The 121,896-nt window shown below is 41.1% G+C and overlaps 3 protein-coding genes and 1 non-coding gene across 9 annotated transcripts in view; 2 read left to right on the top strand and 2 right to left on the bottom strand.

Moving 5' to 3' along the window:
* Window positions 1-5,724, top strand: part of SGO1 (shugoshin 1) — a 14,175-nt gene extending 8,451 nt beyond the window's left edge. For both annotated transcript variants that reach the window (XM_058729767.1, XM_058729766.1), the window contains exons 5-8: window positions 584-642; window positions 1,607-2,419; window positions 4,444-4,633; window positions 4,857-5,724. In XM_058729767.1, the coding sequence (XP_058585750.1) occupies window positions 584-642; window positions 1,607-2,419; window positions 4,444-4,633; window positions 4,857-4,974 (1,180 nt within the window). In that variant the 3' untranslated portion in view covers window positions 4,975-5,724. The remainder of the gene's footprint in view (window positions 1-583; window positions 643-1,606; window positions 2,420-4,443; window positions 4,634-4,856) is intronic.
* An 11,149-nt stretch (window positions 5,725-16,873) lies between these two features.
* KAT2B (lysine acetyltransferase 2B) lies at window positions 16,874-121,381 on the bottom strand. 5 transcript variants are annotated; one of them, XM_058729768.1, is made up of 18 exons: window positions 120,985-121,379; window positions 88,236-88,362; window positions 73,287-73,432; window positions 68,236-68,328; window positions 66,717-66,898; window positions 59,308-59,499; window positions 53,426-53,532; window positions 49,129-49,254; window positions 46,467-46,603; window positions 43,747-43,955; window positions 42,455-42,581; window positions 34,338-34,448; window positions 30,715-30,858; window positions 25,382-25,496; window positions 23,812-23,848; window positions 23,520-23,583; window positions 23,337-23,421; window positions 16,874-18,946 (listed from the first exon to the last, which is right to left on the bottom strand). In XM_058729768.1, the coding sequence occupies exons 1-18, from the start codon at window positions 121,288-121,290 to the stop codon at window positions 18,753-18,755; spliced, it is 2,502 nt and encodes an 833-aa protein (XP_058585751.1). In that variant the 5' UTR covers window positions 121,291-121,379; the 3' UTR covers window positions 16,874-18,752. The 5 variants fall into 5 exon arrangements, with proteins under 5 accessions (XP_058585751.1, XP_058585754.1, XP_058585753.1 ...); XM_058729771.1 differs by lacking the exon at window positions 120,985-121,379 and adding an exon at window positions 119,836-119,895; XM_058729770.1 differs by lacking the exon at window positions 59,308-59,499 and having other exon boundaries at window positions 120,985-121,381.
* Window positions 42,763-42,869, bottom strand: LOC131513244 (U6 spliceosomal RNA). The gene has a single exon (XR_009262476.1). It is a non-coding gene; the product is annotated as a U6 spliceosomal RNA (small nuclear RNA).
* Window positions 90,302-92,950, top strand: LOC131511764 (small ribosomal subunit protein eS27-like). The gene has a single exon (XM_058729773.1). The coding sequence runs from the start codon at window positions 91,450-91,452 to the stop codon at window positions 91,702-91,704; it is 255 nt and encodes an 84-aa protein (XP_058585756.1). The 5' UTR covers window positions 90,302-91,449; the 3' UTR covers window positions 91,705-92,950.
* Window positions 121,382-121,896: the final 515 nt, after the last annotated feature.

A 121,896-nucleotide genomic window follows, 5' to 3' on the forward strand; every position in this document is an offset into this window, starting at 1 on the left:
TGTATTTAAAATTTGATGTCTAGAGGGAAAATTCTCTATAGGAAATAAAGAATAAAATTATAATTAGAATGAAACAGCCAGTAATAGTATTAAAGCATAAAGAAAATTGTTTCATGAGCTACAAGGGGGACAAGATTTTTAAAGAAAATAAATAGTATTAACTTCAGAGGGGTCAGTAGTTAGGCACCATAAAAACCTATGCTACAAAAAAAAAAAAAAAAAAAAAAATCACAGGTCAGCTAATGATGAAATAGGCTGCTAAAGAGTTGAGTAATCAAATTGCATTTCTGTAATATATAAGTCAGTTTTGATTGGCTGTTTCTCCAGGTAAATGGAATTACGAGTTATGGCATGTCATCAGGAGTAAGTGTCCAAATAGATAAGGTAGTTCCTCCAGTGGAGTTGAATGTCACTTATAACAAACGAGGCTCCATATAATCAGCAGAAAGGTTTTTTGTTTTCTTTGATACTTAGCAGATTTAGAATAGGATTATGAAATGATACTAAGAGAAAAACTTAAGAAAATCTTAAATTTCTTTTTGTTACATAATTCTTAAATAAATTTCTGTTTTTCTTTGGCTAGACAAGTTCCTCTTCAGGAAGCTCACCTTCCAGGACAAGGAGAATCATTCCAAATAGAAGGTAATTCAAGTGAAAATGTAAAAATATTAAGGGCAAGATGAGATCTTTGAGAACAAGTAACATAATTAAATTTCTCTAATTTTTTTTTTTTAACTTTTTAAGTATGCTCATCTGGCATTCTTCTGCTCAAAGCAAATCTGTTTATTTTACACAGAATATAACAGTTTAAAAATATATCTATTTATTTTGTTATCAGCTATCAGCTATAACTGGCTGCAGTTTACTGAGCCCTACTATTTGCCAAGCTGTGTTAGCCATTTTACATTATCTCACTTAACCCTCACAACAACCTTCGAATATAGGTACAGTTGGTCCCATTTTATATATACTCAAAGAAGTAAAGTATCACACAAAAAGTAGCCCAAAAGGTAAGAGCTAGCATTTAACTGAAAGCCGACCTCCAAAGCTATGCCATTCTTTCCATTTCTAAATTGGCGTGTCCCTGTTCTCAATGCTTTGAAGAAGGGATGGCATTTGAATAAGCAGAACCTTTCCCTAAAAATGCTTACTATATTTCTTACCTGAAAGGCTTTGTAATTATCGCAGTTTTACTGGGATTTCAAAGAACATCTTAGCTCCCACTTTCTCAGTGTACTGGTCTTACTTTACTTTACTTTAGAATATGAGGTTCTCTCCCACTGAATCCTATACACATAGATACATATAGCCAACTACTTTTTCTTTAAACCTTTAAACTAGGGACACAGAAAACCCCCAGTTAGAACATGTTTGGACGTTATGTAAGATTCTTTCACAAGTCAGATAGAACCCATCGATTGATCATTGCCAAATAAATTAGATGGTAGTACTAAGTTCCCCAGATTTTTATTTGCTTATAGCAAATGCGCAACTACAAACTGACCTTTCATTTATTTCATTTTTAATTTTGAGTTCTAAGATTACTGAATTTAAAATTTCCATAAAGTTAAACTATTTTTTTCTCATTTATCTTTTAAATTCTCAGAGCAAATACCTATTTCTCAAGACAGACTGGGATTTGATTTGAATTCAGATGACGATAAATCTACTGATAATGTCTTACCTAGAACTGTATCTGTCCGTCGCAGTTTAAAGAAACATTTTAATAATCTATGTCAGTTCAATACCTTGGATGATTTTGAAATCAGTCATTTCTCAGAGCAGTCCTTTGAATTGGAAAGAATTAGATGTGTAGACCCAGTAGTAAATATGCACTTACCTGAAAACGTGGAACAAAATGTTTGTCAATGGAATAATGATCAAATTAACTTATCACCAAAGCTGATTGACCCAGAAAGATCCACTAAAACAAAAGAAGACATCTTAGAGTATAAACCTGAACATACTAAAAATAAGTGCAGAGGTGCACAAGGAAGAAAAGGAGAAGAGAAAAGAAAAGGTAACAGAAGGAAAAAATCAAAATTTGTATCAAAGTATAAAGCGAGCAAAAGTGAAAATAAAAAAACTGTCTCCAAAGAAAAGTTGGATGAATCTGTCACTTCCAGTGATGCCTACAATTTTAATTTGGAAGAGGGAATTCATCTCACTCCTTTCCGACAAAAAATTAACAATGATTCTAACAGAGGAGAAAACACCAGTGAACCTGAATTGAGCGTCTGTGAATCAAGTGGTTCAGGAGATGACTCTGATGACCTCTATTTGCCCACTTGCAAGTACAGTCAAGGTCTCTCCAGTGAACCAGCTGGGAGCCCAGTCAGCAGGCCGAGACCTAAAAGAGCGCTAAAACACAGGGCTGAAAAAGAGATAGAGGGCACTAAGCTTATAAAAACTCCTATCAGTAAGTGATCTACTTGTTCGCCTGCATTTTTAATGTTTATAATAAATGATCACTCCTGATGCTTATAGGCTATACTTACCATCTGTTTCTCTGGGGGAGGTTAGAGACTTGCCATCTGTCTCTTTGGGGGTAGTTACAGTCTGATTAAACAATGGCGGGTTGGGGGTGGAAATCACAATTGTATGGCTATGACCTACTTTAAGCTAATTTACATCTTCTTTAAGAACAATACTACTTGTTATGGAGAAAGTATTTTTAACTTCAGTAAATGAAGACTTCCAAAGTAAGAAAAACTTTTTGGTGGAGTTAGGTTGAATTAAAATATCTTTTATACACTCACCTGACACAGGTCTTTGAAAATGAAATCAAATTTGAATCCGGTGACCTATCATTTTAATGGCTTTGCTTCATATTCAGTTTGGCAGGAACCGCGATTTTAAATTGATTCGTTCTAGTTAGTGAAAGGTGGCCAAACACTAAGCCAAACTTTTCCCTCAGTTATTGGGCTTAGTATTTTTTTGTAAGACATTTGTAAGACATCTAAAAACTGTGGCTTAGAAAATCTTGCTTTTATAGATCAAAAGTAGCATGGTTCAAAAGTTGATGGTAACAGCCTGCATCTGCCCACAAAGATTCTCATCTGGGAAATTGTTATTGTGGTAAAACTAATATATGTGGTCAGGTTGTAGCATTCCCAAAACATCTGATCCTCAGGATAACTTTATAAGTGCAGGTGTAAAACAAAATAATAAATAAAGTGTAGGTATCAACATCCTTATATTGTTTATAAGAAAACTGAAAGCCTAAAAAATTTAAATGACTTCCCAAAGTTAGGCAGTGGTAGTATGCAACCATGTTTTGTTTTTTTTTAATATGCTATAATAATGTTAATGTAAATCAAGATTGGCAAAATGTTGATAATTACTGAAGCTGGGTAACTGGGGGTTCATTATATTGTTGTCTCCATATTTGTGTATACTTGAAATTTTACATAGTAAGTTATTAAAAGAAAAAAATTACACTCTAAGATAGTATTACTCAGAATTTTATCCCCAGATCATCAGCATCACCATTACCTTGAAACTTCTTAAAAATTCAGAATCTCAGGCCATACCCTTGAATCAGAATCTGCATCTTTTTCACAAGTTCCCTGGGGGATTTGTAGATACATTAATTTTGAGAAGCAATATTCCAGAATATAGCAAGTGAGTAGATGTTGCTTAACCATATTTTCCAAACTAAAAGTTGGAATAATTAGTATAGTGCAATATGTGTAAGTGGAGACAAAAAAGACAGTATTTGAAACCTAGACAACTCTGGAGAGCATGGTTGCTAAAAATAGTCATTTTACAGTTATAATTTCGTTTGTATTGGAAAAACAACTTGCTTTTTAGAGCCGTTTGAAGAATTGTCTTGCAGTGTTGTGTGCTGGGTACCTGACACCCAATATAGATCTAGCTCCAAAGTAGAATAACTTGAATGTTTATGATAGGAAAAACATTGGTAACTTTTTAACATACTAGCTTTACCAGAGGAAATCCCCTTCCTGCTGGTTTACACAGAGACTATGATGTAGAATTCTCATTTATTTAATAAAGTGAGTTTATGTAGCTTTTTTAAGACTATAGGAAGCCACTTGATAAATTATGGTTATGAAAAAGATGGAGGCCTTGATGATTCTACAAAGCAAGATGGAACTAAAATGAAATTCTGTGATTTAAGGTAATTCATTATGCCCAAGCTATCCTAGAAGAATTTTAATTTTTTTAAGGAATTTAAGTCTTAGGAAAAAAAAAAAGAATTTTAAGTCTTAGTAACCTGTTGTATTAGCTCTTCACATCTATAGTAATTGATATTTCAGTGTTATCTGGGATGGAAAAATGATGAATGGGTTAAAAAAATCTATATAATACAATGCTGGATTTGTATATGTTTAGGATCTGTAATTGCATATGATTTTAGTTCCTGCTTTGTTTTTTTTTTTTTTAATTTGGAACCATATTCAGTAAAAGTTGTCTTCGTAGGTGCACTACCTAAAACTCACCGCTCACCTCATTTTAGCCTGAAGGATATCACCAATGCTCCCTTGTATCCTGTATTGAAAGTCAGAAAACTTTCTCTTTCTCCAAAAAAGAATAAAGAAAGCCCAGCAGTGTCTCTGCCAAAGCGTAGGTGCACAGTCAGTATGAACTATAAGGAACCCACACTCATTTCGTAAGTATTTGTGGGAAACCACTTTTAATGACAAATGTCGGGGGTGAGGGGAGTAAGGTTTGGAGCTTTGTTCAAGAGTGAGTCTTATTTGAAATATCAAATTTTGATTAAAAACTGAAGTGGGAATATTAACACTGGCAAATGCACAATAACTTTATATTGAAGGGTAAGATGGTGCTGGGATGCTTATAATTATTCCTAAGAGTTCTTTTTATCCTTCTAGGAAACTGAGAAGAGGAGACCCTTTTACAGATTTGTGTTTCTTGAATTCTCCTATTTTCAAACAGAAAAAGGATCCCAGACGCAGTTCTAAAAAAAAAAGTATGAAGCAAATACAGTGAAGTGTTTTTTGGATGCTGTTTAAATTCATCCTACTACACCTCCTATCTCTCCAAGAGAGAATCCGTAAGATAGTCCACAAAAGGGTTGAACTATTGCCATGGAATATTCTTTGAACCCTAGATCATGAAAATGTCTTCAAAACTATACTTCAAATGTGATGCTTTTTTCTCATACCACTAATAAATTTGGTTTATTTTTTCTTTTAAATAAAAATAACCGGACATAAGCCCAATTTCTTAAACTGCCTAAAACTTTTAATTTTACTCAAAATGTATCTTCTGCGAAAGTAAAATGTGAGATAATGAACTGATGGTTGCTTAGGTTCTGGGACTAGGCAAGTGACTAGCTCTAAATACCAAGCTGCCTAGGTGTATACTGTTCAGTGACACCTCAGCAAATTATTATGTTTGGACTTTCAGGATAGTTCCTTAGTTAGTCGTTACCATAGTAGGGTCAGTGCAGATATAGAACATTTCCATCGCTATAGAAAGTGATTGCATTATTGGGCAATTTGCAATTTGGTGTTTTTATACTTTTAATATTTCTGTATTCTTACTGTTTATCCCTAGACTGTTAAGAATCGTTTTGTATGTTAACATTTTACGTGAATGTTATATTGTACGTACCTTTTTGCAACTGACTTTTACTTAACTCACCAATGTTTTTGAGATTTATCCATGTTGGCAGATGTAGATTATTTTCATCGTACAGTTATATAAATAAACTAGACTTACTATTTTGAGAGATAATTTGCTTCCACTATTTCCATTATTACGAATTAGTGCTGCGGTGAATATTCTGCATTCTTGCACACATGTGAATAAGTTTCCATGGAGTGGATACCTAGAAGGGGAGCTGCTCTCTAAAGTGGTTGTACCAATTCTCCTGACACAAGGAGTGTTATCATTCTCCTAAGAGCAATTTGTAAGTTCTAGTTTCCCCACACAGTATCACTTGGCATTATTGGACATAAAATTACCTAAGCCAATGAATGTCAAATGGCTTTTCTTTGTTTTAATTACTTATGAGATATTATCTCATTGAGTTAATTACTTGTGAGAATTCAAATATTGGTCACTCATTCCTTCTATGAATTATTGTATATTTTGCCCACTTTTCAACTAGAGTGTCTTTTTCTTAATAGAATAGGGCTCTTTATATATTCTAGATAGTATTCCTTGTCTTTATTTACATGGGCTATAGCTTTCTTTTTCTACTTTATTTTTACCTTATGTTTTTTGATGTTGAAGAATTTTAAATATTAATATCCTCTGTCACCTTTTTGCTTAAAATTTTTCTCTAAAATTTGTTTTGCTTTTTCACTTAGGTCTTTAACTGTGTAGCATTTTGTGGAATGGGGATCTGATTTTATTTTCCATGAGAATAGCCCATTGCCTTAGCACTATTCATTGACTAATCTATCTTTTCCCCACTGATGAATACCACTCTCTTTGTCACACACCGAAATTTCTTTCTATTGGTTTATTTGTCTAGCTATGGGCTGGGTACTGTATAATCACTTTTTTTTTTTTTTTTTTTGGTTTGGCGGTAAAATATAGTAAGTATCATTTTGATCATTTTTAAGTGTATAGTTCAGTAGCATTATGTACATTCACATTGCTGTGCAATCATCACTGTTACCCGTCTCCAGAACTTTTTCATCATCCCAAACTGAAACTCTGTACTCATTAAATAACTACCCATTTACTCCACCTCACCCCATCTCTTAGTAACCACTATTCTACTTTATGGCTCTATGAAATTGACTGTTCCAGGTACCTCATATAAATGAGTATATACAGTATTTCCCCTTTTGTATCTGGCTTATTTAACATAATGTTTTATCCATGCCATAGCATGTTTCATACATGTCCACACATACCAGAATTTCATTCCTTTTTAAGCCTCAATAGTATTCCATTGGATATATGTACCACATTTTGTTTATCAATGGGCATTAGGGTTGTTTCCACTTTTTGTCTATTATTTTTTTTTTTTTTTTTTTTTTTTTTTTTTTTATTTTTTATTTTTTTATTTTTTAATATATGAAATTTACTGTCAAATTGGTTTCCATACAACACCCAGTGCTCATCCCAAAAGGTGCCCTCCTCAATACCCATCACCCACCCTGCCCTCCCTCCCACCCCCCATCAACCCTCAGTTTGTTCTCAGTTTTTAACAGTCTCTTATGCTTTGGCTCTCTCCCACTCTAACCTCTTTTTTTTTTTTTTTTCCCTTCCCCTCCCCCATGGGTTTCTGTTACGTTTCTCAGGATCCACATAAGAGTGAAACCATATGGTATCTGTCTTTCTCTGTATGGCTTATTTCACTTAGCATCACACTCTCCAGTTCCATCCACGTTGCTACAAAAGGCCATATTTCATTCTTTCTCATTGCCACGTAGTATTCCATTGTGTATATAAACCACAATTTCTTTATCCATTCATCAGTTGATGGACATTTAGGCTCTTTCCATAATTTGGCGATTGTTGAGAGTGCTGCTATAAACATTGGGGTACAAGTGCCCCTATGCATCAGTACTCCTGTATCCCTTGGATAAATTCCTAGCAGTGCTATTGCTGGGTCATAGGGTAGGTCTATTTTTAATTTTTTGAGGAACCTCCACACTGCTTTCCAGAGCGGCTGCACCAATTTGCATTCCCACCAACAGTGCAAGAGGGTTCCCGTCTCTCCACATCCTCTCCAGCATCTATAGTCTCCTGATTTCTTCATTTTGGCCACTCTGACTGGCGTGAGGTGGTACCTGAGTGTGGTTTTGATTTGTATTTCCCTGATGAGGAGCGACGTTGAACATCTTTTCATGTGCCTGTTGGCCATCCGGATGTCTTCTTTAGAGAAGTGTCTATTCATGTTTTCTGCCCATTTCTTCACTGGGTTATTTGTTTTTCGGGTGTGGAGTTTGATGAGCTCTTTATAGATTTTGGATACTAGCCCTTTGTCCGATGTGTCATTTGCAAATATCTTTTCCCATTCCGTTGGTTGCCTTTTAGTTTTGTTGGTTGTTTCCTTTGCTGTGCAGAAGCTTTTTATCTTCATAAGGTCCCAGTAATTCACTTTTGCTTCTAATTCCCTTGCCTTTGGGGATGTGCCGAGTAAGAGATTGCTACGGCTGAGGTCAGAGAGGTCTTTTCCTGCTTTCTCCTCTAAGGTTTTGATGGTTTCCTGTCTCACATTCAGGTCCTTTATCCATTTTGAGTTTATTTTTGTGAATGGTGTGAGAAAGTGGTCTAGTTTCAACCTTCTGCATGTTGCTGTCCAGTTCTCCCAGCACCATTTGTTAAAGAGACTGTCTTTTTTCCATTGGATGTTCTTTCCTGCTTTGTCAAAAATGAGTTGGCCATACGTTTGTGGGTCTAGTTCTGGGGTTTCTATTCGATTCCATTGGTCTATGTGTCTGTTTTTATGCCAATACCATGCTGTCTTGATGATGACAGCTTTGTAGTAGAGGCTAAAGTCTGGGATTGTGATGCCTCCTGCTTTGGTCTTCTTCTTCAAAATTACTTTGGCTATTCGGGGCCTTTTGTGGTTCCATATGAATTTTAGGATTGCTTGTTCTAGTTTCGAGAAGAATGCTGGTGCAATTTTGATTGGGATTGCATTGAATGTGTAGATAGCTTTGGGTAGTATTGACATTTTGACAATATTTATTCTTCCAATCCATGAGCAGGGAATGTCTTTCCATTTCTTTATATCTTCTTCAATTACCTGCATAAGCTTTCTATAGTTTTCAGCATACAGATCTTTTACATCTTTGGTTAGATTTATTCCTAGGTATTTTATGCTTCTTGGTGCAATTGTGAATGGGATCAGTTTCTTTATTTGTCTTTCTGTTGCTTCATTGTTAGTGTATAAGAATGCAACTGATTTCTGTACATTGATTTTGTATCCGGCAACTTTGCTGAATTCATGTATCAGTTCTAGCAGACTTTTGGTGGAGTCTATCGGATTTTCCATGTATAATATCATGTCATCTGCAAAAAGCGAAAGCTTGACTTCATCTTTGCCAATTTGGATGCCTTTGATTTCCTTTTGTTGTCTGATTGCTGATGCTAGAACTTCCAGCACTATATTAAACAGCAGCGGTGAGAGTGGGCATCCCTGTCGTGTTCCTGATCTCAGGGAAAAAGCTCTCAGTTTTTCCCCATTGAGGATGATGTTAGCTGTGGGCTTTTCATAAATGGCTTTTATGATCTTTAAGTATGTTCCTTCTATCCCGACTTTCTCAAGGGTTTTTATTAAGAAAGGGTGCTGGATTTTGTCAAAGGCCTTTTCTGCATCGATTGACAGGATCATATGGTTCTTTTCTTTTTTTTTGTTAATGTGATGTATCACGTTGATCGATTTGCGAATGTTGAACCAGCCCTGCATCCCAGGAATGAATCCCACTTGATCATGGTGAATAATTCTTTTTATATGCTGTTGAATTCGATTTGCTAGTATCTTATTGAGAATTTTTGCATCCATATTCATCAGGGATATTGGCCTGTAGTTCTCTTTTTTTACTGGGTCTCTGTCTGGTTTAGGAATCAAAGTAATACTGGCTTCATAGAATGAGTCTGGAAGTTTTCCTTCCCTCTCTATTTCTTGGAATAGCTTGAGAAGGATAGGTATTATCTCTGCTTTAAACGTCTGGTAGAACTCCCCTGGGAAGCCATCTGGTCCTGGACTCTTATTTGTTGGGAGATTTTTGATAACTGATTCAATTTCTTCGCTGGTTATGGGTCTGTTCAAGCTTTCTATTTCCTCCTGATTGAGTTTTGGAAGAGTGTGGGTGTTTAGGAATTTGTCCATTTCTTCCAGGTTGTCCAATTTGTTGGCATATAATTTTTCATAGTATTCCCTGATAATTGTTTGTATCTCTGAGGGATTGGTTGTAATCATTCCATTTTCATTCATGATTTTATCTATTTGGGTCATCTCCCTTTTCTTTTTGAGAAGCCTGGCTAGAGGTTTGTCAATTTTGTTTATTTTTTCAAAAAACCAACTCTTGGTTTCGTTGATCTGCTCTACAGTTTTTTTAGATTCTATATTGTTTATTTCTGCTCTGATCTTTATGATTTCTCTTCTTCTGCTGGGTTTAGGCTGCCTTTGCTGTTCTGCCTCTATTTCCTTTAGGTGTGCTGTTAGATTTTGTATTTGGGATTTTTCTTGTTTCTTGAGATAGGCCTGGATTGCAATGTATTTTCCTCTCAGGACTGCCTTCGCTGCGTCCCAAAGCGTTTGGATTGTTGTATTTTCATTTTCGTTTGTTTCCATATATTTTTTAATTTCTTCTCTAATTGCCTGGTTACTTTTTGTCTATTAGAAATAATGTTGAGGGGCGCCTGGGTGGCTCAGTCAGCTGAGCGTCCGACTTCAGCTCAGGTCATGATCTCACAGCTCATGAGTTTGAGCCCCACGTTGGGCTCTGTGCTGACAGCTCAGAGCCTGGAGCCTGCTTCTGATTCTGTGTCTCCCTCTCTCTCTCTGCCCCTCCCCCACTCATGCCACATCTCTGTCTCTCAAAAATAAATAGACATTAAAAAAAAGAAAGAATGTTGCAGTGAACATGGATGTACAAAGATCTGCTTGAGATCCTGCTTTTAATTCTTTTGGATATGTATCCAGAAGCAGAACTGTTGATAATATGGTAATTCTATGTTTTGATGAACCAACATGCTGTATTCCAGAGTGGTTGAACCATTTTTCATTCCCACCAGCAATGCACAAGGATCCCAATTTTTCCATATCCTTGCTAATATTTGTGGGTTTTTTTCATAATTCCTATCCTAATGGGTGTGAAGTGACATCTCATTGTGGTATTGACTTGCATTACCCCAGTGATTAATGATGTTAAACATCTTTTCATGTGCTTATTGTCCATTTATATACCTTCTTCAGAAAAATGTCTCTTCCAGTCCTATTCCCATTTTTGAATTGGGATGTTTTTGTTGTTGAATCTTAGAGGAGTTCCTAAAACATTCTAGATATTAATCCCTTATCCAATCTGTGATTTGCAAATGTTTTCCCCCATTATGTGGGTTGCCCTTTTACTGTTGGGAGTGTCCTCTGATGCACAAGTTTTTAATTTTGATTAAGTTCAATTTATCAATTTTTCCTTTTGTTTTCTTTGCTTTTGATTGTTATACTTAAGAAATCATTGCCTAATCCAATGTCATGAAGTTTTTCCCGTATCTTTTCTTGTAAGTCACAAGTTTTTTTAAAAGACATGGATGGAATTGATTTCTTAATATTTTAGGCATTTTTTTATACCTATGATCATAAATTTGCCTATATCCTTTCCCATATACATTTTTGGTAGCATGGCCACTCTTAAAATTAGTTGAACCTTCCTTTTTTGCTCTCTGGAACAAATGGTATCTATTCACATTTGGTAAAACTTTGCAATTGAAACTATTTTATCCTGTGCTTTTGTAGGCAAATTTTTGTCTTGATTTTTTTAATGATTATAAGAGTTCTCTAATTCTTGATTCTATTCAGTTAAATTACATTTTTCTTACAAATTGCAAATTTCTATGTTTTATTTAATGGTATATTATTTAAAAAATTTTTTTCAGGGGCGCCTGGGTGGCTCGTTTGGATAAGCGTCTGACTTCGGCTCAGATCATGATCTCACAGTTTGTGGGTTCAAGCCCCGCGTCAGGCTCTGTGCTGACAGCTCAGGGCCTGGAGCCTGCTTTGGATTCTGTGTCTCCCTCTCTCTGCCCCTCCCCTGCTCATGCTCTGTCTCTGTCTCTCTCTCTCTCTCAAAAATAAATAAAGGATTTGAAAAAAAAATTTTTTTTTCAAATCTCTATACTATGCAGTTACATCACTTTTTTGTTACCTATTTGTATCTACTTTCTTTTGTACTTAATCCTTTTTGCTAGTTGTTAATCTTTTCTTATTTTGTTAATCTTTTCAAAGGACCAGCTTCTGTTGATCCTCAGTTTTTTCATTTTCTGCTTTATTAATTTCTGCTTTTGTTATTTTCTTTGTTCATATTCTTTGGGTTTATGCTGTAATTTTTCTAACTTCTATTTAGCTCCTTGATGTCTAGTTTTCCTCATATATATTTTTTAAGATTTTATTTTTAAGTAATCTCTGCTAACATGGAACTCGAACTCACAACCCTGAGATCAAGAGCCACATACTCCACCAACTGAGCCGGCCAAGCACTCCTACTCTTAAGTTTTTAAAAGCATTAATTTTTGCCTCTTAGTTTTACTGCATGACCTCTTTAGTGTTATTTGTATATATCTCAAGTTTGATTTCAAGTATTTTCTAACTTTGTGATTTCTTTTTTGACCTATTATGTAAAACAAATTTTTTTTCATACCAAATTGGAGATTTCTATTGTTATTGTTCTTTGAGTTCTACTTCTTTTTGTAATACATCAAAAAATTTATTTGCATGGTGTTGATTCTTTGGTATTTAAATCTTTTGTGACTAGTAAAAGTTGTTGAATTTTGCAAATGTTTAACTGTATATCCTTGAACATAAATTCTCTAATTGTTGAGTGCAATGTTGCATAATGTTTTCAATTTTTTTTTGTATCTTTACCAATTTTGCCTGATTCATCATTTGCTACACACACACACACACACACATACCACCTTCCACAGAATTTCTGGATTTATTGATTTTCCTAGTGAATTATTCCTTTTATCACTGTTGTAGTCACTCTTTTTCCTTCGTAATGCTGTCTTAATGTCTGATATAGGTAAGGCAACTTATATATGGTTAATATTTACCTGTGTATGGTTAGTATTAGCATTTTTACTATATCATTTTTCCATTTTTTTAAGCCTTCCTATGTTACTGTTTTAGATATATCTCATTAAAGAGTATATTACTAGATTTTGGTTTTGGTCCAAATTGAATTGTCATCTTTTACCTAACAAATGCTGTCCATTTACATGTATTGTGATAACTGCTATAATGTGATTTATTTCCAGCAAATATTTTTATGTTGTCTACTCTGCCTTATTTTCTTTTTTCTCTTAACTGTTTACCATTGGATTAGTGGAGTTGTCTTTATTTCTACTTTTATTAAGTGGTTATCCTGAACTGGCTTAATTTGTATACATGACTTCCCAAAGCCAAGTTTCTGAAGAATATCTTTTGGAAGTCATTTTGATGAGGGTCAAATTCTGTCTTTTTTCTAAAAATGTATTTAATTTTGCCCTCACTCTTGTTGAGTGTAGGTTGACAATTCCCCCAACATTTCATTTTCTTATGGACTTAATTTTGCTGTTGAGAAGTCTTGACAAATTTTTTGCTCATATTTTGGTAATTTACCTCAAGCATTTCATATTCTTGACTTACTGTAAATGTATTTTTAAAATTCATTTTCACCTGTTTGCTGCTAGTTTGTAGAAATGTAGTTGCTACTAGTTTATGGAAATGCAACTGATTTTCATATATAGACCTTGCTAAATTCACTCACCAGTTCTAGTGTTTTTTTTCATAGATTCCTTAGAATTGTTTTTATTTTCATGACCTTATAGTCTACAAATAAAGACAGTTCACTTGTATCTTGTGTGCCTTTTCTCCTTACTGCACTGACTAGAACCTCTGCTATAATGTTGAACAGACGTGATGAGGGCAGACATCTTTGCCTTTATCTCAACCTTGGAAACATTTGGTCTTTCAGCATTACTGTGATGTTGGCTATAAGTTTTTATTGATTACTTTTACCCTATTGAGGAAGTTTCCTTTCATTCTTTGCTAGTTTTTTTTTTTTTTAAAGGAATGGGTGTTGAACTTTGTCAAATGCTTTATCTGCATCTATTGAGATGAACATTTTTTTTTATGCTATTCATATAGTTAATTACATTAGTGGATTTTCAGTGTTAAATGAACCTTGACTTAATCAGATATGCCCCACTTGGTCATGATCTCTGATATTTTTTATATATTGAATTCCATTTGCTAATATTTTGTTAAAGATCTTTGAATTTGTATTTATGAGGGTTGTTGATCTATAGTTTTCTTGTAAATTTTATCCTGACTTTGGTGTCAAGGGTAACAATACTGGCCTCATAAAATGATTTCAGAAGTCTTCCCACGTTTTCTGTTACTTTTTTGCTTACGCTGAAGATCTGTGTATTTTATTGTATTATGCGCATTTTGTATGGTATTGTGTTGTACTGCATGTATATTGCTAATTATACTTTATTTTTTAAAGTTTATTTGCGAGGGAGAGCATGAGAGAGAGAGGGACAGAGATAGGGGGAGAGAATCCCAAGCAGGCTCTGTGCTGACAGGGCAGAGCCGGACGCAGGGTTCAATGTCACTATCTCACAGTTCATGAGTTCTAGCCCCATATCAGGCTCTATGATGACGGCTCAGGGCCTGGAGCCTGCTTCAGATTCTGTGTGTCCCTCTTTCTCTGCCCCTCCCTGACTTGCCCTCTGTCTTTCAAAAATAAATTTAAAATAAATAAATTTAAAACAAGTAAAAGAAAAGAAAAAGAGTTGGACGCTTAACTGACTGAGCCACCCAGATGCCCCACTTTAATTTTTTTTTTAATGTTAAAGATAGAAGGGAATGTTGAGTTTTCCACAAAACAACATACAACTATATAGGTGTGAATGTGTTGAGTAGAAGCAGTGCTGGCACACTGAATCAATAGCACTGTATGGGGAGAAAAGATTTTAATAAGAGCTTGATCATAAAATTTGTATGAAATGTGTATTCTATTCAATTTTTAAAACAACCAACATTAAGCAAACTTAAGCACTCTCTTATAACCCTTTTCCTATTCTCTTGTTGGACTGCCCTATTGGACAAAAAGGCAGATTTTTGTTCTTAGATATTATTAAGCATAAATAGCATACCCATCTCTCTTAACTGCAGAAAATGGGTGGTTAACAGAGAGCAAAAAGAACAGAGACCACTGAATTTTAGAAAGGGCCCAATAACCAAATGAAGTGGTACTGCAGAAAGCGCATATGCATGAACATGTGCAAGGAGGTCCTTACCTTCTAGCAAATTCTCCAAGGGATTGCTTTTTTTTTTTTTCCTTCAAAGTTTATTTCTTTTGAGAGAGAGAGAGAGAGAGCCTAACTGGGAAAGGGGCAAAGAGAATTCCAAGCAGCCTTCGCAGGACCAGTGCAAAGTCCGATGCAGGGCTTGAACTCAGGAACCACGAGATCATGACAGGAGCCCAAGTCAGACGCTTAACTGACTGAGTGACCCAGGTGCCCCCGCGAGGGATTGCTCTTGAAGAACTTCAAACCTAGATAAATTAAAACTGACAACCTTCGGTTCAGCTCAGAAAATTACACACATACACAAATTAGATGTGTTGTTTCTCATCTTTTTAAACTAATTCTGCCAAGGTTGTGTTGGACTTCCCAATAACAAGAGGGAGCAGGAAGACTGACTTTTGTTTTCCTTGCTTTTCTCTGCGTCGCTTTTTAATAAACCCAGAGAAAATCTACGGCTTTGTCTCTGTTAGTTTTTTTCCACAAAAAAGTAAAGACACTACCATAAAAAAGCCAAGGCATAAGTATACATAAATTACAGTAGAGAACTTTTCATGGCACTTAAGGGTGTTCTCTCACCCCCTCTTTCAGCATCTTCTGTGTACTTTGTTGACGCTCTCCCTCCAAACTATCGGTTCTACTGTGCAAAGGGGAGAATGCTAGTTCCGGAGGGCCCGAGCAGACCAGCTCAGAACAATATGGAAAAGGCCATAGGCTGCCACCAATAACCCTCCCTTGTACAGCTCTTAGAATCTTCAACATTGGTCTAAAGGACGTCAGCTAAAAGGCATGACACATTATTAACCTGCCCATAGTACCTCAGTCTAATCTTGTTTCTACTTCTTAGGTTTCACAATTTTAAATTTTACTTCTAAGTAATATGAAAACCTTGGTCTTCTTTTCACTATTCTAATGAATACAACCAGTTATTAAATGTGTTGAATACAACTTCAGAGCAATTTTTGATACGGAGACATGGGGTGGAGTGGGAAGGAGACTTATCATCCAATCCCGATGTTTGCATCCCTGTGGAAGGACAGACATCACCCCCTGGCCTCCCTGTGCCCCTCATTCATTCCTCCCCTGGGAGGGACTTACCTAATCGATGAGTTACAGCAAGGCCCTGGACTGCACAGTTTGGCTGTTCCGTCCCCTGTGCCTCTTCGGAGTTGGCCTGCCTTCAGAGAGCACCACTGCTCTTGGCCATGCACTAAACTCGACGGTACAGGCTCTGCCCTTGGAGGGGAAGCTGGCAGTGTCTGCAGAGCCGCTGGCGAGTCAGTCACATTCTGGGGTTCAGTATTAGCCCATTTTCCATAGATATATAAGCCACATTCTTCAATATCCATTTTATTATTAATGAAGGTATTTTGGCCATCATGTGCCTTATTCCTTTGACTTCTCAGTTGGTTCAGGATTCAGTAAGAAAAGGTACAGTACTTCTCATACCCCAACAGGATATAGGATTCTTTCCTGCAGTCAGCATTTTGAGTGAAATTAGAAGCTCATTAGGAGATGTCTAAGAACCAGCTATATTTTTACCCGCATCTTCATTCATCTTTTTGCAGATGGAAAGCAGAAAAACTGGGGGCGGGGGGGGGGAGGGACTTAACTTCTAAACCAATAACACTCCTCTCTCACTGTTTTTTTTTTCCCCTTTGTTTAATGAGTGACAGCGGGCAAAATGCAGTGGACCACTCAAAAGACACAGACCCAGACAAGTGTCTCTCCTCATGGAATTATCTCAATGGTGGTTTGTGAATTTTTATGAAACTTACAACGAATGCAGCAATTCTAAACATCTTCAACGGAATGCCTACAAGGCAGAATTACGGATCTAGTTGATGGTCATCAACCATCGCCCTATTGAATTTAATGGGCTAGAAGAAGAAAACGCAACACCACATTGAGAGCTTTTTAAAATATAATTTAAAACTATGTTGTACCAGTACAATATATTAATTTTACAAATGTAAAATTTTATCCGCTGTTAAAGCATTTGCAAAAACCACACATCCTACTTCAGCTTTATTGCACAATATCTATAAGAAAATATTAATTTTTAAATTAGAAAACATAAAAATGCTTTCAATATAGAAGAGACAATCTGATTTTAAAGACAATACTCTATAAGAATGTCTACCCAGAAAATAACAAACTTTCACAGGATACCAAGCTGGACAGATGCTTCGGCAGATTCAGTACAAAGCACTGTTTAAAACCAGTCCAAGATACTTAATCCAAAGTGTATCATCATTCTTCATTAGAAATCTAGATGCCACTCAAGGCAGTTTCTTAGACTTAAAAAAGTTGAGGCATTTTTCAGTGTGAGCATTCTGAATATCCCTTACCTATTAAAAACAATACTTCCCGCTTAACAGCCATTTGCAGGGTTTTTTCCGTCATGCAGATTATCTCTGGCAACTGTTTTTAACAATGATTAAATGATCACTTTAATTCACTTATGCTGATAAAAAACCCCATCAAGTTAAATACACTTTTAAAACTTAGTCCTTTACAAAAATCAGTTTATAAATTTGTATCATAAAAATTAGTGTCAAAGACCATCAAAATGGCCTTCATTTGTTTTGATATTAGTTGGTTCTCCCAGAGTTGGGATGGCAGACGTCCCACTTCTCTATGTAGTGTTAATCAGAAAATAAACCCAAGCGCTAAGCTGGAGTCCCGAGACAGGTTAATCCGTCTGTACGATGGATTTTAGTGGGATATCACCCTGGGTCTGTATTCCAATGTAGGTGATAAAATACTGACAGCAAATCTTGGTAATTGATTTCACCTCAGACAATGAACAGAATGTAGAGATGCAACAGGAAAAATGTTCATATTGTACATTATCAGTGGGGTTGTGTGTCTCATGGAAAACGAAAACAATCCTTATTAGTTAGAACAAGGATCACCAAATTTGATACATACGTAGATTATGCATCTTTTCTTATTAAAGCACATTGATTCGATCTCAAGTGTTCTCAAATGTATGCCTTTGTGCAACAGGAGATTGCCTTTTGGAACTTATGGCCTGCATAAGCAAAGTCAAATATAATAGTACACATTTGTGTAGAGAAAATAATTATTAAAATAGTGGTTATGCGCTCACAAGTTTATTGTAGGTAGACAGAATTATCAAAAACCCAGATGCTTATAAAAAACTTTGCAGTATTTAGAATTTCTTCCTTAGGAATCAAAGCAGTTGCTTTTCTGGAACTGCATTTTTTCAGAACTGCTCAAAGCACCTCATCTAGATGAGTGTTTTTAAAAAATATATATAAAAAGTCTACAATGAGACTTCAAACATCACATATTTCACCTTTTACGGGCTTTTTATCATGTATCCCTTCCTTAAAGTCCTTCAGGATAAAATAAAAATAAACTCTCACATTCCATTAGAAAAAATGGAAACATTCATGGTCTGAAAAGTTTCTGCATTCCCCCAAATCTTGGTACTATGTGCAATTTCCTCATACACAGGTTTTGAGGAAACCCCTGATCATCTATTACTGAATATTCAGCTAATGGACATGCCATAGAAAATTTACATTTAATAGTAGTAAATAGATTAAAATCTATTCCATAAAATAAAAATGTTCTATGACTTCAATTTAAATACGTATCTGAAAAGCTAAGAGGAGGTTTTTTTGTTTTTCAAAAGTGCTAATTAATACAGTTACAAGTATCTTCAATACATTATGTCCAATTCTTTATAAAACTAAACCACCTTGCTTTAGGCACACTGTTTGATGAGTTTCTAAGAAGCAGAGGGGGGAAAATCACTTGTCAATTAATCCAGCTTCCTTAATTTTACTGAAGAAGAATTTCTCCAGGATATTGGCACATTTGTAGTATTCGCTTTCAGGGGGGTTGTATTCTTTGCAATTGGTAAAGACTCGCTGTAAATCTGCCATGAATAATTTCTTAGACACGTAGTACCTATTCTTGAGGCGTTCGCTCATGGTTTTCAGATCTGCACAGGAAAAAAAAATATTAGCAATCTTTGACTCCTATTTTAAACACTCGCTGACAAAAGGGAGACAGGGAGAGAAATTTATGTCATTGGTTTGGCTACATTTTTACCACCCCAATGCCCCTGCTTACAAGAAATTCATATGATCAAGGAAAACAGTTCCTAAATCTTAGGTTGTTTCTGTTGTGAGGGTTCCTTGTGTAAAATCACAGCATTTTAACATTGAAGGGACCATTATTAGTCATCTGGCCCAATCCCCTATTCAGCACAAGGAAGCTAAGTAGATTAGCAGTGATAAGTATGATAAACTAAGTACTGTTAGCTATTCATTCAGAATTACACAGAAGAGGCTCTATCTACACAGAGTAGAGCAGGTGGGACATTTGTACTGAATCACTGCATTACTTAAGTCGAACAATCAGACTGAGTTTGTTTCAATAAATTCACAGTTGTTTTGGTGCTGTAGAGACAGAACTAAAGTACAGAAACTGATCATAAATAAATCTGCAGATACACCAGTGTCCTTGCATATAAAGATTCAAATTAATTTAGTTTCATGCTCCATCCACGAAATAAGAATCACAAGCAATAAAAAAAAATCACACAAAAAATTTTTTCTAAAGCCAGTAAGCCTTGAGAGACTACTGTAAAATAGTATTTTCCCAATATATCTACTTCCTTTAAATTATATTATTTTACAAATGAAAACAGTACTTTATCTAAACTTATAAGAATGCCATGGGGCTTGTTTAGTCCCCACTCTTAGGACTGATTTAAAGAATTCCATGCAGGGGCGCCTTGGTGGCTTAGTCGGTAAAGCATCCGGCCTCAGCTCAGGTAATGAACTCACGGTTCGTGAGTTCAAGCCCCACGTCAGGTTGTCTGCTGACAGCTCAGAGCCTGGAGCCCGCTTCAAATTCTGTGTCTCCCTCTTTCTCTGCCCCTTCCCCACTCGCTCGCTCTCTCTCTCTCTCAAAAATAAATAAATATTAAAAAAAAAAATTCCATGCAGATTAGAAGATGTTAACATTTGTCTACTGATAGGTTCCTAGTTGACTCTAAGTCTGGTTCTATCATTAAAACTTATATTAACTGTGGGGCACCTGGGTGGCTCAGTTGGTTAAACCTCTGACTTTGGCTCAGGTCATGATCTCATGGTTTGTGAGTTCGAGCCCCATGTAGGGCTCCCTGCTGTGAGTGCAGAGCCCACTTCAGATCCTCTGTTCCCCCCCCCCCGCCCCTTCCCTGCTTCTTTCTCAAAAATAAACATTAAAAAAATTATATTAACTGTGCATGGAAAAATAAGTCAAAATTGTTAAAGAAATACCTCTGACTACCCATAACCCAAATTCCCACTATATGATCAAATTTTCCAGAGGCAAGGAAACTTACAACCAACTACAGTGGGATTATCAGTTAATCAGATATGTAAAATTATGTACAACAACCAAAAATGGAAATTCATTTAGATCAAAATCTTAAATCTACCAAAACACCGAAGAAAAAAATGGGAAATATGTACTCTCGCCTATTTCCTCTGAACAAAGCTTATCTTTGGTAGTGCTATGTCATCAATCTGTGAGTTCAACGTTCAATTTTCTTCTCTCACTAAAACAGTTTGGGAGAAGAGAAAAACTGGCAAGTGTTAAGATACCTAAAGGTTCAGCAAATACCCCACTAGCTGTCTCACCCGAGTGTGACTGAACAGATGAGGATGTCCTGTCAGTAAATGAAGAAAGACTAATGAAATTGTGTCTCTCCAAGTAAGTTAGATGTTTACCTTCCTTCCACCACATGCCTACCACTTAAGATATGCTACCTGATATAATTTTATGTTTTAGAAGGAAAAGACATGTAACCAAAAAGGGAAAAAAAGAATGAAACATGGCACAAAGAAGTTTATCCAAAAGCTTTCAAACTATTATTTGGAAGAGGGTGGATAAGAAGAGATGGGGAGAGCCTAAAATACAGTAGGAACAAAACAAGAGTCATAGAAGTATTTGAACCTTTCAGAATAATTACAGCCAATTCCGTACATTTCCTTTCCATCTTTCTATTCTATTCAGTTATAAATAACATCTTTCTTCCTCCAGCCTTCTAAGAGGCTTAGTTGGCCAAACGGCATGTGTTAAAAAAGAAGGTGATTATACATCAGTGATACCACATAGGAAGAAATCATAAAATTATTCTGTTTTCATCCCCCACCCCCACCAACTTGGGAGTTCTGGGTAAATAGGAAAACTCTAACTAGTAATCCACACGTGGTAAGAAGACATGCTTGAACCAGACTACTCAGACAATGTTCTGAATGAGATGCCCCAAATGACACAGGTTAGGTCTCATTCATATGGGAGAAAAGAGTTTTTGAAGGCAAAGGGGAAAGAGAAGAAATGCTTTGAGAAAAAGCCAAGAAGGCAATAATGGGAGAAAGTAAAATTATTGATCTGTCAGTCTTGTCCTCAGAAAAAAGACCATCTTTTCGGGCATGACCATCTTAGGGGCAAGACTACACATTTTACTCAGCACCTAAAGACACCTCAAGAAAAATATCATTACTCCCCCTAAAGAGCACCATTTAATGTTTTAATTCTCTTTGTCTAGAACACACCTCAGTTCACCACTGGTCTTGCTCAATGGGGCCAATATTGCCCTCGGAAGCATTCGGCTATGCACACAGGTGGTATCCAACTGGAAAGGCTCATCCCTTTGCTTGGCTGGACCAGGAAAAACACTTCCAGAAAGCAGGCTGAGAGTAGGCTATGACAGACAGGACCTTCTAGAACTACTATTGCAGGTCTTCAGAGCATACATGAGCAGGGCTAAAAGATAATTATTCTCCCCAAACTCACACAACCTCTCACGAGGGTTTCATAAAAGGAGTGGAGATGGTCCAGGGTCAGTTGGAGTTCACTCCAGGGGTCAGTTAACTTAAGTTTGGAAATGGGCACAAATGGTCTTTACATATACTTTTTAAATGTTTATTTATTTTTGAGAGAGAGAGCACAAGTAGGGGAAGGGCAGAGAGAGGTGGGGGACAGAGAATCCAAAGCGGGCCCCGTGCTGACAGCAGTGAGCATCTGATGCAGGGCTTGACCTCCCGAACCAGATCACGATCTGAGCTGAAGTCAGATGTTCAACCAACTGAGCCACCCAGGTACCCTGGTCTTAACATATTTTTTACATGATGGAAAATACCGAGAGACACATCACTGGCTCAGTCAGTAGAGCATGCAATTCTTGATCTCAGGGTTGTGTGTTTGAGCCACATGTTGGGTGTAGACATTACTTAAAAATAAAACCTCTTAAATTTTTTTTTAAAAAAGAAAAGAATATACAGACTCCCCAAACACCGTTCCATACAGAATTCTAGACTCAGTCAATCCTCACACTTTGGTTTTCATAACTGAAATACACAGAAGCAAGGCAGAAAGCAAAGGGAAAGAAAAGCATATAGATGTATGTCCACTTTAAGGAGTACAGACTACCCAAATCATTACTATGACTATATAAAACACATTCATGTGAAAATTAAGGCTATAGAAAACACCCACAAATAATTCTGTTGCCAGGGAGCTAATGGGTCCCTTTCATTCTTCCTTTCATATTTTAATACTTGCTTGGTACCAGGAATAGATTACAGGTGGAAAAGGAACAGAAGACACAGGCTGTCTTCCAAACAATGGCCGCACAAGTGACTGAAAAGAAAACATTTCAGCTAGTTTTCTGTCATCTACACAATGCCAAATTAGTTTAATTGGATTCTCAATTGGTTCAACTAATCATTTACATGGTGCAGGTACAGCAGCAAATCCCACACTTCTACATTTCTAAAGGCATTTCTTGTTTGTTTGGTATTGGATGTGGAATAAAGCTTTAAAAAGGAGTGTAAATAGGGACACTAATAGTATCCATCAAGAACATGGAAAATCAAGAATCTCTCCCTCTGTTAGGATAGCAGGCAAGCAGCTTAATCCAACTTCATTTTATTGCTTTCAAAAATTCTCAAAAGGCTCACAATATATCAAGAGGACAACCTGAAGTTTCTCCATTTGCAACCAAATGGGGGAGTATAAACAAGGCTGTGTCCACACAGCCAGCTTTCACATCTAGTGCTGAGTGCAGTTCCCCGCGTGGGCTTTCTGCATCGAGTGCTGTCGGGTGCAGCTCTGAAAGGTGCAAGCATGTCTTCTGAACACAGCCACCCACGTCTCCTTTATCACGCTGCTCTACGTCACTGGCCCTCCGCGGGGATGGGGAATCCCACCGCCCGTCATCACACAAACCCTACCCTACCACAGAAGATTACAAATCAACCTCAGCAACCGTTTGTCCCCCACACCGCCATCCAGAGAGTGTTACATCTATACTTAGAAAATGTTAATGGCATTACCCATGGGGAACCTTATAACTTCATAATATCCCGGAGCTTCTGTTCTCTTCACAGGTTCCATGAAGGGCCAAGCGCTTTGATGGCTCTTGAGTAAAGAAAAAAGTAAGGTATCTAATATGGAAATTCCAGGTGGGAAATCATTTCAAAATATCTGCATGAGGTGAATGAAAAGAAAACACCCACCTTCACCTGCTGGAGGATGCTCTTGAGCGTGCTGTAAAGCTGGTCAGGGTCTTTGGGCTCTTTACTTGAAAGGAAAAGAGCAAACAACAAGGTACAATGATTAGTTTTTTGCCCTCCTGCCAGGGGATTCCTATTCAGCACATTTTCACAAAACCCTAAGATTGGAACCATCCCAGCATTTTTTATGAAAACTGAAACGCAGCAAGTGCCGCCTGAGTTGCCCGTTTCCTCTAAGTTGCGGGGAGGAAAGAAAAATCACTTCCATTAACATCCTCTCGCCCATCTGACTTACCTTTTCTCTCTTCCACTCGGCTTCCAGCCTGTCTCTCCTACATGTCAACGAAATTAAACACTGAATGAGAACTGCTTTCGGTCAAGAGAATAACAACATTAATACTTATCAAAATGCAATAAATTATACGCATGCCTAAATAAGTCTATTTCTGGGAAGAGACAGAAATCAACTGCAATTAGTTTTCTTCCGTATATGGCTACAAACCTGAAACATTTCCAACATTCCCAAGATAACCAACACTACTTTAGGTTAGTGTTTTTTAAAGGAGGAACTCCAACTTTTTAAAGGAGAGTATAAAAAATAAATATGTCAGTACCGGGGATATGTGTATATTTTAAACTCTAAGTCACGTTTTTGTTTTTGTTTTTTTTTTGCTAATCACATGTGAAAGAGTTAAGCTGTTATTTTAGGTTAGAACGAACCTTATCCCTCCCGGTCTCTATTTTATTTGGCAAAGAACCTGCTTGCAATGCAAGATGGTTTAGCGCAGCAGAAAGAAAACACAGCCTCAAATCCAATAGACCTGGATTTGATTTCTTGCTCACTCCTTAAAAGCTAACTTATCCTAGATAGATTACTTAACTTTTTGCCTCTACAGTTTATCAATCTATAAAACAGAACTCTAAAAATTAGGTGACGTTATCGCTTTTGAGATTAGTTGATGCATGTAAAAAAAAAAAACAAAAAACCAGAAAAATGCCTGGCAATATGGTAGCTATTGTGCCATTAACAGGGATGATATAGGGAAGTGAAATCTCTAGGGCTAGAAGTAAAAGTAAGATATGCCATAGGGTAGCCATTGTAATGAAGGAATATATCTTGCCCAAATAATGTCTTATTTTTTTTCTGGAGAACTGTAGTTTGTTGCATTTTGTTTTCTGTATTAAATCTTCAATATACTAGAAGATGCTGGATTTGAACTGAATCAAAGCACAGCTATTCAATACTTTCAATCTACAAAAACAAGCTATTTTGTGTGTTTTATCCCAGGATGATTCACCTCTCACATACTCACAGATAAGAACCCTTGGGAAAACTACTCTAAAATAGGGAACTTGAAACAAATTATATGTTTCCAATCATCTTTTTTAGAAATGCTGAGAGACTGATTTGGCCGAGCACACATGTGGGCAGGTTGCAATCGTGACGGCAACGAGCAACGGGTACGAACAGCAAAATGTCTGGAGATCCGAATCAGGCGGCTTCTAATTCTGACAGTTACTAGCCATGTACTATGTAAGCTCAAAGGACTTAATCATTCTGAGACTCAAATTCCCCATTTGTAGAAGTTGAATTCCCCTGTGCTCTAACAGCAACCTCTCAATAAATGGCAGATATTATCAGCTACAAGAAGGGGTCATCTGAATTCTCCTTGATTTGTCCACACTGAGAAGTAGAGAAAAGACATAAAGGGAAAGCATGCACTCCCTTCCCAAGACTACAAACACCATGAATGGAGACAGGCAGAGCAAAAAGCTTTCCAAATCACGGCACTCTGGCAATTGTTTCAAACCTATCTCATGGCATGACCAAAAGGTTTTGCTTTTAAAAGAAGATCTGTACATACTAATTCCAGGAATGCTTTCTATTGGAATCTGTCGAACTCCATCTTTAAAACACGAAAGTCCAGGGTATACTTTTCGAATCTGGGCTTGTTTTCTTTCTATCAGCTTTTTAATGATCTGTAAAGCACAGGAAGAAAATGTGTTTAGTGACAGAAGTTTGTGGCTACAGATTAAGCTCTTCAACTTAGGAAGTTGGGCCCCTAAATATAGCCTTCAGGACACAAAAAAGGAGAAAGGGTGAATGCCATTTTACGGGTAAGACATGAAAACATTCTATTACACAACCATGCCCCTTCGGTGGCATTCACACAACTGTCTTTGAAACCTTGTCCCCTGCCATTCAAAACAGCCAAGACTGAGAGAACACACTGCCCTCAGGGGCGGCGGTCCTCTCTAGCACAGGAGCCAGTGATTTTGTCTTGCTTCTCTGAGGGGCCTCTGCCCAAGCTGCAGCCAAGCAGCCCTGTGCATCAGCTAACCCAGCTGAGCCCCGTGCCAGGACCCCTTCAGGTCCCCAGAGCAGGAACTATTCCCTTCGGACTGGAGGGCACATGAACAGGCCTCAGAAAGTTGCCAATGACAGGATGACCTTACTAGCACTCAAAATTGTCAAGGCTTGGGGTGCCTGGGTGGCTCAGTTGGTTAGGCGTCCGACTCTTCATTTTGGCTCAGGTCGTGATCTCACGGTTCATGAGTTCAAGCCTCACGTCAGGCTCATACTGACAGTGCGGAGCCTGCTTGGGATTCTCTTTCTCCCTCTCTCTGCCCTTCCCCGGCTCATGCTCACTCTCTCTCAAAACAAATAGCCCTAACCCATGCTGTTTGCATCAAAAAAGCAATTCCAAATTGTTGAGGCAACACAACTCCTGTTGTGAGCATTCAGGACCTATAAGGGAATTTTGTAAAATAATTCCTAATGTACTTAGGTTAACTATTTCCAAAACAGTACAGTTTTCCATAAAAAAAAATAAAAATAAAAAAATAAACAGAAAAAGATAAATTAAAAATAGCCATCCAGAAATTAACTGTCATAACTGAATTTTGGAAAAGAAAAAACAAAACAGTAGCAGTCATTAATTGAATTTACAAAGGAAAACAAAAAATTCCAGTTCCTAACAGCTTGATCTCAAACACATCGTTGGTAAATGTTCTAGCATGAATACATTTTAATCCTAACAAGTAAACAAAGAACTCCATAACGTGAATAGGACTAGTCAAAGTATATTCCTAGTAAATCTAGTTCAATGCTGTCCAATAGAAATACAATGTGGGGCACCTGGGAGGCTCAGTCAGTTAAGCATCTGACTCTTGATTTAGGCTCGGGTCATGATCTCACCATCATGGGATCAAGCCCCACGTTGGGGCTGGAACCTGCTGGAACGTGACCATGGAACCTGCTTGGGATTTTCTCTCCCTCTCACTCTGCCCCTCCCCGACTTGTGCTCTCTCTCTAAATAAATATTTAAAATAAAATAAAGAAATATAATGCAAACCACTAATGTAATTTTTTTTAATGTTTATTTATTTTTGAGAGAGACAGAGCATGGATGGGAGAGGAGCAGACAGAGAGGGAGACACAGAATCCAAAACAGGCTCCAGGCTCTGAGCTGTCGGCACAGAGCCTGATGCGGGGCTCAAACTTCACGAGCCATGAGATCATGACCTGAGCCGAAGTTGGATGCCCAACCGACTGAGCCACCCAGGCACCCCATCACTCATGTAATTTTAAATGTTCCAGTAGCCACACTCTTTAAAGTAAAAAGTAACAAGTAAAATTGGATTTTAACAGTATGTTTTTATTTACCCCAATATATCCAAAATATTATCACGGCTGTATATAATCATTAAAAAAAAATAAAGATACGTATGAGATACTTTACATTCTTTTATTCATAACAAGTCCTCAAAATTGTAGTGCATCTCAATTTCAGCAGTCTATATATCAAGTGCTCAATAGCCAATATGTAGCTAGTGGCTCCCATTCTGGACAGACAGATCTAGATGGATGCTCCCCCTTGTTTATTTATGAATCTAAGTCTTTTTTTTTTTTTTTTAATTTTATTTTTAAGTAATCTCTACACCCAGCATGGGGCTCAAATTTACAACTCCAAGATCAAGAGTCATATGGCCTACCAACTGAGCCAGCCAGGCACCCCAAGTCTAAGTTTTTGGGTTTTATTTTAAGTTTTTGTATTTATTTAGGTAATCTTCTACACCCAATGTGGGGCTTGAACTCACAACCCCGAGACCAAGAGTCATATACTCTTCCAACTGAGCCAGCCAACAAGCACCCCTCCCCCAGTCTAAGCCTTTTTTTAGAATTTCTTTTTAATGTTTATTTTTGTGAGAGAGAGAGAGAGAGAGAGAGCGAGAGAGAGAGAGCGGGAATGAGCAGGGGAGAGGCAGACAGGGAGGGAGACAGAGGATCTGAAGCAGGTTCTGCACTGACAGCAGCAAGACCAACGTGGGGCTCCAACTCATGAACCGTGAGATCATGACCTGAGCTGAAGTTGGACACTCAACCAACCTGGGCACCCAGGTGCCTCCCTCCTCCAGTTTAAGTCTTTTTAAAAGAGAATCCTAATGGCAATCTCTTAAATAAACACCTTCAAAAAATGTAACTTCAAAGTTCAATTTTAAAAGCTTTTCTCTTTATCAGGAGTGCTCTCAGATGTGATATCCCACCCCAGTGGGTTCCACACCCCTTGTGTAGCACCTTGAAGGTTTGGGGTCCTAGTGAGTGACTGGTAATGGCAGTAGAGGGTTTCTTAACCCCTCGGAGCCTCCAAGGATCGCTTTGGAAAAAGGAGACATTTCACTTCTGTTCCAGTCTTTTATCTTCACTTCCCTCGAAAATGTCTCCACTACTCCACCTGTCATCATCCTTCTCTCCTCAAATCCTTCTCCCGGTCCACCACTGTCCATTTTAGTCTCCCCAAACCGAAGATTTAGGGGGACTCCCCCATCTGTGATATGCCAATAAGTCTTAGCACATCTTCTTACAAAGAAATCACGCTAGTTGGCCTCACCCTTACTTTGGATCCTCCAAACCCAGCCCCCCTCATTGTTTCACACTTGGATGAAGATTTGAGAAGTATCCCCACCTCTGCCCTTTGCCCCAACACCACATGCACTCATACACTCACCTCTGTCTGCTCAGGGTCTAGTCACACTTTCTCAAATAGTGCCTTTTATGACTGGCACAGCTATGGTCCTGGCTGAATCTATTTATGCTGGACTCTGAATCTTTGCCCATGCTGATGGGATTCAGCAGGCTCAAAACAGCTCAAAATACATCTCACATGAAGACACCTCCAATGATGCTAGACCCTTACAGATCGCACTTTCCTCCTGGAGCCAATGCTCACAAAGTAGTCCTCCACTCCCACTCTGCTCCCCTGTCCAGCTGCAAACTTCTCTATCTCCACCAGCCACAACCACAGTATATTCTGCTCTTGCATGCTTCTAGGGGCCAGGAAAACCCTCTACACACTTATAACTTTGTTTGCTACCACCACTAGTCCCTGCCTTCCACAAGGAGGTCTTCAAAAGTCAGAATAAAGAGACTTGTGACACTCACTTGAATTCTGTGGAAGAAGATACTACATGAATCCAAGTATTTTATTATGGTGAGTTCACATCTCTTTGAAAGGAACTAGGTTAACAGCTCCAAGCCAGCATGAGCCACTCTGAGGCCCATGTTAGAGAAGGCTGGAGGGAAACAGGGAAGGTGAGGAGAGAGGGAGATGAGATCCAAGAGGAGGGGAGAAAGAGGAAGGGGGAGGGAGCACTGTCGTCTAAATAAGTGCCTGCTTTTGCTAGCTCCTTATGTGTGCCTTTCCCCTCTACGTAGTAAGAGCCAAAAGATCCAGACTAGGTGAATCTGCAGGGGAATCCTGCTCTCAGCTTCCACCCAGAGACGCAGCAGTGCTGCTCAGAGGAGGAATGAGGGAAGGGCAGCTGACTGCCCGGTGATGGCTCTAGTTGGCCGGCAGGCCCCCCATGCTGAACACTGAGCCGCTGAATACAGACCTGCTCATTAAACTCCAAAGAGAACAATGAAGAAAGCTAGCTCTTCAGAGAGAGATGGAGGGGGGAGGTGGGGGGGCTGCTGTGCTTTTATTAACTCTCCAAGTGCCCTATTTGTAATTCTAAGGCTGACATCTCTTAGCAAGAAACAACAAAGGTTGTTATTTTCTAACTTAAAACAAAGGGGGGGGGGAGCTTTTACTCACAGTCATGCTCACATTCATAAGAACAAGTCTGACCCACTTCAAGTAAAAGGAAAATATTTATTGAGCTCCTACTATGCACCAAACTCTATGTAAGGAGTTTTACGTCTGTCATGTTGGTCATGTCTGACAAACAACTAAGAACTAGGGCTAAGGAACATGAGTAGAAACCAGAAAACAAAGATGGGTTGAAGACAGACGTCTTTTTTTGGTTACTTGCTAGGAGAAAAGTGCACTAGAATGAAGAACAGAGGTATGAAGTGGAATTGATGTGCAAAGACACAGCCGCAAAGCCCATTCTTGAATGCCAACGAACTACGGGAGCAAGGAGGTGGCTTCACACAAAATGCATTCATTTCATAAACGGCCTCTGCACACTCCCCAATTCTGCTCTTTTTATGGTATTTTCTTTTCTGTCTTGGATAAATGTAAAATTACTATGCAGTCAAATCTATCAACCTTTCCCCTTACCGTTTCTCTTTTAGTTCCTGTGCATAAAAGACTTCGCCCCATAATCAGGTAACAAATCACTGAATTCCTACAAGTATAAGCCTTCAGAAGTTGCAACGTTAAAAGAAGAGATGGATACATACGAAGATAAACCCTAAGTAAGATCATGAATAACAAAAATTCAAATGACCGGATCAAACATATGCTAGAGAAGTTCAAAGGAGAAACTGAACAGGCCCAAGTAGTCCGATTTGTATGTGCGTTGGGAGAGTGAGGTGGGTAATGGAGAAAGACACCAAGATAGAGGCTGAAAGCATCAGTAATGACTTTTAGAGAAGAGTTTAGGAAACCAAAGAGGTAAGTATGGGAAGGATGCAAGAGGCCGGAAGGTAAAGGCTTTGAAGGTGAAAGTAAGATACGTCATCATATTTTATAAGTTTTGTATTTTACACCAATTTAACAAGTGTTGACTCTTTTAGGAATGGTGCTTAGAGAGGAGACAGATCAAGGATACGATCAAAGAAGAAATCTATACAAACCATTGTAAACTAAGGCTACGATACGTGGGAGAGCCATGCACCTGGCACCCACTGGTAGGCAACTCACCCAACGAAGACCAACCTGTATGGAAGGAATATGAGTCACATGCTTACCTCCTTCTGCTTCTTAATGATGACAGAAAATTCTGTGTATGGGATCCGTGGATTTAGCTCACATCCCATTAAAGTGGCCCCTTCATAATCCTTGATGTAGCCAACATATTTGGTTTTAGGTATTTTAATTTCTTTGGAGAAACCCTGCAATGAGATTAAATTCATTCATACGGGTGTACTCAGGTACTTACTGAGGGCAAACCACGTGGTAGGCCTCAAGATACGCTTCTTTCAAGTTCTCATCACATTATTCGGGGAAGGATTAGCGAGAAACCCCTCCACGAAGTTCAAAAACATCACAAATCAAACTGTGCAAGCAGGAAGCAAGATGACATAAACCCATAATCCTAGTAAAACACGAATTATACAAAACAGTTTTCACAGAAATTAAAATAAGCTTTAAATGCATAATTTCTCCCAACATGGGGAGGGGACCGCAGGATTCTCAACAAATCAAACACCGATCTAAATTCTGAAAGAAAATCTTATCCAAAAGTATATTAATTAGGGGTACCTGGCTGGCTCAGTCAGTACAGCATGTGACTCTACATCTTGGGGTAATGAGTTCAAACTGCACGTTGGGTATAGAGATTACTTAAAAATAAAATCTTTAAATATATATACAAATTCGTTTAAGTTTACTTAGAGAGAGAGAGCATGCTCAAGTATGCATGAGTGGAGGAGGGGCAAAGGGAGAGGGGGAGGTGGAGGGAGGGAGGGAGGGAGGGAGGGAGAGAGCGAGAGAGCGAGAGAGCGAGAGAGCGAGAGAGAGAGAGAGAGAGAGAGAGAAAGAGAATCCCAAGCAGGCTCCTTGTTGTCGGTGCGGAGCCCAATGCAGGGCTCAAACTCACAAACCATGAGATCATGACCTGAGCCGGACACTTAACTGACTGAGCCACCCAGGCGCCCCTATATATATAAGAATTAGAACTTTGATGTTGAGGAAATGAAACCCCTACTGTATAGGCAAAAACTTCTAGACCATCATAATGTGTAGCTGTTTCAGTGACATTTATTTAAAATTTATTCTTTTACATACTTTAACCTGCAGTAACCTAGTATTTCAGGATATATATTCGTAAATATATATTATAAACATAACTCTCCTTACAGTGCCTATTTCACTTCTTTGCAGTAAATTACTTGAAATTTACTTGAAATTACTTGAAATTCAGGACTATCACCAGCAGTTTCCTGCTTCCCTTTCAGCAAAAACTTATTTTCCAAGCAATCATTGCCATAATCCTCAAAGAGGACTACAGACAAGTCATTTAAAAAACATGACTGAGGGGCGCCTGGGTGGCTCAGTCGGTTGGGCATCCGACTTCGGCTCAGGTCATGATCTCGCGGTCTGTGAGTTCGAGCCCCGCGTTGGGCCCTGTGCTGACAGCTCAGAGCCTGGAGCCTGTTTCAGATTCTGTGTCTCCCTCTCTCTCTCTGCCCCTCCCCCATTCATGCTCTGTCTCTGTCTCAAAAATGAATAAACGTTAAAAAAAATTAAAAAACAAAAACAAAAACGACTGATATTTCAAGCTTTGCAATGTATTTACAGCCTAAGGATGATGTTTAAGCCCTCAGTAAAACAATCCCACCAAGTTCTCCCAAGTGAGTTGTATTTAAAAAGTCACAAACAGATCCTAAAGAATGAGAAGAAAATAAATAGGAGATGAACTATCTGACATCAGAGGAAAATAAGCTCTCTAGTCACATAAGACTTACGTGAAAAAAGAAGTTAATAGATTTTATGTATTCATGAAATACAGTTCTGTACATGAAAAAGCCATAAACAATGTTGAGACAGCTGATGAAAGGTAGAAAAATCACAAAATAAAAGGTTAATATCCTTAGATACAAGACTTTTCATAAGTCACTGTGAAAATAAAGATTTTAGTAGAAGAAGAGGCAAAAAGACAATGAATTGGCAATTCAAAAACAGAAGAAGAAATACAAAGGATCAACGAACAAGATAAAAACATGTCAAACTTCACAAAGATCAAATAAATGCAAACACACACAATTTATCTAGGAAAGGAGTAAAAATATATTCCTGAACCCCTTACATACTGCTGACAAGAATAGTTGTTACAGTCCCTGTCAATGCATAACAAAAACCTTGAAGATGTCTGGAAACAACTCTACTTCTAGACCCTTATTCTAAGCAAACTTAACATAGATGAGGGCAACACACATACACACACACACACACACACACACACACTTATAAATGTACACTTGTGTGCAAGAAATACTTAAATGTCCTAAAAATGTGGTAATGGTTTAATGATTTTCTACTTATACCATAAAATTTCAGAGAACCATCAAAAATTACATAACAGGGAAGCCTGGGTGGCTCAGTCGGTTAAGCGTCCGACTTCAGCTCAGGTCACGATCTCACGGTCCGTGAGTTCGAGCCCCGCATCGGGCTCTGGGCTGATGGCTCAGAGCCTGGAGCCTGCTTCCGATTCTGTGTCTCCCTCTCTCTCTGCCCCTCCCCTGTTCATGCTCTATCTCTCTCTGTCTCAAAAATAAATAAATGTTAAAAAAAAAAATTTTTTTTTAAAAAATTACATAACAAATGATCAGAATATAGTAAGTGAAAAAGGCAAGTAATTAAATCACATATACTACGAGCCAAGTTTTTATTTATATATATACACACACATGAACACACACACACAGAGAACAATTACTAGAAAGGTATATATCAAAACATTAACAGTCAATCTCTTTGGGACAGTAAAATTACAAGTGGGTTTTCTTCATTCTGCTTTACTAGGTCTTTCAAGATTTCTACAATAACTGTGTTATCACTTTTGTAGTTAGGAAAGTGTTTAGGGATTATAAAGCACTATTAAAAAAAAAAAATATGCAGCCAAAGAATAATCCTTAAAAAGCTGAGCTGACAGGGTTGAACACCACTATTCTTATTTGTTTGCAGTCATGACTACACAGGTATATACAACTGTCAAAGCTTATCAAAATGTTGGTTTAAGATCTGAGCATCTTATAAGTCAATTATACATCATTTTTCTAAATTTAGATATAATTCTTTAAATACTACCTTTAACCCCCCCCCAAAATAAATAAAATAATAAACAAACAAATATTATCTTTAACCCGAAAAAAAAAAAAGTTGAGGTGAAAACTTCTGGTAAGAAAGGACCAAGGTGGCAGTCACATTCCTAGCCTTATGTGCGCTGCTGAAGAAGGATTGTCTGAAGCCCTTCATAAACTTCAGAATTTTCTTTCTGCTGTCATAAATGGCAGCTTCCCAGAGGCTGAAACTATTTGTTTGATAGATGGAGAACTCTATTTACCCAGTCCTTAGGCTGGAAATTTCTCCTTAGCCCGGGGATACCATATATTAGAATTCCAGGATGCAATAGAATACTTCATTTATAGACGACATTCATTCATTCACCCAACAAATATTTATTTAGTACTTACTATGGGCTGGTTATACCCTCTACCACAGTCTGAAGCTTACTACTGACTTAAGGATTAAAAAATGCATGTCCTTCTTGTAAGTAGAAAATGATAGAGGAAAAACTTATTTGGATGAAGCCTACCTGAGAATATTAAGAAAAGAAATGACAGAACAGAGTTACACGTGAACAACCTACCTGTTTCTTGAAATAACCAATTGCATATTCATCTGCATATGTGAGAAAGTTCAGGATGTCATGCTTTATATGATATTCTTTCAAGTGATTCATCAGGTGTGTTCCGTAGCCCTATGTGAAAGTTAGTACACAAACATATTAGGTTCTGGAGAAAGGACATTCCTACAAATTCACTGGGAAATGTTGGCAAATTTAGGAGTTGGTACTTTGATACATGTTACCAACATAGACTAACATCCATTCTCGCATTTCTCAACTTTGAAGACGACCTACAAAACCAAAAAATTCAAAATCCTTGAACTGAGATATAATCAACATTTAAAAATACAAGCTTCTGGTTCTTTGAAAAAAACACACCAAAGCTACAAGCAGCTAGTTCAAACCTAAAGAGTGATGGCTGAATATTAATAAAGCAGTTTGGCGACTAAATATTCTGATTTCTGCTTATCTTTAAAGTATTTGAGAACCTGAGATGCAAACAGCAATGTAAATGAAAACTGCTAGGGGCGCCTGGGTGGTTCAGTTGGTTAAGCATCCAACTTCAGCTCAGGTCACGAGCTCATGGTTTGTGAGTTCGAGCCCTGTATCGGGCTCTCTGCTGTCAGCTCGGAAGTCCCCTTCAGATTCCGTCTCCTTCTCTCTGCTCCTCTCCTACTCATGCTCTCTCTCTCTTTCTCAAAAATAAACATTAAAAAAAAAAAAAGTGCTAATCTTTACTAGAATACTAACCCAAGTGTTTCCTGTATGTATACAAATCAGCAACCCTTCCAAAGAAATATAATCATATCACATAGACAGGGTTTTCATCTTTGTCTTATCAGGCCTTTCCAAGCGAGGTCTAAGAAACCCAGGATCTCTGAGAGAGTCAGAAGACATAAGAAGTAAACTAAAGACAGTGAACAATGCTGAATAAATTAATGATTGAAATACGAAAAAAAATTGCAAGTATCAGGTTTTTCAGTCATATACAAAGCTTAGACAAAATCTATACATTTAAAGTGACTGTTTTAGAACTTCATTAAAAGAGGGAAAAGTAAATCCAAGCATCCAGACACAAATACCCTCACATAAATATTTTAGAATTTGGTGACACACTTTTCTAAAGAACTCAAATGTGCTTACTCATGGAAATTTAGTTGCACAGGGGGAGAAGGATCTTTGAAGTCATTTGATCTAATTCTCTATCCCATGTGACGCTAGAAGGCTTCTGCCATCTATCCTGAAAAGGCGAGCTGTTAGAACCCCGCCAGGATAGGGGGATCACTTGGCCCTTACATAGGTCAGTTCATTTTCAGATATTGTTGTGGTTGGGAAGTTCTTCCTAAAGTTTACCCGAGATCTGACCCTTTCTTATTTCTACTTATTGACCTTAGTTCTACTCTTAGAGTAACAAAGGATCATTCTTGCTCGTAATAACTCTTCAAGCCCTTCAAGACTATACTCTCTCATGCCCATCCCTACCTCCCAAACCCCATGTGAAATACCATTGAGGTTTTAGTCCTTCCTTAAAAGGCATGACTGGAAGACCCCTTATTAATCTAATCATTGTCTTTAGGGCTTTCTCCTGTATATCCATGCTCTTCTAAAGCAGAAATCCCGGACCAAGCATAATAATTAGGGGATGGTCTGCCCAGTGAATAGGATAATAGTATTACCACCTGATTTTTCCAGAAATTATTCTTCCGTTGATGTTACCCAAAGGACATCTTAGCTTTCCACAAACATATCCCAATACTGAAATATTGTGACTTTCAATAAAACTTCGATAAAAAGAGGAATGAAATGTCTCTTCCCTTGAGGAGAAGATGGTAAAATGGGGAAGATAAACCCATAAATATAAAATAACACTATAGAGCTGTGCTGTTCAATATGGTAGCTCATAGCCACATGTGGCTTTTGAGCAACTGAAATGTGACTAGCTGAAACTGAGATGTACTAGAGTGGGTAAAATACACATCAGGGAAAAAAAGCTCAGTAACAGCTTACCCTTATTACATGTTGAAATGACAATATTTTGGACATGTTAGGTTAAATAAAAAATACAAAATTAATTGCACCTGTTTCTTTTTACTCTTTTAAATATGGCTACTCAAAAATTTAAAATTATGTATGTGGTGGGGCGCCTGGGTGGCTCAGTCAATTGAGCGTCTGACTTCAGCTCAGGTTGTAATCTCACGGTTCATGGGTTCGAGCCCCACATCGGGCTCTGTGCTGACAGCTCGGAGCCTGGAGCTTGCTTCTGATTCTGTGTCTCTCTCTCTCTCTGCCCCTCCACTGCTCACGCTGTCTCTGTCTCTCAAAAATAAATAAATGTGAAAAAAAATTTTTTTAATTATGTATGTGGCTTGCATTTGAGGCTCAAAGTATATTTCTATTGTGTAGCATCAGTATAGAATCATGTATTTGTACCTATAATAAAGAAAAAGGCTGTATGGTATTTAAGAGGGGGAAGGAGGAAGGTACATAAGGAAAAGAACCTGTTTAAGCTAGGCCTTAAAAGAGTTTGTCAAATGGAAAGCAAGGTAAGAGGATGGATTGGAAATGTAAATGTAAAGAAAAACAAACTTATATAAAAGTATTATAAAGAAATATTGGAAAGTGGGTTTATAACATAGGGATACAAAAAGGCTTCCTAAAAAAAAATGTAAAATGCAAAAGTATAAAGGAAAGAACAGATTAAGTAGATTACTTCAAATTTCAAAACTCCTTAAAGATATTATGAGCAATTGAAGATACCATAAACAAAACACAAATGACAACTGACAGCACAGTTGTAAGACATATTACAAAGATTTAACATCTTCTATGGGATCAGTACAAAAAAAAAGAAAGACAGGGGTGGCCTGGGTGGCTCAGTCGGTTAAGCGTCCAACTCTTGGTTTTGGCTCAGGTCATGATCTGGTGGTTTGTGAGCTCGACACCCACATCAGGCTCTGCACTGACAATGTGGAGCCTGCTTGGGATCCTCTCTACCTCCCTCTCTCTCTGACCTTCCCCTGCTCTCATTCTGTCTCAAAATAAATAAACTTTAAAAGAAAAAGAAAAAGAAAAATGGTCAAAGCACAGGAACAAGTCATAGGTATCACCAAAAAAAATAAATCCCGACGTTCAACTTCAGTAGTAATTAGAGCACTCCATCGGGAAATGCAACATACTGTCGCTCAAGAGTATGTCACCATCTCTAAGGTTGATGGTATCCAGTGTCAGTAAAGACAGGGGAAATGGTACTCTGCAAAACCATTTACACTGGTAAATATGTAAATTGGTAAGCCCATTGAGAAGGGCAATCTAGAAATTTTTTTTTTTTTTTTACTTCAGACAGGCCATATTCAATTCTGTGTAATTCCACTTCTCAGCGTCCAGAAAAACATTTCCAAAAAGAGCACTGTTTGTGAAAGAAAACATCTGTAAATAAACATAAATGTCTTCTTTTTTAAAAATTTTTAATGTTTATTTATTTTGAGAGAGTGGGGGAGGGACAGAGAGAGCAAAACAGAGCACAGAGCCCGACGTGGGGCTCAAACTCACAAACTGTAAGATCATGACCTGAGCCGAAGTCGGATGCTTAACTGACTGAGCCACTCAGGTGCCCCAAACATAAATGTCTTCAATAGAGAATATTATATAAATTATGTTGCTTCCACATTATTAAATACTATAGAAAGAAAATAGCTTTATATCAGCACTAATAGAAATTTCTGCAATGATGGAAATGTTCTTTATCTATGCTATCCAATATGGTAGCCGTCAGTCACATGTGGCTATTGAGTACTTGTGTGACTGAGGAACTGAATTTTAAATTTTATTTAATTTTAATTGATCTAACTATAGGTTTAAATAAGCACATATATGCACTAAAGTTGAAAGAGCTCTAAGACATTATGAAAAGTGTTTATGTCAACAGCAACAAAACACATAGCCGCTCTTATAAACAGGTACATTTCCCTGCACGTAAATCAGTAAAGAAGCATCTGGAAGGTTGCACATGAAGTTGAGAATAGCGGGATGGCAGGGGGAAGGGGGAGTGGGATTTTTGCTTTACCTAAAAGTGTATTTATGTATGATCTATGTAATTAAAAATTATGTTTAAAGAAAAATTAAAAGAAAACTAGAAAAAAGAAAAGGTTGGCTAGTTGGAGGGAACTGCATGGGCATAGAAATAGCAATATTTAGGAATTCCTAAGAAATGCATCTTCTGACAAAACTCACTTTAACATAGATAAAGTTGATGGAAGAAAGCGAGGCTTTTGTTACAAGGGGTTAATAGGCCATAAACTTTTTAAGCTTTGCCCACAATCCAATAATTTTCCTCAAGAAGAACAGTAATGGTTCTTTTGTAAATAGCTTCTCAAAACCCACATAAGATATTGTTCATCACTGGCCACTTATTTGTCACCTTGCCAAATAAATTTTCCAGATTCCAATCGCTTAAGAGTAAGGGTTGTATCTTTTAACTTGAATCCTGTCTAGTACTGTGACTGGCAGTAGAGGTAAAACATTTCCTTGATTAGCTTAAATGTTTCCTTGGCAGGCAATTAGCAATATTAAACCACTATATACAAATGTTTACATTTTCACCTAGAACTTTCTCCCTTTATTGGTCCACCTTTATTGTTAACTATCACCAAAGGTTTTATTTACTTATTTTTTTAAATTTGAGTTTCTGATACTTTATTTTTTCTTTCTTTTTTTTTTTTTTATTTTTTAATGTTTATTATTGAGAGACAAGAAGACACAGAGCTCATGAGCAGGGGAGGGGCAGAGAGAGAGAGAGGGAGAGACAGAATCCGAAGCAGGCTCCAGGCTCTGAGCTGTCAGCACAAGCCTGACGTAGGGCTCGAACTCACAAACGTGAGATCATGACCTGAGCCAAAGTCGGACGCCCAGCCAACTGAGCCACCCAGGTACACCAAAGGTTTTCTTTTCTAAATCCATCTAGCAACCTCAGTGTTTATTTAAATATTAAGATATATAAATATTAGCTCCATAACTTTAAGCATGCATGATAACAAATCCAAATAGTTCTGAGATGACAAGATAATTCTAAAACCAGGTGACGAGCTTCAAGTAAAATCTCAAATGTTATCTTGCGTGTGCTCTGAGTGAGATAAAGTCACATACAAATCTTATTTCCTCATTCTCAGGAATTTATATGCAAGCTGGATTCTCTAAAACGAGAGGAGGCAAATTTGACGGTATCATTTAGCCAAGATTTTTAACATATTAAATAGAAATCTAAAACCTCCACTTATGAACTTGAGGTTTTTTCCACATAGGTGCCACCAACACTTGCTTTTATCAAACTTCTCCATTTATCAAGACTAATCTTCATTTTCTAGAACTACAGTTTCAAGTCATTTACAAAAAGTGGCTTTTTCTAGTTCCTCCTACTGGGTTTGTAATATTTGGCCACCTGCCTGCAAGTCTTTAGAAAATTACATGGTTTGGGAAAAAAATAAACTGCCCTTCTGGGAAGCAATAACACAGAGTATCCAATTCATATTAAATACCTTTAGTTTTCCTCTGGTGGCCCTAAAAGCGTCCACGTCACCCTCAATCAACCTCTCCAGACAAGGTGCTTGGTGTAAGTTTTCTCTGCAAACAAAAACTTTGCAATCTTTTTCTGAAATCATAAACTAAGGACATGTTTGCCAGTTCCCTCTCCCTATGAAAAGCCAAACAAATTTTGCTTTTAAGTACGTCTCTAAACTCTGCATACTTGAAATTGTTTCCCACTTTGGCGAGCAGAAACTAAAAAATGATACGCACAGCAACAGCACCATCTAAAGACACGCTGTCAGAATTCCTTGGAAAAAGTGCGAGACGTCAGTTTTGAGCCAATTTGGGCTCTCACCTTCCCCAGTCAGAATGACAGATGTATGACTGATGAATTTTGTTTATCCTTTGCTGCTCAGTACTATGAGTCAAAGACAAAAAGCCCCACTTGTGCTTCGTGAGAAGAAATCAGCAGCTATCATGGGCTCTGTGACCAGAGTAAAGCCATTGATGAAAACCAAAGTACCCACAGCACTGGCTGTAGCCCTCAATCAGAGAATGATTCCTACCAGTGCTTACTGCTGGTAGGCATTGCTTCTTTGCAGCTAGAGCAAGCAACAGTGTCCCTAGACCTGCACTGCCCGATATGGGAGCACTGGCCACATGTGCCCAGGGAGCACCTGAAATGTAGCTAGTCCAAATGGGGACGTGTTCTAAGTGTAAAACACATCCTAGGTTCCAGAGAGTTAGTACAAAACAAAGAATATAAAATGTCTCATTAGTGATTCTCTGTGACATGGAGTACAGTGACACCTCTTTGGGTAGTGGGTAAAATAAAATACGTTGTTAAAATTAAATTTGCCGTTCAGGCTCTGCTCTGTGAGCTTGGAATTCTCTCTCTCCTCTCTCTCTCTGCTCCTCCCATGCTTGTGTGATCTCTATCTCTATCTCTCTCAGAATAAATAAACATTTAAAAATAATGAAATAGAAAAGAAAAGAAAAGAAAAGAGAAAAGAGAAAAGGAAGGAGAAAAGAAAAGAAAAGAAAAGAAAAGAAAAGAAAAGAAAAGAAAAGAAAAGAAAAGAAAAGAAAAGAAAAGAAAAGAAATTTTGCCAGGGTGCCTGGATGACTCTGTCCGTTGAACATCCACCTCTTTTTTTTTTTAATTTTTTTTTTAACGTTTATTTATTTTTGAGACAGAGAGAGACAGAGCATGAACAGGGGAGGGTCAGAGAGAGAGGGAGACACAGAATCTGAAACAGGCTCCAGGTTCTGAGCTGGCAGCACAGAGCCCAACGCGGGGCTCGAACCCCAGACTGTGAGATCATGGCCTGAGCCGAAGTCAGATGCTTAACCAACTGAGCCACCCAGGCGCCCGAACATCCATGTCTTGATTTCGGCTCAGGTCATGATCTCACGGTTTGTGAGAGGGAGTCCTGTGTTGGGCTCTCTGCTGACAGCGGGGAGCTTGCTTGGGATTCTCTCTCCCTCTCTCTCTGTTCCTCTCCCACGGGCACTCGCGCTCTCTCTCTCTAAATAAAAACTTAAAAAAACGAAAATTTAATTAAGAAAAGAAAATTAATTTTACCCGTTTCCTTTTCTTTCAATGTAGCTACTCGAAAACTTAAAATTACATGCATGGCTCACATTTGCACACTGCATCATATTTCACTGGACAACGTTGCCTCAGACATTCCAGTCATTTTTTTTAGCAGCTATCTAATCCTGAGTTAATTGTCTTCCCACTATTTGCCCTAGTTTTGCATGATAGTTTTTAGGGTTCCCAAAATACCAAATGAATAATAAAAACACATTTCCTGGTTCCATATTCCTAAAAGCAGCAGCAGAATAGAACAAGACATACACTAGATCTGAGGTCTTTCTGACAACAGAGAGTCTACAGTTTATTCCAGTCAGACTGCAACACCAAATGCAGTTTCAAGGTAACAGCCTCACTCCTGGGGAGGAAAGAACCAATGCCAAGGCCAAGTGGGAAGATAAATGAGCCACACACACAGACAGACACACACAGGTAGGCATGCACACGCACATGCGTGCACACACCCCACATTCCAAACCCAGCATGAATACTTCTAAAACACAGACCTAAATTTCTTCAAATTTTTCATGACTTCCCTTCTAGAATTTCTTTAGCCCTTGACTGGTTTTAGAGACAAAGCCATAAGACATCTTCCTTAAGTGTAAGCCACCTAAATCATGTAGCCCATGCCACATCCTTTCTGGTGGTTCAGCATTACCAACTGTGTGTGTGTGTGTGCCTGTGCGTGTGGAAATTAACAATGAACAGTGAGATTTCTTTTCAAACCTCCCTTCAGTTGCCATAGACTGTACTTCAGTTGCATTTGGGGCCGTGTGGGGTCCTTGTTCCTTGCCCCAGGTCCAAACCATTGGGAGAAGCTGACCTATTGGGATATGGAACCATCTACTCTTGTCACACACATACACAGACACCTGCAGCCAGAAAACTCTTCTCGGAAAGTCCTGAACTCCACTTTAGACATTCTGCAGACATGATACAGAGACAGACCTTGCCAAGCTCCACAACTTTAGGGAGAAGCACTGCATTCGGTTTTTCTTCTAACACCTTGGGTTACCCTTACCTTGACTTGCTCATTTGAGGTTACAGCACAGAAAACAATCTCTGTGAATCCTTGGGATGGGAACATACGGAAACAGATACCACCAATGACACGGCCATCTTTAATTAGGGCAAGGGTTTTGTGTTTCCTGAAAGAATAAGATCATGGCAAAGTTTTACCTATTTTGGTTATATAAAAATACTTTTTGGGGTGTGCCTTATGAACCAACCAGGATAGGAGGGGAGTGGTTTTCTGGAGTTTCTATGGCTGCTTCCTTTATCTAACCACTATCTTGGCAGAACATTCTTTTATTTTTATTTTCATTTTTATTTAATACAGAATGTTTCAAGAATCTGCATGTCATCCTAGCTCAGGGGCCATGCTAATCTTCTCTGTATCGTTCCAATTTTAGTGTATGAGCTGCTGAAGCCAGCACAGAACATTCTCAATGTGGACTCTAGAGTAAGCTTGCCTGCACAAGACTTCATTCATCCAAAAAAAAATGTCAGCCACCTACGAAGGGCCTGAGGTTTACAAATAAAGGACAAAGTATGTGTGGAGGTGCTCACCGGGACTGGAATGGTGCTACACTCAATGCCAAGGGTCCCAAATTGAGGGTTCAGAGGGAAGGCACAGTTGTGGACAAATGTGGCACATGTTTCTGAAGAGTTTACTCTTACTCAAAAATATTACAGAAACATGATGGTAGAGAATACAAATCCACATGTACAGTTCGTCAAAACCTGCACTGTAGCATCTCTTCAGAACTTCCAAAATGTCACACTGAATGGTCACATGCAGGGATCACAGTCCACATAGGCTGTGGGGCTATATGCGTTAAAATACATTCAATTAGAGACCTTTAGGTTTTCTGTTGTTGGGGTTTTACTTAAAGCAACAGATTTTCAAATGTACCTGTCTGATACCTCAGGAATCTTCCCACAGTTAAGACCCAGCAACAGTGGTACCTGTTAAGATACCAAAATCAAGCATGTTTTTGGCTATGAAAAAAGTGGGACCCTTCTTGGTGTTAATACTTCACTACTGTAATGAATGAAGCACAGGATAGTCACCAGCCACTCAAAGTAGAAACCTTCGTTATTATTAACAAAAAAAATGTATGAATTGTTGAACAATTAATCTTACTGCTTTTAAGCATGGCACTTAGCCTGATGGAGCTCTGTATTCCCTGGCACGACAAGAGGCAGCTGGATTCAGTGACCCTGGCTGACTTCTAGTATCTGAGTGGTTCCTCCTTCATTTAAAAAGGAAATAAGAAAGAAAGAAGAGCCAGGCAGTCGAGCACCACTTACGGGTCAAAGACAAGCCGTGTGATATACTCTTTGGGCATCCGGGGCAGCTGGTGGGAGAACACATTCTGGAGACCGACTAGCCACATCAGAATCTTCTTGTTGGGTTTCTGGTTCAGGGAATTGCCGACCACGTGAAATTCAATCACACCCCTGCGCTCCTCCAGCCTCGCTGCCTCATCCCTGGCTGAATGTGCTGACAGTAAATTGGTCTGCAATGTGGGAGACAAGAGAAATCAGGCAGAGCTCTTCTCTTAAGACAATGGAGATGGGATCTCTCAATGTTTCTCTTACTTGTTCTAATAAGATGCTCATTTGTGGATTTTCAGGGACCCAAACAACATATACAAGTTACGAAAACAAAACAGAAAAGGGAGACAAAACATTTTGAGAGATTACAGTATTATATGTGTACATGCATATTTATTGTAAATTAGGAGTCATCAAACCTTCCTGCAAAGGGCCAGATCGAAAAATAGAAGGTCTCAGTGGCAACTAGTCAACACTGTTGCCACACAGACATACACACACATGAATGGGCGTAGTAGTGTTCCAATAAAACAGTATTTAAAAGCAGAGGGAGAGCAGACCAGATTTGGCCTGTGTGCTACTCTTTGGTCTAGAGGAATCCCATCTGGCTGAACTTTGTAGAACCCTCAGGATGACAGACCCCCCCCAAATTCTCACTGCAGTCCCGACAGTGGCAGTCACGTTTACAGTGTCAGCACCTCTTTTTGAAAGATAGTTTTCTTTCCAGAGGGTCATCTGTTGACCCACTCTACCACAGCTGGTGGCACAATCCTGTGCTGGCACTTCATGCTCCCCATTCTATTTAATTCACCCAGGATGTGCAGGTAAATGTTCAACAAATAGCTCCCAGGGAAGAACAGCCCCAAATGGTAGCACTTGCTCATCCCGTTGGTCTACAGCTGGCTGCCCAGGTGACCAGGTTCCACTGTGGTCAACTTCAAGCTAACATTGCGTTTAACAACCAGCTCACAAAATTCCTGAAAATTTAACAACTGCCTTGTGCACGCCTATACCAGCCAACTCCAGTTCACTATCAAATCCACCCAACAAATCTGGAAATGTGTGACCACATCCACACGTCACAGCTGAAAAACCGAGCTGAACTAAACTGCGAAGGTACTAACTCCTTGAAAGACAAGTACAGAAAAGGTACTACAGTCTTAGATTCCCAGGACTGGATATATCTAACAAGAAATGAAAAGAATAATCTTACAATGAGATCTTTCTCTTAAAACATTCCTGTTCTCTGAATTATCTTCAATACTATCAAACAAATATCTAAGGACACATGACAAATTAAAAATGGATGGAGCAGAGCCACGTTAAAAAAATTTTACAAGATATTGTATAAGATAATCTCCAAGACATCTCTTCATTTCCTGGAAGCTGTCACAAATGTCTTAAACTGCCCTGCCCGTGGATGCAATGTAATGGGATAACAGCAAAATTTTTACCAAAAATGCTTTACTTGAATCGAATCATGAATAAATAGACAAATCCAAAAGGGGTCATTATGGAAAACTAGGGAGCAGGATTCTTCAAAATGGAACTGCCATTAAAAAAAAAACAAAAAACGGACTGGGGAACTGTTCTAGATTAAAAGAGACTAAAGAGATGAAGAGAAAGAACTAAATGCCATTCATGATCCCTGGCTGATCCTTGAACAACAGCAACAAATGTTATAAAGGACATAATATGGTTATATGGGGAATTCAGATATGGGCTCTCTATACATTAGGCCAAGGGTCAGACTGTCTTATAAAGGGGCCAGGTAACAAGTAGCTTAGGCTTTGTAGGTCCTACACCAGCTGTCTTAATTATTCAAATCTGCTCTTGTAGTGCAAGGCAGACATAGACAACATGTTTAAATTATACTTTATTTACAAAAACAGCCAGTGGGCTAGATTTGGCCTGTAGGCTGTAGTTTGCCAATCCATATATTAAAAAATGTTTTGACCTGGCTAAATTTTCTGAGTGGTAGCTACACTGTGGTAATGTAAAGGAATAGTCTTTATCTTGAGAAATACAGGTAAAAATAGGGGTGAAATGTTGTGACTATATTTAATTCTGAAATGGTTCCAAATGGTTCACAGGAGAGAGAGACAGAGGAAATGCAAATGTGGCATGTCAACAATTGGCGAATCTAAATAAAGAAACTAGGGGGGGCGGGGGGGGGGGGGTGCACCTGAGTGGCTCACTTGGTTAACTCTTGATTTTGGCTCAAGTCATGGTCTCACAGTTCGTGAGTTTGAGCCCTGCATTGGACTCTGCTCTGACAGCACGGAGCCTGCTTGGGATTCTCGCTCTGCCTCTCCCCTCTCGTGTTCTCTTTCTCTGTCTCTCAAATAAATAAATAAACTTAATTAAAAAAAATTAAATTGGAAAAAACTATGAATCTCCATCACGAAATTTTTATAACATTTGTCAGGATTTAAATTTTTCAAGTTAAAGAGCTGAGGGAGGTGGGAACACCTTCAGCTGTGTGAGATTATTAGCATATTTCTCTGTGGTGTGATATCCACCCAGGGGCACCACCTCTCCACCAGCTTTTCTTGCCCTCCACACCTTGACCACCTGGTTGAATGTAAACCAGGGTAGCATAACATGCTATCTCTCAGTGATACCACCCCCACCTGCAACAGTTGGAGACAGAAAAGGGCTACCAGCTGGCTGCTCTGGTTTACCCTGCTGACCTCTGGTCCAAGCATTGCTGCAGGGTCCGTGATGGTAGACATAACCTCGTCAATTAATTCCATTGGAATATCCCCCATAACCCGGGGTTTCTTGGCCTCCTCCAAGGCATGAGAGTCATTCATTTTCCTCTTTTCTCCTGTGATGATCAAAACAAAGGGGCAAACAATGGGTGATCGTAAATACAAAGCAGATAATACGTGACAACTAATCCAACTAATTTTCTATTAACATTGATGGGCATGGAAGTCAACTCTCCATTTACCCAGGAAGGGGTGGCTGTGGAAGATGGGAAAGAGAAGGGAGGAGGTCCCAATAATCACCAACCACAGATACATTCAGAATATTTTCTATTTTCTATGATAATTTTTTAACTTGCTATATGAGTTATGTGTTCATTTGCAAATGCAAGGGGTGATTTCAGTTATCACTGGTTATTAATCTCTAAATTTAGTCCCTTTGTGGCCAAAGAACATGGTTCATATGATAACAAAACATCAAAAATTTCTGAAACTTACTTTAGAACCTAAAATATGACCAATTAATTGTAAATGTGTATTGTCTTCTTGAAAGTAATGTGTATTGTATGATTTTTAGGAGTAATGATCTCTGTATATCCATTAGAGTAAGCTTACTGATTATGTTTTCAGAGTTTCTGTATCTTTTTTGATAGCTTTGTCCATTTGAACTATGAATTACTCAGAGATGTTGCTTCAAGCCTTCAACTATTGGTTGATTGGGTTGTTTCTCTTTCCAGTTCTGGAAATTTCTTTTATGATGTATGCATGCGTGTATATGTATAGGTACGTGTATATTAAATATGACTATATATATTTGACCTATACTAATGAAATGTTTATTTTGCTAGTGAATTTAATTTTTTCATTATAAAATAACCCTCTTGGGGCACCCAGGTGGCTCAATCAGTTAAGGTTCCGACTCTTGGTTTGGGCTGAGGTCATGATCTCATGGTTTCATGAGTTCAATCCCCACATCAGGCTCCGTGCTGACAGTGTGGAGCCTGCTGGGGATTCTCTCTCTCCCTCCCTCTCTTTCTGCCCCTCCCCCACTTGTGCTGTCTCTGTCTCTCTCAAAATAAATAAACTTTAAATAAATAAATGAATCCCTCTTTATCTCTCACAATACTTTTTTGCCATAAAATGATACCCCACAAAGTGAGTAGGGCCATTCTCGACATGTCACATGCTGGGAAAAGCCAGGCAAAGGCAAAGAGAACTTTTTCCCACTTTCTTCCTTAGATTACATGGTGGCTTGTTTGTCCTTTCTACTATCATGGTTGGTTTTTCCTCTTTTTTTCCCCCTGTCATAAAATGTCATAAAATTATTTTTACAATAAGTTTAAAATTTGTTTAGATGTTCAAATCTAATTATTCCTCGCTTGTGAATCCCACTAGGCACATTTCCACACATCTTTAGTTAAAGGAGCAGAACAATGTAACGTATCTTGTCTATATGAGATGCTTCCATAAACATTATACCACTTATTAAATGGCTTTTGTTGAGTTCTTGTTATTATAACTCTTTTTTAGTTGTAAATGAGAATATTTTCAGTCATTTGACCAACATGCCTCCAAATTCTATGATTCCCCAAAAAGTAATGCTTTGAACTATTTATTTTGTAGCCAAGGTTTATAATAACATGCCCCAAACTTGATAAATTGCTGTTAGTGTCATTGTAAGAAAGTATCTGAGGCTACATCCAAGCTCACTGGCAAAGAGTTTCTGCATTGATGAGTGGCATCTCCCTTGGAAGTGAGAAAGTAAATGGTGGCACACATGTTAAATATGTGGTACTGCATTTAAAATTCTCTTCTTTCCTCTGGTCTGACACTTCTTTAATGTCAAGATTTGGTCATATCCAAAATGTGTGTGATGTTAAGCCCATGGACAGAAGGACAACCTTCAAAACATTCTGTAACTAGGAAATGCCTTTAGGGTCAAGAGATGGTTTTGCCCACATGGCAGATTACATTAGCAGCCAAATTCTTTACCCTCCTGGTATCCACACTCTTGCCATGTGACTTTGCGGTTCTTCCTACAAAAGAAGTAAGAGTACATTTCTCCACCCCTTGAATCTGAGTTCGACCATGTAATTGGCTTTAGTTGACAAAATAAGGCAGGGGTGATGGTATACCAGTTCTGAGTCCAGGCTTCTAGAAACTGTATTTCTACTTGTTCTCTGGTACTTCTGCCATTGTCAGAAGGACATATTCTGCTCCAAGAAAAGCAGCCCAGTGATCCCAGGAGGAAGATGAGAAATATTTGGAACAGAGATGCTCCAGTTTAAGTGCTGTAGCCCAGAACAGAGCCCCCAGTCAATAGGTAGGCTCATGAGCAAGCCTAGCAAAGACTGACTGAATGAGGTTGGCTGAGATCAACAACCTACCAGGAAACAGAATGAGTGAGCTACGATAATAAATGATTATGGCTTTAAGACTCTGCATTTTGGGTTGCTTTGTTGTTTAAGACTCTGCATTTGGGTTGCATTTTGTAACTAACCACTTCAGCTCACAGTGATTTCCAGCCATAAAAATCCTGGACATACACAATCTGTAGCTGGTCTAAATCTACCTTTTGCACTCCTGAGATAACAGGACTTCTATGGCAATCATTGCCCTCTCTTATGCCCCCTTACAAGCTTACCTGGGTTTGCCTCAAGCCCAGAAGAGCCTTTGCAGGAAGGACTGGTGCTCCCTCCATTAGGTTGCTCAAGGGAAGATGAGTTTGAATTATATGAAATGGTCCCAGCTACAGGAGGTGGACTGATAACTAGCCCCAAAAAGAAAAACAGGAATTAGGTGACTCCTTTCTTAAGCAATAAGGAACCACGTGCACATGCAACCATCCCATTCCTGCCCAACACCACAACAAAATCATCTTTAAAATAAAAGCCATGGAGGGACACCTGGCTGGCTTGGTCAATGGAGCATGTGACTCTTGATCTTGGGGTCATAAGTTCGAGCCCCACGTTGGGTGTAGAGATTACTTCAAAATAAAATCTTTTAAAAATGAATGAATGAGGGGCGCCTGGGTGGCGCAGTCGGTTAGGCGTCCGACTTCAGCCAGGTCACGATCTCGTGGTCCGTGAGTTCGAGCCCCGCGTCAGGCTCTGGGCTGATGGCTCGGAGCCTGGAGCCTGTTTCTGATTCTGTGTCTCCCTCTCTCTCTGCCCCTCCCCCGTTCATGCTCTGTCTCTCTCTGTCCCAAAAATAAATAAAAAATGTTGAAAAAAAATTAAAAAATAAAATAAAATAAAATAAAAATGAATGAATGAATTAATTAAAATAAAATAACAGCCATGGGGCCAAAATGAACATGATAATAATAAATGGATCATTAAATAAATAAATAAGTGGGGAGAAGGTAAAGGCCTTCCTTATAGGAGAATACCAATAAATAAAAAGGAAGGAATCATGGACGTTAGGGGGTAAAAAAAACACTTGACAGCCAGTATGTAATAATTGATTCAAGGAAGAATCATCTGTGCAGGCTAAACCTTGGGAGTATAATTTCGATGAAGACAGGCTAGTTTCAAAGTATCTCTCTACAAAAATACTTCTTTATTGCAAAAGGAAAGATGGTTAACACTGCAGTGGAGAAACCATGTAAACACTATCATAACCAAGTGATCAAGCTTATACCAACAACGAGGGAGGCCAACATCATGTGCCTCCTGAGGTCAGACAAAAATTGCTATAAACCACAGGATTGTGATTAGAGGCAAAAATAGAAAATAGCCTATAGGTTAGGTAATAATATTGCATCAAGCTTAAATTCCTTACTTTGATAACTGTACTGCTGTTAAGTAAGAGAATGTCCTTGTTCTTGGGAGATATTCACTGCGCTCTGTAAAGGGGTATGAGGTTTGCAACTTTCAAATAGTTTAGAAAAAAAAAAAAGAAGGGAGGATGATAAACCAAGTATGGCAAAATGTTAACAAGTGGTGAATCTGGGCGAAGGATATAGAATATACCAGATTTCTTTGTCCTATTGTTATAACTTTTCTGTAAGTTTGAGAATATTTACAAATTAAAAAAAACATCTTTTCTTTTCTTTTCTTTTCTTTTCTTTTCTTTTCTTTTCTTTTCTTTTCTTTTATAAAAGCCATTGTCAGAAATAGGATATTGCTTTGCCAGTGTGCTGCTGATTGGTAGCTAGTGTGGTGAGAGCAGATGAAGAATACAGACATTTTCAGTGGCACTGGTCACGTACAGGACAGAGTATAGCAGTAAAGCCAGATGCCCAGAGAGAACGTTCAACTAAGTTTCAATGCAGCCACAGTTCGGTCCCCAGAGGACGTTCTGAACAGCCAGGAAAGTGATGGAGTAAGTTTACAGAGAGACACCATTCCACAGCACGGAGAATATACCAGAGTGCCAGGCCATATATATATGTGTGTGTGTATATACACACATATACATATGGCTTTCCTTCCAGGAAACAGGCCTTCTGAATCTCAAAGTGCACTGGAGTGATTGCACACAAAGGGGAAGCTCTGGTTATTCTGAAGACATTTGAGTATCTTGCAAAACTTCAGAGCCATCATTACGAATGTCATTTATCACAGCTGCATAGATGTGCAGACATGCCAATTAAGTAGATGATTACACTCTTCTTTCCCCCCAGAGAACACACTGCAATTACAGTAAAAAAAAAAAAAAAAAAAAAAAAAAAAAAAAGGAGAAGGCAGCCTGCTTCTGACAGCTTTGGGTAACACTAAAGAGGACAATGCAGTTCAACCGGGTTACAACCTCAGCCACACAAATAAATGTGGAACTCCCCGAGAGTCAGACACAACCTCTGCCTTCTCCATCCTATGCTAAGACATAAAATGCGCTAGAAGCTGAACACACCAGGGAGGCATTCCGGGAGGGCAAGGATTAAGGGGAGTTTTCACAAAGAGGAATCCTCTCTGGAAGACCCTCCAGCAAAGAACTCAGCTGATCCTGCTGAATTGCTTTGGTGTCCTCCTGCCTGAAGGAGGAAACTGCTCTTCACTCACTCCTCCCACAAGCGTCTATCTGCCGGCACATTCACGGAACATGCTAGAAAGCCTGGCTGGAGGTCTGGCTGGCTCCTCATGGGGTGTAGTAGTTGAGGAATTTCACAGACTGGGCATGAAACCCAATTCCATCACTTAGGAGCTCTGGTTGTGGGCAACTTGGTGCTCCTCTCTGAGCTTCTATTTCTCATCTATATAAAGGGGATAATAATACCAACTTCTCTGGGCTTGAGCTAATTCACTATGAAGCAGACTTCACAGGCAAGGACTTAATGGAAGTCTGTTATTATTATTGTGGCAAACAGCCTCTGACCACCACACTCACTGGAGACAGAAGACTTACAGAAAAAAAGTGGGCTTAGGACAGCACGAGGTTAAGTGCTGCGTGACACAGCGGTTCTCAAATACGGCTGCACATCAGAATCACCTGGGGAGCTTTTAAAATTCTCAATGTCTAGGCTAGACCAATTACATCACTCTCTCGGGAGAAGCCTCAGAAATCAATATTATTTTCAATCACAAGTGAGGCCACCACACAGCCAAGCTAGAGAACCAAAGATAAGATATATTCAAGGTTCTGTGAAAGTTTGGAAGAAAAGAGATGCAGTCCTTGCTGGAAGGCATGGGAGGAGCAAGGAGAGGGTTTGTGGGAGAGATGTTATTTGAAAACCAGATGAGATAAAGACAAAGTGAACAGCACAGGGACAGAGAGAGCAATACAGAGGACATGCCCAATCACTACAGAGGATATGTCCGTAAATGCTAGAAACTGGGGTCTCTAAAAACAAGAATTCAAACAAAAAGGATTTGATCCAAACCAAAATACCTCATTCCCTAAGTACTCTGCTTTGTAGGGATTTAATTATATTTACATCCAAACTTGGGCGCTAGATAAGAAAAACATTATTAATCACCTTCTCAAATGTATTATGCTGAATGAAAGAAGTCAGACTCAAAAAATGGTGTACCATATGATTCCATTCATATGACATTCTAGAAAAAGCAAACTCCAGGAACAAAAAACAAATCAGTGGTTGCCAAGACTGGTGGTGGGGCAATGAACGAACTACAGAGGGTTGCAAGGGAATTTTCCGGGGTGAAGCAACTATTCTGTATTTTAATGGTACTGGTGGTTATTTAACTGCATGTGTTTATCAAAATTCACAGAACCATACACTAAAGAAGGTGACTTTTACCGTTTGCAAAAAAGATTTTTTTTTGCTAGAGGCAAAAATACTATACACTGAGCTAGATGTACTAAAAACTCTAATATGGAAATTCTGCATTCTGCTTTCTCCACGGCCACATAGGAATGACTGCTTTGGCATCTCTTGCCAAACTTCTCCGAGTCTTCCTAGCGTCAAAGGCAGCAGTTCAGAGCCTCTCTCTGGGATCAGTGGGACTCTAGAAGTCACATGCCTTCTTCCGTCACAAAATACTAGCTGCTGCCACCCAAAGCAACGGCAAAGATGCTCTGGCCCCACTAGGAAGTACTTCACGACCTGAGACTCAAGATGGCTCTCCTCCACTCACCACCCTACCTTTATCCATGACAGTAACTTGATGCACAAAACTGACATCATAGATTCAGAAACCAGACCAAGGCTTGATTCCTGGGCATATCTGGCCACTATTGACCAAGACTTTAAGTGTCTTTTTAAAAAGCCAGCATTTGACTACAGAGCTGAGCTGTACGGCATTTTACACCTCCTAATATGCAAGCTAAGCAAACTCAATAGCACAAGGAGGGGTTGTTTTAACTGATTTGCACCTGCTCTCTTCATTAACCGAGATGCACATGTAAGATTTGCCAAGGTGTTACTTTTTGGCCGGCTCTGTTCTTTGATTTTTTGACCAAAAAAACCCACAAATAAATGCAGAGTGAGCTGTGACTAACACATTCTGGTTGTTCTCTGATTTATGCAAAAAGAAATTTACCTGTTTGGATTCCTAGCTGGCTGGTTCTAGAAGAGGCTGAGAGAAAATCCTGATCCCAGATAGGAGAGTTTTGACTATAAACTTCTTCTTCTAACATGGATAGAAACCTAGACACAAGAGTGAAAGCAATAATAAGATCAAAATATATTACTAATATATTACTAGAAGGATGAAAACCCTAACCATTTATGGCAAGCACCCCAACATCAGCCTCTCACCTTCAACTCAGAAATACGATCGCGAATTATGACTCAAATGATGATCTGTGGGTGGGCCTGGTATATTCAAATAAAGAAATGCATTTCCACAAATTTATTCTCTTTTGATTCTGCACAGATTGACATAACATAGAATGCACAGAGCATACATCAGTAGGAATGCATTCCACTGAGCATTCCTCAGTGAGTCCCAGAGCAAGATTTCCACCATCTATGTAGCTGTCATTGTTCAACGCAAAACTAATATTTATCGAACGCTTGCCATGTGCCTGCACTGTTCTATGACCTTCTTATTGAATCCTCATACCAACCCAGTGAGTTACATATTTTATTTTTATTATCACACACATACGCTTACTACATGACAGACATTGTTCTACGTGGTTGATGTATTATTAACTCAGGTGCTCTCCTAACAAACCTATGCAATGGAACCCATTATTATGCTCGTTTTGCAGAAGAAAAAACTTCAAGCAAAGAGATTAAATAACTGGTACAAAGTTCCACAACTAATAAACTGCAGGGCTAGGATTAGAATAAATGATTGAGGGACACCTTGCTGGCTCAGTCAGAAGAGCATATGACTCTTGATCCAGGGGTTTGGAGGTCAAGCCCCACGTTAGGCACAGAGATTACTTAACAAAAATAAATAGCTAATTAAAAAAAAAATTTTTTTTTAAAAAGAACCAGGGTGCCTAGGTGGTTCAGTCAGTTAAGTATCTGACTTCAGCTCAGGTCATGCTCTTGTGGTTCATGAGTTCAAGCCCCACGTTGGGCTCTGACAATGTGCTGACAGCTTGGAGCCTGAAGCCCCCTTCGGATTCTGTGTCTCCCTCTCTCTCTGCCCCTCCCCTGCTCGCACTCTGTCTCTCTCTTTCTCAAAAATAAACAAACATTTTTTAAAAAGAACCAGTGACTACTATGTTATACTTCCGGTCATATTATAAACCAAATGGATGAGACCTTGTTAGAAATACGGATAACCAAGCCCTACCTGGGCTTACTGAATTGAAGTCCATGAGAACAGGCCTGGGTAACCAAATTTTGATAAGTACCTTAGACTTCTGTACACCAAAGTTGAAGAACTATGATTTAACTACACACACAGATCTATACATCTGGTACTGAAGTACCTTCCTACAAGCCTCTTCTTGAGGCACATTAATTCTAGCGGAAGGATACAGAAAAGAGACTAAGAGCCTGGGCTCTAGAATCCATTTGCCAAGTTCAACACTTAATTTCTGTGACCCCTGGGACACATTCTTAATTTCCTCTTCCTCAGCTTCCTCTTCCATAAAACAGAAATATCAACAGTAATTCCTGTGCAGGGTAGTCGTGAGGAATACGCTGAGGTGCAGGCACGAAATGGTGCCTGACCCCTAGTAAATGCTCCACTCATTCGTTCAACAAACACTGACCGAGTGTCTACCCAGCACCAGATACTGTGTCAGATGCTGTTAGGACAGAGTGAACAGAACCACCACCTTGCCCTCCCGAAGTTCACACGGCAATCATGTAACAAAGGTTGAATATGAAGAGTCCGCTCTCCTGTCTCTGAAATTCTGAAATCCACAAGCTCTTTAAAAAAAGATCTTCCAGGGGTGCCAGGGTGGCCCAGTCGGCTAAGCCTCTGACTTCAGCTCAGGTCATGATTTCACAGGTCGTGAGTTGTCGCCCCCCCATCTGTCTCTGTACTGAGCTTCAGATCCTCTCTCTCCCTCTCTCTCTGCCCCTCCCCTGCTCACTCTCACTCTCAAAAATAAATAAGTAAACATTAAAAAAAAAAAAAAAGATCTTCCATAACCCATCTGGCAACAATCTGACCCGAAGAAACATAAAACTATTTATAATTTTTATAATTATAAATGGATTTGATTTAGGGGGATTGCCTGCATCCCTAGAACCATGATATATTGTATGCATTATTTTTAATTTTTTTTTTAATTTATTTTTGAGAGGGAGAGGGGCGGGGAAGGGTTAGAGGGGATTGGGGACACAGAATCCGAAGCAGGCTCCAGGCTCTGAGCCGTCAGCACAGAGCCTGAAGGGGGGGCTCAAACTCACGAACGATGAGATCATGACCTGAGCCGAAGTTGGACACTTAACTGAATGAGTCACCCAGGTGCCCTAATAATATATGTGTTATATATTACCTTTACAAAATATTGTAAATTTGAACTGTGAAACATTAGTATCAAGGTTTTGGATAACTGATCAAGGATCTATATCATCCTCCTCATCACCATCACTAAAAGTACCACTATTCTCATTTATCAATGACTGCAAAATTCTAAATGGTTTCAGGGATGGGAGAAGCTTGTTTTGCATAAGTTAAAACAGATGGGGAAAGGTCCTAAGGGGTCTTTTTACTTGCTGCTCGGGTTAAATCTCAGATTTAAAAACAAACCACTTGAATGAACACCTACCTGCACTCGATAGTTTAATTCATGGTTTCTAGAAACTGCATGAGTCACTTCTACTTCCTAAGCAAGCCACCATTATCTTACGTTTTAAAACATTTTAGTGTGTTTCTTACCAATTATGGAAAGGCTGACAGCAACACATTCTGAGATCATTTTGATCTTGCTGATGAGAAAGAAGGTGCTTGAGGTCTTTTCCTCTTTTCCTACCTTACACAGCCCTCAAGATTTTCCCAACTGCCCTTCATCACAGAAGTAAATTTCCTTTCCTTTTCTAGGCTCTTTCTCTATCAGTAATTACATGGTCAGAACACTCTTCACAAAGCCCTCCAAAGACTCATCAAGGAATAATGCCATTAATAATTTAGGAAAAATAATTTTATATGCACATGTATGTGTGTTTTATGTATATACGTAAATACATTTATTTCATTGTAATAAAGAACAGCCTCATGAAATGTCATAAGAAAGTGCTTGCTTTATGTATATATATAAACACACACACACACACACACACAATATAAAATTGTATATAGAATAAAAGAACACACTTCATGGAGAAATAGAGAAATACCTAAAAACACTAAAAGTAGTTCAGAATGGTAGGGCTATGGGGGAGCCATTTGCTTCTTTGTTCCCTCTTAATCAAATTTTCGTATTTTCATCAGCAGGTGCATTTATCACTTGTAGAATGAAATACAGACACTAAACATTTTTTAAACAACCCTGTAAGTAGGTGGATGGGAGAAGAGGCACGAGTTAAAGCCAAGTGGAAGAAAGGGCACATAGGAGGAGGACAACAACAAGGACGTAAGCCCCGCAAGTACATGTGAGAGCCACAGCCACCCCGCACAATGGCATGAAGCCAGTCACAGCTCTCAGTCTGAGACAGTGCCCAGGACCCACACAGCACCTCAAGCTTCAATATATATGATTCAGCTGCCAAGGCTGTGGGGATAAATCCCTATTGGGCCCAATGTTGTTATATTCAATGACAAGGGATTTCAAAGGAGAAGTGGGTGGTAGTTTTACCCTACCATTAGTAATAGAGAAGGAAAAAAAAAAAAGAAAAAAAAGCAGCACTGATTTTTTAACTCAGTAGCAGAAGCACGCCAGAACTATGGGATGAAGGAACATAACACGTTATAATTAGCAAATATCTCCCAAGAAGCAAGATGACTTTGCTATGGGGGAAAAATTGTTACTATGTTAGGTAATTAAAATTTCTCTTTAAGTATCACAAAAGGTGGGGTAGGGGGAGGGTCCTCTTTGTTCCTTGGCTTGGAGACAGAGAATGACAACTGTAATATGAAAGTGTAAAATGCTGCTTATGTGGCAAATGTAATAGAGAAATAAGAAAATCGCTTTAAATCCCTAAGGAAAGCTAAAAGGCAGCCACCGAATACACGAGTGTGCCCAGAGATCATAAGCCATTTAGGGGTAAACACCCAAACTCCAATTTCAGTGGTGCTGAACCTTCTTTCCCGGAGAACGCCAAAGTGTTCATGTCATGCCTGTCTTAGGTACCAGCTGCTTAATAATACATTGAAAATCAGGAAGCTAGGATTTATGTACAAACATTGGGCATTCAGCTAAAGCTCATCAGAATTACCCATGATGCCCTCTACCCACGGCTCAAGATTTGTGTTACACTGCCAAGGAATTTTCAGTCAATTTCTATCAAAAAACTATTTTTGTGGTTGTTTTAGACCTAACTTATTCTTTAAAATTAAAGCTATGTTGGGGCACCTGGGTGGCTCAGTCAGTTGAGCATCTGACTTCAGCTCAGGTCATGATCTCATGGTTTGTGGGTTGGAGCCCTGTGTAGGGCTCTGTGCTGACAGCTCGGAGCCTGGAGCCTGCTTCGGATTCTGTGTCTCCCTCTCTCTCCGCCCCTCCCCCACTCGTGCTCTGTCTCTCACACTCTCTTTCAAAAATAAACATTAAAAAAAATTTTTTTTAATTAAAGCTATCTTTCCTGAGAAACAAACTGGGTAATACAATAATTGTAACTTAATAAAAAATCTAGTTTCCCTGCTAAAACAGGGTATTATCAGTCTTTGGTTAAAGAATATCTCCTTTCTCCATCTCTTCTCTACATGAGCAGTTCTTAATGGGCGGGGGAAGACAGACTCTATCATACCTAGACAGTCCTTTCAAATTATACCTTCGACTTCCCCCACACCAAAGCGCTGCTCTGGGCAGAATGATGCCCCAGGATGAACCATCTCCCTCATGTCTTGCTGTCACTGCTCCATGACAAGTTGGCCACTGCATCCTCAGCCCCTCTCCTGAGCAGTCAGCCTTTTAGCTTCAACTTTTGGTTCTTAGCACTGAAAATGCACTCCCAATGTCAATGTTACAGCACTGCAACTCCCTATTCCTTTGACACACTTCTTTCATTTGAAAAATACGTAAGTGATTATTTATATGTTGGAAGCTCTGGCAGGTACAGAAAGCATGGTGCATAGGAGTCAGGCATATTCTCTAAAAAACTGAGTAGAGGGGCACCCGGGTGGCTCAGTTGGTTAAGCGTCTGACTTCGGCTGAGGTCATGATCTTGCGGTTCGTGGCTTCGAGCCCCACGTCAGGCTCTGTGCTGACAGCTTGCAACCTGCTTCAGATTCTGTGTCTCCCTCCCTCTCTCTCTGCCCTTCCCCTGCTCTCTCTCTCTCTCTCTCAAAAATAAACATTAACGATTTTTTTTAATAAAGAAAAAGAAACCGAGTAGAGAGGTACAAAGATCATTTTAAAGGAAGCCTCTCTACTCCTTTCCAGCCCGCTGTTGGGGTCTAGTATAGAGTGAGGGGGCAGGCCGACTGTGGCTGAGGCAGGAGTGATTCACCAGGTCTTAGAAAGGGTTAGAGATCTGGGATGGAAAAAAACCCAGCGAACTCAACTTGTCCTGCACCACTTCTGAGTAGATGGAAACTGCTTCTACCACTCTCCCCCATGGTCCCCTAGCTTCCTGGCAGCTTCCCCATCCCGAGACCCAGACACAATGACTCGGGTGGGATGAGCTGGCGAGCTACGACTGCCAGCAACACAGATTGCAGCTAATAACAGATGCGTTGTGCAATTCCCAAGACGACTCACAAAGGGAGGTGAGAAGGAGAGGGTCCCTTCCGCCTCCTCCCTGGGACGCTTTTGCTATCATTCCTGACCTCGTGGCTGATACAGGCTTTGGAACGTGTGCATCGATCTCAAGCTCCAGGATCAAAGACCTGCAGGAGTGCTCTCTTACTTTGGGAAGTGGGTGAGGATTAGAGTCCGTTTCTCAAGTGGCAGTTTGTCTTTTTCCTGCCTCGCCTGCTCCAGGAGTTGTCGTCTCATAACTGTGAAGACTGAGCGCAGCAGTGTTCTCCCAAACACCTGGGTGGTTTCATACCGAGGTAGACTGTCACAGAACTGGGGCACGTTGCAGTAACACAGCCACCTGTGGTCAGAGGAGACAAGCACCATCAATATCCCTTCAACATCCCAGATGATCTGAAATATCCAAGCATGGTGACTGACTCTCATACCACTAACCACAGGGGAAGAAACTAGGTCAGTATCACTGCCAGCTAATGGAACTTGAAGTCAGATTCGCTCGCCCCGATATAAGCAGTTGGGTCCAGTTTGAGGACAACCATTCTATTCTGCAACATCGCGTGGTGAGTCCTGTAGTCAGACACACCTGGGGTCAAATCCTTGCTTTGCCACTTAACGGGCTGCTTGACTTGGAGAATTTAATTATGTTTTTAAGTCTCCATTTCCTCATCTGTAGAATGGGGACAGCAATAATACCTACTTTGTTGGGTGATCACGAGCATTATATGAGACACCATATGGAAAGTGCACAGTGCAACTTGAGTTTCTGGTACGTAAATGGTAATTTAAATAAAAAGAAGAAATTAAGAAGAGGAAGCTGAAGAAGTCCCATTTGTGAAAGATGAGAATTCCACCATCTAGTTCTCTGAGTAAAATTTAAAATGCCTACACAGCACTCACATACCCCCAAAGCCTTGGTGGGAAGATAAAGATCTTCAAGACTATTCAAAACTCAGTCAAAACACAGGAAGTAATGAGCTCCCACCATCTGTCGCTAAGGTGCATTTTCAATGACTCAGTCTCAAACTTAAAAATGCACTTTGGCATTGCAAAAGCTGGATGTGTGCCCAGGCCCAGAGGGAAACCAGGGGCTTTCTTGAGATCAGACCACAGTTCTGGGGTACACTGGCTGTGTAGGGCATACAATGTGGAAAGCTCACTCACCCAAGAGAAGCTAGAGAATGCAAGTTTATTCAACACCAGCCCTCTTTCTTTACGGTCTCCCAGGATGCAAGGTCTCAAATTCCCAGGACCCAGCAACACAAATGTACAGTGGGGGTCAGGGGGTGGCACCAGACCAGGGGTCAGAAGCTTCGTTGCACAGATCTTCATTCCTTGGTAGCAGATCCAAATATCTCTTTCCAGGGCAGGACCTGCTTTCCAAAAATTAACACCCCTCCTCTCTGTGTGCCTTCCTGATCTCCTTTAAAGTGGGAGGGAAGGCTGGCTCTAATGAGCCCAAACTGGTACTGGGAAGCTCCCAATGAACTTTCAAACCCTTAATAAAGAGTGGAATAATAGTGGTTACCTAACTTTTGTTGGTTTTTTTTTATCTCACTCTGTATGACTTCATACTTCCCCTGTGCGTGGTGGTGATGGCAGTGGTTCATCTTTGGGAAAGAAAACTTTCGTTACTGTTAGTTCATCTGCCTAAATTTAAACCTGACCTTAAAATCCTGCTACCATGTCTTCTCTTCTCTCGGCTTTTCTGTCTTAATTAACACCCAAATGTCACTTTGTTGGTTACAATTCCAAAATGGGCCTCTTACGTGTTGATCTTGTCAAATCACAAACAGTGACCTCGGTAGCAGAAAGGCCAGGAAGCGCATTTATGTTGTGCTTCCTAAGGCACTTCACACAGAACTGTATCACCTTCAAGGCTAGTCTTTGCTGGGTATTAGTCCATGGCCACTTAACGACGTTCTAAGATATTCAGGGCTGAAGGGAGGCCAGCCGCCAAGTGGCTAATCACGAAACGACAAATGTTAAGAGTTAAACAGTTTACAGACCTTAATAATCAGAAATTCGGTTTCATGAGACTTAGGCCATCACAAGACTATCAGTAAGACTTAATATTAAAAATATGTCCAATTTGCTGCAATGGAAGACAGAAGACTCTCAGAATTTAGACCAGTACTGTCCAAAACAGCGGTTTATACTGATACTGTGCAGATACAGTAGCCGTTGGCCACACGCAAGTACTGAACACCTGAAATGTGGCTAGGACAACTGAGAAGCTTAATTTGTAATGTCATTTAATCAATTTAAAATTTACTTTTAGTGTGAAATATTTTTCCATGAAATATAACTTTATTGCTTTGGTAGGACTCCACTGAGCTTTAACCATTTTAAATTGAGTGAATGAATTGAGATGTGCCGTAGGTATAGAATACACGTTGGATTTCAAAGACAGCACAAGAGAAGGTAAAAATATATCATTAATAATTCTTCACGTCGATTACACAGTGCAGTAATATTTATACATTAGGTAAAATAAAGCATTACTGAAATTAATGTCCTGTGCCTATTTACTCTTTAAAATGTTAACTACTGGAACATTTTAAATTACATTTGCAGCTCACATTATGTATCTATGGGAGGTGCTGATTTTGAGTCCACAGAGCATTTCCATCTGTGAAGGGGTCACAGATGTCTGAGACTCTACTTAAAAATGATGTTATTTCTGCTACAGCAATGGTAGGTTTTAAATATCACCATAAAATCATGAAGTGTTATAAAGAAGGGCATAACAGGCCATGCAATCTTCCCAGGGTAGGGGAAGGCAGCACAGACCATTATCGTCTAGTAAAATGTTTCAAGTAATGGACTTCCATCCATTTCTTCTAAGAAGCATTTTGTAGACCATAGTTTATGCTTTTTAGCTTTGTTTTGTTTTTGCTTCCAAGATTAATATTATTTTATAAATCTGTCAAGTGCACAGCATGATAAGACAGAGTCTGAGTCAACGTGTGGTGTTTTAGTGCTGTTTTAACAAATGACATCGTCATCACGCATAGTGGGATGAAAAGAAGAAATGGGAATTTGTGTGCATCTCTGCACACACACTCCTCCAAACACTTAACTGTAAGAAAAGATTTTACCTAAATGACTGGTGTCAGGTCCTCTAAGAAGTAATGACAGGGATATGGTCCATTCATGTTTGCATGCCTAATAAGAATGGCATGTGTGTGCAATTTACTGGTAGTTCAAATAACTCTCTCAGATTTTTGACACCATTATGATGCTTTGCAACCACCTTGCTTTCTTCAAAATGTGAACAGAACTATGGAACTTGAACACAGAAGACCACGCCGCCCTACTTACTGGCGTGAAAATCCTAAGGTTTGTAGGAATCCTGTGATCTCTCCTAGTGCACCTGAACTAAAGGCTAGGGTCTCCTCTCACCTCATCCACTTTCTCTCCATGCCTCCTGATACTGTCCTAGATGTACATGCCTGATGATGAACGCTCAGTAACACACAACAATGGTTACATAAAAAAATCAACTTAGTTATATCAAACTTGCTCTGTATTCCTACAAAACATCTCCCCATATGTGAAATTTGAGAAACACAACAAATGAACATAAGGGAAGGGAAGGAAAAATAAGATAAAAACTGAGAGGGAGGCAAACCATAAGAGACTCTAAATGATAGAGAACAAACTGGAGGGAGGTGGGTGGGAAGGATGGGCTAAATGAGTGATGGGCATTAAGGACAGCACTTGTTGGGGTGAGCACTGGGTGTTATATGTAAGTGTTGAACCACTGGGGTCTATTCCTGAAGCCAAGACTACACTATATGTTAACTAACTTAAATTTAAATTAAAAAAAAAAAAAATCTCCCCAATATGGGATGACCGTTATCAACTTTCAGACAGTCTGCACAACTTAGCATCTAAGACTAAATATCTGCCACTTCCAACAGCAGATTCTATTTGTCAGATGTATTTTAAGAAGTCACATTTCTCTGACACTTTATTTTCAGGTTATTTCTTCATGAAACCATATTAGTGCACCATCATGAAATTCAGGGGACTTCAAAATACTTGTTCAGAGTTTTGTTTTGTTTTTTTTTTTCCCTAAAACCACAGTGATTTCTGGGGGATATATATTGCTATTATTAAGTATATGTTAACATTACTGTGTCATATTTTCAATATATAAAAGTTTTCTTTCAGGAAGTTTCCTTTCATTTTCTTTCATTTTCAGGATCCAGTCTCTTCCACAGAGAATCCTGTATCACCCCACCTCCGTGCTGACGTACAAGCTCCAAGAAGTGTTCAACCGCTTTGCTCTGATAGCTACAAATGCTGTAAATTATATGTGGAACCAGCATGACAGGTCCTGAGGCTCACTTACACATCAAGATAAAGCCTGGTGGTACCTGCAGCCTGTAATATTACCCATTTTCAAGAAGATTATATATCAAGGAGACACCATGCTGTAGTGGCGTGTGGTTTATTAAAATCCTAAGTGGTCATGACAGTGAGGTTTTACTCTGAAACAATTACTGATTCTCATAATTTTCACAGGTTGTTTCTCTCTACTTCCCTTTCTTCGTCAACATGGCGTGACAGTGGGCAAGCGGGGGAGGTGAGTGTTGTCTACCTTCATTTCCTTATTTATTATTAACAGAGGCTCTTGGTCTACATTCCACCTAGAAATCAGCAGGTTTCAGAACTCATCAGGGTGTATTCATTCCAGACTCTCAGCAGGTTTCTTTTCACCATTGTCAGACTCCACTCTTCTGCCTTCAGCCCTTGGCTCAGGATACTGGGCTGGAAAGGAATCTGCGGCTATCCTTCTATTCCCTATGATGCTGGCTTCTTAAGTCATTCAAATAACTATCCTTCTATTCCCTATGATGTTGGCTTCTTAAGTCGTATTCAAATAACGACACTCTCATTAAGTTGTACGTGCTCTAGCTTGAGTCCCACGCTGGCAGTGGCTGAGTTTTAGAGAATAACGTGTGTGGGAGGAAAATGATGACTAGGCATCTCCCCAGTGCCTGTTCTGTGTGCCAGACGCTACACACAACACTCAGTACTCATGAGGCTCGGACAGAGGAAGAAACTGAAGGTCAAGGAGGTGAAGTGACTGGTTTAAAGCACACAGAATTAGCGAGAAATGGAGCTAGGATTCATACCCACTGTTCATTTCAAAGCTCCATCTCTAACTTTACTACTCCTTAAGTATTTGTAAGTGCCACCCATTTCCGGGTAATTTCCAAGTGCTATATAGTATCTTTACAGTTTTCTAAAATACACTAATATCTCCATGCTGCTTCACATTTAATTCTTCTTGATGAAACATTTTTTCCTCTGTTAGTAGTGGTAAATACTTTCAGGGGTCTGCCTTTGGCAAATATTCAGCTTTCCAATCGTTGACAGGCAGATTTAAGACAAAGATAGATAAGATAGGTGATAGACAGACAGACAGATAGATTTTTAAAGTAATCTTTATACCCAACATGGGACTCAAACTCATAAACCCAAGATCAACAGTCACATGCTCTACTGACTGAGCCAGTCAGGTGTCCCTATATTTTTGATAGATGTGTTTTCTCAACTCTTATTATAAATGACAGTTAAGACACTATAGGACCTATTGTTCATGCAAAATTCTGAAATGAAGGTATAGAAATAAAGACATAATTTTAAAAAAAATTGATGCTAGGCACCTAGGTAGCTCAGTTGGTTAGGCATCTGACTTTGGCTCAGGTCATGATCTCATGGTTCATGAGCTTGGACCCCGTGTTGGGTGAGCTTGAGACCCACTTCAGGTGAACCCCGCTTCTCTCTCTCTGAACCTCATGGGATTCTCTCTCTCTCCTTCTCTCTCTGCCCCTCCTCACTCACTTGTGCCCTCTCTCCAAAAAAAAAAAAAAAAAAAAAAAAATTGGTGTTGAAGATATCTGTAATTCTCATAAAAGTCAATTAGTAAGAGGAAATACTTTATAACTCAAATTATATCTATTTTAAAAGAAGGGAGGACAGAGAAAAGGGGATATTACTCATGAATATCAGGTCAATGATCTGAAAGGAAAGCTTATCTCATTCCTACATGTCATCTGCTATTATAGAAAATAATCTAGGTAGAAGTGCTCTTTGCACTATCAAAAAACATTGCCTACTCTAAGTCAGGAATACCTCTTGAACCAGGCTTGATGTGTCTATAAAATATAAGAGGGAGTCAGGAGCCTCAGTAGGTAGAGCATACGACTCACCATCTCTAGGTCATGAGTTCGAGTCCCATGTTGGGTACAGAGATTACTTAAATAAATAAATAAACTATAAAAGGGGGAAAGTACAAAAAGGTAAATAAAATGGATAATTCAAGTCACTCTCTTACTTAAATGAAAATAAATGTAGTCATCCTGTTTTGTGTGGCCCATGTTTAAGATTTTTTTTAAGTTAATTCTATTATTCTGCAATTCATAAACAATAAAAACAAATTCCCACATTAAGGAGAAAATGTGCAATCCAGGAACATTTGCACAGTCTGATGTCAACCAACAGGGAAACGGATGGGTTAATTATAGTACATCAACCCAACAGACTATAGTGTAACCAGTAAAATATTTGATATGATGTTAAGTAGGGAGACATAAAGGATGCAAATTCTATATATTTTTTCATTCTAACTAATATAAAATATTATTTAAAGGGCAAAGACTGGAAGACAACTTGTATAATGATATTAGTTCCATCATGGTTCTGGGACTAGGGTGATCATTCCTTCTTTATAAAAATTCTTTACCACTATTATACTCACGGTCATTGTTCTTTTGTTTTGTTTTTTTAAATGATTGAGGTTTCTATATAATAATTACAGAGTCACAGTATGGTTATCTAGATCACTGATGTTCAATAGAAATATAATGCAAGCCACATAACTGATTTAAAATTTTCCAGCAATCTGATTGAAAAGGTAAAAATAAACAGATGAAATTAACTTTAAAATATCTTCTTTAATCGAATATATCCAAAATATTATCATTTCAACATGTAATCAGTACTCATGAGGGGCGCTTGGGTGGCTCAGTCAGTTAAGCTTCGGACTCCTGATGTCAGCGCAGGTCGTGAGCTCATGGTTTGTGGATTAGAGCCCCACACTGGGCTCTGCACTGTGGGCACAAGTCTGTTTGGAATTCTCTCTCTCCCTCTCTGCCCCTCCCCCGTGCACTCTCTCCTTCTGTCTCTCTCAAAATAAATGTAGTTTAAAAAAAAGTTCTCATGAAATATTTTACATTTTTTTTAATTTCCTATTTTTTGTTTATATAATCTTAGAAATCTCAATACTAGCCATATTTCAAGTGCTCAGTAGCTCCATGTAGCCATCAACTATCATACTGGATAGTATAGGACTAGGTGGTTTGGATCTCTCACCCCCCAAAATATCGTGATATTAATAAAAAGCTACATTCTAGAAACATTCTCTGGTAATTGACAGATTACCACAATAACTGGGCAACCCTCGGCTCACAGACACAGGCAGCAATTATACGTCTGCAACAGGCTCTACAAGGGCCAAGGGAAAGGAACTGATCGTCTGATTACCTTGTGTAGTTCTCTTTGTATCCAGAAATATCATCATTGGGAGATCTCAGTCTTCGTTGAGACGGTGCCTCCAGATGCCAATAGTTGATGCGGTTTAGGAACATTTTTGCCAACTCAACTATCGTTTGCCTTTCTTTGGCTGGCAGGTGACTAAACTTGTACTGCACAAAGTTATTCACACCCTTAAAAGGAGGGAAGGCCATTTATTCATACAGTTATGCGAGCATACTAATTCTGAACACCCACACAGCACCATTGACGGTTATTAGCAAGAGAACAGACACTTCTCTACTCACAAAGCCTCTTCCTTTTGCCTATTAGAAAACAGGAATGCCCAGAGGGAACTGCACCACAGATCACAGTGGATGAAAAGTGACAAGACAGAGAAGCTGTGAGTTGCTATTCTGTGCCTACTGCAATCCTCAAGCGTCACAGAAAATCAAACTCACAGACTGAAAAGGTCAAAACCTTTCAAACGATAAAATAGGACTATTTTGTAAATTAATTCTTCCTGCACTATCCACATAGATTATATACGATGAGGTTCTTGGATAAACATTATGTTTTTGCATTACCAAAATTTGAATCCAAAGGCCACCAGCACGTCTTCCATTGAACTAAACCAACAGAATTTAAACTCTTCACTATCACTTTTTTTTGGCAAGCTTACCAAGGGAAAAAAAAATTCTTATTCAGAATTATGAGCTCTTAAAAGAATCTGTGGATTCATTTAATCTTTCTGCAGAACACTCCCATCTAATCTAATTTCAAATAAAAGAACAATGAATTCTTGTTTAACAGAGTTTGGAGAAAAATAAAATTTCTTCTACTGAAAACTGACTGATAAAAATACATTTATTTGTACTAGGGACTCTGATGTCCTATCTTCTGTAATCATTCTCATTAAGAAATTCAGTCAAGAGAATCTAAGATTTATTTAGCCAAACAATGATAGGCTAAAAAGTGACTCTGACGAGGAGTAGAACACCTCACAGAGAAAGTCTATCCATGTCAACAGATTCCCCAAGTAAACCAGTTTCTTTCCAGGAATCATAATGTAACAGAAAGTCAATTTCTGGATGCAAAATCTCATTTCCTATTTGTGCTTTTTGCTTGACTTACAATGTTTTTGACAATGCTCCTGAATTCCCTCACCTCAACAGGCTTTTTCAGATAGTGACAAATAAGAGGACAAAGACTTAATTTTAAAACATCAACACCAAAACAGAGCACATTCCGTGTGTTCTTGTGAACTCCATGTTCTTAATTTTTTTCTTCCCCAAACACACAGTGAATTCTGAGTATACAGCAACCGTAAAAGACAAAAGCTAGATCATTTATTAAAATAAATATTCACTTGTGATGCAAAGGGTCCAAAACAATTTCTCCATATTCATCTCTAAGCATCTCTAAGCTGGGTATAGAGGACGGAAGGAAGATGCATGTAAAAATGCAAAGAAGATTAGGTTTGTTCAGCCTTAGAGCAATAAAAAAGGGCTTCTCTCTTTTTTCTTTTTACCTGTTCAATACTAGGTTTTTCAAATGGGGGTTTCTTCTCCAAAGAGCCTTCAACCACAGGTTTTCCTCTTTGTAAAATAGACTTTCTCAAGAGCTGCAAAAAAAAGAAATCATTAAGAAAAAGAAAATCAGTGTCTCTCTCTCTCTCTCTCTCTCTCTCTCACACACACACACACACACACACACAGACACATACATAGCCTCTGAAGGGAAGTAACCATATTCTAATTATCTTAACTACATGTAAATAAATCCTTAAATCAGTAAAAATGGGTGACTACCAGGTAACCCAAATTTGCCTTCACACCCATGACCAGAGCTATGAGAAACTAAGACCCCTTTCATGTTCTGTGCAGACTAGCACAGCAGCAGTAGCCACGGGGACTCTCTCTCTGACTCATTTCCCTTCTCCCCACTATTTCCAGATTCCACTGACCCAGAGGCCTGGCGTGCAACACGCACATTTTGCACATGCCCACCTAGGCCAATGCAGGTGTGCTCAAGAGGGTTTTATTTAAACCCCTGAAAGGCAGAGATCCATTCTGCACAAGTATGGCCTGGGGAGAGGGATGTCTGTAGCTCCCATATGTCGTATGTATCATCTAGAGCCCAGGCCCTTCGGGAAGGAATTCTCTAAGGCTCTCAATTGGCAACTTTCACTGCTGCGGGCTTTTCTCATTTCCTTTCCATCCATAGAATGCAGGCCAAGTGTTCTGGCATCTCAATGCCCACAAAACAAAACACTGCTCTTAATCCTTGCCACTGGAATTTAAAGCCCTCAGAGAGCAAATATCAGAGAGAAAAGGGAACACAGAGTCACTAATCAAGACCTAATTTGAAAATAAATTTGGTATTGAAATCCTCTACTTTCAACCTTTGCTTGAATCTTTCGTAACATTTACATGGGGGCCAGTCATCACATGACCACACATTTAAGTTAAATCTTTCCCTCCTTTCTCCACTTACTGCCTCTTCAGTGGAAACAAAACACAGCAACCATTCTCCCAGGAGTTAATGGAAACGGACAAATGGCCAAGGTTGAGGATCACCATGTGTTCCCCCTGGGCCATGTTTTGCAAGGGCCTCAATTCCTTCTAGGGGTGCCAATACATTATTAGCATGGGACATTCATTGATCTTTTCAAGGGATTACGCCCATTTTTACAAAAATAAGTATGCAAAAATAAGTCACTATATCTGTTTCTAAGGACACGGAAAGCTTGATCATAAAATCTAAATACAAGTAAATTCCCGCTGCCTACTTTTTTTACCCAGTTAAAATAAGACCTCTTGGGAACGTGGTCCACTAGGGGTTTCAAAACGGAGATAAACTAACAGGTTGGGGAGTTGCTGAATCTCAGTTTCTTCATCTACAAAAGGACAGAGCTGGGATAAGTGGGCACATGAAAGACATTTAATGCTAGCATCAAGCATTTGCATCCTTACTTTTGCCAGGCACTCTTCACAGTTTTTTTTTTTTTTTTTAACGTTTATTTATTTTTGAGACAGAGACAGAGCATGAATGGGGGAGGGTCAGAGAGAGAGGGAGACACAGAATCTGAAACAGGCTCCAGGCTCTGAGCTGTCAGCACAGAGCCCCACGCGAGGCTCTAACTCACGGACTGTGAGATCATGACCTGAGCCGAAGTCAGACGCTCAACCGCTCAACCCGACTGAGCCACCCAGGCGCCCCTTCACAGTTCTTTATAGGTCTTATCTCCTGGAATGCGCATAACAACCTTTTGAGGCAGGTGCTGTTACGTCTATACTTTACAGATAAGGACACAGGGAGAAAGACCCGCCCAATGTCACATTTCCAATGTGACAGACCCAGGGTTCAAACCCAGACAGTGGACTTCCAGAGCCACATTAACAGGGTCGAGATACACCCAGCTTTATGAGGCAGATTTTCACTGGGTTTATCTTCAACATCTAAGCCTGAGGTTTTTAAGATGTTACTCAAATGTGTAATACATTTCATTTTAATTGAATTATTGAGACATAAGACACAGGAACTGCCTTTCAAAAGCTAAGGGATGGATGATTTATTACTTATTTGCCCAAAAAAGGACTCTGGGGGAAGTGGGGGAGAATGCTGAATAGTTGAGGTTTCGTTCCCATGGGCCAACATATTTGCACTGTTGAAGACGAGGGAGGTGAGAGACAGAAAACGTACTTCAAAGCAGAGCAATGCTTTCTGGCCTATTTGGTTAGTTATAAAGGGAATCGAGAGGAGGCTGGCAGGATGGAAACCTTGACACCACCTTCACTTCCAGCCGGCGGTGGGGGCTGCCAGGGCACTTCGTTCCAAGACAAATAATAGCGGCAGTCATGCAGACGTTGTTTTTCTTCGACGAAGATCTTTTTCCAAAGAAGCTCTAAACAGCATGACCCTGCCAGGCTTCAATCTGGATGACTCAGGCTTCATAGCCATGTCAACAAGTTGTCACCTGGAGTAGCCTAGTGCCTGCTAATGGTAGTGGGGGATTCAGCTGTTTGTCCTCTTTCTGCCCACCCTGCTCCTCTCTCTCTCTCTCTCTCTCTCTCTCTCTGTCTCTCTGTCTCTCTCTGTCTCTCTGTCTCTCTCTCTCTGTCTCTCTGTCTCTCTCTCTCTGTCTCCTCTCCCTCACCTCCCATTAACCTTTTTAGAACTAATATCCCCTAGGGGTGCCTGGGTGGCTCAGTTGGTTGAGTGTCCAACTTTGGCTCAGGTCATGATCTCATGGTCCATGAGTTACAGCCTGGCGTGGGGCTCTGTGCTGACAGCTCAGAGCCTGGAGCCTGCTTCAGATTCTGTGTCTCCCTCTCTCTCTGCCCCTCCCCCACTTGTGCTCGGTCTCTCTCTCTATCAAAAATAAATAAATATTTTTAAAAATTAAAAAAAAAAGGATATCCCCAAAACCTAAAAATACAATTCTCCTATCTACCTATCTGTCTCCTATCTACCCCAAACCCCCATTAGTACTCCCCCCCAAAAAAGACAAAAATAAATAAATGAGAAGGGAAAATTATGTATCAAGTAAATTCACATTAAAAAAGGGAGTGTGGTGCCTGGGTGCCTCAGTTGGTTGGACATCCAACTTCAGCTCAGGTCATGATCTCGAGGTCAGTGGGTTCAGGCCCCACGTCGGGCTCTATGCTGACGGCTCGGAGCCGGGAGCCTGCTTCTGATTCTGTGTCTCCCTCTCTCTCTGCTCCTCCCCTGCTCCTGCTCTGCCTCTCTGTCTCTCAAAAATAAATAAACGTTAAAAAAAAAATTTTTTTTAAAGCTATGGGAATTGGGCACAAAATTTGCAATGAGATTCCTAGCAGCCAAAGCAAAAGAGGGAAGTCAGTGGAAAATTTTCCTATCCTTATCATATGAAATGAAGCACGGTGCTCATTAAAAGAGGCAAAACTTGGGGCGCCTGAGGGGCTCAGTCGGTTAAGTGTCTGACTCTTGATTTCGGCTTAGGTTGTGATCTCACAGTTCATGAGATAGAATCCCACATCTTGCTCCATGCAGAATGCAAAGCCTGCCTGGGATCCTCTCTGATCTCTCTCTCTCTGCCTCTCTCTCTCTCAAAATAAACAAACATTAAAAAAAGGGGGCAGGGGGCAAACCTTTCCTGGCTACAAGCTCTGAGTATACTGTTTTGTTTGCGGTCTTTGTTTTTAAAAGAATCTTGTAAGTATTAAATAATACGACATAATCAACACTGCCTCAATAACAAGGTGTTTTTGTTTTTAATTATTTCCTGTCAGCCCCCTTTAAAAAATGTCATTTTTGGCAACCTGAACTTTTTCTGTCTGTTCCCACCACTAGTTCCTCTCCAACACGGTCCATCCTGACAGCAATCAGAAACTGGGGAGACAACGGTCTGCAGAGAGGGGACGGATGTGACCCAAATGCAGCTGAGGCAGAGCCACGAGGAAGCAGCTACAGGGAGTGGCAGCAGGAATCAGTGACTGGGGTCAAGGAGACACAGAGGACAGTGGTGAGGTGCCCAAATCTGGAAATTCTTTTTTTTAAATTTTTTTTTTTTCAACATTTTTTATTTATTTTTGGGACAGAGAGAGACAGAGCATGAACGGGGGAGGGGCAGAGAGAGAGGGAGACACAGAATCGGAAACAGGCTCCAGGCTCCGAGCCATCGGTCCAGAGCCTGACGCGGGGCTCGAACTCACGGACCGCGAGATCGTGACCTGGCTGAAGTCGGACGCTTAACCGACTGCGCCACCCAGGCGCCCCCCAAATCTGGAAATTCTTGATTCCTCCCCTTGAAGTGCGAGAGTCAAGGCCCTGGTGCCACCCTCCAACCAGATCTCCTCCCACCTTCCCCTGGCTCACTGGGCTCCACCACACCGGCCTCCTTACTGTTCCCACATCACATCAGACTCACTCAGTGCACGGCCTAGACGGCGGTCCTTCTGCTGCCTGGAAAGCTCTTGCCCCCAGCCCTTTTCGACAATGGCTCCTGTCCCCCAATTCAGGTTCCTGCTCAACTGTGGTCTCCTCAGAAAGGCTTTCTTAACTACCCTTCCTCATTATCATGTCCCCCCACCCACCACCCCTGCCATTCTGTTTCCACTTACCCTACTTTGTTTCTCTTCACAGCACTTATCACCACCTGCAAATATGTTATTTACTGGTTGATTGTCTGCCTCTTCTACTGAAATGTCAACTCCATGAGGGCAAGGACTTTGTTTTGCCCACTGACCTATCCCTCATGCCTACATGAGTGCCATGCACAGACCGGGTGTGCAATACAATATCTGGATGGATGAATGGATGGGTGGATGGAAAGAAATCCATCAGCATAAGCAAATAAAGATATTCAAGTCTGCATACAAATATGAAGGCTCTCAAGGAGAGTGATGTGTTCAGCACATGGCGGGTCACTTTAGAGACTCCCTCACGAAGAAATGCATGCTTCCACAGACTCTGCGGGCGAAACATACCATGAGCTGAGAACCTTCCCACCCCCGACCGGGGATACAGAAACGGAGCACATCTGAACAATGAGAGAGAAGGAGAGAGAAGAAAAGCCTTCTTAAAAGGGTGAAACCTCACCTTAAATAGATAGAAATAAACTTGTTTGGTGTCTGCATCTTCTTCCCTGTGGACGCAGGTAAAGAGATATTCCACATCCAACACTATTCCCAGGAGTCTGTTCATCTCTTCCTCTGACACGTTTTCCAGGTGGGAAACGTGGGCAGCTGAAGACAAAAATCGAGGGAACATATGTGACACGGGAGCTGGAGACAGCAAACGCTGTTGACTTTAAAACAGAAGGGTCTCTCTCTAAATCTCCGGGGACACCAATGCATTAGGTTGCACTGTAAACAGAGGAATTTCTGAACTCCTGAAAGACCTCAGTCTTCTCTCAAAGTCAACTTAAAATTAAAAGACTGTCAACTTGCTGAGCCCTGGCCTCCCCCTCCAAGACCCAAAGTGGGCCAGCAGCTAATGTGTTCTAATAAACGTATACTTTAAGATCCAGAACTCGTCGGCACCAAAGTCTGGTCCTCATAGTGTTGAATTCTTTTTTTTTTTTTTCAATTGAAGTAGAGCTGATGTGCAACGTTACATTAATTTCAGGCGTCCAACGTGGTGATTCGACGAGTCTCTATGTTACAGTATGCTCACCAGCCGTGTAGCTATCACAAAATCACCGGCTATATTCCCTATGCTATACCTTTCGTTCCCATGACATGTTCATTCCATAACTAGAAGCCTGAGCTTCCCCCTCCCCACTTCACCCAATTTGCCCATCCACCCAACCCCTGTCCTTTGGCAACCACCGGTTTGTTCTCTGTATTCATGGGTTTGTTTCTGCTTTTTGACAGTGTTAAATTCCTATGTTTCCACATAAGAATTCCTATGTTTCCCCATGCCTGTGAATAGTTCAGTGAGCCAAGAATATCATATTAGTGTAAAAACTGAATAACGGCCCTTTCCCTTAGCCTTTCTGAGCAATGCAATGAAATCTCACTATCGTTGCAGCCAAGTCCCAAGACCTATTTGAGCTTCAGATTCAATGCCTTCCACGGTCAGGCCCCCAAACGCATTTTTCCCACCTTTGTTCTGTAAGATCTCTAGTTAGTGACCTAGCCACTGACCTTCTCTCCCATGCCCCTGTCCTCTCTTCTACCCAAATCTAGTCCATCTATCAAGGTTATTGCATTTAATCCTCAAACCATCCCATGAATAGGTATTAGTCATCCCATCTGACAACTGGAGAAACTGAGGCTCAGAGAGAATGGATGCTGTTTCATCCAATGTCACTTAGCCAACAAGGCAGAGCCAGGGTCTAAAAGTGAAAAATGCTTGACCCAAATTCCAAATTCCCAAAAAGCACACTTTTTGTTGATTAGCTGATTCACTTCAAGTCCTTCCTCACTTGCAAAGGGTCCTCTAGGTAAGCCACTCAACCCCTATCCCAGGAGCTTTCCTGGGTCAGGATCCCCTCTCTCATCTCTGCATCCCCAGCATTTATCACTATGCTTGTCACAGCATAGGCAATGGCACTTTGAGGGAAACCTCTTGGGTACAGCTCTTGGCATGCTGGCTTAAAAATGCTTAGACACAGAATTGTTTGAGATCATTTTTAAAGACAGACTAAACCACGTAGAAGATTTCCCTTGCCTTCTTAAAAGGAGATGGAACTGGGGCGTCTGGGTGGCTCAGTCGGTTGTGCATCCGACATCGGCTCAGGTCATGATCTCACAGCTCGTGAGTTGGAGCCCCGCGTAGGCTCTGTGCTGACAGCTCAGAGTCTGGAGCCTGCTTCAGATTCTGTGTCTCCCTCTCTCTCTGCCCCTAACCTACTCGCATTCTGTCTCTGTCTCTCTCAAAAGTAAATAAACATTGAAAAAAAAATTAAAAAAAAAAAAAAGAGATGGACCTAGATTATTGAGGAATACTTGTCAGGTGTCAGGCATGGGTCAGTCTACCCCAGAGACCATGGTGCTCTTGTCATTAATCCACGAAACTCAATCATCAGACTGGGACAGAGAACGCTGCTGGTACCCTCCCCTTACCACTTCAGGTATACCTTCTGGCGTCCAATTACGGGCAGCTCCATTTCTCTACCTAAGGGCTTTTCCAGTCATTGTAATCTGCTCTGCCATCCACCTGCCCCTCAACAGCAGCCCTTGACCCAAAGCCAAGACATCCGCCTATAAATAAATACCCCGGATCCCTCATCCCTCAGGCTGAATAACTGGCTCCCAGATTTCCCACTCCCCACCCAAAATTAAGTAGCAGTTGCCCAAGGTGGGAGCTGGCTCAGTAATTCACCCTCTCTTGGCCGCTTTTTCCTCATTTCACCCTTCTACTCCCCTAGCTTCATGCCAAATAAACTACAGGCATTCAAATCCCTGTCCTAGGATCTGCTTCTGAGGGAGCTCAAACTAAAATATGCAGTCAAATGCATTTTCAGAGACTCAAGAGGATTAAATACCAAGAGGCTGAGACTTGTAAATTGTCCACAAGGAAGCCAGATTAAAGAACTCATAATTAGAGAGGCAGAGGACACCCAACTTTCCTTCCTTTCTCACGTGGAAAAATAATGGAAAGGCAGAGTGATGGGCCCAAGGTCATGGACCATTGGTAAATCAGCGTGATGTGCACATACGTGTGCGTGGTGTGCGTGTGCACGCACATATGCACCCCATAGAATACTTTTAAAGGTAAGAGAAGAAGGAAATTTGTTTATCTGTCTGCCTTAGGTACTGTGGAATACGTCTAATGGATACATCTAAACTAGAAAATGCCAACACTGTATCATCACATTACCAAATAGAAAAAGAGTAACCAACTCAACTATTTCTCAGAACTTAAGTAACTTGTATCGTAAAAAAAAAAAACAAAAAACAAAAACAAATATATATATAGGAGTATAAATAAAACATTAATATTCAAATCTATTACTTCCTACTTGGCTATCCAACATGTGACTTCATCATTTCTTAAAAGCTACCCAAAATTAGACTTCCTTTTAGATATAATGTTTGCCATTTCACTTTTTTTTTTTTTTTTTTTTTTTTTTAAGTCTGTGCAAAATTTTCCTTGAGGTCAGTCTGGAGCCTTTGGGACACAGGCCTCATTCTGAAGACAACTAGGTCAAAATTTTTATGTCAGTTATTTACAGAAATAATTTTACTGAAAACTGCTTTTGCCTTGTAATGTTTAATTGCTTTCCAGTGATAAGCTATGAAAGCAATCGGTTTATAACATAACATCAATTCCTTCAGATTCTCCACCATACAAAACAATCTAATTAAGGTGCTAAGATAAGTGGGTTTAACTCATAGAAGTACAAGCCATGATTTATTTTTAAAACCAGTGGTTCACTTTCTTTAAGCCACAAAACACTTAATCCAAATGAATTCGTCTTCTTTTTTTTTTTTTTTTAAGTAGGCTCCATGCCCAATCCAATGCCACTCTTGAACTAATGACCCTGACATCAAAACCTGAGCTGAGACCAAGAGTCAGATGCTTAACAGACTCAGCCACCCAGGAGCCCCAGCCCAAAGGAATTCTTAATCAGAATTAGAAAAAGTTGCTCTGATTGAAACAGAAGTTAGAGGCATCTATTATCAGAAGGGGGGCTTGGGGGCATCCCCTCCCCTTGTTGGGGCTCTACAGTTTGAAAACCACTGTTTGGAACCATCATCCAGCATATTCTGAAAAAGAGACATTAAAATGCTTAAAAAGTAAGACCTGAGGAAATTTTTTTCCTTCTGATTCTGCCCATAATGAAATCCATGATCTCTCCTCAAAGCTCTGTGTGTAAGCCAAAGCACAAAGGACTAAGGAGCTGAAGACTGGGAGTCCTGTGGGTTAAATGGAACAGCAAGTTTCCCAGAAGGAGGGAGGGAAAGGGGAAAGGCTGTGCCGGGCAAATGGGGCTAACATTTGCAACACAAGAGGGTAGGTATCTCTTCCTCTGAGAATAAGGGTGGGTGTGGGGTGAAACCAGCCCCCAGATTCAGGCGAGCTTCCTCACTGTCTCTCAGAGTAACCACTTTTCCCTGTCCCTACCTTGCTGGTCATTGGGATCTCAAGCCTAGAGTACCAAAATAGCCCCAGACTGTTTTCTCTGCTCCCAGGATACCCTTCCTAAAACACCACTTTCTTCAAACAACCCCTTCCCTACCAAATCCAAAGACTGACTCCTTGCGGCTGCTGACCAGAAGTGGACAGGACTTACTCAGGAGCCCACAATCAACCCCAACCCATGCAAACACCCAGGTGCACTTCACTCTAACTACAAAGCTAAACTATTTACTATACTGATAATCAACTCATATTTAACTAAAAACAGTCACTCATAATTGAAAAAAAACCCTTCTTTCAATTTGGAAAGCAATCTGTGCTTCAGTTTGGAAGCACATTACTAAAAAATAAAAATAAAAGTAAAAATCTGTAAACTACGTTGTACAAATCTATAGCAGTTAATCTGCCACAGAACTCGTAAGGCTGAATCATTGCTATTTAAAGCTTTTGTAGGGGCCCCTGGCTGCCTCGGATGGTAAAACATGCAACTCTTGATCTCAGGGTTGCAAGTCTGAGCCCCATGTTGACTGTAGAGATTACCTAAAAATAAAATCTTCAGGGGCGCCTGGGTGGCTCAGTTGGTTAGATGTCTGACTTCAGCTCAGGTCATGATCTCACAGCTCTGTGTATTCAAGCCCTGCATCGGGATCTGTGCTGACAGCTCAGAGCCTGGAGACTGCTTCAGATTCTGTGTCTCCCTCTCCCTCTCCCTCCCTCTCTCCCTCTCCCCTCTCTCCCTCTCTCCCTCTCCCCTCTCCCCTCTCTCCCTCCCTCTCTCTCTCTCTCTCTCTCTCTCTCTCTCTCTCTCTCAATCTCTCTCTCTCTCTGCCCCTCCCCCACTCACACACTCTCTTTCAAAAATAAATACACATTAAACAATTTTTAATAAAAAACTAAAATCTTTAAAATAAACAAATAAAGCTGTTGTATATGCTCCCTAGTTTAGCTTCCACCACCAGGGAAGTTTGCATCAATGTAGACTCTCAACTGTGAGAGCATAATGTGCCTTCCCCCACTCCTGCCTCCAGTGAAGAATCATTCTCGGTAATTAAATTAGCCTTTTGAAAATTAATGAGTCCCCCACTGCTTTGATTTGCATTCACTGAAATGCCCTTGGAGGTGTTTGTTTTTCCGTGTTACTGGCCATTTGTATTTGTTCTTTTGAGCACTATTCATGTCCTCTGCCTGGTTTTCTTAGGATGTTGGTCTTTTTCTCATTGCCTTGAAAGAGCTTTAAATCCTTCATGTTCATTGTAAATGCTCCTGGATTTTGTTGCGGTTTGGGGTGGGTTGTAAAGGAATCTTAAATTTTTTGTAAAGTCAAATCTATGCTTGGCCTTTCTTTAAGGCCTTGCTTGCAAAGGTCTTCCCTACATAATCTGAAGATGACAAAAATGTATTTTCTCCTAGCTCTTTAACAGGTTCTTAATTTATTTTATTTTTTATTTTAGAAAGAGAGAGCAAGCGAGAGGAGGGAAGGAGAGAGAAAGAGAGAGAATTTCAAGCAGGCTCCATGCCCGATCCCACCACTCTGGGATCACGACCAGAAACCAAGAGTAGGACACTAACCAACTGAACCACCAAGGCAGCCGAACAGGTTTGTTTTTAAAATATAAAACATTCCTCCACCAAAATGTCAACGTCATAAAAGACAAAAAACAAAATAATATAGAAAAAAAGCTGAGGAACTGTTCCTGATTAAAGGAAACTAAAGGGACCTGCTGTGAAATTGTAACTTGTAATAAAATATATATATTTAGTCTTTGTCCCCTGTCCTGGCACAGTGCTTTTTCCTCCCCACCCCCCACTGTGCTTCTAAAACCCTTGGAATTTCCTAAGTAGTAAGAGCAACAATGCGAAAGGAGTATCTTTTGTTATTCATCACAAGTCCTCTGCAACCACACCTGAATTTAAGTCACTGACCTTTTAGAAAGTCCCTACGGATGGGGGTGCTGATTGCCAGGGGAACCAAATAAGTGACTAAGGGTTGGAATTTTCAGTCCCACCTTCTCTACCTATGATGGGGGTGGGGAGTGGTCTGGAGGCTGAATTAATCACTAGTAGCCAAAGCTTTAATCAATCGTGCCCATATAATGCAGTCTCCATAAAAACCCCAGCTGAAGGGGTTTGGAGAGCTTCAAGGATGGTGCACACAGGAAGGTGCTGGGAGAGTAGTGTGCTTGGAGCTTTGTGCTCCTTTCCTCCAACCTCTCTTCCAAATGGCTGACCCGGAACTATAATCCAGTGGGGTTTTTTTTTTAATGTTTATTTATTTATTGAAAGAGAGAGAGAGAGAGAGAGAGAGAGCCTGCACAAGCAGGAGAAGAGGAGACAGAGAGGGACACAGAATCCCAAGCAAGCTCCACACTCAGTCCAGAGCCTGACAAAGGGCTCGAACTCATGAACTGTAAGATCACGACCTGAGCCGAAATCATGAGTCAGATGCTCAACCAACTGGGCCACCTGGGCACCCCTGAACCACTAATCAAAGAAACTGTTTTCCTGAGATCTGTGAGTCACTCTAGAAAATTATCCAACCCCAGGAGGGGGGCATGGGAATCTCCAGCTTACAACCAGTTGGTCAGAAACGCAAGTGAAACTGGGACCTGCCATTGGCATCTCAAGTGGGAGGAAGGAGGGGGACCGAGAGCCCTTAACCTGTGGGGTCTGTACTGACTATAAGGCCATTAGCATCAGAACTGAGTTAAGAATTGCGAGACAGCCTGTAGTTGTCCACTGGAGCGCTAGAGTATTGCTGATGAGAAAAACCCCACACACTTGGTGCCAGAAGCGTTCGGGAAGTATTGATTGTGTGCAAACTGTTTTCCTTTCACATGACAACTAAGCACACTCGTGATTCTAGACTGGGTGCATAATGTGAAGGACAATATCAGTTGGGGTCAGCTGATAAAAGTAGAATACAAACGTAGATTAAAATATTACATTAATGCTAAAATATACTGAAGTTGGTAACTGAACTGGAATTATGTAAAAGAACGTCCTTATTTTTAGTAAATACACATTGTAGTATTTAGGGGGAAAGGGCCATGATGTATATATATGCAACTTATTTTCATATGGTCCAGGGGGGAAAAAATGTATATACAAATACACACAGGAGCCCCTGGGTGGCTCAATCAGTGAGGCCTCTGACTCTTGATTTCAGCTCAGGTCATGATCTCATGATTCGTGAGCTCGAGCTCCAGTCGAGCTCCACTGACAGTGCAGAGCCTGCTTGGGATTCTCTCTCTACCCTTTCTCTCTGTCCCTTCCCTCATGCATGCATGCATGCTCTCTCTCTCTCTAAAAAATAAATAAACCTAAAAAAATACACACAAACTCAAATATGTGAGTCTCTATGTATATTTATACATATATGAGAGCCAATAACAAAGGAAATCGGGCATAAATCTGAAGTAAATCTGAGCAAAATCTATATGGGATGTCCTTTGTTACTAGTCTAATGACTTCTCTATAGGTTTGAAATTATTTCCCAATAAACGGCTTTTTAAAAATCTTTCATCCCCACCGCCACCCCCGCCAAAAAAAAAAAATCATTCACTTGGAATTTAATAATCAAATATAAAGGACCCTGTTTTCATTCCAAATAGTCTTCCATGGACATGGCACAGAGCATTGATATAATTTTCCAAAATTGGCCAACCCTTTACTTGTGGGAAAAGCTTGCTCTTTCTGGTGGGCCATGGCTTCCCCCAGGGTCCATCGTGTGCAGAGGACAGGGGGAAGCGGAGGGAAGGTGTGAGCCAGAAGACTGGGGGGGCAGGGTCTGCTCTCTTCGTGTCTCTCCAGGAGGATGTACCTTGGCACCTCTCAGTGCAACACCCAGGGTGCCCCAGAGAGACCTGCCAAAGGCCTGCTGCCAAGGATCACGGTGCAGCTGTTGCCTTGCTGGGAACAGGAAGCACACTGTCACCATGTGCTGTGACCCTCTCTAAGCTCTGGCTCCGTGCATCACTGGCCTGCACTTCTCTTGAGGACAGCCTGCCCGTCCTCACATGCCCTGCAGTGTGAACAGGCAGCAGCTGGGCGGGCGGCTAACATGTCTCCGCTCCCTTGGACTGGAAAGAAAGCAAACAGCACAGCACCCGTAGCGTTTGTAAGCTGTTCAAATATATTTTTTTTGCTCATGGGAATTTGAGGTCAAAGCTAGAAGAGGTAAAACAGATTCCTTCAATGAAACCTTCTGAATAAGCACCTTCTGCACTAACGTCTAAAAGTTTATAATTTACAAGTGGTTTCCTCTTTTGTGATCTCAGATCTGGATGGAGAAAAAGAGAAGTTTAAGATTAAGAGCCCTTTAGATGAGTTCAGTCCAATATATATAGAATATAAGACACATATATATATGTAAGTATACTAGCAGCCACTTTTAAAAAGGTGAAATTAGGGGTGCCTGGGTGGCTCAGTTGGTTAAGCATCCGACTTCTGCTCAGGTCATGATCTCACAGTTCGTGAGTTCGAGCCCTGCGTCAGGCTCTGGGCTGATGGCTTGGAGCCTGGAGCCTGCTTCTGATTCTTTGTCTTCCACTCTCTCTGCCCCTCCCCTGTTCAAGTTCTGTCTCTGTCTCTCAAAAATAAATAAATGTTAAAAAAAAATAAAAACAATACATAAATAAAAGGGTGAAATTAATTTATTAATACATTTTATTTAGCCCAATATATACATTATTCAACATGCACTCAGTGTAAAAAATTATTAATATTTTGCATTCTTTTATAATACTAAGTCTTCAAAACCAGTGTGCGTTTTACACTTTCAGTGTTTTTCAATTCAAGCTAACCATGCGTGACTAGTGGCTACTGTTTCGGACAGTGCCGGTACAGATTTTAAACTGTGAAAGCTCCCCTAAATGCTACCAGCCATTTTTTAATATTAAGGAATTCAGTGAGTGCTTATCAATGAAGGAATAAGCCCAATTATGCCCAAGGAACTGAATATATTAGGAACTAGAGAAAAAGTACTTAACCTTAGTCTACTACAGAAAGCCTACATTATTATATAGTTATATATTATATAATCATTTATTATATATCTTAGATGTATAATTAAGAATAATTATAGTTATGCAGGGAACATCGCAGTACAGCTCCAAGAGGCCTTTACTCTCTCCACCAAGTTCCAGACAAGTCAAACTTTGCGGGTGAGCAGGGTTCCCCTGGAGGAGAACGAAGGAAAGGCACTGCGGGTGTTGTGAGCCTCTGCATCCACAGTAGAGGTGGGAGAAAATAGAACCTTCAGAGGGGCGCCTGGGTGGCTCAGTCAATTAAGAATCCAACTTCGGCTCAGGTCACGATCTCAAAATGTGTGGGCTTGAGCCCCGCATCGGGCTCTCTGTTATCAGCATAGAGTCTGCTTCAGATCCTCTGTCCCCCACCCCGCCCCCGGCCCCTCTCTGTCCCTACCCAGCTCATGCATATGCGTGTGCTCACAGGCTCTCTCTCAAAAATAACTAAGCATTAAAAAAAAAAAAAAAAGACCTTCAGAGAACATGGATCAGCCTGGTAGCCAAAATGCAGCAGAGGCGGGGCAGGCAGTGAGGGCTAGGTGCCAGAGGCCCAACAATCCTCAGCGAGAGCTGAACTTCACTCTGAGAATAATGGGAGGCTCAGAGGGGCTAAACATGAGAACGCTTAGCTCAAATTAGATCACTACTTTCTTGGGACGCTGAGTGTACAAGGATGGAGCTGGGGACTCCAGGTGCTCCTGCTACAGAGAAGAAACCTGAATTCAGGGAAAGCTGAAGGAGGCACAGGCGAGAAAAGCAACAGGAAGAACTTCATGATCCAAGGAAGGTAGGGAGAAGTAACTCACATGAACTGAGCAGAAAAAAAATTACCAGATGTATCTATCCCCTTAACTCTTACTGTATACCAGACTCGCAGCTCCTGACAACTCTGAAACCTATGTGTAAAAGACAGCATTAGAAACACAAGGGGGCCTGGCTGGCTCAGTCGGTGGGGCACGCGACTCTTGATCTAGGGGTTGTTGGTTTGAGCCCCACGTTGGCTGTAGACATTACTTACAAAGAAAATCTTTACAAACAAAACCAAACAAAACAAAAGGGAGAACACCCAGCCAGAGAAACATGCTGACTTGACCCAGATGGCTGGGTCCAGTGTGCCGGGCCCCCTATTTCTATCATTTGGCATCTACACAGTACATACGTAAATGGGAACAAGAAGTGATTAAGTGGTGGAGGTCTGTGCAGTGTGGGAAGGCTGAAGAAAATGTGTTGGGTCAATGATTTACCTGTGATTTAAATGTCTGAATTAGTCCATGAGGAAAACACTGGTAGTCCCTTCATACCTCATGCTATTCAAGAAAATAAGCTCTAGTGTAATTGGTTAGTGCCAGTCTTTACTTTCCTTAGAAAGTTTCCACTGTAAATAAGCAAGTAAGCAGAGGTAACCATAGTAAAAAAGAACTGTCAATTTCTACCACTGTAATGTTTAAACACGAGTGTATCTGTGTGATGTATGTGTCTTTATCAGGAAAAAGTGATGGCACGGGAAAAGTAACCAAAAACCTCCTATTTACAACTGCAGAAAACTATCATTAGTCAAATTTAATAATCAGTGTATCCTGGCAGAGGTCAGAACAATGAACTTCAAAATGACAACAAAAATTCCAATTGTGTTTGATCACAATGGAGCATTTCCTCCTTCCCGATCATAGAAGCAGACTGCTATTCAATCAAATAAGCAATCCCCAAATAAGGAACTTTTATTAATACTAAAATAAGGAGAAATGTTTGGGCCAATGAAGTGCTTTGTTAAATTTTTGTAATCTGAACTTGACTGTCCCAATCTCAAATGACAAATAATTTCAGACAATGGACTTGAATGTTGCCAGGCCAGCGCTATCCAAAGGAAATATAATGTGAACCACAGGTGTAATTTTAAGTCTTCCATTTGGAACACCATTTTCCATTGGAAAAAGAAACAGGTGAAATTAATTTTAATAATATATTTTATTAACCCAATATACTTAAAATACCATTTCAACATATAATCACTATTAATGAGATAGCTCATCTTACCTTTTTTCATACTAAGCTTTCAAAATCTGGCACGTATTTTATACGTACAGCTCATCTTAATTTGGAGTAGCTATATTTCAAGCACTCACTAACTCAAGTAGCAAGTAGCTATAACGTTGGACAGCATGGGTCTAGACTAACCATTTTATTCTGTGGATGAAAACTCTGAATCACAAAGGGATTGGGAAAGTGCTGTGCCAGGCCTAGAATTCTGGTTTCCTAATTCACAACTGAACGTTCCTTCCATTGGCCAGACTGTCAGTCCTATGTTTTGTACCCAGGAGACAGGGAAGAGTGTCCAATGACAGGCCAAGGACACCTGGGAGGGAAGTAACTGTCAGGAGACCGCATGAAACCAGAGCTCACTGTCAAAAGAAAATGTATGGCTGAACCAAACAGTATCGGACAGCAAAGCAACAGAACAGACATCATCTCAATCGATAAGCCTGAAGGTTATGTGTTGATAAGCACGGGAATGTTACACGTTGAAACATGTGCATGATCACTGGGGACTAAATCCACCAGGCTCAGCATAGTGACTGTGGAATCAGAATGGTGTACACAAATTTAAATATATTTGAGAATTCAGGCCATCATTTCTAACAGAATTCCTTATACCCTAATCTCTACTGTTGGCATAATTTAATCTGCATAAATAGGAAAATACGTGTGGAACTTGATTTAAATACTCTGGCAAAAGAAAAAAGTGAGGGGAGAGAAAATTGGCAAATTTTAGTAATTATTAAAGCTGGGTGATGAGTACAAGGCACTCATTAAACTATTCTTCCTGGGGCGCCTGGGTGGCTTGGTCGGTTAAGCGTCCGACTTCAGCTCAGGTCATGATCTCACGGTCCGTGGGTTCGAGCCCCGCGTCGGGCTCTGTGCTGACAGCTCAGAGCCTGGAGCCTGTTTCAGATTCTGTGTCTCCCTCTCTCTCTGCTCCTCCCCTGTTCATGCTCTGTCTGTCTCAAAAATAAATAAACGTTAAAAAAAAATTTTTTTTTAAAAACAAAAAACTATTCTTCCTACCTTTACACACTGTGAACTTTTCCAGGATAAAAAGTGTTTTAAAAGGAGTATAAGAGAGAGGAAACATAACCTCAGAAAAAGGTTTTCTAGAGCCCTGATACTAAGACCAAAAAATAAACTGTGAGATCCTGCCAATAATTCTAAGAGCACTTGAAAATGTACAGACATTTCAATTATAGAAAAGCACACTGAAGAGAGACAGAGGTAAAAGGGGTGGGGAGGGAAAGGACAGAGACGAGGAAAAATATTTTTAAAACACCAACAACCTCAATACCCTGAGAAAATCACTGTCAGCAACTCAACATAATCCTTCCAGATCCTTTCCTGTTAGCATATATTGAAAAAAAAAGTCATATCTTCTAAACTGATAAAATGAGATTATACTCATGATGCCATTCTTAAGTCAGCATGCCTTCGTGGGAATGACCACCTTCCATGCAGTTCTCGAAGGGTGCAGCGGAGGGCTGGGCACGTGACAGATGCTACACCAATCAGATCCTATCCTCCAGGGATGTAAATCCTCCTAAGCTGATACTCCCAGGGGCTGGGCAGATGGAGCTGAATCAACCAGTGGGGGTGTCCTGGACAGAAGGCCCATAGATTTCTGCAGCTGAGATCCCTGAACAAGACTAAAACTGGGTTTCCCTGTGTTTTCAGCTTCTGGAAGCTACCGTCTTATAAACACTGTTTTCTTATTTAAGCTAAGCAGAACTCCTATCTGTTGGCCGAAGTTCAAGAACTCTGGGAGTATGGTAATACTACCACTAACAGCAAGAAGAGCTAAGAGTAATGCATTAATTTGCCAGGTACTGATCTAAAATTTTTATGTTTTATCTCATTTAATCCTCACAACAATCCTATGATATCAATACTGTTACTAACTCGGTTTCAGAGCTGAGAAAATGGAGCTCCAGGTAAACTGAATAACATGCCCCACTCACAGCTACTGGTTGTAGAACCAAGATTTTATCTTGGGCTGGTGGATCCTTAAGTCCTAAATTATAAAAGCTCCAATTAAGCTACTTTATGACTTGTTTTTTTCATTAATGATATGTTAAGAATGTCTTTCCATATTGGAAAATACATCATTTTTAATAGCCATATTGAATTTTATAATATAGATTGTCATAATTCAAGCAATTATCTCCCACTCTGGGATACTTAGGTTATTTCTAGTCTTAATATCATGAATAAAGCTGTAATAATGTTCTTTTAGTTTTGAGGACACATCTTGATTTACAAATAGGTTAAATTTCTGGCATGGATCTGCCAGGTCAAAGGATATGTACTTTTTTCCCTATTCTTGATTGTGTATCAAATAAGGGTATTTGTTTTCAAAGCTAGTTGAGAAATATAAAAGGGAACAAAGTTAGCTTTTCTTTGTAAAAGGCCATTTCTGCCTTTGGGCATTCATGTGTGTTTACATGCTCAGAATGGAGACAATCTGCTCAGCTAAGAAAGAAGGCTCTGTTTTTAAATGTTAATTGATGTAAGATAATTGGATTTCCCAATCAATACCAAATACAGTTCAAGCACAGTGCTTAAGAAGTTCTTGAGCCAGCTTTTTATCGCATCATATTTCCTGAGGCAAATTCTAAAGGGCACTCGCTCTGGGATCAATTGTGGAAAAGGTAAGTTATAAGCAAAGGTGTTTCTGTAACTCTTGGAATCCATCCTTTGCACTGTTTTTTTCAAAAATCAGAACTTACATTATTTCAGACACCAGTTATACAATGATGTAATTATGTGTTTATGGTATGTTTATTTCTTTTGTGAGATCAATGTTCTCTATTTCCTTTCTCAGAAGGTTACTTCAGTGCAGTAACTTCCTGGGAGGATCACATTATCTACTTTTCTGCTCTATAAGGATTGAAATACTCTCCAGCTGAGTACAAAATAAAACTTCAGACTCAGCCTGACATCACGCTACCTTGAAGGCTGATGCTGCACCGTTTCATATCACCAGGAAGCTCGAAAGAAAGATGATGTCAAAAAGAAGCCACCTACTTATGGTCACGGGGAAAAAACCGCTTCAGTGACCAGGCTCTGCCCAGAACAACCCTGGACAGTAAACTGAACATGCAAGACGTTCTCTGGGAGACTGGATAACCAAAGGGGGAAAAGTAAGTATAATATTCCAAGATGGTCCTTTATGAACTAGAATTTTAATATCTAGGGAAAACTACCCGTTAACTTTTATCTACCCAAACCAAATACAATTTTTAAAATTTTATCTTAAAACGAGTATCAAGACAAGAACATATTAGCACAGTCCAGTTGAGTAACTCTGGCAGAGCCTATCTTTCCAAACTGACAATGATTATCTTGCCAGGGATAGATAAGAAAGTTGAAAGGGAGAACACAAGTAAACATTCACCAAACACAACCCCAGTGAAGAAAGAGCTACCAGATGCAAGAAAATAAACAATATAAAGATAAAATGAAGCACTTCCAGCAAGTTCAGGGAATCAGAAAATAAAATAATAAAAATAATAATAACAATAACGATTAGACAAAGACCCAGTTGGTTGAGGCTTAGATCCTGGAGATCAAAGACCTTCAGGCTCCCATCAGAATGAATGAGGACACATTACACTCTATTCTAAGCCACTCAATGGCCGTGGTCCAGCAATCCCCCAGTGGAATCCAGCTCTTAGGGAAGGGGGGAGAGATGGATAAGGACTCAGTGCAAACAGTGCAGAGCTTGTCTCACATTAAGCAAATTCATGAGACTAAATAGACTCTTTTGTTACTGCCTCAAAAAGAGGTAAATAGCATGCGAGTTTGGTTAACCCACGGAATTAAGTAAGTTAGAACTTTCAGGCAACGAGGACATCGTTCACGTTCCCTTGAAGATTTAGGAACTCACCTAGGGCATGGCTACAACTCCGGCAGGATTCTGTTAGACTGACAATTATTTGCTGCAGATCAGCTCTGGGGGGAGTAGGAGAAGGGTTGGGGTTTTTCCAGCCATTACATTTACAAGACTCCTCGGCCTAAAAAAGGAATAGAGAAAATCATGTAACAAGCAGCAATGGACTCAACATTTTACGTGAGATCAATACACACTAGTTAGAGGACAGCTACCCTCCCCGCTCCTGACTTTGTAACTTTCGACATATGCACAAGAAACAAAAACAGAGAAAAAAGGCAAAGGGAGTGTTTGATCCAGGCATTTTGTGTTTTCGTAGTTTTTTTGTTTGTTTCTTTTCTGCTGGCTGGAATGTGAGTGCTGCAGCTCAGACAGCAGACCCATACACTTTGGTACCTTTGGTACCATTGCCCCAAGCAAATGTCCATGGAGTGGTCAGTTCCTAGGGAATCCATCCAGAAAGCTTCCCAAGGCAACAAGCCAGATTCCTGAGGTACCTGGAACACAGCCGGGGCCTTGGCCATGATTGAGCCTTGCAGGTTCGAAGGCCACTCCCCCCCCCCGCCCCCCAACGCTGCAACTCTGCCCCAAGGACAAGAAAGGAAACCCGCGAAACTGAGGAAGTTAGCAATCTTAAGGACTTGAGGAGGGACACGCCCAGGGGAAGCCACATTTGCTGGCTTCCAAGTAGGCTCCAGCTTTAGAAAGAGAGAGGGTCTCACCATGTAGTCTGGGATTTCTACCTGTGATATTTCTGAGGTTTCCTGAACTGCAACACTATTATTTATTATTTTGGCAACACTTACTAGATATCTTCCATACTCTCCACATTACCCTACCTTCTTTGAGAACAGTGAATACAATCTAGCCTTTTTATAGTGACTTGGGTTATAAAATGTAAGACGAGGGATAGAAAGATATCAACTATTTTCAAATGTAAAAATAGCATGAAACATAGCTGGCTGATTGCGGGTGAGAGCCTTCTATGTACACTGTCCAATATGTAACCATTAGCCACATGTGACTGTTGAGCACTTGAAATGTAGCTAGTCCAAACTGAAATGTGCTGCAGATTTACATACCAGATTTAAAACACTAATGCAAAAATAAAATGTCACATTATTAATGTTCACACTGGTTACATGTTGAAACATTAATATTTTAGGTACCTTTAAATAAAAGGTATTAAAATTCATTTGACCTGTTTCTTTTTACTTTTTTAATGTGGCTACTGGAACATTTAAAATTACATATGTGGTTCACATTCTACTTCTTTGGGTAGCACTGGTCTACAAAACATCGCATAAATTTTTGTGCTCAGGCTTTGTGTTCGATCTTTGATCAGAGATTTTTTTCTTCCCACTTCCCACCACCTCCAACCCGCCAGCCCACAAACCCCATAGCAGATGGCTGAAGTTAGTAGAAGTCTAATTTGTAGAAAATTGGAGAAAGGCTGCTACCTTAACCTCACACAGAAAATTCTCCAAGACAGGGACAGTTTCTGAAGTGTGTGCACATATAGGAGAATAAGAAATGAAAGAATACATAACTGGCAAGGCAAGAAGGGCCAAGGTGAAAGAAGGAAAACGTGTTTCTACAGATAAGACCCTATGCTTTTGAAGATAAGTCCTTTGCAGTGGGCCCTGCGAATGTTGGCAAGCCCAGCCTGACTGCTTCTCACATTTTATCACATTTTATCATCCATGAGGATGGAGAAGGCAAGACCAAAAACAGCAACTTAACAGCACAACCCCCAATGAGTAGTAGCTCAAGCAACCCTCTTATGTTTGGCCAGGCATCAGGAAGGATCTGACTATCAAACCCTACTCCTCACTTACTAAGCTGAACTGGGCCGTGAAATTCCCTATAATGAGCCATCCACTTCTTCAGAGACTGGAAAGGTCTCAAAGGGCCATGTTTTTGAGAAGGACTCTCATGACAACTTCCATCCAAGAAAGCATCCCTATAATCTTTGTAGGGATGGAGGAAAACACCCCCATTGTGGACCATTCCTCTCCTAGCAGTGGAATAGCTACCCAAGGGACTCCCACAGCCTCTGACTTCTCTGAGCAGCTGCCCTTTCCAAAACAAAAACTCTTGGTAGAAAAAGAAAAATGATGACAATAGTAGTCCAAACAAATCAATTAAATACAGCAGGACAAATCTAAAAGGAAAAATAGCAATGGCCCAAAGCCTTTCAGTTTGCAGAACTAAATTCCAAGCCAAAGAACTACTATGCATATTGAGTCATTCATTGAACAGTATGTATTGAGGGCCTACTCTGTGCCAAGTACTTGTGCTAAGTATGGAAGGAAAGAACTAAAGATCCTGCCCTCATGGTGATGACGGATGGGGCAAACAGGCAACACAAATTAACGAAGTATATAGTATATTAGAAAGTGACAGTGCTATGGAAGGAAAGATGAAGAGATGGGAGAAGGGGTGAGGGAAAGGATAGGATAGAATCTGCAATTTTAAGTAGCCTTTTTGAGAAAGGAGCAATAAAGCAAAGACTTGAAGGAGCAGAGGGAGGCGACCATTAGATGTCTGGTGGAAGAATATCCCAGACAGAGGAAATAAAGCAAAGTCAAGAGTGGCTGGCTTGATCAACAAAAAGCAAAGACCAGCATGGCTAGAGCACAGTGAGCAAAGGAAAGAGCTGAGCTGGAAGTAGGAGGAATCCTGCAAAGCCTCAGAGGCAGTAAGAAGGACTTCAGCTTGGTTACTTGACCTGTCGTGTCTCCCTCTCCAACGGGATCCTCTGGGCTTGAAACAGGGATAGGGACAGAACACAAGGACATGAGGCAAGATGTCTCCAAACTCATTTGTTTCTTTCATTTTTTCCTTTCCTCATTTGTGTAAAGCCTTCCCACTTTCTCTTTTCCTTTAGCATCACTCATAGAGGCATCCATTTTTCTGTCACTAGCTTATGTGAGCAAATAATCCAATTTCCTTTCACTTTTAACTTCCAATCCAGGATCAACTATGCATTATTCTATTACACAGGGAAGCACAACAACTACTCATACATTCCAGAATTTATAAATCTCTTTGCTATCTAGATAGAAAGGAACTCTACTCTAATACCTTAAAACCAAGGCCCAGCAACAGAACAAAGGATTCTTCTGAAACTACCATAAAGATGCCAAGTTGTCTAGTTAAGAGTTTCATCACTTAGCCTTTCTGGCAGTGACAACCTGCCCACAAGAACATGCCCCTAGCGAAGGACCTCCTGCACCCATCCCTGGAAGAGGAGGAGAGGAAACACAAGAAGAAGCGCCTGGTACAGAGCCCCAACTCCTACTTCATGGACGTGAAGTGCCCGGGGTGCTACAAAATCACCACCGTGTTCAGCCATGTACAGACGGTGGTGCTGTGTGTGGGCTGCTCCACCATCCTGTGCCAGCCGACAGGAGGAAAAGCAAGGCTCACAGAAGGATGCTCCTTCAGACGGAAGCAGCACTAAGTGCACCCCGAGTCAACGTGAGTGGGGAACTATCCCAATAAACAGATTTTTGCATACGTTCAAAAAAAAAAAAAAGAGTTTCATCACTTACTAAGGCCCAAGATTAACTTTAGGCTAGAGATCAGGTGGGTAATAACTTAAGTTCAAAACCCCAAGGAATTATGTAATCTGGGATTCTGTCCTCATTCACTTTAGCTTTTGACAAACGATGGATTTTGCATCTGGGCACATTAGCAACGACAGCCTACGTCTCCTTCTTTGGCAGGTTGTCTATGGGCAGGCAGGAAAACTAGTAGGAACTCTGCATGGACCAGAGTAAGACTAACCTCTGCCAGCATTTGTAACTCCAGATTCTCAGAGAGACAGTGACCCAGTGAGACATGAATTTCCTTCATTATGAGGAAGCCTGAGAAGCCAACTTGCTCTCAACTGATCCAAAAGTATTTCTAGCCTATGTACTCCACCTCTATAAGAGGCATCAGCCTTGACAAAACACTACTCCGCAGTTCAAAGGTATGAGTCTACAGGTAAATCTCTCCATACTGTGCTTGGGGCTGAAATCCATGGGATCACGCCATAGCTAAAGGCAGTGCTGGGAATGGATTATCTCAGAAGACAATGCTAACGCGGAATGTTTTCTCTGTATTTGGAGGGTGGGTGGGAAGAATGCAGAGGGAAAAGAATAGACAGAAGGTGAACCTTTCCTACTGACTCATGCACTGGCCATTTATTCATTCTTCAAACACTGAGCACTACTACATATCAATCATAGGACCAGATACAGAAGACACACAAGAAATTTCTCCAGAAATAAAAACCTACCCGAGTGGTTCTCAATGTTAGAGGCACACTAGAATTACTGGAGAGCTCTGCTAAGCCTAATACCACACCTGGCCCTAGATCAATTAAATCAGGATATCTGGGTATAGATCCCAGACATCAGTATTTTTTTAAGCTAGTGATTCCAATGTGTAGACAAACTTGAGCATCTCTGATCTAAAAGGAAGAGTTACTAGTAATGGATCCATTAAAAACACCCACACTGGGGTGCCTGGATGGCTCAGCTGGTTAAGCGTCCAACTTTGGCTCAGTTCATGATCTCATGGTTCGTGAGTTCGAGCCCCACACTGGGCTGTGTGCTGACAGCTCAGAGCCTGGAGCCTGCTTCGGATTCTGTGTTTCCCTTTCGCTCTGACCCTCCTCTGCTCACACTCAGTCACTCTCTCTCTCTCTCTCTCTCTCTCTCTCTCTCTCTCAAAAATAAATAAACATTAAAAAAAAAAATAAAACACACATGCATACTAACAGGCCATGTCAGGAAGATCTACACAGACAAGGGGCTTTTCAAGTGGGAGGAGAGGAGGGGAACAAGAGTTCATTTTAGAAGGGAAACAGCAGATGTGTGCTTTGGAACATACTTCTTACCCATCGCTTCATGTATAGCTAAATATGTAGGTGCCTGCTTTCTCCATAACATTTCTATGTAATTAGAGACCAGTGGTACTCTCCTGAGGCTGGGTGACAGAGGAGAAAAGAGGAGAAAATTCTAACATCTTTGTGTCAGAATTTTCTAGGATTTTTATGAAGGGATAAAAGAATATGTATAGTTTAAAATTCTAAAATTATCACTATAAACAAATACATTATAAAATTACTCCTTTTGGAGGGGGGCTATGATTTATAGATCTCTGCCTGAACCTTGCCTTTTTTAGTCATGATATTTATCTTAAAAATTCAGCCTAGGGGCACCTGGGTGGCTCAGTCGGTTAAGCATCCAACTTCGGCTCAGGTCATGATCTCGTGGTTTGTGAGTTCAAGCCCAACACTGGGCTCTGTGCTGACAGCTCAGAGCCTGGAGCCTGCTTCAGGTTCTGTGTCTCCCTCTCTCTCTGCTCCTCCCCCACTCATGCTCTCTCTCTTTCAAAAATAAATAAACATTAAAAAAGAACTTTTTTAATAAAAATAAATAAATATTCAGTCTAAATTAAAAAACAAAGGTTGAGAATCATCGGCCTAGAATAGATAAGACTTTGGGACTGAATCAAATAGGTGATGCATACCTATTCCTCCTGAAGCTCTACTCAGGAAATACATTCTCAGATATTTTCCCAGATAGCTGTATGGAAAGAGACGAGATCTTCTTGCAGCAAAATCTAAGAACTAGAACATTCTTTCAGGCCTTCCTGAACAGCCTTCCTCAGACTCTGAAGAAGCAAAGAGGCCAGGGATAGAAAAAAGGGGCCAGGTTACAGGAAAGACATGAGTTTGAGGCTATCCATCGTCGTAAAAAAAGACTAGCAGGAAACTCAGAGTTCTTTCTGAGCACTCCTGCAAGGGCTCTTTCCCTTTCTCCACTACCCCTCAACACCCTGCCCTCAACCCAATCATAGCAGCAACAGAAGGAATGGAGGCAAACTCAAGGTCAGCAAAATGTTTCAGCTTAGGTTGAAGTTGGTAGAAAGACCACAAGTGACAGTATACAGCATCAATGCCATGGTCAAGAGGAAAGGACTTGCAATTAAAGAAATACAATTTCAAATCTTAACTCCAACACTTACTATGTGAACCTAGGGTGAATCACTTAACCTCTCCAAGCTTCCTAATCTATAAAGTGGGTTTTAAAGTACCTATCTCACAAGACTGTTGGAGGTATTAAGCAATTAATGTGGGTAGATGCTGAATAAATGGAAATTGTAACAAAGATTACAGTGGCACTGATAATGATAATATGCTAGGAGTATTCTGTTAGGTGAAAGGTGAGCAAGGAACAAGGGCTCTACAAATCATGAGGAACTATGACAGTTAATACTTTTTTAAATTCTTTTAAATGTTTTATTTATTATCGAGAGAGAGAGAGAGAGAGAGAGAGAGAGAGAGAGAGAGAGAGAGAGAATGAGCAGGGGAGGGGCAGAGAGAGAGGGAAACAGAATCTGAAGCAGGCTCCAGGCTCTGAGCTGTCAGCACAGCCCAACGCGGGGCTCAAATTCGTGAACTGAGAGATCATGACCTGAGCCGAAGTCGGGCGCTTACCCGACTGAGCCACCCAGGCGCCCCGACAGTTAATACTTTAAAGCAAGGACTTGAAGAGGATGCAAGCAATGGGAGTAGTTTGAGGATATTGGCCTCAATCACTATGAAAGAGGCTACAGATCTTACTGAATAAAAGACTGAGCAGCTTATAAGTTACGTAAAAAATTATTTTCCTCAAAGAATAAATCAACTCCATGTCCACTATAGGCGAGAACAGTGAGAGGTCATTCAACGGCTCACTGGTGATCTCGGTGGACATTTTTACAAAAAGCAGAGGTGAAGAGAAAATGATGGCAGGGTTACATATATGCAATCACCCAGTAAGTACATAATATATCAAAATCCATAGGATATGGTCAAGGCAACATTTAAAGGAAAACATATACCCTTAAATGCATATGCGGGAAAAACATGAAGATTGAAAATAAGTAAACTATTCATTCAACTCAATGATCTAGAAAAAGAGTAACAAAATAAACTCAAGAAAAATTGACAAAAGGAACTTACATAAAAAATTTTTCAGGAAATCAATAACAAAGAAAATTATATACCTAACCAATATAATAAATGGTTGATTTTTTAAAAGACATTAAAAGAGGGGCGCCTGGGTGGCGCAGTCGGTTAAGCATCCGACTTCAGCCAGGTCACGATCTCGCGGTCCGTGAGTTCGAGCCCCGCATCAGGCTCTGGGCCGATGGCTCGGAGCCTGGAGCCTGTTTCCGATTCTGTGTCTCCCTCTCTCTCTGCCCCTCCCCCGTTCATGCTCTGTCTCTCTCTGTCCCAAAAATAAATAAAAAACGTTGGAAAAAAAAAAATTTAAAAAAATAAAATAAAATAAAAAAAAAAAAGACATTAAAAGAAACAAACTCGACAATTCTAATGAAGGCAAGAAAAAAAGAACAATGAGAAAGGAAATACAACTACAGATTTATTTTACAACTATAGATAAGTACTCTGTAGAACTTTATAACACTAAACGTGAAAAACTAGATGAATCAAGTGACTTTCTAGGAAAATATAAATTATCAAACCTGATTTAATAAGTAGTAAAGTTTTCTAACAACCCTAGAAGAAAATGAAAAGGTAGTCAAAGAGCTAAAAAAAAGGCTCCAGGATCAGATGGTTTTATAGTAAGTTCCAGTTAATTCTCAAGAACTATCCAAAATAAATATAATGTGAACCACGCATAAAACTTTTAATTATCTAGTATCCACATTTTAAAAAGTAAAAAAAAAAAAAGTGAAATTAATTTAAATAAATTTATTTAATATAGTATGTCCAAAATATTACCGTTTCAACATGTAATCAGTATAAAAACACTATTAATATGACATTAATATATGATAGCACATTTCAGTTCAGACCAGCCACATTTCAGGTGCTCAACTGTCATTTGTGGCTGGTGGCTACCATACTGGACTCAGGAGAGCAGATTAGTCCTTTGTATTGTAAACTGTTTCAGAGCGTTAGAAAAAGACGCACACTGACGTGTCATTCTACGAATCCAGTATAACCCTGCCACAAAAACAGAATACAGACAGCAAAACACACTGAAAAAATCACTAGCCCAATCTCACAAAAAAATTTTTTAAGAAAATGGAAATAAAATATTTGTAAATTAAATCCAACAGTACAATTAAAATCATGCATTTTGACCGACACCTAAGAACTAAGCAAAGTTTATCACAAGAATGCAAAGATAATCAATCATTGCAAACAAATTACATTAACAAATTAAGAAAAAATAATTACAATTGATGCCAAGGAAGCTTTTCATAAAATTCTATATCAATTTCTGATTTTAAAAAATTGCCAACTTGCCATAGAAGAAAATTCTTTTAACTCAAAAACATTATATTAAATAAAGAGATACATTATTCCTATTAAAGTTACCATAACAAGGAAGCCCTCAACACATCCACTGTTCAACACTGTCCTGGAAGTAAATAAAGACTATAAAAATTGGTAGGCAATTCTTAGAGATTATCAAAACTTATACAGAAATCAGTAAATTGACTAAAGAATAAGATCAACATATAAAAGTCAGAATCTTTTCTCTATGTCAGCAAGAACCACTTAGAAAATGTAATAGGGAAAAAAAAGATCCTAATAGCAAAAACCATCAAATACTTAGGAATAAATCTTCAAGGAGATGAGTAAGATCTGTATACAGAAAACTATAACTTTCTACTAAAGATTGGATAAATTTCCGTATTGAAATGAAGAAATATGCATTGTTCATGACAGGATGTAAACGTATTAATTTTACAATTTACAATATGGTAAATCTGTATTGTAAAGATAGCAATTCTCCTCAAACGTATAAGTTCCATAAACCAGATCAGTTGAAAGAATATACACTTATGACATATATAACAAAGTATTAATATTCGGAATTTATAAAGATCATCTATAAAACAAGAAGTAAAAAGCACAGTCTGACAGGGAAAAATTTGTAAATCCAGATGATTCCAAGAAAAATGGATGCTAATGTTAAATAAACCTATACAAAATGGTCAAAATAACTAGTAATGTAGAAATGAAAAAGTAAAAGCCCTGTGAGGTATTTCCTCATACTAATTAAGTTGGCAAAAATACAGAAAAAGTTGACATTGATATCTAAGGTTGACCAAGATGTGAGGAAAACACACACCCTCATATAACATGTGTGGCAGGAAACATTGGTACAGACTTTCAGAAACCAAACTGGACTGTTTGTGCCCTTTGGCCCAAGGGCACTACTTGGAAGCTTTCCTACAGAAATACTCACATGTGCTCAATGATATCTGTACACCATTTATTAGAGCAAAAGAAAAAATATATGTCAGGTAAAATCTGATCATTAATACAAGAATTTATAAAATTATGTAGATCGGTGCCACAGACTATTATGCCACATTTATCAATACAACTAACCGCGTAGACTTGGGACCCCTCCAGGTCCCAGTAAAAGGCAGAAAAAGCAAACTACAGAATACTAAGCATAATCCAATATATCTTTTAATAAAATAAGAGAATATGCAATTTAAGCATGTAATATGTATTTGGATATACAGAGAAACTAGACGGATACATATGGAGGGGGGCAGAAGTGGGAAAGGGAGAGGGACATTCATATTGTACTTTATCATTCTTTTTCTATTTTAAAGTTTATTTCTTTGTTTTGAGAAAGAGAGAGAGAGAGAAACAGACAGACAGACAGACAGAAAGCAAATGGGGCAGACAGACAGACAGCAAACGGGGGATGAGAGAGAGAATCCCAAGCTGGCTTTGAGCTGTCAGTGCAGGGCCCAACATCAGACACTATCTCATAAACCCTGAGATCATGACCTGAGCTGAAATCAAGAGTCAGATGCTTAACCAACTGAGCCACCCAGATGTCCCCACACTGTACTTTATATTTTTCTCTACGGTATTCATATTCATGGGTTGCTTGCTAATTTTCTTTAACATGAATTCATCTGAGGGGAAAATATAATTCCAGAAAAATATCCAAGGACCGTAACAGAGGCTCAGTATAAATCAGTCGTGGGGGAGGAAATGCAGAAACCACATCCTTATCACAAACCACATTTAAGAATTCAAGGATCCAAAACTTTTCCCCCGTGGGGTTGCTTATAAAATCTCCCTCCCTTTCCTGAGGTTCAAGCCAAAAAATAACAAGGCTGCAATTCTTGAAAAAGACAATATAGATTTTTAGAGATAGAAATTCTGACTTCATTATTACAACAGACTTAGAAGAATCAGCCCATAAAGAAAAGTTTATTCCACTCCTTGTCTTAACATGACAGAGAAGAATGGCCGTGTTCATGGGGGTCTGATAATGGGTAAAGATCTCAGGGCAGAGAGATTTGGAATAATAAAGTCTTATATTCCCTCTGCTAAAAAAAAAAAAAAAAAAAAAAAAAAAGTTACATCCCAAGTATTAACTTTACTTCCTTAAGCTACCTGTGATAGAAGTACTTAATGAATTCCACCACAATAAACACTTGAACATGTAACTGAATAAAGGACTTTTCTTTCAAAATGGACTCACTCTGCTTCCCCCACTGAGTCTTGGGATCTCAGTAGCTTTCACAAAGTAGACTTTTATTTCTTTTGTTCAGAACAACTGAGACTGTTTCCAAATAAATAGAAAATTCCCTGAAAACTAATCGAAAGATAAAAGGACAGAGAGAACAAAGGAGGGAGAAAACATAAGCAAAACACTGAGAAGTATAAAAGTTTTGTGAGCCCCCCAGCACTGGAGCTGAGCTGGCCAGTGTGCAGCAGGCAGCCACAAGTGGGTATCCAGTCTCCAAAAGGGAGTAGGTCCAAGTTGAGATGCATTCTAAGAGTAAAATAAACACTAGATTTCAAAGACGTACTGTCAAAAACAAAAAATGTTAAAATATCTCATGAAGAATTATTTTACATTGATTACATGTTATAATGAGATGCATTCTAAGAGTAAAATAAACACTAGATGTCAAAGAGTGTCAAAAACAAAAGAAGAATGTTAAAATATCTCATGAAGAATTATTTTATATTAGGGGCGCCTGGGTGGCTCAGTTGGTTGGGCCTCTAACTTTGGCTCAGGTCATGATCCCACTGCTCATGGATTTGAGCCCTGCGTCGGGCTCTGTGCTAACAGCTCAGAGCCTGGAGCCTGCTTCAGATTCTGTGTCTCCCTCTCTCTCTGCCCCTCCCCCACTCACACTCTGTCTCTGTCTCTCAAAAATGAATGTTAAAAAATATATATTATTATGGGGCGCCTGGGTGGCGCAGTCGGTTAAGCGTCCGACTTCAGCCAGGTCACGATCTCGCGGTCCGTGAGTTCGAGCCCCGCGTCAGGCTCTGGGCTGATGGCTCGGAGCCTGGAGCCTGTTTCCGATTCTGTGTCTCCCTCTCTCTCTGCCCCTCCCCCGTTCATGCTATGTCTCTCTCTGTCCCAAAAATAAATTAAAAACGTTGAAAAAAATATATATATATATATTATTATATATTATTACATGTTACAATGATATTGTAGAATATTAAATAATATACTAAAATTAATAAAATTTAATATTTGGTTTTTCTCTTTTTTTTTTTTAATTTGGCATAGTGGGTGCCAAGTCCGGGACTTGAAACACCAGACGGGATCTTATTTGAAAACAGATATGATTTCTTGTAGATATGAACAGTTAAGGATGCTGAGATGAAATTATCCCGAACATCAACTGGGCCCTAAAACCAATAACTGGTGCTTTTATGAAAGAAAGGAGAGATTTGGACATTGAGCCATAGACACGGAGACACACAGGCCATGTGAAGACAGAGGCAGAGACTGGAGTGATACATCTATACACCAAGGAATGCTGAAGATGGCCAGGAGGCAAGAAAGGATTCTTTCCAGAGCCTCTGGAGGGAGCATGGCTCTGCTGACTCCTTGACTTCAGACCTCTGGCCTCCAAAACTGTAAATAAGGAAAGTTTGTTACTTAACCCCCCTTATTGGTGATAATTTGTTATGGCAGTCCTAGGAAACCAATACATATGGCCACTGGAAAATTACATACGTTAAGTCACATGTGTGGCTCATGCTACATTTCTACTGGCTATTGCCACACTAGAGTTTAAAAGGGATCTACCCCCCAAAACCCGTCTTTGCTATAGACCCTAAGAGCTTACGCCTAGGACAGTCCTAACATTTCCTAAGTGGTTCTAAGTGGTTTGAGTTATACCTCTCTGAGATACCTGGAAATCCCTTGAGCTTGGCTCAATTGTTTCAGGATTTATTCTTTTTTTCTTTTTTTAGTAGGATATACAAAGCACTTCTTACATGTGTACATGCACTTGGGCACTTGGAAACCTAAGTGCAAAAAAATTGTAGTATGTGTGGGACTTCTTGCCCAATTTACTGAAGAGGACATACTAAAGAAAACATTCATTGCCTTTATCCTTGACTGCCAGCAAAGCACTTTCTGCCACATGTTCCAAGCTGTTGCTACCATGCCCTCTGCCTTGGCCTTTAATTCTCCCTTCCAGATGTGCAGGCCCAGCCACTGTTCTTCCAGATAAGAGGTTTTCCTTCAAAATACCTTTCCCACATCTCTCCTTAATTAGGCAAGACAGCTGCTATCTGCGGGAACTCCCAAGGGGACTGGCCTTGCAGCTTTAACAAAGTAACATCTGAAGGACAACCTTTTAGGGAGTATGCTGCAAAGCCAATTACCGCTACAGCTAGCAACCCAGGCACAAGGAGGACAGAGCTCCCCAGATGACTTCATCTCCCCCAAGAGCACATCTCTGCAGACGTGGCAGAACCAAGCAAGAAGGAAAAAGCCACCGGATTGCTTCAACAGGCCCAGGATGTAAATGGTCTTGCCCCAGTAGAATCCAAGGTCAGATGGCAAGAGAAGGCAACAGCCTTCATTGTGGTTTGCAGAAGTCAGGATGGAGGACGAGAAGGAAGCTACACTGGAGAAACACAGGATCGTGACTCAGATGACAGCTAGACAAGGGAGCAGGGTGCTCACAGTTCATTCAGTGTCGATGAGTGAGACAGGCGTGAAGATATTTGGGTGACATCCAGAGGAACAAGAGAAAGACAGCCAAGATGACTAGGATTCAGTCATGCTTACAATACTGGGAAGTCCTATTTGCTGGAAAACTTAAATCAGTGACAGGGATGTCTCATAACAAGAACACACTGAAGGGAAACTGATGGAGTAAACCTGTGCCTCCAACATGTATTAAGCACCTAAAATGAGAAAAAGCACTTGTATACTTGTTCTTATCTCATCCTGTAGGAGGAAGGTATTAATTATCCCCGCTATTCAGAAGAAAAAGCTGAGGCTCTAAGATGTTAAGAGATTTGCCAGAACTTTCTCAGTCTACCCTGCAGAAGCACTCATTGGGTACATTGAGGCAAATAACTGGTCCTGAGGTTGTGTGCAGAGGTCCTCACTCTATTTTACTACCTCTCTACTCCAGGTGAGACAAAAGTAGAATGTTTAAAAGTCAACACCAAAACCATTATTAGATACAACTTCACACCTTGCTCTTACAACCAAAAGAGCAGATAATAATCATGGGGCACCTGGGTGGCTCAGTCAGTGAGCACCTGTCTCTTGATTTTGACTCAGGTCATATCCCAGAGTCATGGGATCAAGCCCCAGATCTAGGCATGGAGTCTGCCTAAGATTCGACCTCTCTTTCTCTCCCCCTGCCCCTCTCCCCCGCTCACACTCTCTAAAAATTAAAAAACAAAAACAAAAACAAAATTAAAAAACAGAAGAGCAGGTAATGATAAATGTTGACAAGGATGTAGAGAAATGGGAATGTTCATTGTTGGAGGAGATGTAAAATTGTAGCCACTGTAGAAAAGAGTTTGGCAGTTTCTTACAAAGTCAAACATAGATCATGACCTGAGCCAAAATCAAGATTCAGATGCTTAACTGACTAGCCACCAAGATACCCCTTATTTTTTCTTTTGTTGCATGTGTTTTTGGTGTCATATCAGAAATTATTGCCATATTTGATGTCATGAAGCTTTTCCTGTTTTTTTTTTTTTTTAATATTTATTTACTTATTTTCAGAGAGAAAGTGTGCACATGGGTACACGAGCAAGGGAGGGGCAGAGAGAGAGAGAGAAGGAAATCCCAAGCAGGCCCTGTGCTCAGTGCAGAGCCTACTTGGGGCTTGATCTCATGACCATGAGATCATGACCTGAGCTGAAATCAAGAGTCAAATGCTTAACTGATTGAGCCACCCAGGTTTAAGGTAAGGGTCCAATATCTTCATTCTTTTCCAAGTTAATATCCAGTTTTTCTAGCTCACTTGTTGAAAAAAACTGCCCTTTCTCCATTGATTGGTCTTGGCAGAAATCATTTGATCATTTACGTGAGGGTTTATTTTTGGGCTCTCTATTCTATTCCACCCTGTAGGAGGAAGGTATTCATCTATCTATTCATGAGATCAAGCCCCAAGCCAGGCTCTGTGCTGACAGTGGGGAGCCTGCTTGGGATTCTCTCTCTCCCTCTCTCTTCCCGTACCCCACTTGCTCTCCAGTTGTCTCACCCAAAATGAACATTTAAAAAAATAGCTTCATTTAACTTAATCAAAATTAAAAACTTCTGTGCATCGAAGAACACAATCAATAGAGTGAAAAGGCAACCTACAGAATGAAAAAAAAATATTTGCCCATCAAATACCCGATAAAGGGTAATATCTAGGAGCTATAAAGAACTCCTACAACTCAACAACCAAAGAAGAAACAACCCAAAAGGGGATAAGACTTGAACAGACATTTCTCCAAAGGCAAATGGTCAATAAGCCTATGAAAAGACACTCAACATCACTAATCACTAGGGAAATACAAATCAAAACCATAATGAGATACCTACCCCCTCATACTCATTAGGATGGCTACTGACCAGAACCAGTGTTGGTGAGGATGCAGAGAAACAGGAACCCTTGTGCATTATTGGTGGAAAGGAAAATCAGTGCAGCCACTATGAAAAACAGTATGACAGTTCCCCAAAATATTAAAAATAGAATTACCATATGATCTAGCAATTTTAAAGAATTGAAAGCAGGAACTTAAAGAAATATTTGTACACCCAAGTTCACAAAAACATTCTTTATAGATGGTAAATTTTATGCAAGATGTATTTTACCACAACTTAATTAAGTTCAACATAAATTTACCACATGGCCCAACAAACCTATTCCAAAGTATCTGCCCAAGAGAAATGAAAACATGTATCCACACAAAGATTTGCACACAGATGTCCACAGCAACATTATTCATATTAATTAGCCAAAAGGCAGAATGAATCCAAATATCCATCACTGGTGAATACATAAACAAAATATGGCATATCCACACAGTGGAATATTATTTGGCATTAAAAAAAGACTGAGATGCTGATATATATATATATGCTACATGAATGAACCTCAAAAACATTATGCTAAGAAGCCAGACACATACTATATAATCCTATTTATATGAATGTCCAGAAAAGGCAAAAGGCAAATTTATAGATCTAGAAAGTTGATTAGTCTGGGGGCACCAGTGTGGCTCTGTAGGTTGAGTCCAACTCTAGATTTCAGCTCAGGTCATGATCTCAGGGTCGTGAGATCGGGCCCCATGTTGGGCTCTGCACTGAGCAGGAAGCCTGTTTAAGATTCTCTCCCTCCCTCTGCCCCTCTCTTGCTCCTGCGCCCTCTCTTGGAAGGAAGGAAGGAAGGAAGGAAGGAAGGAAGGAAGGAAGGAAGGAAGGAAGGAAGGAAGGAAGGAAGGAAGGATGGATATAAATAGATATAGTCTGAGGCTGGAGTGCAAACAGGGTTGTCTGCAAATAGACACAAGGATCTTTCTGGGGAGATGGAAATCTAAAACTCAATTTCCTAAAAGTCATTGAAATGTACACTTAAAACCAGAGACTTTAGGGCATCCAATTATATCCCACTGAAGTTGTTTTTCAAAAAGGCAAGAACTGCTAATAACTAATTATCACTTCAAATACAGGTCTTCTGGAAAGTTTCACCAAACTGTGTCCCAAAACTGAAGCACATTTTCTCCTCACAAATTAAAGAAGCTTAATAAGCTACATTTGGGAAAAAAACAAAAGACAAACCAGAAAATGGGGGTCTCCATCTCTGTCCTTCTCCGATCTAAAACAGCAAAAGAAGTTAGTTGTCTAGGTGGCCACACCTCTACTGTCAGAATCTGTCAGCAAAAGAGAAACAGCAAAGGATGGGAATACATCTTTAAGTAGGTTGTCCTGTTTTTAAAATGGAGACTTTGAAACAATTAAAACTTGCTAATAATAAAGCCGCATTGCTGGTGCTTCTTTTGGGCTACCCTCATCATCCAACACTCTTGACTTGCTGACATCCAACTTTCTGGCATGTTCACAGCTTCATTCGAGCCTAACAGGAATCCAAATGAATTTCTGTACAGTGAATCGAGTTCCCCTCCTTGAACTGTGGTATAAACAACACGGTGCAGTCTTGGGGGGTGGGGGTGGGGGTGGGGGAGACTGACACGTTCTGGATCTGGAAACAAGGAAAGGTAGCGAAAGCCAGGATGGAGGAGGACAGGTGAGAGGGCTAATATTTTCATGTGCCTCCATCGTGAGCTGTCTGGATTCTCCTCTCAACGGTGTGCATGTGTGACTGTGAAAAAAAAATCTCTTAATCCTGTTTTAAAAAACAACACCTGGAGTCTCTGTAAGCAGTAGTGATCCCAATAAATTTGGAGGTGAACTGTTTTGGGGGCAATGTGGATAATGCTCTTGTGATTTCAAGCAGTGCTTCCCAAACTGTAATCTGCTCAGGAATCACCTAGGAAATCTCATTAAAATGCAGATTCATTCAGTAAACCTAGGGTGGGGACCTAAGATGCTGCATTCCTAAAAAGTTCCCAAGTGAGGACCACCCTTAGAGTATCAAAGACTTGAAAGGACAAAGTGGTCTGATGCATGTATTAACACCTTCCTCTTTTCCCGGGATTAACTTCAGCTTCTCATACACAATTAAACTGTAAATAGCTAGGTAATCCTTTCAGGGACATAGACTCTTTCTCTCTCCACTGTGAAAGTCTTTCCAGCTCACACAGATGTACATGGAAGGCCAGCAGGCACCATAAAGCTATGACTTAAAACTGGGATTTAAAAAATCTGGGTGCTTTCTTTAAGATTTTAAGCAATCTCTACACCCAATGTGGGGCTCAAACTCACAACCCCAAGGTCAAGAGTCACATGCTCCACCAACTGAGTCAGCCAGGTGCCCCCCAAATCTGGGTACTTTTGGCACAAGTGAAAAGAAGCAGGTGGTAGTGGGGTGGGAGACTTCCCTCAGAAGACAAATTTGCCCGAAATTCAAGTAAAAACAGACGCAGAAGGGGAGAAAAGATAACCAGTGTGGTAATCCAGGGAGAAATATCTCTGAAGACCTTAATGAAGAGTGCCATTTGGGTCTGGAAAGTCACAAGGACACAAAGCAAATACTGAAGAGTAGTCAAGGATACACAAGGAGAATGGAAAATATGTCATGAGGAAATGACCTAGGTATAAACACCCTAGTCAGACGCTCCTCTTCCAAGCTCTCAAGATTACTCCAACATCAACAGAAAACCTTCGTGACCTTGCCATCTGGAAGAAGTCCTATGCCTGGGCTGGAGCTCAATCAGGAACTGCCTGCCCTCTTTATGCTAAATAATCAGGTCTGCCGGAATCAAAGGCTCACACCCTCAGGCATTATCTCAAAAGGTACTAAATGACTCCAGTGCTACCAAATTGCCTAGGGATGGGCCAGACTCCTCATCACATCTGAGGCATGTCTCCAGGACCAACCCAAACACACATCACCCATGGAAGGGCCTCAAGAGGTCCTGAATGACACCAAGGCCAAGAAACTGGTGCCCCAGAACCCTAAATCCCAAACAATCACTGGAACCTTTTTTTTTTAATGTTTGTTTGTTTATTAAGAGAGAGAGAGTGTGTGTGTGTGTAAGCAGGAGAGGGGCAGAGGGGAGGTGGGGTGGGTCGGGAAGAATCCCAAGCAGGCTCCACGCTGTTGGTGCAGAACCAGACGTGGAACTTGATCTCACAACCATGAGATCATGACCCAAGCCATGATTAAGAGTCAGACACTGGGGCGCCTGGATGGCTCAGTCGGTTGGGGGGCCAACTTCGGCTCAGGTCATGATCTTAAGGCTCGTGAGTTCGAGCCTCACGTCAGGCTCTGAGCTATCGGCCGATAGCTCAGAGCCTGGAGCCTGTTTAAGATTCTGTGTCTCCCTCTCTCTCTACCCCTGTCCTGCTCGCACTCTGTTTCTCTGTCTCAAAGGCAAATAAACGTTAAAAAAATTTTTTTTTAAAAGTCAGACACTTAACCGACTGAGCCACCCAGGCACCTCTGAAACCTCTTTTAATATACACAGAACCAATCTCAGACTTTATTGGTGACCTTGCCAAAGCGACAATTCAGTCTTCCACACAGTGGAAAGACTTGTCAAACTGTTTGGCTGACACTGAGCAGGCCAGACAACCAGCTGACAGATAGAATTTGTCATTCTTCAGCCTGTTGTTCTGGCACCAAGTCAGCCGGGATGAGCAAAACCAACAGTGCCATACATAAACACTGCTCCTTGGACAGCTCACGTTCTCATGGTATCCGTCGTTATCTGGGCCGATGACTCACACATCCACATAACCAGCCGAACCTGCAAAGCAGAACTTCCAGCCTGCATTCCCAACTGCCCACACCTGGCATCTCTGCCCGGTAAGCTTTACATTAGGCTTGCCCTCAACCCCAACACCCCTCTTCAACTAGCCTATTCCCTCCAGTGGCATTGCCTTTTCTTAGGACATCTGCATTCAGTGCCTTCACCCAAGGCTGTCTGATTCTTCTTTCCAAGTCTCTCCCAGATTTGCACCTTCTCCATTCTCATGGGCAGGGCCCCGGGTCAAGGTTTTAATAGCCAGTTAGAAGGAATAGCTTTCTTCTCACTTTCAGTATATCCCCACTCCTCCTCCATCTAACAAGCACCGGACACATCAGCCTACTCTCAGATGCCATCTGGGGCACCTGGGGGGCTCAGTCAGTTAAGCATCTGACTCTTGATTTTGGCTCAGGTCATGATCTCATGGTTCCTGAGATGGAGCCCTGAGTCGGACTCTCTGCTGACGGTGCGAAGCCTGCCTGGGATTCTCTCTCACTCCCTCTCTCTCTACCCCTCCCCCACTTGAGCATGTGTGTCTCTCTCTCAAAATAAACAAACTTAAAAAAAATAAATAAATAAAATGCCATCTAATTGGGGCACCTGAGTAGTTCAGTCGGTTGAGTGTCCAGCACTTGATTTCGACTCAGGTCATGATCCCAGAATCGTGGGCTCCATGCTGAGTGTGTAGCCTGCTTAAGATTCTCTCTCCCTCTCCCTCTGCCCCTCCCCTGCTCATGATCTCTCAAAAGAACATAACATAACTAAAATGCCATCTAACAACATCGAGCACTTCTGCCTGATACTTTCCAAGGCAATTTTCGCCTACATCATCTTATTTTCCTCTCCCTATAACCCCACAGGACAAGTAATTCAATGCTTACAGAAGGGGTGTGGCTTGCCTGAGCTACCCCAGCTGGCAAAGGAGCAAGGAGCCAAAACCAAAACCTAGAGCTTTTCGCTGGCACTCTAAAATATCTCGGATCTCCTCCTTCTTAAAGTGCAAAGACTTACTTTTATTTAATGAATTCAGTCCAAAATTTTCTACCTGAAACTCAAGACTTTCTATCAACTGATTTCTTCTTCACCCAAAGAGAGGATCCTATTTCCCACTATTTCTGTGTACTTGTGTTTTTCCTTTTCCTCCAATTTGGCCGGCCTCTTTAAGATCAGTAGTTATTATTTAGCTCTGCTTTTAACTGTAACAGTAACTACCATTTTTTTGAGCAATTAGAATATTCCAGATACTAAAGCACACTGCTAAGTGGATTACCTCATTTTACTATCAAGACAACACTTGACTACTAAAAGACTCACCTGGCTAAACACATCCAGAAGAAGGACTCTTCTCCTCCACTCCAAACCTGTCTCTCTCATAGTCTTGCCCAAGCCGGTAAATGGAACTACCATCCTTTCCATTGCTCAGGCTAAAAGCCGAGACATCAAGTTCATTTCTGTCTCCTCCTCACCACCATCCCCCAACAAATCAAGTCCCGCTGCCTCTGAGTTCATAGTATTGCCCAAAATGTCTACTCCTACCCCCTCCACTGCCATCCCCCGTCATAAGCCACCATCCCACTTATACCTAACCCTGCCGCAACTTTCAACTGGCCCTCTTTTCTTCCTCTTGCACACTTTATTTTTCCCAAAACAGCCCAAGGAGATGCTTTAAAATGAAAATCTTATCTGAATCCATCTGAAACAACCCATCAACAGGTAAATGAATAAACAAACTGGTTCATCCATACAGTCGAGTACCTCTCAGCAATAAAAAGAAATTAATCACTGATACATGCAACATAGATGAATCTCAAAAAAACTACACTGAAAGAAGAACAGGATGTACTGTGTGGCTTCATTTATATGAAATTCTGGAACATCAAAACTAATATATCATGGTACAAAGTAGATCAGTGGTTGCTTTTGATAGCGAGGAATTTGAATGGCAAGGAGAAGGGAACTTCCTAGGGTGATTAAAATGTTCTGGGGGGCGCCTGGGTAGCTCAGGCGGTTGAGCATCCAACTTCGGCTCAGGTCATGATCTCACTGTTCATGAGTTTGAGTCCCGTGTCGGGCTCTGTGCTGACAGCTCAGAGCCTGGAGCCTGCTTCTGATTCTGTGTCTCCCCCTCTCTCTGCCCCTCCCCTACTCATGCTCTGTCTCTCTCTGTCTCAAAAATAAATAAAAACATTAAAAAAAACTAAAAAAAAATGTCCTGGGTCTTGATATGCATTTGTTGAAAGTATCAGAAATAGAAATGGGGAGCACCTGGGTGGCTCAGTCAGTTAAGCATCTGACTTGGGCTCAGGGCATGATCTCATGGTTCAGGAGTTCGAGTCCTTCCTCAGGTGAGCTGGAGCCCTGTTTCAGGTAAACATGCTTTTCTCCCTCTCTGCTCCTCTCTCACCTGTGCTCTCTTGAAAGAAAAGAAAAGAAAAGAAAAGAAAAGAAAAGAAAAGAAAAGAAAAGAAAAGAAAAGAAAAGAAAAGAAAAGAAAAGAAAAGAAAAGAAAGGAAGGAAGAGCAAGTGAGCTATATCATTTTTTTAAAAAAGAAGCGGAAATCAGATCATTTCACTGTGTGAAAATTATATGCACTTGGCCATCTGGCCCCATCTACTTCTCCCACTTCATCTCCTACACTTGCCCCCTTGCTCCCCATCTACCCACAAGGGTCACCTGGCCACCCTTGAGCATACCAAGCCATTTCTCCCCCCAGAGTCTGTGCACTCCCCACCTGGCATCCTCTACACACACACACACATACTGTTCCCACCCCCAAGCTTCTTGTTATCATTCAGGCCCCAGACATTGTCCCATCCACTGAGAGACCTTTATGGGCACATGTCGGAAGGACTCCCCAGGCACTCTCATTTACTTCTCTGTTTTCATTCTCTGTGTGGCACTTACCACTTTCTGTTATTTTCTTGTTTACTGTCTGCTTCTGCTACCAGAAAGCAAGCTCTGCAAGAATAAAAACCCATCTGTCACTGTATCCCCAGCATCTAAATCAATGCCTGGCACACGATGTAACAGTTTGTTGAATGAATGGATAAAGTTGACAAAATCACACTCTCTATATTCAGCTATGCAATCTGAGGCTTGCATAAAGGGTAAGTAATCTCCCCCTGCTCACACAGCGAGAAAGCAGCATTTCAGCATTCAAACCCAGGCAGTCTGCTGCCTAGGTGCACGTTCCAAACCACTCTGATGTCCTGCCCCCTTCACTTTTGCTTCTCTGCTGTTTTATATTGTTCACTCCACCTAGGCTGAGCCTCTTTCCTACACTTCCAGCTGCCCCCAGCTTATCATGGTTTTTCTCTGCACTGACTTCATGCTTGATTATTCACTTGAATTTTTCTTTCCCTCCATATCTGTCTCCCCAGCAAGATGCGAGGCTCCTTGTGGCTTTCACTTCCTTTGTCACTCACCGCCCACCAGGACAGAGCCTGGGCACAGGTACCTAACAATACTCATGGACTTGTCGCCCTGGAGGTGGGGTGAGTCAGGTAGTCCTATGGGTATGTGCAAATCCCGGGTTACATGACTCACTTTGCTATTTCAAAGTATGCTGACCTTGACTTCGTTGGCATTCTGCCATCCAGTTTCAACACCAGCTTGTTAGAGCTGATGCAAATTAGAGCTGCCACCATCAGTCACTATGATACTACTCAGGTCTCATCCCTGTACTTCTGGAATCTCCTGCATACCACAGAAGCCTCACAGAGGGCTGCACAGACCAAGAGCATGCAACGGATGGGGACTTTTTAGGAGGGCATAGAACTAATGGAAGGATCCTCGTATGTCCTGCCTGAGGTGACTGAAGGGGTTACTCAAAGCCTCCTCCTAAGGTTAGGTGATGTATCACTCCAAATGGATCATTAAAGATATTATTCACACTTGATGCACAATAAATGTATTCACCTCCTGATTTAAAAAGTAATAAACCCTGTGTCTGTGCTTCTGGTACAAACAGAAGAACAAATTAAAGAAAGCCGACTGTAGCCTTTAGTCTCAGTAGGCAGCAAAGCAACAAAAATATAAACAGTAGTTAGAACACGTGCCTTTGGGGGGTGCCTGGGTGGCTCAGTCAGTTAACCATCTAACATCGGTTCAGGTCACGATCTCACAGTTCCTGGGTTCAAGCCCCACGTGGGGCTCTGTGCTGAGCACTTGGAGCCTGGAGCCTGCTTTAGATTCTGTGTCTCCCTCTCTCTCTGCCTCTCTCCCCCACAAAAAATAAATAAACATTAAAAAAAAAAAAAAGAAAGAAAACATGCCTCTGTAGGTGATTTTTTTTTCGTTCACTAACACAGTATAGACTTTTAGAATATGTGGTAGGGCCTTTTTCTCACTTCATAGGTTTTAATTCGCTGGTCTCACGATACTCACAACACACTTTTGAGAATTGACTTCTAACTTGCAGAAGAGGAGACGGTGGTCAAAGAAGTTCACATCATCCTCTCAGAAAAGGATTCACGGTGGGTGTGACTCTCCCTGCTCGTCTTACAGCAGAAGCCCAGGCCATCTGACAAGTACTGCCTATGTCATCAGGTCTAACTGTAAGCTCACCAGGGACCACACTTAGCAACAGAGTCAGAAGATGCTGTTCCAGCCCCAGCCCGGCGACCACACAGCTTCGCGCAAGTTGCTAAACCTCTCTGAGCTTCAGCTGCCTTGTGTCTACACACAATCTCCCCTCTTCCAGTCTCATGAAGCCTGTGAATACGAAATTCGCTGTGAACACGAAATTACCCATTCAGTTAACAAATATGTATTAAGCACCTACTATGTCCAAGGCATAGTCAGTGGAACAGGAATACAAAGTGAACCAAAGTCCCTGCTTCATGGAACTTCTATTGTCACAAAGTAAACAGTATATATTTCCAAGTGTTGAAAAATGAGGAAAAGGAAAGCAAAACAGGTAACCTTACAGAGTGATGGGGTGCTGCTGTATTTGGCGGGGGGTGGGGGGTGGGGGGTGGGGGTGGTCAGGAAGGCTTCTCTGAAAAGTTGGCATTTGAATAACAGACCAGAATGAGGTTTGACAACAAGCCACACCAATACCTGGAGAAGAAAAGTGTGCAATGCAAGGGGTATCAGCATGCATAACTAAATGCCAGAGATGAAAGCAATTCAATATTATAAAGATTCAATTCTATTTCAATTATGATGAAAAGTGATGAATTGTCATAAGGAATTTAGATGGGAGCTACCTAAGCAGAAATCTAAAGCAGCCCATGGAAATAAATGTAGGATAAACAAACAGCATTAGTTATAACACCCCCATGTACATGTGCACACAAGTAAAAACGTAAAAAATTCTGTTGTGTTAAATACATCAATCACAGGGGCGCCTGGGTGGCTCAGTTGGTTGAGTGTCCGACTTCGGCTCAGCTCATGATCTCACAGTTGGTGAGTTCAAGCCCCACGTCGGGCTCTTGCTGACAGCTTAAGGGCCTGGAGCCTGCTTTGGATTCTGTGTCTCCCTCTTTCTCTGGTCCTCCCCTGCTCACATTCTTTCTCTCAAAAATAAATAAAGATTAAAAAATAATTAAACACATCAATTACAGAAAACATTACTTTATAAGTGGATAGTCCATATGAGTCCATGAAATAATAAGCTTGCATATTTCATATGAGTTTTCAAGGATGAGTTGCTATGCCAAAACTGTGTGGGGCTACAGAGTAATCAGCATTCCTCACTACACTCCTAGAGAGAAGGGGGCCTTTAGCGGTCTTAGCACACACTTCCAGTATGAAGGAAAATGATCTCTTTCCTGCCTTTCCATCCCCTTGGCCAATAACACAACAGAGGTGTCAATGCCTACTGGAGCTTTATGTGCTGGGTTCTGGCCAGCCTTCTAGAAACCCTGCCACAGCTCCCACCATGGTTCTGCATGGCTTGCAGGATACAACGTAGAACTCTAGATATCTTTCAGAACCAAGGATGGGTGACAGCAAGACTTCCCATGGGTATTTACCAGTAAGGACTCACCACTACAGATTCCAGAGGAGAAGGAAGTATGCAGGCTGGCCGTTCCAGCAGCTGTGACATCACAGGCCCCCAGCACCCACCTCCCCAGCATTCTGTTCCTCCTTCATCCCAATGCTTATCTACAGCCTCCTTGGTTTTTTTTGTTTATTTATTTTGAGAGAGAGAGAGAGAGAGTGCATGTGTGTGAGGATGGAGGAGGGGGCAAAGAAAGAGGAGAGGGAGAGAGGGAGAGAGGGAGAGAGGGAGAGAGGGAGAGAATCCCAAGGAGGCTCTGGCAGCCCAGTCAGTACGGAGCCTAACGCAGGGCTTGATCCCCCAAACCCTGAGATGGTGATCCAAGCTGAAATCAAGAGTTGAACGCTTAACTGACTGAGCCACCCAGGCGCCCTCCTCCTTGGTTACTTGTCCCCATTTCTGCCCTCATGCGTTCTTCCCTATATGCCAAGAACTTTCACATATGCTAAATTCTGGAATATCAAATTCCCATCTTTTGAAGATTTAATTACAATTCATTTTATGAAGTTGTCCACATCCAATGACTTCCATCCTGAAAATGGCTGACAATTTTTAAACTTATTTTTAGGTTAAAAACATGTGTCTTGGGGCACCTGGGTGGCTCATTCAGTTAAGTATCCAACTCTTGATTTTGGCTCAGGTCATGATCTCGTGGTTCATGGGTTTGAGCCTCACATCAGGCTCTGCACTGATCGGGATTCTCCCTCTCTGCCTCTCCTCCTCTCTCTCTCTCAAAATAAATAAATAAACTTAAATAATAATAAATAAAAATGTCTTTACAAACTACTCCTATATGCAACAACATGGATACAGCTCCCAGACATCCTGTGAGTGACAAAAGCCAGATGCAAAAGAATTCATACCATGTGATTCCATTTATGTCAAGTTTAAGAAAAGCAAAAGTAATCTCTAGTAATAAAAGTCAGAATAAGGGTGAGCAGAGGTGGGGAGGAGGCACCAGGGGGCCCTCAGAAGTGCTGGCAATGCTCTCCAGCTTTATCTGGATGGCAGCTGCATGGCTGTGTGCCTACACACAAATTCATCAAGCTGTATGCTTACGATATGAGCACTTTACTGTCTGGATAATAAAAGTAAAAGGTAAAAAAATGACTTCCTTCTGAATTGTACTGAAACACCGCTGTGTGTGCAGTCTTCTGTAGAGCTATTTGGGGACGTCTAAATGTCCAGGACAGTTCGTTCCTTACCTCTCTGACACATCTGGAACCTTCTACAGCCTGAGTAGGTATCACTTTCATCTTCCTTCAACAAGGAATTGCAATGGGCCAGCACAGTGACCATTCTCCACTGTCAGCTTTAAAACAATCAAGGGCATGCATCGGTCTGCCCTAGGCCAGTAATAAAGAACACTTTATTTTGTTTGCTTTATGGCCTGCACGGTTTCAATGAACTAGAAAAGCCTTTGAACATACTCTCAGTAGGAGTAACAATAAATGTCAAACGAGAGCAATCGAACGCCTAAAACGAAATCCTCTCTGTAAACCACTGAGATTCAGAACACCATCCCCTCCACCCCACAAGAAAGTCTGGAAAGAGGACGCAAAATCTCTTTTGCGCTGGCAAGAAAATCTACGTGGGCCAGCTCTTCCCTGAGCAACCGCCGCTGCTCCAAGAAGCTGTTTAACCTCTTTGGGTCTCAGCTCTCCCGGAGTAAAATGACCTTCCTTACCTTCCTCTTGCCCCAGGCAGAAGAATCAAATGACACGAGGCATAACACTTTGGCAAAACACTATCAACACAACTGCTGATACCAAGGGAAAGTTTCCAAAAGTAAAATAAAATAGACGTAGGCGGAACGCCTGTATCCCAAGAACTTTCACATACGCTAAAACTATGTCATCCTCCCGTCGATGGGTGCCACCTTGACTCCCGCTTCACCACTAGGGAAACTGAAACCCAAGACCCTGAAGTGGCTGCCCCATCGTGCCCGGCACGGAGGGTGAGGGAAGAGCATTCTCCACGTTTCCTCCAGGCAGCGCGCAGAATAGGAAGCACGCCCACGACTCTGCCACAGGTGCCTTTGTGCTGGAATCAGATTAGCAGCAGGAAACCATTAAGAGTAAGACACCACTGACAACTGTTCCTAAATAACTACCTTCCTCTCGAGGAGAGACAAACCAACTAAATCAGAGGCCACCGAGCCTTGGAAATCCAAGTTTTATTGGCACTGCACGGAGTATCCAGATCTTTCATCTGAGAAGCACATGTTCTGATTGTGCCGAGGGACCTCATGCGAAACCGTGTGTTTCCACCTGGACGTTCCCCACGACGGGTTAGACCTGTGGATGTAGCTGATAGAAAAAGAATTAAATCCCGCCTATGTGGCCAGGTTTAAATCTGCTCAGTAGTTTAAAAACAAACAAACAAAAAACAATACACCAGCACTGCATCACAAAATGCTATGTGTAAGCACATGCTTCCTGAAACAAAACGTTCTCTTTTGCCCTATAAACTACTTTCTCAGTTACATAAAACTGCAAATTGCAATCTGAAGGCTTTGCGGGCTTGAATTTCCATCTTCCCTGAAAGTTTATGAGGAAACAATTAAATTTGGTCATCTTTCTCTAGGGCTTTTTATATTGTGCCTGCCAATTGAAATATTTTTCCTATGTGTGCCTGGCTCCATGACACCGCCTCTTAGAGAAGTTACCACATGTGAAATAATCATGTGCTATAGATGTAGACGTTATAGCTACACCCTTCCATGTTTTCTGCTTTGCTACCATAATTCTACTTACCCGTTGAGTCTCCAAAAGGATATTTCTAATTTGGTTTGTTTACGAACTATGAATTAACACAAAATATCACCTTAAAAAGGTGCCCGGGGGTAAGAAACTTTTCAGGGAGACGGAAGACTTTTAACACTGAACTGTAGTGACGGGGGAAAAAGAAAATGAACTGTAGTGAGGGATACACAACTATATAACTTTACCCCAAAGCATCTGACTGCACACTTACAGCCCGTGAGTTTTGTGATCTATAAATTATAGTTCAATAAAGCTGTTTAGAAATATGCCCCATGATCCGCAGAGTGAGGTTTTTCAGGTTTCAAGTGCTATTCAAATTAACCTTAAAAGCATTAATGTTTCCTAGGCTGCAAATGTATTTACAGTATTATGGGTCAATATAATTTTCCTTTAGAACAGAGTTCCTCAGCTTTGGCCCTGTCATTTGGGGCCCGATAATTGTTGTGCAGGTCTGTCCTGTGCGGAGTGAGATGCTCAGTAACATCTCTGGCCTCTACTTACTAGCTGCCAGTAGCACTTCCTCCCTCACAGTAACAATGACCAAAAATGTCTTCAGACACCGCCAAGTATCCCCTGGGGGGCAAAACAGCTCCTAGGTAAGGGCCGCTGCTCTAGATGTTGCAGCTGAAAAAGAAATTTGCTCTTTGGGGGAGCGACTGACAGATACAAAAGCGTTGGGGGGCTCTCCCCAACTTTAGGGCTTGTTCTAGGGCCCCAAGCACCAGTTCCTGGCCAACACAGGACAATTTTTCTCTGCCCCTGCCCTCTGCATATTCTACAAGCAGTGTTACTTTTAGATTACAAACCATTATTTTTTTTTTTAATTTTTTTTTTTCAACGTTTTTTATTTATTTTTGGGACAGAGAGAGACAGAGCATGAACGGGGGAGGGGCAGAGAGAGAGGGAGACACAGAATCGGAAACAGGCTCCAGGCTCCGAGCCATCAGCCCAGAGCCTGACGCGGGGCTCGAACTCACGGACCGCGAGATCGTGACCTGGCTGAAGTCGGACGCTTAACCGACTGCGCCACCCAGGTGCCCCACAAACCATTATTTTTTAAGTGAAGCCTCATTTTACAGCCCGTGTCACTCTCCAAGTATGGCAGTCAGCCCAGAAGTCAAAGCAACCGGGTTCTCTATAAATGCTTTGTGGCCACCGGGGCCGACAGACAACGCGGCCATTCCCCTTAGCCAGCATTAATCCAACACTTTTAGGTTCTAGGAACTTTGGAAGTAATCAAGGCTCAGAGAAAAACCAAATGACTTATGGCCAGGATCACAAAGAGGCAGAGCTGAGACTGGAGATACCTCTAAGCCCCACGTTCTTTCCTGACGTCCACGTTAACAGCGTATGCCCAATCTGAGCTGCAGGAGGGGCTTACCAGGACCAGACACCCATCTGGATGCCTCAGACTTATTAGCCCACTTTAAATCCTCCCTGTTATGCAAAGAGGTGGTATTATTATTCCTACTTTACAGACAAGGAAGTGGAGGCTTGTCCAAGGTCACACAGCTGGATATCCTGAAATCTGAACTCCAATTAGTCTGAACTCACAAGCACAGGCTCTTGGCCACTATACTGACTCCTCTCCTGAAAAAGTGCCCTATTTCATTAGGAAGAGTCAGTGGGATATTTTTTTCTTTCCCTTTTTTTTTTTTTTTAAAGTAAATAAATAATACTTAAATTCAAGGAGATTCAGATTTGGGCTACTCATACATTTACTTCAGTTTACTTTATAACACTAAAAACCCAGTCCTGCGAACACCTGTGAGATACCTAGAAATGTCCTACGTGAAAGAATCCCCTCTACCCCACCGTCAAGAAGCAGTCAGGCTAAAATTTCACTACTTCCATCCGTAAGAGCTAATCATTTCCTCTGTTTTCTCTTCTCTAATTCATTCATCCAGTCAGTAACCACATCAGTTAGAATCTATTCAGAGACAAACACATATCAAATAATCACACAATTAAATATTGTGATAAAAGCACTAGGAAGGAAAGGTATGCACAAGGGGGTTCCAAACAATTTATAATGGGAAGGCTGGCCCAAGGGGGAGGGGGGGAGGTAAAAGAAATACAAGGAATGTGAGATCTGCAAGAAGAGTTGGGAATTAATTTGAAAGTGAAGCTTTCAGTACCAGTCAACAGTGTGTACAAAGGCCCTGGGGTAGAAGGAAACCACGGGTGCAAGGCCCCGAATAGGAGCCAGACTTAGCAGCGGTCAGGTCATGCTGGGCTTCGTGGACCCCAGCAAAGAGAAATTAAAGGTCCCAAGTAGTGATATCATGTGGTCAGATCTACATTTTTAATGATCACACTCCCGTGTCACACAGGAGCAAAGAGATTCTCTGAAGCAACCTTTGCCAGAACATAGTTCAAAGAACTCTACCCTGGATCCTGCAAAACAAGTTTGTTTGTTTCTTCTTTTTTCTTCTCTCCGGGGTGTGGCATACCACCAGGGCTGTGAACTAGCTCCCTCCTCCTTCTGTTTCGTTTGTGAAGTTTAAAGGCCAGCTCTTTTATCAGGTATGGGACCTGGTTTTCTTTTAACAGCCCCCAGTAAACTATTCATCCCTTTCCAGGTCCCTCCTCCTTCTCTCACCTCTCCACTCCCTCCAACTTGCCAAGAGGCCGTCAGTGACAAAAGGTAGAGGGGAATCCTTTTGGGGCTTTCTTATGTGAGGATAGAGACAAGCTGAGAAAGAACCACAGAACTGCTCTCTCACACTCCCCTCACACCCAACCAAGCACAGTTAAAAAAGAAAAAAAAAAAAAAAAAAGGCAAATCTGAAAGACTGTTACTCCCCTGGTTAAGATTCCTGGATTCCTGGGGCCACACACAATGCCCCCCAACCTGGTGGCCTCAGCCAATGCAGCGCCAGCTCCCGTTGGCCCAGCTCCAAGCTTTCACAAGTGCTTTCAGTTTCTCCTCTTCAAGAAGCTTCACATCACCCCACCCTGCACTGCCAAGAGTCCTTAGCACCCACTGACACTTCCTCCAGGAAGCCATTCCTACCCCACCCATGCCAGCCCGTGAACTGCCCTCCTCTGAGTTCCAACAAAAAACTAAGAAAGCAATTATTTTTTACTTCGCTGTGAATGGTTCGCTGCACACCTCCCCCGGCCTCCAACATATGCATGCACGTGCATGTGCCCGTGCACACACACTCCCTCAGCAGCTCCAGAAGGACACATTCTGGGTACCACAGCCCCAGCATCGAGCACAAAGCCTGGCACCGAGCTGGGACCCCTCTAAGTATTTATCGAATGAATGAGCAAATAAAAATAGACACTTTCAGAGTCTCCCGGGAGCAGAAAAAAGAGGCCTTTAATGAGAAGCTTTCCCTTCCCCAAAGTTTGGTCGTGAATGAGAACATGAAACACTCAAATCACAAAGTTTAGAAAAGCTGCTACATCTCACTCTTCAGAAGTTTGAAAGGATCAAAAATATCAATGCAGGGCACATAACCTATGCTCATGGTTTGGGGACCAAAACTTCTGGGAAGTTTTCGGGCGTTAAGGCAAGAGCAGGCAGCAGGGAGAGAAGGGATTCATGAAGTGAACACGGTAAAACGCCGGGACAGAAACGCTGAACTGACACTTACTACGTGAACCCCCGCTGGCTGCAGAACCTCAAGTCCACCAGGTAACTGACCTTGTTCTCGATTCCGGGCACAGATCTCGCTTCGTCTAATGCCCTTTGTAACCACCTCCTGGCCCCTCACCTTTCTTAGAAGCATACTCCCCTCTATCTTCTTTATAGTCCTTTCTAAATACCAACCATGTATTGACCTCAGAGGAAGACAGTTTGCCTTCCTGACTGAATCCCAAAGCGATTAATAACAAATCACCCAGGTCTGAACTGGGGCCTTGCTGCTTGGCGTGTGGCCACTGGACTAGCATCACATCATCTGAGAGTTTGTTAGAATCGCAGACATCTCCACCCTGATTCAGAATCAGCATTTTAACAGCTCCCCGGGTGATTCCTATGCACCTCAAAGTTTGAGAAGCACCAGGCTACATCCTACATTCACTCAACAAATACTTATTAAACAAATACAGGGTACACAGTAGGCATTCAACATATACATGAGGATGGGAACGGTGTGGGAAAAGGGGTAGGCAGAGACCTTCCACTGCAGTTGAGAAGCTCCAGTAAATACTAAAAACAGCATGGCTGTGGAGAGAGGTTCCAGCAGGATTAATAATCTTTACATCAAAATTCAGAAAGTGGCCCTTGCAGCTTGGCTGTGGGAATCTGGAATCTGGGAACTTGACCCTGTTTGCAGCAGGCGGGAGAGATACATGGGAGGTGTGAGTGTGTCTCTTCCCCGCCTCAGCCACAGGCCGCAGGAGCTGACAAGGCCAAGTCCCCGCCCCCCTCAGCTGTCACCCTGTCAAAACAAAGCCGCTGCTGACAGCGCAGGGCCAGCCTGCCCCGCGGCCTCGGGCAAGCCTCCCACCCCGGGAGCACGGCGCCCACATCTGGATCTGCAGCTAAGGGGCAATAGGGTGCCGAGAGCTGGGATGGAGAGGGGATGGCAAGAAAGGCGTGTCCTCAACCTGAGCAGTGGTGCCCGCTGCGCCGGGCTGTCACCTTGCCAAATCCTGTTTACACCTCGAGCAGCTGGGACAGCGTTTTAACGAAACAAGTAATAATACAATAATGACGGGGCTGTCACCGCGCGCAGCAGCGCCTCCGCCCTCAGCCTAGGATGTTGGGAGCTCCCGGACCCTCGCCTCGGGCTGTGCCCACGTCGCCATCCGGCGCGTTCCGCCCCTTCGATCTTCCAAAGCGCCGGAGTCCTGGAGCCTAATTCACTCTCACCCCTTCCACCCAGTTCCTCCCAACGGGGCACGGGGAGAAGACAGGAGAAGAGGGGGCTCTCAGATGCCCCCGGTAGATGTCTCCTCGGCCCTGGGGCGCCCGCCACTTAGTAAGCGCTGCTCCCCTCTCTGGAAGGTGCCTCAGGCGAGCTCCTACAGAGCAACAAAGCCCCAGGGCAGCCCAGGAGCGCAGACGCAGAGGCAACTCCTTCCAAGGGGGAAGAATGAAAGGCTCCGGGTCTCGGCGATCCCCTCCGTCCAACCCAACAGGACTCTCGTCCGAGAAGAAGCTAATTGGGCGCGGGCGACAGCAGCACTTCCGCGGTGCAGCGGCCCCAGGCGGGAGGCGGGAGACGGGGGCGGGAGGGGGAGGGGGAGGGGGCTAGGGTCCCGCGGGCTGGGCCCCGGGCCCCCCCCCCCCTTTCGGCGGCCCGGGAGCGGCGAGGGAGTACCTTGCAGGCGGAGTACACTCCGAGTTTCTCCAGTTTCTTGGCCCGCGGGGCCGAGCGCAGTTGCGCCTTCTTCACGGCGATACGGGCCGAGCCGCCGCCTCCCGGTCCTTCGGCCGTGCCCGCCGCCGCCACTGCCGTCGCCGGTCCGCAGGCGCCCGAGCCCCCGGCGGCGGCGGCGGCGCACGGGGAGCCCTGCGGCGGCGCGGGCGGCGGCGCGGGGGGCTGCGGGGGCAGCGCCCCGAGCCCGGCCCCTGCCCCGGCCCCTGCCCCGCCGCCGCCCGGCCCGGCCCCGCCAGCCTCGGACATGCCGCCCCGGAGCACGGCAGGAGGCGCCGAGTGTCAGGCGCCGCCGCCGCCGCCGCCGCCAGGGTCTCCCTCTCGGGCTCTGGTCGCCGGGAGAGCGAGACCCTCCCCCCACGCCCTCCCGCCCCCTCCGCCCACCCCCCTCCCCGCCCCCGCCCTCCCCAGCGCGCGCCGCTCGCCGGGCTCGCTCCGGCCGCGGCCCGCGCGCTGATGGTGGCGGCGGCGGCAGCTGCTCCCCCAGGAGGGAGGGGACTAGCGGCTCCGCTGCCGCCGCCGCCGCCGCCGCCGCCGCCGCCGCTGCACACGCCCTCCCCCGGTCCTCCTCCCCGGGGCTCCGCTCCGCGCGCCGGCCGCGGACATGTTCCTGGGGCTGCGGGCTGAGGGTGCGTGCCGACGGGTGCCGACCTCTCCGTGCCTGTCGGGCCCCGGCGGCCCCCCTCGGCCTCTTTCCCGCTGCCCGCGGGGTTTGCGCCCCCCACCCCCGCTGCTCGGCACCTAGCGCTCGCCCGCCAGGGGGCGAGGCCAAGCTCGGGGTGAGGATGAGGGAGGGGGTGAGGGTGGGGGTAGGGGGTTGGAGCGCAGGCACCTGCTGGCCTCCTCCGTCTCGCC

The sequence above is a fragment of the Neofelis nebulosa genome, chromosome 5 (assembly GCF_028018385.1).
Source record: "Neofelis nebulosa isolate mNeoNeb1 chromosome 5, mNeoNeb1.pri, whole genome shotgun sequence".
Lineage (NCBI taxonomy): Eukaryota > Metazoa > Chordata > Mammalia > Carnivora > Felidae > Neofelis > Neofelis nebulosa.

Bases quoted from the DNA above. Each gene is read 5' to 3' on its own strand.
- KAT2B (XM_058729768.1), bottom strand. From the start codon at position 121,290: ATGTCCGAGGCTGGCGGGGCCGGGCCGGGCGGCGGCGGGGCAGGGGCC. The intron at 88,363-120,984 runs GTACTCCCTCGC...TTCCTTTTTTAG, and splicing joins GAGTGTACTCCGCCTGCAAG to GCCGAGGAGTCTTGTAAATG. The intron at 25,497-30,714 runs GTAAGCATGTGA...TGTGCTTTACAG, and splicing joins TCATTAAGAAGCAGAAGGAG to ATCATTAAAAAGCTGATAGA.
- LOC131511764 (XM_058729773.1), top strand. From the start codon at position 91,450: ATGCCCCTAGCGAAGGACCTCCTGCACCCATCCCTGGAAGAGGAGGAG.